Source organism: Mangifera indica, chromosome 14 (genome assembly GCF_011075055.1).
Source record: "Mangifera indica cultivar Alphonso chromosome 14, CATAS_Mindica_2.1, whole genome shotgun sequence".
NCBI classification, from domain to species: domain Eukaryota; kingdom Viridiplantae; phylum Streptophyta; class Magnoliopsida; order Sapindales; family Anacardiaceae; genus Mangifera; species Mangifera indica.
Genome location: NC_058150.1, coordinates 12,672,583 through 12,799,155, shown reverse-complemented (window position 1 = coordinate 12,799,155; position 126,573 = coordinate 12,672,583). Strand labels below are relative to the sequence as shown.

The 126,573-nt window shown below is 31.6% G+C and overlaps 3 protein-coding genes and 2 long non-coding RNA genes across 33 annotated transcripts; 3 read left to right on the top strand and 2 right to left on the bottom strand.

Annotated features, from left to right (window-relative positions):
• Positions 1–22,871: 22,871 nt before the first annotated feature.
• On the top strand, positions 22,872–26,861 carry LOC123195464 (serine hydroxymethyltransferase 7-like). 17 transcript variants are annotated; one of them, XR_006497466.1, is made up of 8 exons: positions 22,873–23,218; positions 23,296–23,378; positions 23,801–23,848; positions 24,484–24,551; positions 24,678–24,728; positions 24,804–24,856; positions 25,127–25,291; positions 26,228–26,861. XR_006497466.1 is itself a non-coding variant. In XM_044609165.1 (7 exons), exons 1-6 carry the CDS (start codon positions 23,076–23,078, stop codon positions 25,279–25,281), a joined length of 621 nt encoding a protein of 206 aa, XP_044465100.1. In that variant the 5' UTR covers positions 22,873–23,075; the 3' UTR covers positions 25,282–25,291; positions 26,228–26,861. The 17 variants fall into 17 exon arrangements, 7 of the variants coding, with proteins under 7 accessions (XP_044465100.1, XP_044465101.1, XP_044465107.1 ...); XR_006497465.1 differs by having other exon boundaries at positions 24,968–25,291; XM_044609165.1 differs by lacking the exon at positions 24,804–24,856 and having other exon boundaries at positions 25,054–25,291.
• A 2,210-nt stretch (positions 26,862–29,071) lies between these two features.
• Positions 29,072–109,255, bottom strand: LOC123196219 (zinc finger BED domain-containing protein RICESLEEPER 1-like). Of its 6 annotated transcripts, none has more exons than XM_044610150.1 (6): positions 109,131–109,255; positions 108,872–109,052; positions 108,655–108,795; positions 108,282–108,362; positions 31,060–31,122; positions 29,072–30,836 (listed from the first exon to the last, which is right to left on the bottom strand). In XM_044610150.1, the coding sequence occupies exons 2-6, from the start codon at positions 108,914–108,916 to the stop codon at positions 29,112–29,114; spliced, it is 2,055 nt and encodes a 684-aa protein (XP_044466085.1). In that variant the 5' UTR covers positions 108,917–109,052; positions 109,131–109,255; the 3' UTR covers positions 29,072–29,111. The 6 variants fall into 6 exon arrangements, with proteins under 6 accessions (XP_044466085.1, XP_044466086.1, XP_044466088.1 ...); XM_044610151.1 differs by having other exon boundaries at positions 108,872–108,924; XM_044610153.1 differs by lacking the exons at positions 108,282–108,362; positions 108,655–108,795; positions 108,872–109,052; positions 109,131–109,255 and adding exons at positions 31,544–31,709; positions 31,761–31,973.
• LOC123196223 lies at positions 49,655–51,321 on the top strand. The gene is made up of 2 exons (XR_006497643.1): positions 49,655–49,902; positions 51,024–51,321. It is a non-coding gene; the product is annotated as an uncharacterized LOC123196223 (long non-coding RNA).
• Positions 74,502–74,808, bottom strand: LOC123196224. Its single transcript, XR_006497644.1, has 3 exons — positions 74,763–74,808; positions 74,627–74,689; positions 74,502–74,542 (listed from the first exon to the last, which is right to left on the bottom strand). It is a non-coding gene; the product is annotated as an uncharacterized LOC123196224 (long non-coding RNA).
• On the top strand, positions 100,457–103,960 carry LOC123196221. Of its 8 annotated transcripts, XR_006497639.1 has the most exons (5): positions 100,457–100,820; positions 102,090–102,141; positions 102,266–102,316; positions 102,716–102,880; positions 103,693–103,857. XR_006497639.1 is itself a non-coding variant. In XM_044610157.1 (4 exons), exons 1-4 carry the CDS (start codon positions 100,678–100,680, stop codon positions 103,717–103,719), a joined length of 273 nt encoding a protein of 90 aa, XP_044466092.1. In that variant the 5' UTR covers positions 100,458–100,677; the 3' UTR covers positions 103,720–103,829. The 8 variants fall into 8 exon arrangements, 4 of the variants coding, with proteins under 4 accessions (XP_044466091.1, XP_044466092.1, XP_044466093.1 ...); XM_044610157.1 differs by lacking the exon at positions 102,716–102,880 and having other exon boundaries at positions 100,458–100,820; positions 103,693–103,829; XM_044610158.1 differs by lacking the exons at positions 102,716–102,880; positions 103,693–103,857 and adding an exon at positions 102,392–102,513 and having other exon boundaries at positions 100,458–100,820.
• Positions 109,256–126,573: the final 17,318 nt, after the last annotated feature.

Below are 126,573 nucleotides of genomic sequence, written 5' to 3'. Positions count from 1 at the left end.
GATGATGGCAACTCTTACATATCAAAGTTTTTTATTGACAAATTAGTGCAAAACATGGGTCCATATTGTAGATGTGTTCTTCGGACTAACCCACCAAGAGGATTTCATATGGATGATTGCTTTAGTGTCTATGGAAAATATTATTTTAGTGAATGAAGGTATATGTGATCCTTAGACTTGAGGTCACCAAACTATCTTGTACAAAGATCTATATGATTTGACACTAACCTAACATAGTCTCATTAGAGGATTGCTAGAAAAGTGGTGATTGGCCATATCAAGATTTGTACTAAGGCTATGGTGGTCAATAAAGAATTTGTCACTCCTGAGTATGAAAGTTGATAACTTAGTTTGGACCTTCTAATAAATATCAATAACCAATTAAATTTGTACTCATAGTGGGATTAAGTTGTTGCTTGATTCAATATTATCTAGTCATTGACAGAAGTCAATCTATATTATTTAAAGAGTCATAAGAGAGACACTTAATTTTTACCTCAGCCTCAAAAAGATATCATATGATCAAATGATCAAATTGTACAAGTAATCATATCACTAACAGGTTAAAAGAAATCATATATTGGCCTCTATCAATCAGGTAGCTATGATGCCTTACTAGAAGGCAATCTTGGTCTGTGTTCGGACAAATATTGTATCAAAAGCCCAATATGAATCCGATCACTATCAACTTAGTGAAGAACTTATAGGTTATGTACAAAAAGAGTTGATGAACTCTAGAAGCATGAAAATTGTCTAAGTTAGATTCAGTTTGGATTCTGGATGAAAAGTTTAGAGCCTTGGAAAGATCTATGGACCTTAAATGTATTTTATTATAATTTTAGACCCTAGTGTAATAATCCTGAGTTGTTGGGGTGTATGCGAGAATTGGCAAGATTTAGTTGGATTGTCTCAAATCTACATCTTCTAATTTGAAATTCAAATTAAGATGATATAGGATTTTATTCTATTATCACTAAGGTAATAGTCCCATGATTTTGAGATGAATGCCAAAAATCATGAGAGAATTAAATGGAAAATTATATGCATATTATGTTCATGCACACGGGTGGGACAATTCTCACCTAGGTTGTGCACACTTGGGACACTTATTGGTCTTAGAAACGCATGGAAGAGCTGCTTGGAACATGTTCAAGTCATGGGCGGCACATGTGTTTGTGTATATATATGTGCTCTTCTTGTAGAAAAATGTACAATTATTTTATTTAACATATAACTTTAGCCGAGTGAAATATTTTCTCTCTTTTTCACTACAAAGTTGTTCTTAGGTTCTAGCAAGTCTCAAACACAACCAAGCCTCCATCATTACTGCTTCGTGTGGATACCGATGAGCAAACCTATGTCTGGTTCTGAGCGACTTCTTTATGACCTCTTTGCATTTACAAAAAACGAAGAAGCCATTTATGTAAGTATATTCAATAAACACCCTATAAGTGTTATTACATATTTGTGAATTAATCATATTACGGGGATGATTCAGAAGAGGGTTTTGCAGAGTAATTGTAATTACAATTAAATTTTAATTTGTTATTTTGCTAAAGTCACCTTTACTAGAAAATTGTTCGAAAAAAGATATTGAAAAAGAAAATAATCGAAATTGGCTCTAGTACCACTTGTTGGTTTTTAGGATAAGGATTTATATAATCATAGTAAGGTAACAAATATCATGCAAGAACAATAACAAAATTGTAAAAGAAAATGAAACAAGATATCTACTTGATTGGATCTCCCAATTGAAACCCCACATACAAGGCAGAGAAGATCCTTTAGTCGAATCCCCACTATAACAAGATATTTCAACTTATAGTACATAAAACACTTCAATTTATACAGGAATAATGTCGCAAACGCTTCAACATAGAACAACACTGATACACAACCTCAGATCTCATCGAAACTTGCTCAAGATCAAAGAAAACAAGAGAGGGTTCTTAATGTATAGTAAAGCTTAGCAGAGAAAGTGAAAAAATACAAGATAAACAGTCAGATAGAATTCTTTGAATCAAACTTGGTTTATATACCAAGGGTTGATAAAAAATCTAATAAGCAAAATGAAAATTTCACCCCTACTATAAAAAGTCATAAAAACCCCTGCATTAGTCAATTACATTTTAAGCCCTACCAATCACGGTTCAAGCCACAAGTCTTCTGTCATCTGATGCACTTCTAGTGAAGGTTGTATCTTAATGCACCACACATTGCTTACAAACTCCCTGATGATAGGACAATGGAAAAAGAAAATACATGATTCAATATGAATTACAAACTACTGTGAAACCATAAGCAAGCAACCAAAATTTAGTAATGCTACTAGACTGAAAAAAAGTTGTACACAACTTCAAAAGAGACAGCAATAAAACGGAGCAGGACTAGTTACTTACTGCCAAAGGTCATCACCGATGAGAAGAACATCATTCTCCCGGTCAATTGATATAAATGGCCAGCCTGATCTCAGAGGGTCCTCTAGTTGGCCTTCAAGGCCATGCAAAGGAGCAAGTTCACTGCACAGCTTAGCACAGCTGCTAAACTTTGGAAATTTCCAGTGACCGTCCAAAGGACCCTGATTTATAAACCTGTCAATTTACATTATTTGATCAGCAATTAAATGATGAAAAGCCAATCAAATGAAGTTAAAACTTATGAAATCATGTTTCGCATGAAAATTAAAATTAAAAACAAACATCTTAGCAGAAAAGCATGCAAAACAACGCCAAAGTTGGCATAGTGTGACTGTTCAAAAAAGCATCCTCTAGGAAACTTACATTCGTAAAGGGACCACATTTAACATTCAAACATAATCGGTCCAGTGCGTTGTGACTAGACTAATCAAAATTTCTGAAATATGTCAGGCATTAAAGGCCAAAAAGAACAGGAGATCACAAGCATAAAACATCAGGTTTTGCTAGAGAAATGGTTTTAGCAGGGAGACTGTGCATGTCACAGTTTGAAACGGAACAATCTCCAAACACCTTAGTATGCTTTCAGAGAGTGACTATAATGTTTACCTTCACAAACATTCCAGCTGGTGGATTTGCTTGATCCACATTCTCAGAAGACAGCAAGAAACTTGATTCATCTACACAATTTGAGATTGTCATATCCACATTAAAAAGACCGAGGAGTTGATCTAAATGTCTGTGCAAGTTAACTTTCTCTTGTCCATAAACATCATGTATATCATCCTTTATGCCGTTTAGTTTATACTTAATAATCTTTTGCATCAAATTGGAGTCATTTAGTTCTTGATCAATCACACTTATCTCTTTTGTTTTATTTGCTAATTCACCTAGATTTCTCAAACTAGTCAACGTTTTAGATAATTCTTGAGATGTGTGGAGTCATTCTTACTTAATCTTACAAACTTCTTCTTATAGTATTTACATTTAGCCCATTCCTTCTCTTCTTTGCCTAAATACTTTTTGAAATCCTCTCAAACCTTGAACCACCTTTTTCGCTTAGAACATAATAAATTTTCCAAATTTGTTTGCATTACCATCTCTTCATTTAGAGTTGGTCCAAAATTGGCATTTTGTTCTCTTATTTCTGTGATTTCCTGTTAATATACATAAAACTCTATCACCTATTAAGCAATAAAAGACAACTAAAATTGAGCTCAAGGAGAGAGAATCTTTGAAACATATTTAATGAAACCAAGTGAACTTACATAGTTTGCTAGTAAGCATGGAGATATTGCCAAGAATTCCAGGGATTACGAAACATATGTTTTGCTTTATTAATTGATGCGTATATGTATATTAAGACTATTGTAGATGATTATACTATAACTAGACAAATTATTAATGTTACGAAAGATTTTTATGTAATATAAAGAGAGAACCTATCCACTTGGTAGATGTGTTCCATTGTATACAGGTGCTCCTCCCTGTTGTGCTACGGATTCAATATTTTCACATGTTTAATGGAAGAAACTTTGTCAGTTCAGATTGGACAAAGCAGGAACGAAAACATCAACAGATAGATTGAATCGTACCATAGTACCCATTTTTATTTGTATTTTTTTTGTCTTTTTTAATAGGAAATATATGCAGGGACTTTTCATTGTGATGATCAGAAGTTTCAGGTAATTAACAATGAAGAACTATAACAGACAGTAGACAACAATTATACAAATTATATATGTATTTATATTGGAGACAAATGAACATCTTGGTATGTAATGTTACAACTTGTATTTGTTGTTGAAGATTTTAGAAATAGGCCATGATTTTAGAAGCCATTCCAGCCTTTCTTGGGATGTAGCTGTAAAGTTGTACTAAATCTCACAGAAACTTCATGCCCTGATTGATTTTTTTTCTTTTCCTTTTACATAAACTAAACACAAATCAGAGAGATATAATTTTGCATGAACATGAGCAAAAAAAAAAAAAACTTACTTGAAAATAATCTTGAGGATTAAACTGAATGGTTATTAGATCCATCTCTTTTCCCACTAAATTCAATATGAAGCTTTTGAATAAGAAAACAGACTGACCCTTCCCATGGGTACATAATGCATAGATAGGAATTAAGTCAAAAAGTGGTGCTTGAAGTCAAAAAATTAAACAGAAGGTTGGACTTTGGATTATGAAATCTTATCAGAAATTTTCTTTCCGCGTTCTAAAGGTCCATACATTTGCTTCTTTTCCACCGACCACTAAATTAAAAGTTGAATTAAAAATTAATTTTTTTTTTATAAAAACAAGTGTAACTAATTAAAATAATTTTATTTAAAGCCCAACACAGAAAAATATTCCTCATTCTAGTTACTTTTACATCCACAAAGCATTAAAGCTAGGGATGATAATTTAGTCCTCTTTTGATTAAGTTCCTAGCTTGCCTTGCGTCCAACAGGAAGAGGATTCTTTTTAAGAGGAACAGGAAAAATCCTTATAAGTGAGGATGGGGCAAGGATGTAGATAGACAAATCCTCACCTCCCCCTATACCCGCCTCATATATACCTATTACACAAATGATTGAAATACTTTGTTAAAATTTCAAATAATTATGAAAATGGCATAACTATATAAATCTAAAATATAATTCATAATTATCAACAAATCCTATTTTAAAGTTTCTTGTTGTTCAACTCTTTTGATTTTGATCTATCCTTTGTTGTCGTTGAAACTTTTGTTGATTTGTTTTCTATCGTTGTTTTACTCTATTAATAAATTCTTATACATTAAGGAGAAGAAGCTTGAGAGGACCCCAAAAGATGTAAGTACATTTTGTAAAAAAAAAAAGGCGATGATTTTTATCAAGAAGACACACATGGCACACAAACAAGAGATCTTATGAACAATGAACTAGACCGAACATGGAGGCAAGCACAATTGTGGATGGTGGATAACCAAGATGACAATGCCAAACATCAAGCGAAACATAAAAAAGAATAAGCTACAATTACAAGAGGAGATGATTCATGGAGACTGTGACTGTTGTGACTAGAAAGAAGAGTGTCTTGTTTGTTTGGCTTTAATCACAAAACTAGACAATCAAGAAGGCAAACAAATTCAATATCAGAGGTGAAGTTATAAATGGACAATAATTTTTTACGTAACACAAGACATAAGATAATACAACCTTAGATAATACGGAGATTTACCGCCTAGCCAATTTCATTTTGTTGGGAATTTGGGACAACATATATCCCTATACGTTTTATTTTTGGTTTTCATAAAATTTTAGTTTGCTGAACCCGTGACCTTCCTCTGCTATGAAAAATAAAAGTTGTTAGGGTTTAGTTTTAATATATTATACATTTTGGCCTTAATAAAATATATTTTTATAGTATGTGAATGCCAAAATTATTATTATTATTATTATTATTATTATTATTTTAATTGGATAATTTAAGTTTGATTTATCCAATTTTTAGTGTTTATTAAATAATTTAATATTGTTTATATGGTTAATTTTATGCATAATTTTGGTTTAAATGAAATTATACTTTAAATAATTTCTTAAAGATTATATGCATAAAATTAGATGTCATGTGATTAGTATAATTTTGACTTATCATAGAGTAGCCACAACATCTTTGATTATATCAAAGTTATACATTAAGTATCCTAGGATCACATTTAGTTAAATGACATCAATTGTAATTAATCATTATAAGTATAATAAATCTTATCCCACATAAATTTTTATTATATTTATGTGATTAATTAGAATGAAATAACAAATTATTTTTCTTAATCTATCCACAGGAATGAAGAAAAGGAATATAATTTGGTAGTTTCATCATACGGTTTTTATATTTGTATATAAACCTATTTAAATTAAAAACTTAGCCCATAGACAGTTTTTATATTATGTGGTTTATATATTTGCAGCATGTTTATACATTGGTAGAACATGATATAAATTTTGATTGCTTCAAATTTTGTGACTTAAGTGTGTATGTTAATATTTATTTACAGTTATTCAACTTGTGAATTTCTCTGATAATGTATGTAATGTTCTTATTTTGAGTGGTGACAATTATAAAATTTGGAAGGAGAGAATTCTTCTCCAATTAGGGTGTATGGACATTGATTATGCTATTAGGAAGGATGAACTACCTACAGCTACAGAAACTAGCACTCAGACTGAAATTGCCCTGTATGAACGTTGGGAGCAATCTAATCACTTGAGTATGATATTCATCAGGACACGCATATCTGCTAGTATTCATGGTTCAATCCCTGAGTGTAATAATGTCAGACAATTACTGAAGGCTATTGATGAACAGTTTGAGTCTTCAGATAAAGCACTTGCCAACACTCTTATAACAAAGTTTACATCAATGAAGCTCACTAGTGTTAAAGGTGTGCATGAGCACATCATGCAAATGAGGGATATTGTGGCTCAGCTTAAGGCTCTTGAGATTGAGATGTCTGAATCTTTCCTAGTGCATTTCATTCTAAATTCTCTTCCACAACAATATAGACCTTTCAAAATCTCTTATAACACACATAAAGAAAAATGGTCAATCAATGAACTTCTGACCATGTGTATACAAGAGGAAGGAAGGTTGTTGATTGAAATGAATGAAAGTGCACATATGGTTACACAAGGGAAGAAGAAGAAGAACCAAGCTAAATATAAGGGAAAGGATGAAATATTCAATCAGCTTGAATTTAAGAAGGAATCCAAATGTTTTTTCTGTAAAAAGAAAGGACATGTGAAAAAGGATTGCATTAAGTTTAAAGCTTGGCTTGAAAAGAAAGGTAATCCAATCTCACTTGTATGTTATGAATCTAATATGGTTGATGTTTGTCATAACACTTGGTGGATTGATTCTGGTTCTACAATCCATATTTCAAATACCTTGTAGGGCTTTCTAAACCAAAGGAAACCGATGGCCAGTGAACAGAGCATCTATTCGAGAAATAAGATACATTCACATGTGGAAGCGGTCGGAACATGCAGATTAGTTTTAGATTCTGGCTTTGTATTGGATTTAGAACGGACTTTTTACATTCCAAGTTTCTCTAGAAACTTGATTTCTATTTCAAGACGTGTACCCTTTGGATTTTCCTTTACATTTAATGGAACATGCAGATTAGTTTTAGATTCTGGCTTTGTATTGGATTTAGAACGGACTTTTTACATTCCAAGTTTCTCTAGAAACTTGATTTCTATTTCAAGACGTGTACCCTTTGGATTTTCCTTTACATTTAATGAAACTGCATTTAGTTTGATTTATAAATCTGTAGTTGTAGGAAATGGTACATTGTCTGATGGTTTGTTCGGAATTCAATTACAAAACAATGTTTCATTTAATTTTATGCATGTTAAAAGTAATGTTGGTATTAAAAGGAGTGTTATGAATAAAAATTCCTCTATGTTGTGGCATCGGAGATTGGGACATATCTCCATAGAAAGAATTAAAAGGTTAGTAAATGATGGGATACTAGATGTTCTAGATTTTACTGACTTTGATACTTGTGTGGATTGTATAAAGGGAAAACAAAATAACAAGTCAAAGAAAAATGCCAAAAGGAGTTCAGACATATTAGAAATCATACATACAGATATTTGTTGACCTGATATGGACGCTTATGGTAAAAAATACTTCATCTCATTTATTGATGATTATTCACGATACATGTATCTCTACATGTTTCATAACAAGAATGAAGCATTACATGCCTTTAAGGTTTTCAAGGCAGAAGTAGAGAAACAATCTAGAAAAAAAATTAAAATTGTGAGATCAGATAGAGGTAGAGAATATTATGGTAAATACACTCATAATGAACAAGCACCTGATCCATTTGCAAGGTTTCTTGAAGAAAATGGGATTGTTCCCCATACCAAAATGGTGTAGCAGAAAGAAGAAACTGAACTTTATTGGACATGGTGCAGAGTATACTTAGTAGCTCCAAACTTCCTAAATCATTATGGGTAGAAACTATTAAAACAACAATGTATATATTGAACTAAGTTCCAACCAAGGCTGTTTCTAAAACACCATTTGAGTTATTTAAAGGTTGGAAACTGAGTTTGTGACATATACGCATTTAAGGATGCCCATCTGAAGTAAGAGTTTATAATTCACATGAGAAGAAATTAGACCCAAAGACTATAAGTGGTTATTTCATTGGATATGCCAAAAAGTATAAGGGTTATAGATTTTATTGTCCATCACATAGCACTAGAATAGTGGAATCTCGAAATACAAAATTTCTTGCAAATGACTTAATCAGTGGGAGCGATCAATCTCAGGATTTAGTTTCTGAGAAAGATCATTTAGATACTCATCCACCCGTTTCGAGTAATAAATTGGATGTTATTCACAACATCCCTCAAATTCAAATAGATGTTGAATAATCAATTAATGAAGTTTCATAAGTTGCTGATAATACTCTAGTAGATCAAACTGTTCAACAACCTTCAGATACTGTTGAACCACTAGTTGTACACTCTACTCCACAAGAGGATAGTGTTACAACATTAAGAAGATCAACTAGAATGAGGAGATCAGTTATTTCTAGTGATTATATAGTGTATTTACAAGAAATTGACCATAATTTAGGAGCTGAAGATGATCTTGTTACGTTTTCACAAGTAATGGATTGCAGTAAATCTATTTTGTGGCACAATGCTATGAAAAATGAGATGGAATCTATGAAGAGTAATAGAGTCTGGGATCTTATCAAGTTACCTAATGGGGCAAAGGCCATTGGGTGTAAATAGGTCTTTAAAACAAAGAAAGACTCATTATGTAACATCGAGAGATATAAAACAAGACTCGTTGCTAAGGGTTTCACTCAAAAGGAGGGAATCGATTATACAAAGACTTTTTCTCCTGTATCTAAGAAAAATTTTTTCCGTATTATAATGGCATTAGTAGCCCATTTTGACTTGGAACTGCATCAAATAGATATGAAAACAACATTCCTCAATAGAGATATAGAATAAGAGGTATATATGAAACAACCTGAAGGATTCTCCTCTAGTGATGGTAAGCATTTGGTGTGCAAGCTTAAGAAGTCCATATATGGATTGAAACAAACATCCCGTCAATGGTATTTAAAATTCCATGAGGTTATCTCTTCATTCGATTTTGAAGAGAATATCATAGATCAATGTATATATCAGAAGGTCAGTGGGAGTAAAATTTGTTTCCTTGTTCTATATGTGGATGATATATTACTTGCAACCAATGATAAAAGGTTGTTTTATGACGTGAAATAATTTCTCTCTAAAAACTTTGATATGAAAGATATAGGTGAGGCGTCTTATGTCATTGGCATTAAGATTCATAGGAACAGATCTCAAGGCATACTAGGTCTATCTCAGGAAACCTATATCAACAAAGTTTTAGAGAGATTTCGAATGAAAGATTGTTCACCAAGTATAGCACCAATTGTAAAGGGTGATAAGTTTAATTTGAACCAATACCCTAAAAATAAATTTGAAAAGGAACAAATACAGAACATTCCCTATGTTTCAGCTGTTGGAAGTCTTATGTATGTTTAGGTTTGCACAAGACCTAATATTACATTTGCTGTTGGGATGTTAGGAAGTTATCAGAGTAACCCAGGTATAGACCACTGGAGAGTTGCAAAGAAAGTGATGTAGTACCTTCAAGGGACCAAAGAATACATGTTTATATATAAATGGACTGATAATTTGGAGGTAGTTGGTTACTCCGATTCGAATTTTGTTAGTTGTGTTGATTCAAGAAAATCAACATCTAGATATATTTTCTTGTTTGCCGGCGAAGCCAAATCTTGGAGGAGTGTCAAGCAGCCATTGATTGCTATATCTACCATAGAGGCTGAGTTCGTTTCTTGTTTTGAGGCTACATCACATGATGTATGGTTGAAGAGTTTCATATATGAGCTTAGGATTGTGGATTTTATTTCTAAGCCGATAAAAATTTATTGTGACAATTCAGCTGCTGTTTTATTGGCTAAAAATAATAAAAGTAGTAGTCAAAATAAACATATCGACATTAAGTATTTAGCCATTAAGGAACATGTAAAAGAGAATAAAGTGGTCATTGAACATGTTAGCACTAAATTGATGATTGTCGATCCTTTGACAAAAGACATGCCACCAAAGAGTTTTAAGGATCATGTAGAGCGAATGAGAGTTGATCGCATGTTGTAATTGTGATGGGAGTTGATTCCATCATGTGATTTGATGTATATACATTCTCTATAATAAAATTATTTAGTTTTTTTTTTTAAATTGATTAGTTTTTCTCATTTTTATGCGTACATTTTGGTTGAGAAAATAATCAATTTTGGACCTAGAATAAATATAAGGTTTATTCATTAAGTTATAAAGGAATGAATACATTGTGATACATGGAAGATAATACTCGTTCTTGGAGGACTTATCGCCATGATTCGTGTATTTTATTTCTTACTTCAGTATGTGGATTTATGGGTTACAAACCAAGTGGGAGAATGTCAGTTTCGTTTTTGTTTCCACGTAACTGCTTCATGCAGTAACTTCCCATGCATTATGGTCTGTAACTCTTATGTCATAACTCCACACCTTTTCTGTAGCATTCTTGATGGTAGAATGCTTATTTTTAAGGTTAAAAAGAGGATCCCTGGGTGATCTTTTTCCTGAGAAAAATATACACCATTCTATAAAAAAAAGAAATCACCTGGAAAACGAAAGTTTGCAAGCAATTTTCAGAGGATTATTTGCATCAAATCGTTAAACAATGGCTGGAGGTTAGTGTGTAATATTCTACAATTATAGTTTTGGTTTCTATCTTGCATACTCAGTATATATATATGTTTAGATAGAGACCATATACATGTTATATATGTAACACACTTGAGATTTGCAGGAAATGGAATTGCAATGGCAATAAAGAGGCTTGTTGCCCAAACTTGAGCTTCATAAAACATTGAATTGAAATAACTAAATGGGATAAATAAAACATAGATTTTTATTTCAACAACTTCATTATATATTTGCAACCAAACTTTTGTACATGCCAAAGCATTTTTTAAGTCATCATCCAACCCACCGCTATAAAAATTTTCAATTTCATTCCTCAAAGAATAATCAAAATATGTAGGAAGAAAAGGCCTAGAAATAGGTATTGATTAGTGTTGGATAAGTTGGAGAGTTGACTCACTTTCAATCTAGTATATCAAACTCTTCATATGGAGGAACTTTGGAATCTGTCAAATAGGATTTAAGCTCTGATTTTGCTGATGCAAACTACTTTCCATACTGACATCCTTGGCATATTTATTGTAAATATTTATAACACTATCAAAGATTTTCTTAAAGAACATGATGAACTCTTCAAATTTATATCTAACACCATCTCTTTATTTAGCCCAGTTCTAAAATGGCGATTTTGTTCTTTTATTTCAATGATTTCCTGCTAATATGCATAAACTCTATAACCTAGTTTCCCATAAAAGACAAATTAAATTAACCTTAATGATATATACCAACTCATTTAAGGCAACCAAGTAAACCTAGCAAGGAAGGAGACACTTAGAAACACTTAGTGGCATTTTGTTCTTCAGACTAAAATAATTTAAAATTGTGATAATAATCCATATTTAAATTATTAACATAAACTACTCTAAACATGTTATAAATGTTTGGATTAAATCTAAGCTTTGATCATACAAACTAGTTATCATATTGTTACTATTGAGATCTTTGTAAAGTCAACATAACATGTCACATAGTATTGGTTTTTTTTTTTTAAATATAAAAAGTTTATAAGACAAAATTTAGTACTTGGGAAAAATAACCAAAAAGAATTTATCCACCTATGACCATTTAAATCTGTTTGTTTTAAAAGTAAAATCGTTATTTTATATTTAATATTAAAAATAAACTTAAATTTGATTTCATTTTTCCATCCTAAACCCTAAAAACTAACAATTTTCTCACAATCAAATTTTCAAAAACTATATTTTTTCACTAGGACTTTTAGATCCAATTTTTTCGGTGATAGAAAGACATTGTCAACAATCTCCAGGCATGGTCTCATTCTCTCTGATGCACCCTCCTTGCTACAATCCTTCTTGGTATCGTCATCGACAAAGATGACTCATCTGGTGTCGACAAAGACTAATTATCTTCATCTTTGACAAAGACTAAAGATGAAAAAGGTTCATCTTCGTCGACACTAGGTGAGTCATCTTCGTTGATGACAATGACGTCGATGAGGACAACTGGAAGGATGGCACACCGGAGAGGATGAGCCCATGCCTGAAGATCGTCAAAGAACTCTTTTTGTTGTCAGAAATTATGGCACCCTTTTAGTAATTCTCGCACCCTTTCAAAAACTGTCACACCATTTCAGAAGTTGTCGCACCCTTTCAGCAATTGTCACACCTTTTTAGAAGCTGTCGAACTCTTTCCGCAATTGTTGCACTTTCCACGCACCCGCCAAGCTTGCAGCACCCTTTTAGCAATTCCTACACCCTTTTAGAAACTGTTGCACCCTTTCAGAAGCTGTCACACCTTTTTCGCAATTGCCACACCCTTTCAGAAACTGCCATACACTTCCATGCACCCTTTTAGAAATTATCGCACCCGTCATACTTGTCGTACCCTTTCAGCAATTCCTACACCCTTTCAGAAACTACTGCACCCCTTCAAAAGCTGTTGCACCCTTTTGGCAATTGTCACACCCTTTCTACAATTATCGCACTTTCCACGCACCTGCCACACTTGCCACACCTTTTCAACAATTCTTGTACCCTTTCAGAAACTACCACACCCTTTTAAAAGTTGTCGCACTCTTTTCACACCCTTTTAGAATCTATCGCACCTTTTTCGTAATTGCCACACCTTTTTAGAAACTACCGCACCCTTTCAGAAGCTGTCACACCCTTTTTGCACCCTGTGAAAAGTTGTCGCACCCTTTCTACACCCTTACAGAAGCTGTGACACCCTTTTCGCAATTGTCACACCCTTTCCGTAATTACCACACCCTTTTAGAAACTGTCGCACCCTTTCAGAAGTTGTCGCACTCTTTATGTAATTACTACACCTTTTCAAAAACTGTCGCACCCTTTTCCACAATTGCCACACCCTTTCAGAAACTATTGTACCCTTTCCGTAATTGTCGCACTTTCCACGCACCCGCCACGCTTGCCACAAACTTTCAGCAATTCCCGCACCCTTTCCGCAATTGTCGCACCATCCATGCACCCGCAATACTTGTCGCACCCTTTAAGAAATTCATGCACCCCTTTCCAGATTCCCACACCCATACCCTTTCCACAAGGTTTCCGCACCCCTTTCCAAATTTTTGCACCATTTCCGCACCCTTTCTCAAATTTGCGCACCTCTTAACGCACCCATTCCCTTCCTGCACCCCTTTCCAAATTCCTGTATCTCTTCACACAACCTGTTTGAGAAGAAAACACACTGTTTCAAGGAAAACATACCGTTTTCGATATATGCATTGTTTTCTGTATAAAAGAATAAATTATTTTATAAAAATTAATTTGTTTTTCAATTTATAAATTTTATTCATCATAGATGATTTAGAAAAAAATGTAACATTTTCAATATATAAGAATCAATTATTTTTTAAAATATTAATCTATTTTTCAATTTATAAATTTTATTCATTACAGATAATTTAGAGAAAAATGTACTATTTTCGATATGTAAGAATCAATTATTTTATAAAATATTAATCTGTTTTTCAATTTATAACTTTTACAGGTAGTTTAATCTTAATGTTTTTTATGAAAGGAAAGCAATTAATTAGCGAAATGTTACAGTAAAGTTGAGAAATTAGATGAAGGGTATTTTTGGAATGAAAATAATAATTTGCTTAAAAAGATAAAATGTAAAAATTGTTGCTGAAAAAGGTTTAGGCGGGAATGTGGCTGCCTATTTTAGTTAATATCCCCCTAAAATCTGTTTAAAATATTTTAAATAGTGACTAATTCAAGCTTAAACTCCTTTGTTCAAGCTTGGGATTTGACAGAGCTCAAAAATTCATTGAGGGTACGCATATATTTGTTAGGTTTTCAAACCTACAAAAGATTGTAGGGGTGTTTGTGTAGCTTTTTGAAGTTACATAAACAAACTTAAAATAGGCACAGAACAAGCTAAAAGCCTAAAAAATTACCACCAAAAAAAAGGGCTAGATGCTTAAAAAATTAATGAATGGGGCTTGAATTAAAAAATATAAGGTTCCAATAGACAAGTTTAATGCTCTGAGTACTAACTTTTTTTAAGACTCTAGACTTAAACAAGGTCAAACCCGATTTGATAGACCCAATTGATAAGTCAAATTGAGATACTACAGGTGATAGTAGATATTGAGGCATGCAATGGTTTTTTCACAGAATAATTGGTTTTCTTATCTTGTTTTAAGACATAGTACAAGGTAATATTATACTAATACCTAGGTATTAAACTAGAAATGTTACCAAACAATAATATAAGAGCTCATAGCCTGTTTTTCATTAATAATAATAATAATAACAATAATAATAATAATATTATTATTATTATTATTGTTATTATTATTATTGTTATTATTATTATTATTATTATTATTAAAAACAGAATATGGAACATGTTTCTGTCTTGTGCTTCTAAGAATATGAAGTTGGGATTTATAAGTTTTTTTTCTTGACTTAATAAATTTGATTTAGTTCAATTCAATGGTCGAAATAATTGCGGCATTAATATTAAAATAACTACAAGACCAATCATTTAAAAACATCCAGGTCATTTTCGGATTAATCGTTGGCTGCCCTAAAATATGAAGCCAAAAAATGAAAAGAAAACTTATTTATATAATTAACTTGGTAATTTTGAGGGCTTTTCAGCCAACTTTTTGTACATTCCAAAGCCTTTTTCAACTCAACATCTACGCCATCATGATGAAAAATGTTATAAAGTTCAGAACTCAAATGGCAAGAATCTAAAGTAAAACTGGGAGTAGAAATAGGCATCAGACGGTGATGTGAAGGGGGGTGATAATGAGAATAAGATTTTCGACGGCTACCATCAGACGGTTGCTGGTAAGGATAAGATTCTGTTAATGGAAACTATAGACAAAGAAGAAAAAGGTGTTGATGCTAACAATGTCACGGGGAAATCCAAGGAGTGTTCGGCGCAGAAGCAATGGAGCGACTCTCTGGAAAATGCACCTCCTAGTCCTGTGTCGCCTAAGATCAAAATGGGAAAGATAAAAAATCCCTCTAAAGGATCAGCAACTATTTCCCCGCCAAAGTTTCCTGCAGAGGCGCAATCTCCTGGTGATGTTAGTGAAACTTGAAATATTGAAGACGCAAATCATGAATACTTTGTTGAGGTTTCTCCTTCTCTGGCCATTGTCCAATTTCGAAAGCTTTTTATGGTCGATGAAAAGGAGCGTATGGAAAACAAGAAGAGTAAGAAGAAGGAAAAGAAAGTGAAGGCTTTGGCTGGATGGGGTACCATATCTTTTCCTTATCTTAATCATGTTTAGTCTTGGATGTTGGAACATTATGGGAATTAATTCTCCCCTAAAGCAAAAAGATATTTCCCAATGGTTTTTGGATTTAAAGTTGGACATTTTTTCTCTCTTAGAGACTAAAGTTAATAGTGATAATATTGAAAAAATTAAAAAGAATTTTGGTGACAAATGGGATTTTTGTAATAATTTTTCCCACCATGGAGTGGGGAGAATTTGGATTTGGTAGAATTTGGATAAAGTGACCCTTAATGCCATTAGAGTGTCATCTTAATCCATGTTATGTGATATCAAGATTGATGGGTCTCCTCTTCACTTCTTTTGCACCTTTGTCTATGCTTTTAATTCTCCTTCCGAGAGGAAAGCTCTTTGGAAGGAAATTATGGAAGATGCTAACTTCATTGAAGATGTGCCTTGGCTTGTTATCGGTGATTTTAATTCTATTTGCTTTGATTTGGAAAAATGTGGAGGGATTAATGGTAGAAACACCTATGTTGATGATCTTAATAATATGTGCAATGAAGCTAACCTTGATGATCTTAGTTTCGTGGGCAATCTCTTCACTTGGTCAAATAAAAAGGAAAGGAATAGAAAGATTTGTTGCAAGCTTGATAAAGCCTTGCTGAATGAGGCTTGGTTGTGTGCTTTTCCAAATTCAGTGGCTTCTTTTGAGCTTAACTTTCTCTCAGATCATTGCTCTTGTATTGTTTCTGGTGGGATTATGGAGAGAAGAAGAAGGGTTCCCTTCAAATTTTTCAACATGTGGGCAAAGCATGAAAATTTCATTCCTTTAGTGAAGAAAGTTTGGAATTCTAATGTCGGGGTCTTCAATGTTTTGTGCGGTCTCCAAACTCACAATCTTAAAAGTGGAGTTAAAGAAGTTTAATAAGAAAGAATTTTGGAATATTTCCGAAAACATAAAAAAGGCTAGAGGGAACTTTTGTTGGCCAAAGATCACTTGGGAATGACCCTTTCAATGGTGAGTTGATTTCTTAGAGCATGTTTTGCTTGAAAAATACATCAAGTTGAACAAGGCAAAGGAATCCTTGGCTATGCAAAAATAAAGAATTTGTTGGCTTGAGGAAGGTGATGGGAATACAAGTTTCTTTTTCAAATGTATTAATGGGAAGAGAAATATCAACAAAATTTCTAAGCTTTCTAGAATTGATGGTAGTAAGGTGAGTGACCAAGATAGCATCAAAGAGGAGCTTGTTAATTATTTTGAATCTCTTTTCAAAGATGAGGGGTGACATAGTGGTTTGGATGGCCTTCGTGAGGTTATTAGCAACAAAATTCCTATGGACTTGGCTAGGATGTTAGTGGATGAGGTCACCAAAGATGAAATTGAAAAAACTTTGTTTAGCCTTTCTAATAATAAAGCCCCAGGTCTATATGGTTTTGGAGCTTTGTTCTTTAAGAAGGTTTAGAGTGTGGTTGGGGAGAAGGTGGTGGAGGCTATTGAAGATTTCTTCTCTTCAGGGGAGCTCTTTAAAGAAATTAATTGCATTTTTATTGGCCTTGTCCCGAAATGTCTTAATCCCTCTACTTGTTATGATTTTCGACCTATCTATTGTTGTAATACTATCTGCAAGTGAATTACAAAATTCATGGCTAATAAAATCAAGAAAATGTTGCCTCTCATTATAAGCCAAAATCAAGCGGCTTTTGTTGGAGGTAGGAAAATTGGGGAAAATATCTTATTATGCCAACATCTTCTCAACAATTACCATAAATCTATGGGGAAAGTAGAAAATTTCACTCTAAAGATTGATATTAAGAAAGCCTAAGATTCGGTGAGATGAGATTTTCTCTTAGCTTCTCTTAAAGTTTTTGGTTTTCCTAGTTTGATGATTTACTGGATTGTCAAATGCATTACTTCGTCTCGGTTTTCCATTAATGTGAATGGGGAGCTTGTTGGTTTTTTTGGGAGCTCTAGGGGCCTTAGGTAAGGGGACCCTATATCCCCATATTTGTTTGTTATTACTATAGAGGTGTTATCTGATCTCTTAAATAAAGCTCCCTTGGACCCTTCCTTCAAATTCCAAAATTTGAAATTGTCTCACCTTTGCTTCATGGATGACCTTATGCTCTTTTGCAAGGTAGATGAGAAGTCCATTAATTGTCTCCTTAATGCCCTTGATTTGTTTGATAATTGGTTGAGCTTGTAAGCTATTAATCTCAAGAGCAATTTTTATTGCTCTAGTAAGAGGGATCATAATATCAAGATTTATTTGAGGGAGAAAGGCTTTGTTGAGGAAACTCTTCCTTTTAAGTACCTTAGAATTCCTCTTGGCTCATCTAGAATCAATGAAAATGATTGTGTGCCTCTTATTAATAGAATTTGTGAGAGAATTAATTCAGAAGAAGCTAATTTGTCTCCTTCGTAGGTCATCTCACTCTTATAAAGCCTATCTTGTTTAATATTCAAGTCTATTGGTCCTTTATGTTTTTCTTCCCCACGAAAGTTCATTTGGAAATGGAGAGTAAGCTTAGAGCCTTTTTTTAGGCAGGAATGGACTCTTGCTCTTCTAGGGCCAAGGTGGCTTAAGAGGATATTTGTGTTCCTAAAAAGGAAGGGGGCTTCGGAATGGTTTGTACCAAGGATTGGAACCAAGCAACAATGACTAGGCAAATCTGAAATATTGTGAGCAAGAATTACAAGTCCATATAGGTGAAATGGATCTATGCTAACTATTGTTGACTCAAGGAGTCATTATACTTTTATTTTGATGATAACAAACTAATATATCCCTAAGCATATTGACTAATGACTTTACTTGAGTGTAAGTTTAGATTGTAATAATTTATCAAATGCATTTGAAGAAGTATCAAGATAGAAATGAAAAACAAAACTCAAATGAAGAATTCTTGAAGATTTGAAGAGAAGCTCAAGTTTAGGTAGATATGTTTATAATCTTGAAGTATTTGCTTTGATTAGAATAATTATTTGCAAGTGAAAACTCTCACAAAAATTTGTTTCATATCTTTCACACCTTGGGGTTCAAGTGTCATTTTTCAAACTTAATAAGTTAAACAATTTTTATCAAATTCCAATGCTCTATTTGAAATTATGAAGTTTTGTGAACTAAAATATGATATCTTAATTTAGGGTTTGAATAAGCTTTCCAAAAATAAGTTAAATTGAATTTTTCATATCTTTTAAAATTTTGGGTTAAAATGTCTTTTTTTAAACTTATTGAGTTGAACCAAATTTTTATCAAATTTCAATAACTCATTTGAAATTATGAAGTTTTGTAAACTACATTTTCATATCTCAAAGTTGGTTTTTAAAAGAGTTTTCAAAAAAAAGGGTTAAATTGTCATTTTTCAAAGTTCAAGGGGGAAATGTTATTTCTCAAAACTTCAAGGGCCAAATGAATAATCTTGATTGACCAAATTTGACCAGCCAAAATTTTAAATAGTGACTTTTAGATCATTCAAAAGCCATGTATTTTGGCTTTCAAAAATTTGATTAACCGAAATTCCTTCTAATCAATCAAATTATACTATAAATTTTCTAACAGCTAGTATCATGTCACATCCGGTTGACAAAATTATATCCAGTAGACCAAATTTTGTATTTTTTGGAAAATTAAAACTACTAGTTTTGTGTACAATGGTAACTTTTTTCATTTTCTCTTATATAAACTTAATCAAATCCACTTGGGAACGATTTTTGCCATCAAGAACTTTCATATATTTGAGACTAAATCAATTTTGAGCTATTCACTTGCAAATCTTCTTCTCTAATCAAAACCTTCGTTCATACACTTTTTGATTTCATTTGTATTGAGTTGTATTAAGCTTAAATTTTCATATACACACTTTGAGAGAGATTATATTTTGAATTCATACAAAAGTTTGCATTATAAAATAGTGAAGTTCACTCTTGAAGGGATTAGAGATTTCTAGTGAGAGAAAGTGAGTTATAGTATTTGTAAATATTAATAGCACCTTGAAAGTTATTTGTATTGTGAAGAAAAACTTGGTCAGGGTTTTGTCAACCAATAATTAGTGGTTGGGTTGTGCTGAACCACTATACATCACTTGTTTTATTTTCTCTTCTCTTAAACTTATAATTTGTGTTATGTTGTTTTGATTGTATTGATTTTTTTGAAATATATCTTGACATTCTTACAAATTGCATTAAAAATAGTCATCATTTATTAAGTTACATAAATTGGTTCAATTCTTTAATTTGGTAAATATTATTTTAAATTGTCTAATTCAACCCTCATTTTAAGCCATTCGATCTTTCAACTATATTAAAGAGAAGTCATTTTGGGATATCAAGTCTTCCTAAATTGGCTCTCGTTGAAAAGTATGGGCAAACGGTCCTCAACAACTTTGGTATCAAAAAATATGAGAGCGTGAGTAAAATTATTAGAAATGGTGTTTGGTTTTGGTCTCGTGCTTCTTCCTGGGAGCTTAGAAAGCTTCGAAATATGCTCTCGAATGCGCCTTTTTTTTCCCGGGGGGGAGGGGGGTGGGTGCGGCGGGGGTAAGAAGGAGGGGAGAGGTTGTGTGGTTGATATGGTGAAGTGGGGTTTTAACATTGCAGGCAAGTTCAGTATTAAAAAGGCATGGAACATCTTGAGAATTTGCAAGCCTACTGTTAGTTGGGCTAATCTTTTTTGGTTCAATTGTCATGTTCCCAAGCACTCGGTAATTCTTTGGTTAGCCATTAGGAATAGGCTTTAAACTAAAGATAAGTTGTTAAGGTTGGGCATTGTTGATAACCCCTTGTGTTGCTTTTGTAAATCTCAAGCAGATCGATCAATCATCTTTTTTTTTGGTTGCGCTATAACTTTAGAAATTTGGAGGAGTATCCTTTTGTTAAATATTATTGGGTGTATTGTTGAGACTTGGTCTAACTTTATTGATAAAGCTGGGAGGAGTTGGATTTCACATAGTCTGCAACATTATATGGGTAATCTGAGTTTGGCTACCACTGTCCATGCCATTTGCACTGAGAGGAACCGCCGCTGTTTCTCTAATGAAGAGAAAGAGCCAGCTATTATTGTGAAAGCAATCTCCAACATCATCAGGGAGAGGGCTGCGAGTCTGTCCATGGTGAAGAAGCTGGCGGGTGATGACCAAATTAAGTTCAAATGGAGGCTGCCTAATTGCATTTTTGATAACTCTTAGTTCTGCTGCCTCTATCTGGAGAAGAGGCGCCCTGCTTACTCTAACTGTGTGTTTTTTTTTTGTTTTTTTTGCAGGTTCTTCTGGTTCTTTCTGGTCTTCGCAGACTTCCTCCATTACAAAATAAATAACCTTTAGTGAGAAAATTATATTGAGAGAATAAATACCCGGTCATTGTGTGACCATTTCGTAATTTAGTTATAAATTATTTGTACGCCCACTATAACTAAATAAATTTAAATTTTTAATAATGAATTTTTTATATTTCTCTTTAGAAAACTTTTAAGTGTGGCGTCATTAGTAAGACTTACCCTAAATCAAGTTAATTCAGTCTTGAAAGTTTGTTGAATTTGGTTTGATTCAATTCAAATTCGAGATGAGTTCAAACCAAGAGAGTCAACTAGTTCTTAAGATTAAATCAAACTTAAATTGAAGAGAGTTTGACTCGATCTAACTCGAGTTTAGTTCGATTTAAAAAATGAGTCAAATCATTTAGTTTAAATTTGAACTAAACACATTTGAGTGAATTAAATAAAATCAAGCCAACTTTTGAAACCATATTAGCTTAATTCAAATCTAAACTTATTCAAACCAAACTAATTCAAGAGTATTAAGAGGCTCAACTAAAATGAGCCTGATTAGCACATGTATTTTTTGAATTCCAAATTGATGTAGTTTGGTGTTGCACCAAAGCACGTTCTTTCATATTCAAAGATAGGCCACACGACTATTTTCCACCCCAGGTTTAGTTAATGAACAATTTTACCCGTTAATTTTTAAAAACTTAAATAACTACCGATTTGTTAAAATTTATTGTAAAGATCAAGGATAAAATTGTCATTAGCTAAAAATATTTTAAAAAACTAAAATATTGTCACAGTCCCCCCAAGGTTTAAAAACTAACATTTTCCCCCACCCAATTTTTTTCAGTTTTACTAAATTTTTTTCACCCCCAAATTAGCGTTTCCCCCATATTATTATCTTCTATAGTCACCCCCAAGTTTTTGAAACTTTCAGTTTCACCCTTTTTTGAGGTTCACTTTGTGGATAATATTCAGGTGATCGTCCTTCCTCTGTCTTTGATGACAACCATTGCTTTAGACATTGTCATCATCGCTTTTGTTCTTCCTTTTGGGCACTCTCTCTTCTTGACGACGTCATTAATAGATCGACAAACACGACATCATTGAGAGGAAATACGCCGTGATTCAACCACGACGTCTGAGTTCTCTTTGGCTCTCCTTGTCAGTAGTAACTTCTCCCTCTGTAGGCATTGTGTTTGAAGTCGGCAACCAACTGGATGAAATTCCCATGGAGAGGAGATGTGCCACGAACTTGAGAGGAGAAATAGCATTGCATCGTCATTAAAGGATCGCTAAAGCATTGGAGATAAGGCAAAACCGACAACAACTCAGTTTCAGGCAAAGGATGTCATTGGATATGGTAAGAGAAGTCACCAGAATTTTAAAACCCTAGCTGGAAAATCTAAAGTTGAAGGAGAGGGGGTCAAATGAAATTTTTAAAAGTTTGAGGGTCGATTGAATAGAAAAAAGTAATATTCTAAAACTAAACTAAGAAAGAATTGTGATACTTTTAAATCTAGAGAGAAAATATGATAAATTTTTAATTTTTTAAATATTTTTATTAAATAATAATTTTATTTTTAATTTTAATAGAAAATTTTAATAAATAAATAAATATTTAAGTTTTTTAACATTAACGGGTGAAAATTAAACTTTCACTAAACCTTGGTGGGAAATAGTGCTTTGGCCTAAAAGGTATAAAGGAACTTGAATACCATTACCAAATCCAAATTATCTACATCAATTTCCATCCCACTTCTCCAAACAATATCGAATTAATTTTCCAATTTCCATTCTCCAGCTCCACTCCGGTCTCTCCCAACCCAGCGCATTATTCCTGAAATCTTTCAAAATCAGCGACCGGCAACGGCCAAGCGAGTGGCGACCAACTAAGAGGAACAAACGAGACTATGCTATGATAATCAAGATGAGGAACGATCGACGGACGATGAGGAGAGACGAAATCCGACTGACGGAGACCAGGCGACGAACTGAGAGGACGACCGACCAACCGCCGACGACAAGAACAATATCTGACCAAGAATCGAACAGAAATTGGTAAATCCTCATTTTTATGTGTTTTTTTAGGTTTCAGCATTGACTGTTTTTGATGCCGGGGTTTTATCTTTTTCTAGGTTTCAACAGCTTTGTTCCATCAAAGTCAATCCTATTATTTGGATTGGTGGTTTTATCGTTCTCTTAGCTTTCTTAAACCCTGGTAGCTATGATGGACTATAGCCAAAGTTTGCTCCTACTTTTTTTTTTTTTTAAAATTATGATGTAAAGGAAGCCTTTGAAGTCTTGATATGATATAGAAGCAAATTTTTATGTATAATTACTGGTATATATATTGGTTAATCAATCCTTTCTGATATTTTAAGGATGTTGTATCATATGAATAATAGCTATTAAGACGTATCACAGGTTTTGCCATGTCTTTTCCTTTTTGTTTCCCCATTCTGTGATTTTTTTTTTTTTTGGTACTCTAATTGAAAATTAATAAAATAATTAGTCTTTGTTGTTATTGCCTTTGCCTTCATGTTAGCCTTGTTGACTATTTAAATGACTTACTGATGCATCCTTTTTGAGTTTTCATCCAATATCTCAGTCTCTGTTATAAGTTTCTGACTCTTTTGGCAGGAAGAGGAATGAAGAGATGTTGTTGTTCCCATTTTTGCAAACAAGCAGGTCCATATTAACGCTCTTTTTTAACTTTTTAAAGATTCATAGACAGCTTGGCATGTAGTATTTGTTTTTTGAACATAAATGAGAATGACGACCAATGTATTACTGCCTTTGTTGTTGTTCTGAGAATAAAAGGTTAAAATGTTATTATTATTGAGAGGAGACTGTTCATTTATGGTTCATGTCTTGATGTTGCTTTTTCATATTATTTTTCTACAATAATTTCCTTTTTGTATTTCTTCCATTTTTCCAATTTATGAGTGTGGCATAGTATAATGTTCTGATGCTTTGATATTGGTGTTTGAAATTGTTTAACAAACAAAAGTATCATGTGAGGTTCTGGTAAATACAAAGACTTAGACCATTGCCTGTAAAAACCGCTACCCTAAGGTGCTGATCAGAAACCATTAATTTGTTTTTTTTTGGTTAAGTATATATAAAACCCGCTTCTTTGTTTAAATTTTATCCTGTTATAATCACTAGAGCTCTAGCAATCTAGCCCTTTTCAATCAAGTTAAAAATTCTGTTTTTGGCATTTCATAGAAATCTCCCTGCAGTGAATTATTGAAAATTATTTGCAGTTATATTTGCATAATCCTTGATGATTATCTTTTAACATGATCACTGATGAATGATAGCATTCAAAATGTACAGCAGAGCTGAAAGATTCAAACATGGTCCTGTTAAGTGTACAATATTGAATCAGGTGTGGGAATTAATTTAAATGTGAACATATAAGACATGTGATGGTATTCTAATAGCATATGCCTAATTTGTGACTGTGGGGAATGTAATTTTGATAATCTTGATGTCATTAATCTATTAAATGCAGGCTCTTGTTTCATCATGGAAGAAGGGTGGTACAATGTTCATATTTGATACAGTAATGCTTCAGTCATTTCTTCATTTGTTTTATGTAGTTATTTTTGCATTGTTTATCTCTCTTCACAAATTGTAGGTACTTGAAGATGCAAGTCAAGCATGAAACACTGGATATACATGGATTCTTAGGTTACTTGTAACAATATTTAATTTTTATTGTAGGGAGAGATTATCATAATAGGAAATTTAACTTGTGAATATTGATTGTGCTTTAAAATACTACAATGATGTTTACTATAGGTGATGTGCCTTTTCCATTGCATGTGTCCTACTTTTTTTTTGGTCTCGGTCATGGTGATAGTAATAACCAGTATGATTTTGAGGAGAACATAAACTTTGCTGTCCATCCATCATTACAAGGGGGTTCTCACAAAAATCGCATTGCTGCTTTTGCCATAGCCTTGAAACAAGTAGCAACTCCAAAGGACAAAGCATATATGCAGCAGGTGAATGAAAATGTCCTGGCCTTAGCATCTGCTTTATTGAGAAGGAAATGCAAATTGGTGACTGGGGGCACTGACAACCATTTGTTGATGTGGGATCTGACTACTTGAGGCTTAAGTGGTATACTAGTTTGAACCTTTTCTTCTGTTATTATAATACTTCCTAAACTACTTACCCAAAAAAAAGAAAAAAACTTCGTAAATTATTTGCCTTTTGCAAGAGAATAGATGTTGGTATCTCAAAACTTTGTTACATCATGGTTATGCATCGATCTATTCATGTTGGTTTAGTAATTAGAGCATTGTGTTTTGCTGATGATCAATTCTTAACTAACACTGCTTTCTATGATCTTTACTTGAAAATTTTGGACATGCTAATTAAGTGATAAATTTGTAAATATGCTATGATCTATGCACATTTTAATCGTATCTTCTCTCTTTACAATTTGTAGGTACTTGAAAATACAAATAAATCATGAAACACTTGATTGTATATGATACATAGATTAGAGGGAGAGATTACTACAACAGGAAATTTATATTTTTTTTCTTATTTTTTATAATTGTGAATCATATAAAAACTTCTAGATAATTGTGATTAGAACATAATCAATGTTAATGAGTATATTTTGAGAATCAAAATTTTTATTATCAATATTATTATAACAATAAGGATATTTATCATTGATATTATATTTAGTGATAAGTAAATATTGTCATAATAACGGGGTATTCATTATTGATTTATGTTTGGTAATCAATATATTGTTATAACAATAGGAATATTCATTATTTATATTATATATAGAAACTGATAAATATTGTTATAATGACGGAGATATTTATCGTTGATATTATTATTTTTAACGACAAGATTTATACCTATCGTTATTTATATTAATGATGAGACTTTTCGTCCCCTTATTAATACTTTTAGTGGTAGAAGTTATAATGACGGTCAACGATATGATTTTTCCCATCGTTAATGATCTTTAACAATAAGAAATGGAGTTTTAACTACTAGTTTTGCTCTTGTTAAAAACCATTTTTCTTGTAGTGCTCTTGAATTGGCTGCTGTTTACTGCTTTTGTTGCCATCCTCCCTCTTGTCTTTGGAGCCTTTGTGTCTGGTAGTTCTCTTTTCCCAAGTTGCCTGGAGCCCTGCTCTCATTCCTCTGCTCTGGAAGTTCAGTCTGCTGCTTTCTGTCTTGCGTGCTATGCTTGCCTGTCACCTGGTGTGCCCTATGGTGGTTCCATGGTATGCAGTCATGGCTGCTCTCCTGACCAGGTCTTTGTTTTCCTCTTGCTGCCTGCTTTGGAGTTTTGGCTTCCAATTGGTCTATTGGATGCCTCCTGCTTTTGGGTGTTCTTTCTTCTTGGGATGTTGGGTTTCCTGCTGTCTTTTTTGGTTTTGGGATGACTGTCTGTTGCTGATTTATTTGGCTTGCTTTGGTCTTCTTTTTCCTTTCCTTTGGCTTGCTTTCTCTTGATCCTATCTTTGGCCTGCTTTTGATGGTTTTCAAGAGAGAAGCAAGTTTGTCTTGTTGGTCATATTGTTCTCCGCTGTCTTTGCCACTTGTGGTTTAGGCGAGGTTTGATTGTACGAGTCTCTTTGCCCTCTTTGTCTATACATACTTAATAATTAAAAAAAGAAATAGGCATTGCCAAGTAGTGCCATTCTTGCGAGTGTTAGATACTAGCTTGTTAAGTTAATATTTCTCTCTAATAGATTATGCTGTTTCACGTACATAATAATTGTTAATTTGTTACTTTCTCTCATAAAAGTAATTTCAATATACGTCACAAACCTTGGGAAATATTCACTTTCAGTAGTATATTTGCTTTTAAACAAATTATCAACACACGCTCATATGCGATAGTGTTGTTTTATATCATCTCTCATCTGTCAAATTTATTAACACGTAATTAGGATCTATCATTTCAACCTCAGAAAATGCTTCTTCATACCCCAATGCGCTTCCAAGCACCTCTAATTCATCAAAATCCATTTATTAGGAAGGCCTTCATGAGAACTCACCTTCTTGCCCCATGGACTTAGCTTTGTTTGTCAAGTACAAGTATATTTCTTCTCCACTTTGCCATATTGATCAACTTAAAAACAAACTCTCAAAGTGAATAAGTTGACCCCGGTTTACTGGAAGAAGAGGGGTGGAATTTCCCCACCAAGCTTCAATTATTTATATACATTCTTTTGTACTTTCTAAGCTCCAATCTCAATTCTTTTGTACTTTCTAAGCTCCAATCTCACTTACCTACACATTTTTTTTTTCCACCTTTTTCTCCAATAATAATTCATTTCATATAGTTGCCTTCTTTAAATCTACTATTAGCTACTAATAAATGTTACGACGGTTAATGTACACACTTTTAAGTATATAATTGAATATATAGATAATATGTGATCATGTAATTAGATAATACAACTAGCCAAAATGTCAACTTCCACCACTAAGGTTGCCACATCCAAGAGCAGAAAAAAAACTCTATTTTGCTCTCTTAATTATCACAGCCATAATATAATATAAAATTATTCGCTAATTAAGAAGTATTGGTATTAATTTCATTAAAACCGTAGGATTAATTCCATCAAGATTATACTTAATTACTATTGTATTCATCTGCTGATAGTGTCTTTTAGAACTCGAATCCAATGGAATATAATCATGACAGATTAAAATTAGGACATTTAACATAGAAAATTATTATACGAAGTTTTTGTATTCAGGACTTCATGGTTTCTGATCCACCATTTTCCTAAACTATATGGTTTTTGCTCTCCCTTTTTATATGAATTTTGATGCCGTGGTGATTGCTTGGTGGCTCTTGGTTAATGTCATGGGGTGGCATCTTTAATTTGGCATTGAATCTTTATTTTTTGAATTTTTGAATTTAAGTTTTTAATGTAAAGATATAAAGCATATTGATAAAATAATGTAAAGTTTTATTTAAGTTTCCCATATTCTTTTTACAAGGGGTATATTAGGTTTTACTTGAAAATACTATAGAGAAAATGAAATTGACTCATATTTATTAAGATTTCATTATATTAAACTAGTCGGTTCAATCGGTTTTATCGAGATCAATGATCTTACCTAACTTAGATAAAACCAATTTTTGTTTCAATAGTTAGATTGCTTTCATTTGATCCTAAAAGTTGGGAAGAAGATGTAATTTTTATTTAATTTGTGTTCAAAGATTTTTTTTTTTTTGTGTGTGTGTGTTTTCCACCAAACTAAATTAGATTTTTTTCAATATTATTTAGATTTTATATTTAATAATTAAATAAAATTTTTGTTTTAAATATTTTTTAATATTAATTCAAATAGTAAAATAAAACTATTTGGGATTACAACATCTTTTTCTATATATTTATTTATTTATTTATATTTATTAATTCAAAAAATAAAGTAAAACTATAATATGTTTTTATAATTTAAAACTTAATTTAAAACAATGAAAAGTAGAGATTCTATGAAGAACATGATAAAATACATGAAGAAATACATATTAATGTACTTTTCTTCATTTAACAGTTGGTCAAACATATCTTTATTTGTAATTAATAACAAAAAAGAAATCTTTGTAATATTTATACTATTTGGCAATAGAAGCCATATTTAAGTGATTCAATTGTTTGATTAGTCACGGACTTTTCTTTGATAACAATTGAAACAATTTAATCATTTATTTCTATAACCAATATGATCACTGGAATTGATTTTTGTGGTGATAACTTATATTTTTAATTTAATTTTTTAATATTTTCTGGTGTTTTATCTTTCAGTAATTTTAATTTATTTATAAAGGAAATAATTTTTTATATAAAATATTGATCCTTTTTTAAATTAATTTTAATTTCACGATTATTTGTTGAAAGGGAATGGGAAAAATAAAACATATATTTTTATTTCAACAAGTTCATTACATACAATCATGGTCGTTCAACCATACTTTTGTACATGTCATAGCATATTTTAAGTCATCATCCAAATTACCATTATAAATATCAACAAAGCCATCCTCAAAATGAACATCATGAATACGACCAATAATAGGAATGGATAAGAAATCCCGAGCCATCATAGCTAATGTTGGATAAGTTAGAGAATTATAGCGCCACCATTCCAATATATCAAATTTTTCATGGGCAGAAACCTTGGAATCTGTCAAATAGCGCTTGAATTCTGATTTTGATGAAGCAGCCTCATTTGCATTTGCTCTCACCATGGAAGAATTGTTGACATCCCCCGCATATTCATTGTAAATATTTGTAACATCATCCATGATTTTCTTCAAGTGTAAGTCTCCCTCATTATCATAAACTTCATTGTAGAAATCCTCTACAATATCAAGTTTAAATCTTGGATCCAGAATCACTGTGATTATAATTACCAACTTAAAGTTGTTGCAACATTCATCAAAAAATTTTCCGCAATGTAATACAGCATGGCGAAAGTACCGATTTTCAGTATTTTTGAACTGTAGCATTTTTGAAAAAATGTCATAAACCATAGGGAAACACTCGTTTGCCAACTTAGAATCTCTCAGTTTCCAAATATCCTTTTTTATATCTTCAACCACTACCCAAAAACTGTGCAGTGAAGTAGCGTCATCCCAATCAAAATTGGAAGACGTGAAATGAGGATCTATGCGCTTCAGTTCACAAAATACTTCTTTATATCCCATTGCCCAATCAAGCAATTTGAAATAATCATAATCAAGACGAAGCAGTTGGAAATCATCATATTTGGAAGTCACTTCTTTACCCATGGACTCAACTTGTTTTACCGCTGAGTCAAACTTGTCTTCGTTTGATAATGTCATGTAGTAGTCTTTGAGTTCCCTCACTTCAGACATAATATTTCTGCTCCACGTCACATTTTCTACTGCCAGTACAAAATCAGATAATACTAATGGATCATAATCCCCGATGACAGGAAGTGAAACTCTTTCATTAAGCCAATTGGTAAGCTGATGTACCATATCTTCTGATGCATTGTTCCTCTGATCAACCATAGACAAAATTTTTGTATCTATGTTCCAATCTTCTATCAAACGCTTTAGAGAGTCTTCATCACTATCATAATTCTCCAAATGAATAATCCTCGTCTTCAATTTCCATTTATCATCAATAAACCAAATCTTCACAAACCTAACATCATCGGCCCTTATACCATTTCCAATTATTACATTAAAACGACCAAAAAGTTTATTTAAATATATGTGTAACTCCTTTTTCTCTTCATTATAAACCTCAAATATATACTCTTTTATGTTGATCAACCCAAATATCACATCTTTTTTGTTGATCAACCCATATTTAATAACCTTTCGGGCCAAATTAGAGTGATTCAACTCTTGATCAACCATAATAATGTCTTTCACTTTATTTGTTACTTTATCTAGATTTTTCAAACAACTTTTTTGATGATTCCAAAGATGCGTAGTTCCATTCTTACTTGATCCATCAAAATCTTTCTTACAGTATTGACACTTGGCCTTAACCTCCTTATCTTCGTTTTCATACTTTAAGAAGTGATTCCAAACATCTGACCTCAATTTTCGCTTTTTATTCGTCCCCATATTAATCTCTAGATTTGGAATAGGTTTAAAGTTGACATTTTGCTCTCTTATTTGAGTGATTTCCTGTTAACATACAAACAAATTTTCACTTGATAAATAATAAAATGCAAATGACTAAATATTATTTATTTTTCTATTTAACGTGACAACCCAACTAGCAAATAACTGAATGTATTTATTTTTCTTTAATTGAGGCAATATGTTTAATAATTAATTATATGAAAACAATTTCACTAAAACATTACTATTGTATAATTAAAAGAGAGAGAGCGAGAGAAATGGTTACCTGTTCATTGATGTGGGGATTAGATACAAATGCGTCTCCCTGCCGTGCTAAAGATTCGATCACCTTTGTGTTTTCAATTAAATAAAAAGGAAAAAATTGCAAGTGTTATTCCTCATAGGTCAATATAAAATCATATAAACTATTCCTAATACAACATTAACGAAGAACCTGCCCACGTTGTAGATCTGTTCCTTCACATATTTAATAGAAGGAAGAAACTATGTCACTTCAGATCGGACAAAACAGGAATGAAAACATTAACATCAAAGGATAATTCCTCATAATTAAGTAAATTAACCACTTCATTATTTTCTTGAATTAAAACAAAAAAAATAGTTATTTTATTTGATATGATTTCACTTAAATATTTACTCTTACTCTTGGAACATATAATAAAATAAAATAGAAAACCAAAACAACAAGAACATTTTTGTGATGATAAAAAGTTTCAATTCTCAACAATGAAGGACCATAGAATGTTTACTTGTATTTGTGGTGGAAGAGATTGAAGGTAGGTCATGGTGTCATGGAGGGTTCCATCATTTTCAGGGCTTGAGTTGTTCTTGCACCATTCAACTAAATCTTGAAAATGCTTGATTCCCTCACTGATTTTCATCTTTCCAACCTATGCACATAATAAATTACACACACTATCAGAGAGATAAAATTTTGTATGAATGAGAAAATTAACAAATACTTACTTGAAAGTAAAGACGAGCATCAGATCCAGTTGATATTGGTTCCATCTCTTTCCTCACAAATGAAGCTAATTAATTTCGATATGAATCAGTGAAAAACAGAGAGCTACCCTTGCGTGTATGTATAGAAATTAGAATCAGTGAGTGGTTGCCAACAAGTCAAAAGGTTTGCTGGTCGTTGGATTTTGATCTGCAAATTTTCTTTCCACCGACAAGCAAATTAAAATTAAATTAATACTTAAATTTATATGAAAAGTAGAGTAATTAACTGAAGTTTTAATAAATTATAAACCATTTTTGCTTGCATCTATGTCTGGAATATTTCACGTCAGCATGACACGTTAATGGTTCTAGAGTATTGAAGAAAATTTGGTTTGAATTGTAAACAAAAGAATTGCCAGAGAGATAAATTGGGCTGCCAGAGATATTTTTTAGATTTTATATTTCATATTTAAATAAAAAATCCAAATCATATTTAATCAAAATCTATGATCATGTGTATATGCAGAGTATCGGGTTTAACTTCCACCAATTACAAAAATTAAAAAAAAAAACTCCTTTTCTTACAATAGGGTCTGCCGGTATGGGATACTGCAAGCCTTGAAGTGCAAAAGTTTTACTCTAATCTCTGCGCAAGGAGGTTTGATCAAATTGAATCAGTCGACCCAATTTGAATTTAACTTTGAGTCTATCTTAATCAATTTAAATTTAAATATTTAAATTTATTTTATTTATAAATATAAATTTAATTTTTTATTCAAACTTTAATAAATACGTATTTATTTTATTTATAAAAATAAATTTAATATTCAATCAAACTCAAATTAAAAGTTAGAATACCTACGAAAGGAATCCAACCATACTTGAAAGAGCGTAAAACTTTCATTTTAGCCACATCATTTTCTGAAGTAAATGTGAAAAGTACAACACGTGATCAGAGCTATAGCTTTATTCGTGCTGTCTTATTGTTTTACTTTTCCACAAGTTGTCAGTATTGTCTTACTTTTCCACAATTAGCGCGTCATGGGTCCACACGCTTATCACTTTTCCACAAGCTGCCCGTATTATGATACTTTTCCACAATTAGCGCGTTATACGTCTACATGTTTATTACTTTTCCACTGACAACCAAATTAAAAGAGGAAAAGGGGCTTATTTTTCATTCAAATTTTAATCAAAATTTAAAAATATATTTATAATAAATAAAAAATTTAAATATTTATTTTTAAATTATTTTTTGTTAACAATAAAATTATTATTTTAATAATATTATTAAAAATATATAATTTTATTTTATTCTCTCTCAAAATTTTGAAAATTGTTTTTACCTCATACATCAACTTTGTAAAGTTATTACTTTCTCTTTAGAATTTAAAATTTTTAAGGTTTTTCTCTAGTCATCGGAGTCTGCTTTCCTTACCTATCTTTTATCAATGACCGAAGAAGAAGGAAGGGTAACCACTCATCTTTCATTTGACGCTCAGAAGACTATTGGTTTATCACATTCGAATGACACTCGGGGAATATTGCACAATTCGTCGATTTCAACCACAATGCTAGATTTAGCAATGACGTTGACGAGATGATGTCAGATGACTTCAAGAGATGTTGGGACGACATTGATAGACACTCAAACAACACAAGGGAGACGAATCGAGCGAAGTTGTACAATTTATACTATTATAATATAGTATAAAAAGGAATTATAATCTTATAAAGATGAAATAAATGGATTATAACTGGTTAATAAACAATAATCAAATCATATATTATATTTTTTTTAACAAGAGGTACCATTATTCTGTCCTGATTAGTAAATACGCACATTATTCGCATTCTCGTATTATTCGTATATTAAACACGTTCAAAAGAATTTTTGAACCTAAAACATATTAAACGTATATTTTATGCCCTTCTCATATTAAATGCGAATTATACATCACATTTTACGATTGCCCTATTTTTTAATTTTTGGTTAAACTTAAAGTACAAAATTATCCCTCTTATTTTTAATTATTTACATAATTTCACTACCATTTAAAAAAAACTCAATGGCAATTTTTTTTAATTCCTAACCCTAATTTTGTATTTTTCTCTCTTGTGACATGTACAAAGATTCACTCTGATTTGAAATCTAAAATCTAAGTTGATTAATTTGTTTGTTTTTCCCAACTAACTGGTATGTTACTTATTATACACAGAATTTTGATTAAGTATTATATTATATTAGGTTTAATAGTTAATTAAATACTTTACATTTGAATTGTTATATTGATTTTCAATAGGAGATTTGTGAAAAGCACTAAAATTATTATGATATTATCGTATTTTTAAAAATATATTATTGATGATATATCGTATTAAACTTGTATACGCACATATCTTCCCAACAAAATTATTTTATCTATATTCCAATCTTGAATCAAACGCTTTAGAGAGTCTTCATTTAAGGGTCCTTTATCACTATCGTAATTCTCCAAATGAGTAATCCTCGTTTTCAATTTCCATTTATCATCAATAAACCAAATCATCGCAAACTCAACACCAGAGTCTATCAAATTTGCAATTATTACATTAAAACGACCAGAAAGTTTATCTAAATATTTATACAACTTATTTTTCTCTTCTTTATAAACCTCAAATATATCACCCTTTTTGTTGCTCAATCGTTTAATAATCTTTTGTATGAAATCAAAGTCATGCAGTTATTGAGCAACCACACTCAACTCTTTCATTTTATCTGCTACTCTATTTTGATTTTTTAAACAACTTTTTAAATGATTTTTGAGATGTGTAATTTCATTCTTACTTGATTTATCAAAATCTTTGTTACAATATTGACACTTTGTATTTATCTTCTTATCTTTGTTTTCATACCTTGCAAAGCGATTCTAAACATCGAACCATGTTTTTCGCTTTTTATTAGTTATTACATCAATCTCTTAATTTAGAGTAGATTCAAAGTTAGTATTTTGTTCTCTTATTTAAGTGATTTCTTGTTAACATACAAACAAATTTTCACCTAATAAATAATAGAATGCAAATGACTAAAAATTATTTATTTTTCTATTTAACGTGACAACCCAACTAGCAAATAACTGATTATTTATTTTTCTTTAATTGAGGCAATATTATAATAATTAATTATATGAAAACAATTTCACTAAAACATTACTATTGTATAATTAAAAGAGAGAGAGAGAGAGAGAAATGGTTATATGTTCATTGACGGGGGATTAGATACAAATGCGTCTCCCTGCCGTGCTAAAGATTCGATCACCTGTGCGTTTTCAATTAAATAAAAAGGAAAAAATTGCAAGTGTTATTCCTCATAGGTTAATATAAAATCATATAAACTATTCCTAATACAACATTAAGGAAGAACCTGCCCATGTTGTAGATCTGTTCCATGGACAATGAAAGATGCAAGTGCTGCTCCTCCTTGATGTGTTGCAGATTCAATTTTCTTCACATATTTAATAGAAGGAAGAAACTATGTCACTTCAGATCGGACAAAGCAGGAATGAAAGCATTAACATCATAGTATGATTCCTTATAATTAAGTAAATTAACCACTTCATTATTTTCTAGAACTAAAACAAAAAAAAAATAGTTAATTTATTTGACATGATTTCAATTAAATATTTACTCTTACTCTTGGAATATATAATTAAATAAAATAGAAAACCAAAACAACAAGAGCATTTTTTTGATGATAAAAAGTTCTAATTCTCAACAATGAATTTTTACCTGAATTTGTACTTGAAGAGATTGAAGGTAGCTCATGATTTCACAAAGGATTCCAACATTTTCAGGGCTCAAATTGTTTTTGCACCATGCAATTAAATTTTGCAAACACTTGATTCCCTCACTGATTTTCATCTTGCCCACCTACGCACATGATAAATTACACACACATCAGAGAGATATAATTTTGTATGAATGAGAAATTTAACAAACACGTACTTGAAAATTAAAACAAGCATCAGATCCAGCTGCTATTGGGTCCATTTCTTTCCTCACAAATGATGCTAATTGATTTCGAGGAAATTAATTAAATTACCCCAAAATCAAGGCACTAAAACGAAATTACCCCTGGATTTCACTGTTAAACAAAAATGCCCTAAATTTTGGAAGGGACGAAAATGCCCCTTAGAGAGGAAATGGGCGTTAACCACGTGCATTCGGCCAAACACACGAAAACAGAATTTTCGAATTCGCGTTTCCTGCACTCGACAACGTCGATTTTCTCTTGTGATTTTTATGACGTTTCCGGCAACAAAGATGGACAAAAAGGTTAGTAAAACAACCCTTGTCATCTCTTTATGCATTTTGGTTGATGATTTGAGCGATTTGATGTGAAATTAACCAGTTTAGCGTTAGGGTTCCGATTTGGTATGATTGACAAAAATGCTTGATTCCTTTGTGATTTGGATGAATATTTTTAGGGCTTTTGTGTTATATTAGGTATAGATTTGATTGTTGTTGAAATGGAGTTTGAAAAACGAAATTTGGAGGGTGAAATGTGGCCACACGAATTCGACGGTCACCACGCGAATGGCGAAGTGACCACACGAATTCGTGTGGTGAGAATTATTGAAGACGGGGTTGTTTTTGCACTTTTCAAACTTCATAGACTACACGTAATCGTGTGGTTGGGGGTGAAACTGTGCGTTTTCATCGTGTGGTGGGGCATAATCAAAATTGGAAAACTTTCTGGACTCGCATAATTATGGTCAACCCTCCGAATTCGTGCGATTGACGCGCGAATTCGCGTGGTTGGGGCAAATTGTTGTTTTTTATAGTTATCCAGCATGCGTTTCCCGTGGTTGGAATCAGGGGGATAAAATCAATTATATTAAATTTTAGGGCTTTTTTAATATTTTTCATACGGGATCAAATTAAAATTTATCCAGCTTAAGGTATTTTGACGTGTAGAATTCGAATTTGATATCTGTTTTTTCGAATAAAGTCTCTATGTATAGAATTGAATAATTGATTTCCTAAAATTTATATAAATTTAATATAATTGTAATTTAATTTTCATATAGGGAGTTGTACAAAAGAGAAAAAGGGACGAAAGTAGAGATGAACTACGATTTCCTCTCGAAAAACACTTCAAGGCTCAAGTTACTACACGTGGATATAAAGATGTGGGAGCCGTGATGAAAAAATTATTAACAGAGAGGCAATTATAAATGTTTCAACATACTTGTTTCGAACACTTCCTAGACTTGAAGAATAGTCGATTTAGTGGGGTTCTAATACATTCCTTCATCCTTCAAGCAATAAATAAGGTGACCTCGGGAGAGGAGTTATGGTTTTAGGTTAATGATGTGGATGTTAGATTCAGTGCATATGAGTTTGCTATTATGATAGGCTTTTGATTCAGTCATCTGGTAGATATCGACCTCTACATTCCATCAAAGGCCACAGATCGGATCCTCCAGACATATTTTCATGGGTGTAAATCAGTTACATATACTGATCTGAGCCGTGTTTTCTAGCAGAGACCGTGGGGGGAGGATGACACTGATGCAGTAAAGTTAGCACTATTGTTTTATCTTCACATGGGGTTGTTAGGGAGTGACTTGAGGAAAACAATTCCCCAGAAGATATTACAATTAGTTGATCATCTTGATAGGTTTAATGCATACCCGTGGGGAGTACGAGTATGACAGATGACATATTGCTCTATATGCAATAACATCTCCCGAATTTCTATGGATTCTGGCCCTAAAAAGAAAAATGAAAACCAGCTTAAACAGTATGACATCATGGAATTTTCACTAGCGTTTTTGGTAATTATGGTATTTATTAATTCAAACAAAAAATTAGTGTCTAAAATAAAATTAGTTTAATATGATTGTAAATATATACAATAACCGATTTATATTGATATTGTAGTTTTGAATTTATGAGACGCTGGACTCGTTATTTCGATGGGTAGATATGTCACCGATTGTAGGAGCCCCCCAGATGTTGAGATGGCACACAAAGGACATTCCAGGATGGGATTCTATCTCAGTTATTTTCACTGGAGATACAGTAAGTACTAATTTATTAAGCATTAACATATACTTTGGATATAACAATAATGAATATTGAAAATAAATATTTTGTAGGATGATGTTAATTTTCCATTAGATTTATTTCCGATTGAGAGAGATACGGAGTGGTATGAGGATATCGTCTGATATACAGGGTCGGATAGTCGATCTTTTTCGGCGTTAGGAGATGCACCATCGAGTCCTCGTGACGTTAGTTCTCCGATCGTTGCTCCTCCTCTTGTTGATGCTCGTGTTCAGCCCCCTCTCACGTGCCCGATAAGTGACCCTATCGAGGAGCTTATATCACCGAATCTCATGCCTAGGCCCCCTACCACCAAGCACATATCACCGAATCCCGTGCCTAAGCCCCCTACCACCAAGCACATATCACCAGATCTCGTGCCTATGCCCCCTACCACTGAGCAGATATCAGATGATTCTCTTGTCATTGGACCAGATTTCTCCATTCATCACTTCGATGTTGCATTGGTTCGATGGGGAAATCTTATCTTAGCTTGACTTACTGGGTTAGAGGCTAGGATGGAAGATAAGTTTAGTCGCATTGAGGGTAGGATGACCCTTATAGAGGATAGATTGAGTCGTATAGTGGATACGATGACTCGTACGGAGGCCGAACGCTCTCATCACCATATAGATACTGTCGGACAGGTAAAAAAGTTAATACTTTACAAGATATTTCATCTATTTATATACGCAATCATTTGTAACCTTATAATAATTGTACATGCTATTATAGTCTTTTCGGGATGATGGTGACAGACTATCGACAGGGGCTCTTACATTCCTGTCTCTACCTGTTATCGATATGAGTGCTAACTGTTTCGAGTGTTTTAAGAATGTTACTTTTGAAATAAATTTTAATATGTTAAAATTATTACAGCGTCAATTGTTTGATGAGGGACCATCCCGAGAAGATCAGATATTGACTCTTGATATATCATCGCATGAGGTCTTCTTGATGGCACCTTCTACGATGGTTCAGGTAATTGTAACGTCCTTTTGAAATAAATGTTATATTTGGATTCTTTGATTCTACATCTAATTATCCCATTAACTATAACTCCTCGATTAATCAATATTAATTGTTAATACTGATACAGGATATCGGCGACGATAGATCACTTCACATGAGGTCTTCTCCGTCTACACCTTTTGTGATTATTCTGATTAATATAACATGGATATACAATATTATATGTCATTTACACATATACAGTATGATTTTCTCTAAACTTGTTTTTATCAATATTGTGCCAGCGGCCTGACGTTTCTGCAGCTGCACCGATTGTGGATCCCATTGTGACGTCTATTTTGACATTAAAGGTAGGTATATTGTATAATGAATACTTTGTTGTTTTTTTGTTCAATAGTTGTGAGCTTCATATATCTGACTACAACAGTAACATGTATGCAAGGAATCTATGATAACTGAAATTTTTTACAAGTGCATGTACGTTCTGTCAGGTCAACCAGAGCATCATATTGGCCACTACCAAGGACCTGGTATCGATCAAATGTTATCAGACGCACCTCCAAGTTTGAAGACTTTCTTACACATTTTGCGATCTTATCTTCAACCCAAGGTGTGACTAGGCTAGTACAAACATCTGTAAATCATATAAATATAAACACATTTGATTAGTAATCAAATATAAGTTTAGTAACACGCAATTATAACATATTATAATATTGAATATGAACTTACTGACATGATTTCTTCTTTCATAAAACCATCGCTGCAATGTATCTTTGATAAACTCGATCAACATCGTAATAGGTAAACCTCGAGCGTGTCTGCCAAAACATTAAACGACTCAACAATATTGGTAGTCATTACATTGTACTTATGCCCTGGAAAATATACTCGTGCCCATCGCTCGAAACCAACCTCGCACAGGTATGCAGCTGCCTCAGGGTTCATACGTGTTAGTGACTTCATTACTTGCTGGAATTCAAACTCTATGTATACCTTAGCTGCTTTCTAATACATCCATGCGACTTTAGCATTCTTCTTGTACTTGGACCGCATATTACAATGGAGGTGGTGACAACAATAACTGTGGTGCACACTAGGGAATACTTCAGCCATTGTAGAAAATATGCTGACATGTCGATCTGAAATGATGGCTAAATGAGGTACCTCATCAATACAATCCCTCAACTTTGTTAAAAACCAGCACCATGTGTCATGATCTTCCTTGGGACCAATCCCAAAAGCAACTGGATATATCTTATTATTCTCATCCAATGCAACAGCAATAAATAGTTGACCTAAATATCTACCCTTTAAGAAAGCAGCATCAATACAAATAACCGGTCGAATATGTTGTTGAAATACACGGATACTACAATCAAATATCATGCAAAAGTATTTAAATCGATCGTGCTCATCCGTTAATGTATGTGTCACCGTCCCCGGATTACAACGTTCTGAATTTGGTTCTCAAAATTTGTCCCAAAGCTCGGGCACCTGCTTGCTTATGATTAGATAATATCTTATCTCTGCAACATGAGTGACAGTTATCCATACGACGTAATTCAAAGCTATCACTTTGTCCCACCCTAATTGCCAGTGCACGTCATTTACATTCTTCATTGCAACATTTAATCACCCATCTAATCGCGTCGGATTTGGCCACAAAAAATTGATATCCCCTACGAAGTGTGTCTTGATGTATCACATCAATGACATGTTGTTTACTAGGAAATAATGTACCAACTTTTGGAGAATTAGTATCGGTCGATGCTTTAGAGTTTCTAGATGTAGATGGTTGATCAAGAAAATGTGGTAACCAATGAAATACATCAGTACAAACATTCCCACCGACAAGATTTGTTTCTGGAAAATAACTTGTACCTCCAATATCGTTATTAACATAGGTCTTCTCTTAAACCTCTAGTTCTTCAATCTGAATATCATGTACAACCTTTCCATTAAATTCACTTCACTTTGGAAAAGTTGTTTCGTCCCCATTAAGAAATTCTTCTGCGCGATACAATGCATCAACATTAACTTAATTTATATATGCAAAATTTTCCACTAAGAATTATTGTTTGGGATTGATGTAGATATTTTGAATCTCTTCTACACAAATAGTTTGATTTTCTGGATAACTGTTTGGCTCACTATCTTGAAAATCTTCATCTCCTTGTTGATCCTCATAACTATCATCAGTAACTGTAGTTATAACAAAAACTGGAACACATTCTTTGAAGAGGTTAGATAGACCATTAAGAACCTCAACATCTTCATCATTCAAAATTTCTACCAGAACACCGTCGTCGAGATGCCTCGGTTTCATGTTTAACTGAATGTTAAATATCCATCGATCTATATTACACTTGTCGCTCACTATTTCGATTAATTCTTCGAATGATGTGTGTTCTAGAATTTTAATCAATTTCCTATTACCTCCAACATATTTTATAACATTGTCACTATTTTCTATCCAATTTCCCCTATATCTAATTAAAGCATATTCAACCATTTAGATTAATCCTACAATAAAATATATAATTAACATAAATAATACGACTAAAAATACTATTTACAGATGTCTATTGCATAACTATATATATTCCATAATTCAATTATATATTGTGACTACTTAAATATATCATGTTTTGGTATTACCCTTTAAAAAATAATAATTTAATTTAAAAGGGTAGTTTTGATATTTAAGGGGATATTTGAGGCATTTTCGTTTAAATACTTTAATATAAGGATATTTTTGCTTAAATCCCAAAATTTAGGGGTAAATTTGTATATTGCCCAAATAAAATATATAATCAACATAAATAATACGACTGAAAGTACTATTTATAGATGTCTATTACACAATTATACATATTCCATAATTTAATTTGACAGAATAATATTATTAAATATAACCTACTAATTTTTATTATTTTACTTATTACACACAACTATAATTTATTATATAAAATATCACATATAATTACATTATTAATAAAATAATAATGATTAAAGTAATATCATGTTATCTTATACTACTATAATATTTAAAACATAACCTATCTAATTTTTATTATTTTACATATTACACACAACTATAATTTATTATATAAAATATCACATATAATTGTATTATTAATAAAATAATAACGATTGAAGTAATGACGGGGATAAATACCTCGCAATGACAAACTTTTCTCTTCACGTCTAAAATCTTGAACACGAACTTATTTTCTCTCTTCAAAAATCTCTCTCAGATATGTTAAAAATGAAAGAAAATATGTGGTTTATATAGAAATAGAGGAAATGTAGTTTTGGTATTATTTTGGAGCATTTTTGTTTAAGTACTTTAGATTAAGGGTATTTTTGTTAAAACCCAACGTTAGGGGTAAATTTGTTTATTATCCTTAAATAAAATAGCAATTTAAATTAAAAAGGTAGTTTTGATATTTAAGGAGATATTTGAGATATTTTCGTTTAAACACTTTAATTTAAGGGTATTTTTCTTTAACCCCAAAATTTAGGGTAAATCTTTTGTTACCCTGATAAAGAGGGTATTTATTTTAATTTCCCTTATTTCGATATGAATCAGTGAAAAACCGAGAGCTGCCCTTGCGTGTATATTGAGAAATTAGAATCAGTGACTGGCTGCCAACAAGTCAAAAGGAGTGGTGGTGGTTGGATTTTGTACTACAAATTTTCTTTCCACCGACAAGCAAATTAAAATTAAATTAATACTTAAATTTATATGAAAAAGTAGAGTAATTGACTAAAGTTTTTAATAAATTACAAACCATTTTTGCTTACATCTATGCCTGGAATATTTAACGTCAGCATGACACGTCCATGGTTCTAGAGTATTGAAGAAGGTTTGGTTTGAATTGTAAACAAAATAAGAATTGCCATAGAGATAAATTGGGCTGCCAGAGATATTTTTTAGATCTTATATTTAAATTTAATATTTAAATATAAAATCCAAATTGTATTTAATCAAAATGTATGATCATGTGTATTTGCAGAGTATCGGGTTTAACTTCCACCAATTACAAAAATTTTTTTAAAAAATTCCTTTTCTTACAATAGGGTCTGCCAGTATGGGATAGTGCAAGCCCTGAAGTGCAAAAGTTCTACTCTAATCTTTTGATCAAATTGAATCGGTTAATTCAATTTAAGTTTAATTTTGAGTCTATCTTAATCAATTTAAATTTAAATACTTAGATTAATTTAAATTTATTTTATTTATGAATATAAATTTAATCTTTTATTCAAATCTTGATAAATTTAAATTTATTTTATTTATAAAAGCAAATTTAATATTTGATCAACCTCAAATTAAAGTTTAGAGTACCTACGAAGGAAACCAACCCTACTTGAAAGAGCGTAAAATTTTCATTTTAGCCACATCATTTTTGGAAGTGTTAAGGTGTGGCTTTATTGGCGTCAGCCTTGCTTTATTCTGTATTATTATTTTGCTTTTGTCCCACTAACAACTAAATTAAAATTGAAATAAAACTTTAAAATTAACGCGTTTGTGTTACTTTTCCACGCTTCCACAGTTGACGCGTCATGGGTCCACACGTTTGGCACCTTTCCACAAGTTGTCAGTATTGTGGTACTTTTCCACAATTAGCGCGTTATAGTCCACACGTTTATTACTGTTCCACAGGCAACCAAATTAAAAGAGCTTAAATTTTAATCAAAATTCAAAAATATATTTATAATGAATAAAAAACTTAAATATTTATTTATAAATTAATTTTTGTTAACAATAAAAGTATTATTTTAATAATATTATTAAAAAATATATAATTTTATCTCATTCTCTCTCTTTAAATTTTAAAAATTGTTTTTGCCTCGTATATCAACTTTAAAAAATTACTATTTTCTCTTTAGGATTTGAAATTTTTAAGGTTTCTTCTTTAGCTATCAGAGTCTGCTTTCCTCACTTATCTTTTATCGATGACCGAAGAAGAAGGAAGGACAACCACTCATCTTTCGTTTGACGCTCAAATGGCTGCCCATTTATCACATTCAGATGACACTCGAGGAACATTGCACGATTTGTTGATCTCAACCACAATACTCGATTCAACAACAATGATGACGGGAGGATGTCAAATGACTACGAGAGATGTTGGGATGACGATGATAGAAGCTCAAACGATGCTAAGGAGACAAATCGACCGAAGTTGTACTATTTATACTATTATAATATAGTGTAAAAAAGAATTATAATCTGATAAAAATGAAGTAAATGGATTATAACTGATTAATATACAAGAATCAAATTATATATTATATTTTTTTTAACAAGAGGTACTATTATTCTGCTTCAAATTAGTAAATATGTGTATTATTTACGTTTCTGTATTATTTGCATATTAAACACGTTCAAAAGAATTTTTAAACTCAAAACATATTAAACATGTATTTTATGTCCTTCCTATATTAAACACGAATTATACATCATATTTTATGTTTACTATATTTTTTGAATTTTTAGTTAAACTTAAAGTACGAAATTATCCTTATGATTTTTAATTATTTACAAAAATGCCACTACCATTCAAAAAAACTCAATAATGTTTTTTTTTTAAATTCCCAACCCTAATTTTGCATTTTTCTCTCCTATGGCTTGTACAAAGATTCGCTCTGTCTGAATCTGAAATCTAAATTGATTAATTTGTTTACTTTTTCCAACTAACTAGTACATTACTTATTGTACAAAAAATTTTAATTATGTATTATATTATATTAAGTCTAATAGTTACTTAAATCTTTTACATTGAAATTGTTATATTGATTTTCAATAGGAGATTCGTGAAAAGTACTAAAATTATAATAATATTGTCGTATTTTTATAAATGTATTATTAATAATATGTCATATTAAACTTAGATATAGATGTTCTATACTTTTTTCGTATATAAATTTAAGGAGCTTTTTTTATAAACACATTTTTCATTATTCGTCGTATTATACCTATATAATTAGTGTACAATTTTTTTCTCCTGAAACATTGATATATATATATATGGCCAAAGGACTTTTTCCACCTAAAGTATCCTATTTTCTCAAGGTTTCATCTCTTAATTATAAAAGTCTTAAATACCTACCTATGAGGGGTTAAATCTATTAGTTTTAAAAGCATAATTGTTTTTTTTTTATAATATTAAAAACAAATTAAAATTTAATTTTCTTTTCCCTTCCAAAATCCTAAAAACTAAAAGTTTGTCTTATAAACTAAATTTTAAAAAATGATATTTCCCCCTTTAGGGTTTAGTTTTTAATCTTTGTTGCCAAATTAGACACCATAGTCGATGATGAAGAGTCTCTGATGCATCACTATACTCCAACGGTCTCTCTCCCCTCTTTCAAAATGTCAACCGATGAAGATATAATCTAGAAAGACGAAGACGAAGACAAGATCTCATCTTTGTTTGAAAAGACTATCGTCTTCTCACACAACTTCTTTTGGGAAGATGATCATTTTCCTAAACAAAGACGAGATCTTCATCTTCGTCTAGGAAGATGAAGAGTTTCGTCTTCTTGATGAAGCTTTTCATATCCTCGATTTCATTTGACGTTAATCAGGTATTCAGTTGAGAGGAGAAAGATCGTTGAAGGGAGATAAAACTTTAGGGCAGAAAGACAACTGACAATGGTGTCAGAGTTTGAAAACTAAACCTTAAGGGGGGAAATATTATTTTTTAAAACTTGGTTTAGGAGGAAAATGATTAGTTTTTAGGGTTAGGAGGGGAAAAAGAAATAAAATTTTACGAGGTTAGAGTTCTGTTAATTTTAACCCTCCATGAGTGGATAAATAAGATTTTTAAAGTTAAATGATGATAACTGAGATAAGAGGATACTTTAGATGGGAAATAGTTCTTTGGCCTACGTGTGTGTGTGTGTGTGTGTTTATTTATTTATGCTACATAGCCAGACTAACTGATCAATCTATTACCTAAAATAATTATATTTTTTATTTATTACAAAGTAGAATAATTTAATTTGTTGTCTGGTGTAATTGGGTCAATAAGCAAGTGCATTTGGTCCAACTTATAATTCGGTCAATGGAGTATCCAAAGTCGGATGGACTTAATTAGATCATAAAACAATATAATATATAAAAGAGAATGACATTTAATTATTAATGTCTATGTAGTCTTTGAGCTTTGGAGATGATAATCGGAAAAAGTAAGGTAGTCTGGGTTGGAGTTTAATCATCTCATGTTCTTCACTCGGTATGTTCTACAACGTTGTATGCATGTAACCATGTGAATTTAACCCAAGATAGATATACAAATTTATAAATTAATAAAATTTCAATGAGAACAGGCCAATCATGTTAGATAAAATGACAAAAAGAGTGTTTAATTCAGATAATATTTTATCATAAAAAATATAAAATTATCAAAAAAATGAATTACTTGAGAGGCTACTGTGTATAAATTATTAAAATTAACATATATAATATACAATAATTATTGTGATTTGTTGAAACTTGTTAGGCATAAAAAATATTAAGATATTATTTTATTTAAACACTGTTAAAAAATCATCAAGTATAAATAAATATTATATTTGATTATTTTATATATTTTATAAAATATTCCTTATGTTAATAATATATTAGAATTTTGTTTATGTTAAAAAAATTTAAAATTAATTAATTAAATTATTTTTTTCAAAATGTTTTCTTATTATAAATATGCATACATACATACATATTTATTTATGTATTTTAAATATTAACTATGTTACCTTTAATTTAATTAAAAATGAAAATATTTTTATTCTAAAATTTTAGCAAAGATAAAATTATAAGAAAACTTTTTAATATAAAAAATAGAGATAATAATCAAATTATTTTTTATATTGCCTATCACTTCATTATGATAATAGAAAATTGTCAAAAAATTTTATTATTTAATAAACAAAATAATAATATAATAATAGATAACTGAAATAATTAAAATTACGCCAAATCATATCCCCTTTAAAAGAATATTTGACAAATTCACAAAAGCTTTTCCAATCTTAATCCTTTCCTAGAATCTGAATTGAAAAAAAAAAAAAACTCTGATAGTTTGTATAATTAATTTGTCCATTTATAAATTAATTATGCAAACTATTCTTTAAAAACTAATATTAATGTGACAAATTGATGTTGCAGGCATATTATTTGCTCTAATTAGTTAAAAGATTAAATTACATTTTTTCACGCAAATAATAATTTAAGTAATATTATATGTATATATTTTTATATATAAATATATACGTATATAAATATATCATTATATGATTGAGAGTTACTTTATCATTAATTTAAAAATTCTCTAATCATATTATAATATATTTATGTGTGTATATATTTATATATTAAAAATAATATACACAGTTTTATTGTAATAATTTCCCACTTGAAATCAAATTTTATCAAGGAAAAAAATTTTGACATGATGTTAGAGATAGAAAATTTTCTTATCTTATCTTTTCTTCTATTTATTCATACTCTTTTTCTTATCTTCTTCCTCTATTTCTTCCATCTTCTCTTGCCTTCCACAGCGAATTCCTCCTTGTGGACTGCTGTGACTAGGGTTGGACTCAGTTTACATATATTTGAACTCATAAAAGTTAAGCTCGAACTTAGTTCAAATTTGGCTTAATTCACTTTTCGTTATTAAAACGACGTCGTTTTAATATATATTAATCAAAATGATGTTGTTTTGTATCAAAATTTTTAATTAAAAAATTTGGTGAATAGCTCGAGCTCGTATAAGACTGACTCGTTTCAGATTTATTTGAATTGAGTTCGAGCTCAAACTCGAATAGACTCGATTCGAATCAACCCTAGCTGTGACAATGCTCCTTCTCTTTTGTTCCACGTTCTTTCTTATTTTCTTCCTCTTTTATTTTTTCCATCTTCTCCCATCTTTTAACTACAATTGAATTTGTAATGAGTAATACTATGCATACAAATAAACTATAAAAAATTATTCATATAACCTGATGTAGTAGCATTTAGTTGAAAAATTTTAAAGTAAAAGAAAAAATAAGTAATTATACCACTTAATCACAAATTGTTACCTCATTTTATAAAAAAATTTGTATAATTTATTTGTATTCATAGTTTTATTTATATATAAATTAGTGATGATGGTAGTAATGGTAGTGAAATCTTACTTCTTAGGTGGATATGAAAATGACTATTTTGACCTTTTACTATAAATTTTCATTAACGACGTTATAATTTAAATGAAAAGTGTGATATTATGTATCAAAAGTGAAAAAATAAAAACACCTCTGAAAAGTAATTTAAGTAATAAAAGAAAAAACTCAATACATAAAAAAAAATATGAGTTTAAATTTTTTTAATAATATATTAAAATTATATTTTTAATTTATTTAATTTAATAATTATACTATCAATCACCACTAAATCTAGAAATGTAATTCATTCAAATGAAATTCCTTGTCTTAAAAAAAATATGCATAGGAAAATGTTGTTGAATCAAAGCTCGCATAAGAACATGTAATTCGCTCTATTTAACTGTTTCATTTCACTAGTTTCCAAGCAATCTTAACTTCATATAACAAGCTTCGTAAAGCTTGCAAAACAGATCCATTAGCCTACGATCCTGCTAGCTTAGGTTCGTATTGTCCTAGGCGGTTTGGCTCGGATTAGGCCTTAGGGACAAGCCGATATGAGTTCTGACAATAGGTGCTCGTAGATAGAGGGTCCACTTTCAAGGGCCCATAGTGCATTTGGGGGATAGGTGTAATATTTTATGTTTAGGGGTTTAATGAAAGCTTTTTTGTAACATATTAAGGTGATAGTTAGAATAAATATACTGGGTTAAATAAATATAAAAATGCTAAATATTCAAAAATGGTATATAATTTTGTAAATTTGAAAAAACATCACAAATAAAACAAATTTATTTAATAGAAAATGGTAGGATTATAGCAAAACTAATAACATTTTGAGATATATATGTATATATATATATATAGACACACAAAAGGTTATCTCTCATTTAAAAAATATAATTATACTTTGTAGTGCAAAACACTTTTCAAGCAATGCATTATCCGATATGGAATGGTCAAGGCAACTTGAACTGAAGATGGTGTGGTTGTTGTAGGGATTAGGGATGACAATTTGAGTCCGATTTTAGAGATTTTGACCCTCTCTAACCCTAACAAAGAGGAGATTTTTCGATAGAAATGGAGAAAGGGACAGGGATGGGGATGAAAAATCTCCGCAATCGAGGATGGGTCAACGATGGGGATACATGTGTCCCCTCCTCTCCCCGCCCTGCCCCTCCCCTTCCCCTCCCCACCCCCATCCCCATCCCCATCCCCATCCCCATCCCTTTATATTAATATATTTATTTAAAATACTAATACATTTTTTATAGTTTTAAATTATTTATGTTTTTCAAATTTATTTAAATTTTTGTTGTATATATTAAAATAGTTAATATATTATATTTGTGATATTTAAAATAATGAGTTAATTTTAATTTAATTTAATATATTTATATTGTATTTATAAGATAAAAAATAAATTTTTTTTACAGGTAGAAGGGGATTTTTTCTCGCAGGGATGAAAAGGGGATGAGGAGAACATTTTTTTTAGCGGAGAGAGAACGAGAAATCATTTTCATCTCCATAATGAGGACGGAGATTGAAATCCCCTACAGGGACGGGGATGGGGATTGAGATCCCCTAATCCCCATCCCTGCCCTTCCCTGTTGCCATCCCTAGTAGGGATACTAGCTTCAGTTTGATGTTTTAGGTTTGCGGATGTCTGGCTTACCTCTAATATCCTCTACCATGTCAGCATATTGCCACATTAGACATACAATTTTTTTTTTAACATTTTACACCCAAATGAATATTCACACAAAACCTAATTACAAAATCTAAAATTCAAATAAGACAAATCAACACGCCCCTTCGTCTATCCCCATGCTACCTTCACCACCGTCAACCATCGCTTTCTGAAACCACTGTCAGTCGTCGCTTTCTAAAACCACAAACGCTCTAGTTCCAATGGTTTCAAAGGGGAAAACTTTTGTTGTAATTAATAGTAAACCCTCTTTCTGATTCACAAATAGCAATTAATCTGTGATTATATATGCCCAAACTGATTAGTCTTTTGTTGATTATTTTTAATCTTCAATGATTCTTTTGTGAGATAATTTTTTTGCGCACTAAAACAAATATATTTTATTGAATGGCTTGTGAGTTTGATTTCACCTAAGTCAACTATTCTGAGTTTGATTGCATTGTCATTTGATCCTTTCCAAAAATAATTGAAATTTTGAATAATCCTGTTTGTTAACTTCAATTTTGAGTTAGTTGTTTGCCTTGCAGTGACGTCTTTTCTACAAGTGCACTTAGTGGTTTTGTTGGTTGCTGTTGCCTTGCCTAGGGCATTATTTTTTCTACATGTGTTGTATCGTTTTTGGTTGGCTGCTGTGATGGTCTTTTTTTGCTACTGTTGTTGAGTCTTGGTGTTGTGTCCTTCTCTGTTTTTTATTTTTGTTTCAACTCAGTAACTTGTTGCTTACTAGGTCGGAAATGGTGGGCTTTGTGTTCTATTGTATGCATCTCCTTGGGTCTTGGCAGTTTTGGCTGCCTTCTGGGGGGAATAATTGAAATTTTGAGTAATTTGTTTGCTGACATTTCATTATTTCTTGAGTTAATGTCATAATTTATTGCACTTTGATATCATATTGATATATTCTGATAATTTAGGTATTTTGGTACATAATTGGTTGCCTCTGAGGGGTTTGTTTGAGTTGGTTTCAAGAGTCTTGTTGTATGGAGTACTTTTGGGTTCTGGTAAAATGATGTGTATTTCTTTGATACAGTTTGTTATCTTGTTCCCTTTCTTGCTTTGTGTAGATAGTTAACAAGATGAGTTTAGGATGTTTCATTTCTGTGTACAAAATATATATATATTTCAAATTTATAGCTCGCTTACTGCTTGTCAAAAATAATGTGTATTTATCCAAGTCAAACATATAGGAAACTGCATAAATTATTACCGCTTGGTGTTCATTTTTTGTATTTAGTATTTAGTTCATGGCTAGAAGGCGTGTACACCACTTGCTTGATGTCTATATATGTTATTTTTTTGTGATTGTTTGTGGACTTGAGTTGTGTGTATGTGAATCATGAGACACCCCTTTTTTGTGAACGTAGGTTGCAGGCGCTGTTGTGATCTTTGAGGTGCAAAGAAATTCTAGATCAGAGGCAAGAAAGGAAGAAATGCGTGTAAACAAGAGGTGGAGGTAACATATGTTAATTTTTCTTTCTATATTTTATGGTGTTCTTTCGTCTCTTGTGGAAATCTTGACTTGTTATATGTGTCCTTCAGTGTGAGGCTAGTGACAGCAATTCCTTGCTAAATTTCTTAAACGCTGTGTCACCAAATTCTTTAACAAAAATTATACCCCATGATCTAGCAAACTTAGAATGGGGAAAAAGAATTTAATTATTAGTTGGGCACACAAGAATTTATAGAAATATTCAGTTTAGGGCTCTTATTCATAATTTGTTTTTCAAGTTTTTTAACTTGATAAAAACTTTATGCAGAAAATTCAATGTTTTTCCGTAGGATATCATTGTAGAGAATTTGTCTAATGTTACGCCATTAGGGTTAATGAAGCAAAGGAAAAATGGAGGGCTATCCGATTTTAAGGGTGAAACAATTTAATTAGTAGTTGTTTTCAATGGGGATCACTCTTTAAACAGATTCTTGAATGAGATGGGTAAAAAGAGACAATAAATAAAGCTCATGAATATGTTAAAGAAGTTATTTTGTGACTTATAAGAACAAGCAAGGAGACCATCAAATTGGGAGTAGATGAAAATGTTATAAATCTGCAAAGTGGAATGCTTTTGTTTATCACAAAATGTAGAATGATGTTTATTTATATTTGTAATGTGAAATGCAATAGTATTTAGGGAATCAGTTTTGATGGAGCTACTTTGTTGCTTTTGACATTGTTATTTTAAATGGCTGCATATGCAACCGAATTTGTTATGTCAATTTCGTGTCTTCTGTAAGAGTTTCAACAACAATGCCTACATAGAGAATAATAAATGGGTTTGATTATGCAAACCTGATATACTTAAATACAAATCTTTGAACTTCAAATGTTGAAATTATTGTTATATCTTGTATAATAACTTATGCAATTGAATTTAAATCTTCTTTTATGTGACAACCATGGAGAGTATTTTCATATGTTTTACATAGTTGGCAGCGTAGAAGAATTGGCTGTAAGATTAACGAAACTAAGCTAAAAACTCACAAAAACTGCTAATAAATTTACAAATCAAAGCATACAATATGACTCCAAATATTTTATCATATGTTAAATTCATCACATCATCACCTTGAAAATTAACATGCTTCCACTGATAATGTTAAATGAATCAAAATATACAAAAAAGCTTTTAAATTCTATATATGTATATATTTTTGCAACATAATCCATAAAAGAAAGCCTTTAAATTCTATATATCAAGCCTTTAAATATTTTTGAATTGCTGAAACATCTCCAATACCAAGTTGTGGTATCTTCACTTTTTCAATGTAGTTCCTACAATCTTTTTGTAGGAACAAGAAATTCTCAGCACCACCTATTTCAACTAATAAGGCATCGAAATTTTTATTCGGTCTAATCTCAGCCTTGTCATTCACTTCAAACTTCCTTTTTACAAACGAATGTATTATTCAATGGCTCTTAAAGTATCTACTCTTGGTAGGAGTATTAAGTTCATGGTTATGATCCAATACAACTGAACATCTTGTCCCTTTACTATTGAAATGTATACTTGCACGAATTCAAGCTTTACAACCAGTTTTTGTCACTGGATGCATTTTAAAAGCATTCTTGTAGTTACTTCTAAACTTTTCATGACAAGAACAAGCCAACGCCACTATTTCATATCTCCATCATCTCTTTTTGTTGTAGATGGTATAATAGCTTTAAAATCCTTCTTATTCCCATACTTTTTATAGTCTTAGACAAGATTATCTAATGTATCAAAAACCATTCCTGGCTTAGGCTCCAATTCCTCTTCTAAACTTTTTGTATTGTCTATTGTTTCAAAATGATTAACCTAGTTCATTGATATTAAACTAGTTAAAATTAGAATAAAATAATACTATGAAAAATATTGAAACAATATTTGAAAAAAATTATGTTCATATTGATAAATAAAAATATAATTATAAAAAAATAAAAATACCTCTACAACATTTAAATGAGAACAAACATTCTCAGATTGTGATTGAATGTACTTTTCCATCTTTAAAACTCTAATGCAACACCAACACCAAGTTTAAAGTTAGTTAATGAAGAGTAACTAAATCTAACAATTGTTTGATTTTCTTCTCATAACATAACATATTGCATAATCATTCAATCAATGCAAAATTTATATATTGATGATAAATAAATCTAAACTTTTATTATTTAAATACAAGTGCAAACGAATATACAAACTTGTACAAATGTTGAAAACTAATTTTTTTATTAAAGACAAAATGTCCACTTGCATTATGTACAAGAATCTAGATTTAAAAGATTAACATACGATTTTGACATCAATTTAACGACATCCTGTTATTAATCTCAACTCGAATAACATACCATAACACACTCGAATAACACGCTTGAATTCTAAACTAGACTCGGACTTGGTTTTTTTATTAAAATGATTACAATTTTGCAAGATCTACAGAGTGCTTAAAAAAAATCACATTATTAAATACTCACCAATCTTGAACCACACATAAATGTTATTTTACATCAAAATTGAAACATAAACAATCATATATGTCATTAAAATATTTTAACCAAACAAAATACTAATAACAAGTCTTAAAGTAATGATAGATATTGTTCAAACAAATCAATTGAAAAGTGTAATCTAATTATAATTTCAAAATGCTGAAAAACCAATTGATGATTGAGCACATTGAACCAATTATAAGAGAACACATTGAAGACACAATTACATTCAAGTTTTGGCACATCAAACCAATTATAGATCATGTGAGTTAATTTATACGTACACAATTACATACTGAAATTATAATTTTCTGCATAAAGTTTTTATATAATTAGACATATTGAAGACACAATGACATTGAAGACAATGTCTTATTGTGTCTGTATTATAATTGGTTTTGAAACTAATTGATAAGGGTCTACTTAACCATTTATAAAACTCTCATATCTTAACTAGTTATTCTCTCTTTATTAGCAATAAATTCTATACTAAAATACCTAAATTATCATAATATGTCAATAAGATGTCAAAGTACAATAAATTATGACATTAACTCAAAAATTACTGATTTATCAACAAATAAAATTCAACCTAACAAACAGGATTACTCAAAATTTCAATTATTTCCCTTAGAGGATAGCCAAAATTACTGAGGCCCAAGGAGATGCATACAGTAGAACACAAAGCCCACTAATTCCTACCCGGTAAACAGCAAGTTACTGAGTTGAAAAAAATAAAAAACAAAGGAGGACACAACACCCAGACTCAACAATAGTAGCCAACCAAAAACCATCATAGCACATCTGTAGAAAAAATAACGCCCAAGGCAGGGCAGCAGTAGCCAACAAAAAGCCACCCAGCACACTTGCAGAAAAGATGTTCCCGCAAGGTAAACATCAAACTCAAAATTCCAGTTAACAAATAGGATTATTCAAAATTTCAATTATTTTTGGACAGGATCAAATGACAAAGCAATCAAATTCAGAATAATTGACTTAGGTGAAATCAAACTCACAAGTCCTTCGATAAAACATATTTGTTTTAGTGCTCAAAAAAATTAACTCACAAAAGAATCATTGAAGATAAAAAATAATCAACAAAAGACTAATCCATCTGGGTACATATAGTCACAGAAATTTTGCTATTTGTGAATTAGAAAGAGGGCTTAGTATTAATTATAGCACAAGTTTTACATTTTGTAATTAGCTTTTGAGTGAATATTCATTTGGGTGTAAAATGTAAAAATAATAATAATAATAATAATAATAATAATAAATTGCATGTCTGATGTGGCAGAGGTGACATCTACCACATCAGATGCTACATTAGTGGGTACCAGTCTGGGTACGCATAGCATTTTTGCTGTATTAATGGCATTATAATTTGGATGAAAAGTACGATTTTATGACATCAAGGTGGAAAAATGTCTTTCGACCAAAACTTGTGTAGGAAACGGTGATTCACTGTATTTAAATATTTCATTTCACTAGTTTCCAAGCAGTCTTAACTTCATATTGTAAGCTTTATAAAGCTTTAAAAACAGGTCGATTAGCCTATGAACCTGCTTGCTTAGGTTCATATTGTCTTATGCAGTTAGGTCTGGATTGGGCCTCTGGGACAAGCTAATATGAGTTCTAATAAAAGGTGCTCGTTGATAGAGGATCCACTCCCAAAGTCCCATAGTGTATCTAGGGGATAGATGTAAGAATTTTATGTCAAGGGGTTTAAAGAAATTTTTTTTGTAACATATTCAGGTGATAATTAGAATAAATAGACTGAATTAAATAAATCTAAAAATCTAAAAAAAATTGCATTCTAAAAAAAACTCCATTTAAACCTAGTTATTAAAACTCTCTAAATACTGGTATAGTAAAAACTGAATAATAATAACTATAGCAAAAACACTACAATATTGTGTGACTGTCTTCCCAAATCCAAGTGAATAATAAAATTCATAGAGCTGTCAAAAGAAAGGAAAACTAGTCAAGAAGAGAAAAAATATATAAAAATTAGAAGAAAATAAACTATTATCTTGTCATTATTAAACAACTAAAATGAAATAAAAATTTCTTACCATAGAAAATTTGAGGCAAAAAATGAAAGACTGCAAACTGAAATATAAAAAAAGGAAAAAATAAAAATAAATAAAAATTTTATTGAGACATTGTTAAATACCATAAATGAAATAAAAATCCTTTTTATAGGAAAGAGAAGAGAAATTAAAAAGACATTTATTTGTTTGGAGTTTTAAATCTCTTTGTCACTAGGTCAATGGAGAGTGGAAAAGTATGAAGAAGATGAAAATTTGAAAAAAGATTATTCAAAATATGAGTTAGGAAATCATTTTATTATTTTGCAAAAAAAAAACTACTGTAGTAATTTTTTAACAAGTAAATAATTTACTAAATTTAAGATTATGTTAATTTTATAAATAGAATTTTAATACTAGTAATTAAAAAACAGTAAATAAAATAAAACTCTAAACTCAAGTTATATTTATAGTTAAAATTTAAAACCAAACAAAATAAATTATTAAAATTTGAATAATATTTATTAATATCAAATCTTTATATTCAAAATAAATTTTAATGTAAAACAGTTTATAAACAAAAAAGATAGTTCGTTGGTGAAGTTGGAATTGATTTCATACAATTTTTTATGCTGAAGTTAAATTCCAAAATTAAGTTATCAATCAAATTACTAATAAATTTTACTTTTAAAATGATTGCAAATAAAAAATAGTTTAAAAATCATAACGCTTTTCATTTACAATAAAATTTTAATTTTTTATTCAATTAAAAAATATGATGCAAAAATTAAATAAAATAAATAAATAATCAGTTCATGCTCATACGTCCGCTTTTAGTCTTTGGGACACATGGAATCTTTCTTTTAGTCTCCATGGCTCTCCGAAATAAATTGACAAATTATAAACATAAAAACTATATGAATCAAACTATATATATAAATAATATATAAAATTTTATATACAAATAATAATATATCCTTATATAATTAGATAATATTTTATCTTTAATTTAAAATTATTTAATTATATAATGATATATTATTATTTATATATAAAATTATGTATATTATTTATGCATATAATACTATTCAAAGCGTACCGCTCCATAAATGTACCTCAACACAAACATTGAACAAAATTGAACGAAGACACAAACATGCTTAACAATTTCCCAACATTTTATACACAATGCAAGCGCAAATGCTGTAAAAAACACTACTTATGAAGGAACTACTGTGCTAGTAAAATTGTTGGTACGGCTTTGGGAGCACAATTTGTTTTACTTAATATAAGTATTCATTCTATTTTTATAGCTCAACACAAGTAAAAAGACAACATTGTAATTGAAAATATACAAACATGCTTATCACATCGGAGTGTGCTAGTTAACTTAGGTAGAATTCAATATATCTTCTATTAAAAGTATGTGAAAAGTATAAAATAATTATAGCATAATTTTTCAATTCACGATCAAAAGATTATGAGAACCCAATTTTTTAAGTGAGTTTGACTAGGACTTGGTCAATGCTTGAATGAAAAAATGACCATTGATTAATGCTCAATTGTGTATTAGCCCACCACCTGTTTAATTTTATATTTTATGGTATAGGTATCATAATGTTTTTCAAGATATTACAAGAATATTAGAAGAATTTTTTTTTTAAACATTGAGAAGAAACGCCTTTACTATTTACTATTGCCACTGTTCTAGAGCCTAGAAAAAACTATCATAAGTACAAATTTTGTTAGAAACTATGAAAATTTGTTAAAACATTTATCATATTGAATAGAAGATATTCAAAAATTGTTTACTTAAAAGGTATAGTATTTATGAAAATTAATATGAAAGGATATCACAAACTCCTAAACCAAAGATAAGTTTAGGTGGTTCATCCAAATGAATATAACCTTTATAGTTTATCTTGTGCAAAGGTAAGCAACATATAAGTTAAAGTTCAAAACATAGTGAGTTTTATAATTATATTAACAGACATAAATCATAAATACCTTTGTGATATAAACATAAGGACAAAAGGACTATTTCCCACCAAAGTTTCAACTAATTCTCAAAAATACACCTACAATATTTCAAAAACCCAAATATCTACTCATAGGTGTACTTTTGTTAGAGGTAAAAATAAAATTATTATTTTACCACTAATCCCTAAAACTCTAAAAAATTATATTATTTTTCTCTTTAGTTTAGAAAACTAATATTTTTTCTCTATAACTAAACTATGAAAAGTTGTATTTTCCCCCTAAGGTTTCAATTTTTTAGGCAAACCTTTCCCTCTCCGACAACTGTCTCTCTCCCCTCTTTTGGTCTTGTCCTTATCAGAGAAGACGAGTATTTGTCTGGATGAAGACGAATCGTCCTCGTCTAGATCAATTGATGAAGACCATCGATTCCAGATAAAGATCGCTGAAAATCGTTGATTCCAAACAAAGACCATCGAAACCATCACTATTTCACATCCTCGACAAACACTGTCATCTTGGATGTCTATTCGATACGAAGACCATCACTATTTCTCGATGAACACAATTTCTCTTCTTTGACAAGGATGAGCTTAGAAGAAGAGATAGGTGGCTAGAGGGTGTTAGTTGTTGAAGAGGGAGAGGTTAGCTCGAAAAGTTGAAATCCCGAGGGGGGGGGGGTAGATTTCAAAGTTTAATCATAGGATAAATTGTTAGTTTTCTAAACTAAGAAAGAAAATGATATAAATTTTTAGGATTTAATGGTAAAATGACAATTTATCCTACCTCTAATAGAAATAGTCCTTGGGCCTAAACATAAAAAGCATATATAGAGTATATAATAACGAACCACTCCATATAGAACAAAATTGCTATTGCAAAGACACAAACATGCTTACCAATTTCCCTACATTTAACATACAATACAAGCGCCAATGCTATGAATAACATTACTTATGAAGCAAGGACTATGCCAATAAACTTGTTTGTACAACCTTTTGGGGCACAATTTGCTTAACCTAATATAAGGAATCATTCTATATTTATATCTCAACACAAGCGAAAAAACAAAATTGTAATTGCAAATAGACAAACATGCTTATCACATCGGAGTGTGCTAGTGGGTTGGTACAAATATACCGTATCTCAACAAGCATGCAAACATGTCGTGAAATGTGTAAACAAATTGGGTTAAGATGAAAAAAAAATTGAAAACTAATGTTAGAATTAGGTAGAATTCAACATATCTCATATTAAAAGCATCTGAAAAGTGTGAAATTAGTGAAAGACTACTAGAGGAAAATTTTATATTTTATGATAGAAATTAGTGATATTAATTTCAAAGAATATATATATGTATATCATAATGTTTTTCAAGATATTGAAAGACTATTAGAGGAAAATTTCAAGATAATGCAAGACCATTAGAGGAAAATTTTTTAAAATATTAAAAGAAATGCCTTTACTATTTGTTGTTGCCGCTTATCTTGCCCTTTTTACCATGACACATGATCTAATAACATCTTTGATGTTCACTCTAGCATTGGAGTAATCTTTTAGTATAAGTGGATGCATGTTAGATGTTAGACGATCCAATTTACACTCTAATATGGTTGAGACAATCATGTATATGAAAGAATATGTGATTGTTGAATTCAACTTGCAGAACTAAGTAGTAGAGGATATACTTGAACATTTCAAGAATTTGGATATTGAAGATAAATACAAATTATATAGATAAGAATTAGAACATGTATATTCTATAAATGAATTAATTTATGTTATGTTTAATTTCTTTCTATCATATAACCACAATACAAATTATATAGATAAGAATTAGAACATGTATATTATATAAATGAATTAATTTATGTCATGTTTGATTTTTTTCCATCATATAACCACAATATTTCTTCATCATAAATGAAAGATAATCAATAAAATTTATGAGATGTTCTTGGTTCAATTAATTTGAAAATGAATATAAGTTAACAATATTTAATTATTTAATTAAAAATATTTTATTATTAAATTAACGAGTGGCCCATTAAGGACTTAACCCAACATAACATGACTCGTTATAGTACAAATCTTGTTACAGGCCTTCATTATATGACTATCCAGCCCGACCCACAAAGCCTACACTGTAACGGGCCTACACTCTTCAATTGTTACACTAAATTGATTTGAAAGTTCATCTAAATATGTATGTAACTTATTTTTCTCTTCTTTATAAACTTCAAGTATATCATCTTTTATGTCATTCAACTCATACTTAATAATCTTTGGTACCAAATTAGAATAATTCAGTTTTCGATCAATCGCACTCATCTCTTTTGCTTTATCTACTACTTTATCTAGATATTTGTTTTCCTACTTTTTGAAGCTCTTACAATATCTGATTATGTTTTTCGCTTTTTATTCATCACCATACCAATCTCTTAATTTAGAGTAGATTTAAAGTTGACATTTTGTTCTCTTATTTGAGTGATTTCCTATTAACATACAAACAAATCCACACCTAATAAATAACAAAATGCAAATTCAAACAAACAAGGTCTCTTTAACATGACCAAGTCAATTTCTATAGTTTCCTAGCTAGCAAATTGTCAAGTATATTTATTGATCTTGAATTGAGGCAATATATAAAATAATTAATTATAGAAATATTCATATGAAAACATTTTTGCTAAAACATTTTTATTATATATATAATTAAGAGAGAGAACATGAATGAAGAGTAGGGTGAAGGAACTTGTCCACATTGTAGATGTGTTCCACAGACATTCTCCTTCCTATTGTGCCCCAAATTCAATTTCCTTCACATATTTAATGAAAGAAGCTTCGTTAGTTCAGATAAAAGTTTTAGTTCTCAACAATGAAGGACCATTTAACGTTTACTTATATTTGTCATTGAAGAGATTGAAGGAAGGCCATGATTTCATGAAGGATTCTGCCATTTTCAAGGCTCAAGTTGTACTTGTACCATTGCAATTAATCTTGCAAACACTTGATTCCCTCACTGATTTTCATCTTTCCCACCTACCCACATAAATTACACACACATCACATAGATACATAATTTTGTATGAATTGGAAAAGAAAACAAATGTGTACTTGAAAATAAAAACGAGGATCAGATCCAATGGATATTGCTTCCATCTATTTCCTTACAAAGGAACCTAAGTAATTACAATATGAAGCTTTTGGATAAGATAATAAAGAAAGCCACCCTTGCGTGTGTAAATAGTAAACCAATAAAATTATAGGTATTTATTTATGTATATATGTATTATTATGTGATTAGATAATTTTAAATTAAAAATAAAATAATATATAATCACGTGATGATATACATAAGTGTATACTAATTTATATACACAAAATAAATATATATAATATTACTAATGGTAAATAGAATCAGTGAGTGGTTGCTTCCCTGCTCTTTCTTTCTTCGTCTTTTAAACGGTGGTTGGGGTCAAAAAATTATAAGTGCAGTGGTGCTGGTTGGATTTTGCATAACCGACATCTGAAGCAAATTATAAATTGAATTAATACTTAAATTTGTATGAAAAGAATAAAAATTAATTAAATTAAGCTCAAATGACTATTTTCCACTCAAGGTTTGATGAAATGACAAATTACTACCCTTTAAGTCTCAAAGGCCAAATTCATATATGTCATTCACATATATTAATGAACCTATTTGATTTTCTTATAAATGATTGTTATGTCATTTTATTGAAATTACATAATAATCATTAACACACTTAATATACATGTAAAATTACCAATATATTCTTACTAATTTAAAATTTAGCACTTACACTCTTAATAATTATCATAACTATAACCAACTTAAAAATGTTGTGGTTTGTTCATTTCTTTGGGAATGTAATTATCATTTTTGAAACTATTGAAAAACATATTAACATTTTAAAAACATCATCAAAATTTTTTAAATTTTCAAGGGATGTAGTGTTAGGAATAGTGGCTATCAACAATGAAAGCCAAGGGATGAATTGCCGGGTGGCACTATAGCTAAAGTTGTCTTTGAATTAGCTAGAGCACCATTGAATGTCTATAGTTGTGTCTATTTTAATGAAAAAATTGTTGTGGAACAAAAGGTTGTTCTTGTGAGAGGATGATTGGAATAAACTATATATGATAAAGAAAAAGTCTATTGTGTTGTTGATGAAAAAATCACAATAGCAGTGGCTCGATCTTGACGTGATATTTGTCAAAGAAGGAGGAACATTTGACGATGACAAAAGAAGATAGGACAATGCACGAAGATGGAAAAACAAATACCTCATCTAGGTTGCATCAAAATGGGGAGAGATTGTCAAAGATAAACTAGAATGATGTTAGCTTAATCTCAATCAAATTCTTTACTTGAGACTAGTTTCTATAATTATTTTGAGTATACCCTCATTTAAGTATAAAATTGTTATACTTGAAGTCACTTGGAGACGAAGGAAGAAGTTCATCAGTGATGATTATGCAAATCATTGGAAAGAGGGTTGAAATATAAAGGTTTCAAAGTTATGGGGGGTAGCTGACAGGGAAAAGTCGAAATCCTAAAACAAGGGTAAAAGTCAATTTAAAAAATGACGAGTGTATGAAGATATTTTTTTATTTGATACCATAAAAAATTGTGATATGAATTGTACCTTACTAATGAAAAATTTGTAAATTTTAGCATAATTAAAAAAACATCTAATGAAAATATAATAAATGGAAAACAGCTGATTATAGAAAGAAAAAAAATAATATACGAGAATATATTATGGAAGAATGAAATCAAATATTTTGTTTAACAGGACCTACCATTATTCTACCAATTGGAACATTGATGTATATATGTATGTTGTATAACCTGACTAGTTAATTAATCAATTACCCCAAATATTATATATTTTTTTTATTACAAAGTGTGTAATTGGTTCAATAAGTACGTCCAACTTATAATTGGGTCAATGGTTAACCAAAGTCCGATTCACTTTACAAAATAAAACAATATAATATATGTCAGAGAATGACATTTAATTATTAAGGTCTTTATAATCTTTGAGCTTTGGAGTTAGATAAAAATTCGTTTTCACTTTTGTTTATTGTCCTCTGGGTTGAAGTTTAATCATCTCATGTTCTCCCTTCGTATGTTCTAAAATGCTGTATCAATCAAAGTAAGTGAAAGAAAAAGAAAAAAAATTTATATAATTTATAAAAAATACCAGTCGGAAACCTTATCTTTTTCTCCATGAGCCTATGAGTTTGCAATGTATAATGGGTCATTACTGAAATCAATTAAAATTTTCAAATTATATTCTTTTTTTACCCCACTAATTTCTTCTTCATCTTCTTCCTCCTGTCCTTCGATTGGGGTACATATAATAAAAACAAGAATACAATTCCTGTAAGTACTGAGACATATCAATAAGACCCTGGACATTTTCATCATTTTGGATCTGTACGAGGTAGTCGAGCTCAATTTTTCTTGGCTTCATTGATAGTTAAAGATAGTTTTTCATTATATCAATACTGCAAGAGTCCTTCAAAAGCTCAATAAATCCCTCAAATATTGTTTCATAAGGAATTTTAATCAATTTTTTGGATCCTCTAACATATTTCATTGTGTTGTTGCTACTTTGAATCGATTCTTCTTAATAACGAATCGATGCATACCCATCCATTTTAATTATCAATCTTACAATGACAAATTTTTGGAAATATTATTTATTTATAACAAAAAATCTGAAATAACTATGTAAAACAGTCTTACAATTATTAATATAAAAAACCCTTCATATTTTTTTAATATTTTATTTAACCTCTTATAATTATTTAACAATTTAAGTAACACCCTCGTATGTTATCTTGTATCAAAATACATCTATTTGTTCTTAACATTCCATTTAAAACGTTTTTAAAATGTTTAATATCAAAATACCCCATATATTTATTAAATATTTCATTTAACCCCTTATAATTATTTAATATTTTATTTAACACCCTTGTATAATATCTTGTATCAAAATGTATCTATTTATTCTTAATATTTCATTAAAAACATTCTTACAATGTTTAATATCAAAATACCCCCTATGTTTTCCTAATATTTCATTTAACCCGTTATTATTATCGAACAATTTGTTTAACAACATTTTCTGTTACCCTGTATCAAAATGTATCTATTTATTCTTAACATTTTAATTAAAGCTTTTTTACAATGTTTAATATCAAAATACCCTCTATATTTTTTAATATTTTTTTAGTCCCCCATACTTGTATAATATTTCATTTAATACCCTCATATGTTTCCTATTATCAAAATACATCTATTCATTCTTAACTTGTTTTTAAATCCTTCATATATTATGAATTATCAAAATACCCTCATTTTTTTCTTAACATTTCATTTAACCTCCTATAATTATCTAACCTTTCATTTAACACCATTTTATGTTCTCTTGTAACAAAAAATATCTACCTATTCTTAATCTACTATTTAAATCTTTCATGTATTATGTAATTTCAAAATACCCCATATATTTTTTTAATATTTTTTTACCCCTTATATTTTTTTAATATTTTTTTATCCCCTATAATTACCTAACATTGCATTTACCACCCTTGTATGTTGTCTCATATCAAAATACATCTATCTATTCCTAAAATTTTATTTATAATGCTCTTACAGTGTTTAATATCAAAATACCCCACATATTTTTATAACATGTCATTTGACCCCCCATAATTATTTAACACTTCATTTAACACCCTTGTATGTTGTCTTGTATCAAAATATACCTATCTATTCGTAACATGTTATTCAAATCCTTTTTATATTGTATAATATCAAAATACCTTCCATATTTCTCTAACATTCTTTAACCCTATATTATTATCGAATATTCAAGTACTCCTTTTACATGACATATAAATTAGATTTAACAAATAAAATTAAATTTTTAGGTTAAGATTCGTATAAATATCTTTTTTCTATGAGTAGCTTTTTTTTTATTCAAATTCAGAAATACGAATTTCTTCGGTTCGAATGAACCTGTACTAATTGATATTGAGTAAAAATGAGAGTGAGAGTAAGTGTTTGAGTGAGATGAAAAGTGCGTGTAATAAGAGTGAGAGAGAAGGTTTATATAAGTGTGGTGAAGGGTATTTTTGGTATTTTAAAAAAAATTTAGGGCATTTTTGCTTAGGAATAGGAAAATTGGTCATTTTTGCTTATGAATAGGGAAATCGGGTATTTTTGCTTAATGGATGGGTAATTTGGCCATTTAATATAATTTGCCTTTTTTTATTTGGTACCATAAAAAACTGTGATATGAATTGTGCATTACTAATGAAAAATTTGTAAATTTTATACTATTACAGTACAATTAAAAAAAATTGGTTTAACAGGACCTACCATTATTCTACCCATTGGAACATTGATGTATATATGTATGCTGTATAACCTGACTGACTAGTTGATTAATCAATTACCTAAAATATTATATATTTTTATTACAAAGTGTGTAATTGGTTCAATAAGTACATCCAACTTATAATTGGGTCAATGGTTAACCAAAGTCCGATTCACTTTATAAAATAAAACAATATAATATATGTCAGAGAATGACATTTAATTATTAAGGTCTATAAAATCTTTGAGCTTTGGAGTTAGATAAAAATTCGTGTTCACTTTTGTTTATTGTCCTCTGGGTTGAAGTTTAATCATCTCATGTTCTCCCTTCTTATGTTCTAAAATGCTCTATGATAGAATATGATCAAAAGTAGAATCTAAACTTACTATCATTATTCTAACCATGTGAATTCAACCCAAGACTGATATGTGAATTTATGAATAGCCGAAAGATTTATTTCTACTAAAGTTTAGTTTGTGGACAAAATTTTTTTCATTAACTTTGAAAACTTTAAATACCTTAATACATACATACATACATATAAATATATATTTTTTAATATATATTATTATTAAAGATGAGAGTAAAAAAAAAAATTTCTATATTATTATTATAGTATAAAATTTTATTATTGCTATATTCAATGACGATTTAAAAGCTTATTTTAGGCGATTTTAAAAAAACACACGACCTGTCATCATATTTGCACTGTCTAGCATATGCAGCACAGTAATCAAGGACTAATTGTCAAATAACCTGTACTTCATTCTCAGGTGACATTTTCCGAAATCGGCTATGAAGCTCTCCATTTCAATAACACACCATCTACGACCCCGATTTCTCCGTTAGATAACTCGATTCGGAGATAATGAATCTCATTAAAATTCTTCAAAACTTGAGCGGGAGAGTGGTGTGTGATTTCGGCTTGAACGATATCTCCATCGTTATCATGGTGGTTGGTGTGGTTTCCAACTGATAAAGTAGACTCAGAACTAAAGGCGGAGGGTGGCGGTGTTTGTGTTGGTGATGTTGTTGTTGAGAGGACTGTTATGATGAAATTGCGGGGTTTCTTTTGGGGCTGAAAATTTGGCCACGGGCTTGCAGAGGTTTGATGATCCCACCAAAAACCAAATGGAATAGATTGGAGACAGGAAGTCGAGACTTTTCGGAGGTGAAAGAGGAGGAATCGTCATTGGAAATAACACAATCAACCCAAACGACGACGTTTTCAACTTGAGGAATATACTTTTCGTATTGGCTGATACTTAAATCTAATTTCATATCCAGACCACAACCAGGGAAGATTCTAGAGACCTCAGTGTTGGTGTTCATATAAAAAACAAAAATTATATGTAGAATTGAAGAGATATATTTCTATCCAGATTCAAGATGGGAAATTAAAGGCCAAACGACTATTTCCCACCCAAGGTTTAGCGTTTTCTCAAAAGTCCCCCCTTTAACTATGGAAACACCAAACACCCACCCATGGCCGGTTAGATTTAACCAAACCCTAACGGTGGTAGGGGTAAAATCGTCATTTTTGCTATAATATTAAAAATAAACTAAAATAGAAACTAATTTTGCCCCCCTAACCTTTAAAAACTGAAATTTTCCCCCCGCCTAAGTTTTAAAAAATTGCAGTTTCACCCTAGGGTTTGGTTTTGAAATCTCCGGCGACCTCTCCGGCTCCGTTGCCGACGGCCGCTCCCTCCCGAAGCAACCTCTCCTTCCGGCGATCTCTTTCCTCCCATTTGGAGGTCCGATCGGCGCCCGGAGAAGTCGTGGGAGACGAAGAACTTCGTCGGGAAGACGAAGTTCTTCGTCTTCCCAGAGGTCTTCTTCTGGGAAGACGATCGTCTTTCCAGACGAAGACGACGCCGTCGTCTTCGTCTGGGAAGACGAAGAACTTCGTCTTCCCGACGAAGTTCTTCGTCTCCCACGACTTCTCCGGGCGCCGATCGGACCTCCAAATGGGAGGAAAGAGATCGCCGGAAGGAGAGGTTGCTTCGGGAGGGAGCGGCCGTCGGCAACGGAGCCGGAGAGGTCGTCGGAGATTTCAAAACCAAACCCTAGGGTGAAACTGCAATTTTTTAAAACTTAGGCGGGGGAAAAATTTCAGTTTTTAAAGTTTAGGGGGGCAAAAGGAGATAAAATTTTCAGGCGTTAGGGTTTGGTTAAATCTAACCGGCCATGGGTGGGTATTTGGTGTTTCCATAGTTAAAGGGGGGACTTTTGAGAATACATCAAACCTTGGGTGGGAAATAGTCGTTTGGCCGAAATTAAATCTTAACTTATATTTGATAATAATAAAAGGGAAATTTTAAAAAATAGCCAAAATGCCCTCCCATTAAGCAAAAATACCCAAAATCACTATTTCCAAGCCAAAATGCCCAAAATCACTGTTCCAAAAAAAAATGCCTATGACTTTTTTTAATACCAAAACTACCCTTCCCCTCATATTTATATAACTCTCCCACTTACTATGGGGTTTTAATGTAATTTTAGATAACTATGAGGGGTTTTTGGATATTTTACATTATAAAGGCATTTTGATATTTATTTATTTATTTCAAACTTTTTCTAAAATATCAAAATTACCCTTCCCTTCATTTATATAACTCCCCTCACTCATTATGGGGGTTAAAATAATTTTAGATAAATATGAGGGGTTTTTGGATATTTTACATTGTAAAGGCATTTTCATATTTATTTATTTATTTCAAACTTTTTCTAAAATGTTAAAATTACCCTTCCCCTCATCTATATAAACCCTCCTCACTCATTTTATTTACACACACTTCTCATATCACTCAAACACTCACTCTCACTTTCATTTTTTTTCAACATCAATTAGTAAGGATTCGTTCGGACGGAAGAAGTTCGTATTTCTATATTCGACTCGAAAAAATACTATTTATCAAAAAAAGGTATTTATGTCAATCTTAGTCTAAAACTTAATTTCATTTGTTAAGTTTAGTTTTTATGCCATAATATGGGGTTAAATGCAATGCTTCACAAGTATAGGGGGTTAAAGTAATTTAGGATAAATATGGGGGTTTTTAGATATTTTACATTATAAAGACATTTTCATATTTATTTATTTATTTATTTAATTACTTTTTTCTAAAATGTCAAAATTACCCTTCCTCTCATCTATATAAACCCTCCTCATTCCCTTTATTTACACACACTTCTCATATCACTCAAACACTCACTCTCACTTTCATTTTTTTTCAACATCAATTAGTAGAGATTCGTTCGGACGGAAGAAGTTCGTATTTCTATGTTCGACTCGAAAAAACACTATTTATCAAAAAAAGGTATTTATGTCAATCTTAGTCTAAAACTTAATTTCATTTGTTAAGTTTAGTTTTTATGCCATAATATGGGGGTTAAATGCAATGCTTCACAAGTATAGGGGGTTAAAGTAATTTAGGATAAATATGGGGGTTTTTAGATATTTTACATTATAAAGACATTTTCATATTTATTTATTTATTTATTTAATTACTTTTTTCTAAAATATCAAAATTACCCTTCCTCTCATCTATATAAACCCTCCTCATTCCCTTTATTTACACACACTTCTCATATCACTCAAACACTTACTCTCACTTTCATTTTTTTTCAACATCAATTAGTAGGGATTCGTTCGGACGGAAGAAGTTCGTATTTCTATGTTCGACTCGAAAAAATACTATTCATCAAAAAAAGGTATTTATGTCAATCTTAGTCTAAAACTTAATTTCATTTGTTAAGTTTAGTTTTTATGCCATAATATGGGGGTTAAATGCAATGCTTCACAAGTATAGGGGGTTAAATGTAATTTAGGATAAATATGGGGGTTTTTAGATATTTTACATTATAAAGACATTTTCATATTTATTTATTTATTTATTTAATTACTTTTTCTAAAATGTCAAAATTACCCTTCCTCTCATCTATATAAACCCTCCTCACTCCCTTTATTTACACACACTTCTCATATCACTCAAACACTCACTCTCACTTTCATTTTTATTCAATATCAAATAGTAGGGATTCGTTCGGACGGAAGAAGTTCGTATTTCTGTATTCGACTCGAAAAAACACTATTTATCAAAAAAAAGTATTTATGTCAATCTTAGTCTAAAACATAATTTCATTTGTTAAGTTTAGTTTTTATGCCATAATATGGGGGTTAAATGCAATGCTTCACAAGTATAGGGGGTTAAAATAATTTAGGATAAATATGGGGGGTTTTTAGATATTTTACATTATAAAGGCATTTTCATATTTATTTATTTATTTATTTAATTACTTTTTCTAAAATGTCAAATTAAATGTTATTAAAATTAGGGCGCATTTTCATATTAAACATGGTAAGCGCATTATAATTGAAATTATAGGTTTTTTCGAGTTTCACTCCTTTAGGATATATCAATTCACATTTTCCAGATTTTTGCAGAATTTTTCGATTGTTGCCATACTAGGGTATTTCAACTTTTAGATTCCGAATTTCAGTTCCGTTTTTTCGAATTTCATCCCTTTAGGATATATCGATTCGTATTTTTAAGATTTCTGAAGAATTTTTCGATTGATGTTATTCTAGGGTATTTCAACTTTTAGAATTCAAATTTCAATTCTGTTTTTTTGAATTTCACCGTTTTAGGATATATCAACTTGTATTTTTCAGATTTTCGAAGAATTGTTCGATTATTACCATTTTAGGGTATTTCAACTTTTAGAATTTGAATTTCAGTTCTGTTTTTTTGAATTTTATCGTTTTAAGATATATCCACTAGTATTTTCCAGATTTCTGAAAATAAAAACGTTTTAAATAGAACGTTACAAACAGATAGATGCATTTTGAGGGGTAAAATAACATACGAAAGTGCTATATAAATTGTTATATAAATTGTCAAATAATTATAGGGGGATAAATAAATTATTAGAAAAATATTAGGAGTTTTTTTTAATTATTAATAATTGTACGATTGTTTTTCATAGTTATTATTGATTTTTTCATTATAAATGAATAATTATCTTCAAAAACTGGTCATTGCAGGATTCATAATTAAAATGGATGGTTATGCATCAGTTCGTTATTAGGGAGAATGGATTCAAGGTCGCAACAACACAATGAAATATGTTGGAGGAGCCAAACAATTGATTAAAATCCCTTATGGAACAACATTCGAGGGATTTATTGAGCTTTTGACGGAGTCTTGCAGTATTGATCTAATGAAAAACTACATTCAAGTATCAATGAAGCCAAAAAAAATTGAGCTCGACGGCCCCATCCAGATCCAAAATGATGAAGATGTCCAGGGTCTTCTTGATATGTCCCAGTACTTTCAGGAATGTATTCCTGTATTTGTTACATGTACCCCAATTGAAGGGCAGGAGGATGAAGATGAAGATGAAGATGAAAACGAAAGTAGTTGGGTCAAAAAAGAATATGATTTGGAAAAGTTGATTGATTTCAGTAATGACTCGTTGTATATTGCAAACTCATGGGCTCATAGAGAAAAAGATATAGTTCCCTATTGGGGTGACTTTGATGGAAATGATATGCCCGACATTCCTTCAGAAGATGTAGAGCTTGAGTATATGGCATTGGTTACCGAGGGTATGGATAGTTTACAGCTTGAAGATCCTATTTCAGGTGGTGGAAATTATTCTAGGCCATTTTTTGACAATGTCCCCACTAATCCATTTAGGTGGCTTCCTGATTTTCCTCCACAGCCATCAGCATCATCAGGTAGTTCTAGATCGATCCGAGAGGAGCATGGTGTCAGGATAGGGGATATTTTTCATAATAAAGTCTAATTGAAAGACGCTATGAAGCAATTTGCCTTACTGAAAGGATTTCATTTGATGTCAAAAAGTCTGACAAGAAACGGTGGGAAATTAAGTGCACGGTTGAAAATTGTAAGTGGTATATACATGCAACCAAGTCCACTGTTGGTGATGTGTGGGGTATCAACTCTATGAATCCTACCCACACATGTTTAGTTGATCAAATCTTGCCACATCACAGACAAGCTGGTGCCCGAGCTTTAGGTCAATTAATGAGATCAAAGTTTGTGATGATTGATCGAATTTATCGGCCTAAAGAAATAATTGTTGACATCGCCGACCGATATAAAATTGATATTTCCTACTCACAGGCTTGGCGGGCAAGAAATTGGGCTATCAATTCATTAAGGGGTTCACCGGAGGAATCTTTTATGCTGTTACCAGATTATTGTTACAATTTACAACGTACTAATTCGGGCATCGTTACTGCTATTGAAACAGATGATGAGCATCGATTTACAAATTTTTTCATGGCGTTAGGATGTTCCGTTCGTGCGTTTAGTCAATATCTTCGCCCCGTTATTTGCATTGACGCTGCTTTCCTTAAAGGTCGATATCTGGGGCATTTATTTATTGCGGTGGCTCTTGATGGTAATAATCAAATATACCCTATTGGTTTCGGTGTCGGCAAAAAAGAAGATCACGACAGGTGGTGTTGGTTTCTTATGAGAATTAAAGAATGCATCCCTGACCTCTCTGAGCTTGCAATAATCTCCGATCGACATCATGCTATCTACTCGGCAATGGCTGAAGTCTTTCCAGATGTCCACCATGGATGCTGTTGTCATCACCTTCTGTGTAACATGCGGGCAAAGTATAAACGAGACTCAAAGGTATATTGTAAACAAGTAATTAAATTTATAACAGTTTATCATTTTCAAACATTTTGCTTACAATGAGTTTTCATATTTTTTACCATCTTACAGGTCGCGGGGGCATATTGGAAAGCCGCTAAATCATACACAGAGTCTGAATTTGGTTCGATGATGCAATCCATTGACTCAATGAACCCCCAAGCTGGAGCTTATCTACGGGATGTCGGCTTTCACCGTTGGAGTAGAGCGTACTTTCCAAGACATCGATACAACATCATGACCACAAATATTGCTGATGCCCTTGTCAGACACGCTCGGGGCTTACCTATAACCATGCTTTTGGAGTTTATTCATGGTACTATGCAACGATGGTTTTACGAGAGGAGAACCCATGCAAGTAAGTATCAAATCGATCTTAATTAAAAGTTGTCTCATACACTTTTTTCCACTTTGTTAATCATATTACCAAATATATTCTTAATATTTTTTCCGAATTACAGGTGAATGTCATAACTTCCTCACCCCTTGGACAAAAGAGAAGATCAACAATCGCCTTTCAAAGTCTGCAAGTCTGGAGGTTCGATCGATTACACCTACTCGGTATCAGGTTGTTGGATTTGGTGGATTCATGGGTATTGTGGACTTTGGTGACATGTCTTGCACGTGTAGAAAGTTTCAGCTTTCACGCATTCCGTGCAAGCATGCCATTGCCGTTGCACGACATATGAGACTCACGAATGTGCACGCCTGGGTTCATCCATTCTTCCGCACCGATATTTACTGTGCAATATATCAGGAACCGATCAATCCTCTTGGAAATCAATCTGATTGGTTACACTCACCGGAGGAGAGAGTTATATTGCCCCCCGTCCTTGATAGTCGTCGTGCAGGTCATCCATCAAACAGAAATCGACATCCATCGTAAGGAGAAATAGTTACACCGAGGATTTGTAGTCGTTGCCATGAACCGGGGCGCACACGAACCCACTGTAAATCCCCAGCACCTGTCCCGAGCTCCGCCCCGCAGCATTCATCTACAAAAGGCAAAGAAACGAGATCTTGACATGTTTATACTCAATTTTGTTTGTTATATGATTCTTCATTGTGGAACTGATATGTAACCGATGTACTTTTATTATTGTTTCAAACGTGTAATTGTATTGTCATTTGATGTAATAAATTTAGTGTTTCTTATGAGTTATTTCAGTATTACTGGATTTCCTCTATTTGTTTTAAGTTTTTACATGTTTGAGTAATCATACATTTTTATTGTTTTTTCATGTCAAGATGATTTAAAAAATGAAATCAAATACGAAACATATCCATATATAACCACAGATAAAGTATATCATACACATAGAGGTAGACGACTAGACAATGAATATATACATATAAACATAGGAAGAACGATAAATATACATCCATGTGCTACTCGATACAGTGAAAGTACAACTGCGCCGCTAATCGTCGACGCATAGAGGTAGACGACTCCCGGGGGAAAACGTAGCTCTGTGACAACGCCAAACACTCAAAAAATCTCAACATAAACACGCCACAGTCACCGGAGCCTACCCCCTGCTGAGGGACATCCGACGCTCGATGCAAAGTAAAGGGATCACGTCGTGGAGTCATCCCAGAAGCTGTCCAAAAACTCGTCGCCTCTAATAACGCGGGAATAAAGGTCATGTATGGTCGCATGCGCTGCTCTAGAGTCCTTATATTCCCTGAAAATGAAACCTCTGAATCGTACACCGTAATCGATCACTCACGAAAATCTATAACTCCGGCGACCCAATGTGCGTTCTCGAAGTTTATAGGGATGAAAACCTATAAACAATGAGACATTTTAGTTACTTATCGTTGTCGTTATGTTCTTGAATGTAATAGAAATATATATAAACTATACCTGATCGTCCAGCCCCCATGGTTTGTATAACAATCTCGGGGTGTACGCTGTATCAACCATCCTCGTGAAGAGCCCCGAAAACTCAAACTCGCCAATCGGGGTGGTCTGCCAACTCTTCCAGGCCATCTCAATATGGCCTCCGAAGAATGTGTGGGCAGTCGTCAAACGCTGTGAGATAGTCGACTAGTGATCGTCCTGCTGCCGACGTAATAAAGCCAAAAAGGAATCCACATGCTAAAATGGTATAAACAAGTTTATGTGTTAGTTATTAATAAATATATCTAGCTTTTTACCAAATTATATAGTATGGACAACTCACATCGTCGGTCAACCACTCGCGTAACTCTACAACAAGCCTCCAGAAGCTGTCTTTCGTCTTCGATCCTATGAAGTACACATCATGTGTGTCAGAAGGTGCAGCTTTGGTATACCATGTGAGGAAAGATTCCTCACGGTCTGACGCAGAGGATGGAATCGTCGTGAGTTACCGTTTTGCCCTCCCTCTGAGTGGATTTGTATACAGGGTGCGAACCAGTGGACCCTTCCGGACGATTCAACCACGTGCGGTACGAACCGACTGTATGGTACAAAAAACTATTAATTCATTATTTCATTCAACAAAAACATACACATTATTCGATTTATGTTACCTTCTGTACGTATGCGGGAGGAGGTTTAACCGGAGAATCCTGAATCACGGTCAAGTCAATAGCGCATGCTCCGTCGACAGACTGCATAATTATATATTAAAACATCTTAGTGACATATATTTAACAATTATATTTATTTAGTAATTATAATTGACAAACCTCAATGTGAACGGTCTCAGAAACATCCTCCTGGACGTCCTCCTCCTGTGAACTAATATCCACAAGCTTTTTGGTCGAGCTCGGGATATCAGCAAGTAACCAGAGTCGCTCATCCTGAAAAAGAGACAAAACATCATTTAAAAAAATATATAATATTAAAGACAAATTGATCAATGATATTTCTTAAATCCCAATAACCTGAACTTCCGGGGAAGGTGTCCGGAGATAACCCTCGATCGATGATATGTCAATGTCGAGTCCCTATATACATTAAAAGGAAAAAATGGTTAATGATATTTAATATAAAATATCATATGAACAATAATTTTCATACCTCCAGTGGATGATCTAAAACGATAGGAGATTCGATCGGTAAACCCTCTTCATGACGAAGACCCTATACAAATATATATCATGAATTAATCGATAACAAAATAGTATTAAAAATTAAGTTATAATGATAAGTGACATACCTCAGATCGGATCGGTGAAGTCACCGAAGGGTCAACCGGTGCCCCATCCTGTCGATGACCCTAAGATAATAGTAATATTAAATCTATTCAGTGACATTTTATATATAACGATATTGTAATATAATAACAACATTGGACATTAAATATAAATTTGAAATTATATTCGTACCTCATGTGACTGATGGGATGGTATTGCGGTATCAATGGGGGAGGTCATCCCAGTAACGTCGTCGTGCTCCTGTATGAATGGTTCGAATAGTTGTCAGAATAATAACACTGAACACATTTTATATAAGTAATAAATTAGAAGTAGTTTTACAACCTCAACGACGGGGGCTGGATATGTACGCGTGACGATGTCCTCCAAACGAGTCATACGATCCTCTAATCGAGTCATCTGGGAATAGATATCATCACGTAATCGAGTCATCTGAGAAGAGATATCGTCGCTAAAACTTGATATCTCACGTAAAATCGTAGCACCCCAGTGCGCTAATGTAGTATCTGATGTAGAAATACTGGGTGATACGAATGAGGGACACTGCTCGGTGGCGTGATAGGTAGTGCGGTCCTCCACACTAGGATGCTCCTCCACGCTAGGGTGGTCCTCCACTCTAGGATGGTCTATCGTCCGTGGGCTCTGAACAACAGGGGAACATACATGCTGCTCGATAATAGGAGGCTGAATAGGCTCCTCACGTGTCTCAGAAGTCTCTACGGGTACATCTGAATGTCTCGAGGATGGAGGAGCCCCGTCTGCAGTCGCGATCGGGACCGAAGAAGATAAGGAGGAATCAGCATCCGGTAAACCGGTATACTCACGAATCTCAGCGTACCACGGTAAACCCTCCTCGATAACTGATGGACGAAGAGGGAATGTGACATCCTCCTAATGATGAAGATATATAAGTCAAAATAATTGTAATATATAATGAATTAATCGACTTATTAATTTACTAGTACATATCGGATCACCAGTGAAAATACGACCGATATGAGTCCAAACAGGGACGTCTCGCGTACACCACCTCAACATCTGTGGGGACACATAGAGATCGACAAGGTCAATCCACTCGTGTAACGTCTCTAGAGTCTCATATATCCAATACTGCAATATAATCATTTACGATGTAAATAAATCAATTTATATTTTTGTCAATTAATATATATAAATAATAATATAAAACTTACCTGAAATGCGAAAGGAAATCCATAAAGGTCGTATTTACGGATTTCCTGCATCCGTCCGGAACAGACTCTCTCACTCGCCTGTGACATAGAATCGTATGTCATCTGCCAAACAGCGACGCCCCAAGGGTAGGAATTAAACCCGTCCAAATGATCAACTAACTGTAAGTACTCCGTGGACACCTTCTTTCGTCGATCATTCCCCAACAAAACCATGTGTAGAATATACAACAAGGCGAGCTTGACAGCGTCAACATCGTCATCCCCCCATGGCCTCGACAAGAAAACACGCTCAATGTCGTGATACTGCACCTTCGGACAACCGCGAAAGTACGTAGATCTGATCCTATGTCCGGAGGAGCGAGGAATATATGAAGAAACATCAGTCCGACGGCTAAACGAAAGCCCTGTCACCAACGCAAACTCAAATGGGCTAAACCTCACATCGACCCCGCTAATCCTAAACCAAAACTCGTCTATGGCAAAGGGTGGATGTAACTGTCGTAGTAGAAATGCATGAACTAATATCCCACAGAATTTGGTTTCGGGTAAACGAAGGAAGGACCCGAAACATGTCCTCTCAAATAGTCGTAGCTGACGCGGGGTCAATGTAGAAGAAATCTGAGATAATGCAGTACACTGTGCACGAGATATCGCATCTGCCCGGAAGTGTCTGGACTCGTCGGGAATGCGTAGCTCGCTGTCAACTCGTCTTCTTTTGCGAGAAATATCCTGTAACAATCACGTAAAAATTGTTAGACATTCATAAAAATAAATATGTAAACAAATGTATTAGTGAAAAAAATATAAAAAGATGAGAAATATCAAATAATCAAAATGAAAATGACAAAACTTAAGAAATAAGAACATAAATTCGAGTTCTATACGTTCAACTTTCGTAGAATGTTAACAATCAAAAATTCGATTGAAAATAACAAAATATGAATTAAGTTATCCTGAAATGACGAAAAATAGAAAAAACGAAACTGAAATTTGAATTTTATAGGTTGAAATACCTTAAAGTGACGATAATCAGGAAATTGTTCAAAAATTTTGAAAATACGAATCGATATATCCTAAAATGGTGAAATTCGAAAAAACGGAACTGAAATTCGAATTCTATACAATGAAATACCTTAAAGTGACGATAATCGAAAAATGGTTCGAAAACCTTGAAAATACGAATCGATATATCCTAAAATGATGAAATTTGAAAAAATGGAACTGAAATTCGAATTCTATATGTTGAAATACCTTAAAGTGACGATACTCAGAAAATCGTTCAGAGATCTTGAAAATACGAATCGATATATCCTAAAATGGTGAAATTCAGAAAAACGGAACTGAAATTCGAATTCTATACGTTGAAATACCTTAAAGTGACGATACTCGGGAAATTGTTCGGAGATCGTGAAAATACGAATCGATATATCCTAAAATGGTGAAATTCGAAAAAACGGGACTAAAATTCTAATTTTATACGTTTAAATACCTATGAATGTCGCTAACTGAAAAATCATTTGAAAAATTGAAAAAAACGAATCGATATATCCTATAAACGAAAAAATCAAAATATTGAGTTGAAATTACGTCGTTACATCGTAAGTTGTGTCAAAAAGCACCAAAATTCGAAAACTCGAATTTGAAATTTGAAAAATAGATATAGAAAAACCTAAAACAGAAAAAACGGATATAAAATTCGAAAACTACACGATCAGAAACCGTAGATAAGAAAATTCTCAATTTAACCCCTCATGAAAATTCTTTAATAAAAAAAGTCCACTGTTATATGACAAATTTCCATAAAACCCCCTGTGCTGTAACGAATCTCATCCGGCTCCCCAAGGTTTTAAAAAACCCACTTCACCCCCCAACTAAACAAGGAAAATTCGTTGCCGTGGGAAAACTCGTGCTGCCGTGGGAAACGTCGTTCCCACGGTAGACTGCCGATTCATTTGGCAGCCATTTTCGACCCAATTTTGGTCGTTTCGACCTCCGATTTTCACATACATCAAAGCTAGACATTGTATAACATCAAAACCCTCAATCAATTCAACCAAAACAACCAAAAATCGAAAGATTTTAAGCATTATTCAAACCGTAAACCCTAAAATTTCAAAACCAAAATTCTCAATCAAATCTCAATTATTTCAGCAATAACTTGATCCAAACAAGATTACGGGAGATATACTAACCTTCTTTGCCATTTGCGGTTGCCGGGAAGCTTCAAAATCGACAGAAATGACGTTCGCCGTGGGATTGCCGTGGGAGGTGGAATGCTTTTGGAATTTTCGTGGAAATGCACAGTGAAAACGCAACTTGCCGTGGGAGGAAATGAAATTTTGCTGTGCTTATAAAGGGGGCAGTTTCGTAATTGCGCTTTTCCCACGACAAAGTGCGAAATATCATAAAAACCCGACTTGGGCTAAATATTTCCCCGAAAACCCAATGTTTTAAAAAAGCCATTTCACCCCCCCAAAAACCCATTGTCCATTTAGCTGCCGTGGGAGAAATCTCTTGCCGTGGGAAACTTCATTCCCACGGCAAGACAGCCGATCAATTCGGCAGCATTTTCGGCCAATTTTTGGTCGTTTTGACCTCCGATTTTCACATAAATCAAATCTACACATTGTATAACATAAAACCCCTCAATCAATTCAACGAAAACAACCAAAAATCGAAACATTTTAAGCATTATTCAACCCGTAAACCCTAAAATTTCAAATCTAAAATTCTCAATCAAATCTCAATAATATCACCAATAACTTGATGCAAAGAAGATTACGGGAGATATACTAACCTTATTTGCCATTTTCGGTTGCCGAAACGAAAGAAAATCGACGGAAATGACATTCGCCGTGGGATTGCCGTGGGAGGTGGGAAACTTTGGAATTTTCTCTCCGTTGTACAGTGATAATTTGTTAACTTTATATATGGGGGTAGTTTCGTCATTTCATAAAACATGGGCATTTTTGCTTAAACCTAAATTTTTTGGACAATTTCGCTTTGACCCCTTTAATTTTGTCTATTTTTAATAATTTTCCATAATAAAATTATGTGTACCTATTTTAAATACATATATGTGTATGTATTTATATATATCATTATATGATTTGATTATTTTGAATTAAAAATAAAATAATATCAAATTATTTTGCAATAAAACTAATTGTAAAACAACAAATTGAAAAACAGGATACCTTGACAGGATTGAAGTCTGCTTCGACGTCGTCTTCAATGCAGGCAGAGTCAACGGTTAAACCTAGCTAGCAATCCAGTTGGAATGCACATCAACCAACATGGAAATTGTTTTCTCAATTATTTCAATCCATATTAAACTGTTCTGTAGAACGAAAAAAACCATATTTTTTGCACGGTTTCAAGCGAATTTTACACCCTCTAAATTTCATGCCAATAATCTATGTGATGAATAATCTAATCTATCTGCATAATCACACTCCTACCATGTTTGATACTTTACGCAACAACTATATGTATATTTTGATTCAAGACTTATTTCTAAGTCTTAACACTCCTACTTTGGCTTAAACATCAGAGAGGTGACGTTGGCAACTCCATTCAACGCCTCTCTAGACATTAGATCACCTTTTAAGATTTCAGATAAACAAATCCAACTTAGCTTGAGAAAGAATTGGATGGCCACAATTTTCGGAAAGAAAAATAAAAGAACCCTGCACTAATAATGATATAAATTCAGATGCAAATGTTGATCAGTAATTATATGATTAAATGATTTTAAATTAGAGATAAAATAACATTAATATATTAAGATTTATATCCATATTTATACTTATTATTAATATATATATATAAAATAATAATAATAATAATAATAATACACTTATTGAAAGAAGTATAACAACTGAAACTATTATGACACCAATATTCTTGCGCTCGAAGTCAGATGGGTTAAAACCACTTGGCATACAACTTGATATGATGATATTTAGTCAAGTGATTTTGAAGTAAAAGAAAAAGTAAGTAATTATATCGCTCAATCATAAGTTATTATCTCAGTTTGAAAAAAAAAGATTTATATAATTTATTTATATGTATAGTTTTATTCATTTGTAAATTGGCGGTAAAAGTAGTGATGGAATGGTGTTTCTTTGGTGGTGGTGGAAGAAATATAGAAAAAAAAGAAAATGATTATTTTACATTTCTTATATTTTTTAAAATTTTAGAATAGAAAAATAATAATTTTGACCTTTTACTATGGATGTTCATTAACAACGCTATAATTTGAATGAAAAGTGTGATTTTATGACATCAAAGGTGGAAAAATGAAAAAATAAAACTTTAAAGAGTAGTTTGAATGATAAAAAAGAAAGTTCAATATACAAGAGAGTATGCGTTCAAGTATTTTATAGTGACATATCAAGATTAAAATTTTAACTTATTTGATTTGATAATTATAGGATTAATCACTAAACTCGAGATTTGATTTCGAAAATAACAATTTAATTCAAAAGAGATCTCTCATTATTAAGAAAAAAAGAAAAAATGTTTTTGGATCAAAACGCGCATAGGAAAGTGCAATTCATTCTATTTAAATATTTCATTTCACTAGCTTCCAAGCAATCTTAACTTCACAGTTCATATTACAAGCTTTATAAAGCTTGTAGAACTGGTCGATTAGCCTACGTACCAGCTTAGGCTCATATTATCCTATGCGGTTTTGGTCTGGATTGGGCCCTAAGGACAAGTGGTTTGGTCCAAATTGGGCTCTAAGGACGAGCAATTTGGTCCAGATAAGGCCCTAGGGACAAGCTAATATGAGTTTTAATAATAAATGCTCGTAGATAGAGGGTCCACTCGCAAGGTCTCATAGTGAGTTTAATGAATTTTTTTTTTGTAACATATTCAGGTGATAATTAGAATAAATATACTAGGTTAAACAAATATAAAAATATTTAAAAAATGCTAATATTCATAAACCATATATAATTTTATAAATTTGAAAGAACATCACAAACAAAACAAATTTATTTAATAGAAAATGGTAGGATTATGGCAGAACTAATAACATTTCAAGATATATATATATATATATATATATATATATATATATATATATATATATAAAAGGTTATCTCTCATTTAAAAAATATATTTAATATAATTTCTCATAATTATACTTTTTAGTGCAAAGTACTTTTCAAGTAATGCATTATCCGATGTGGAATGGTCAAGGCAACTTGAATTGAGGATGATGTGGTTGTTGTAGGGATACTAGCTTCAGTTTGATATATTAGGCTTGTGGATGTCTGGTTTACCTCTAGTAGTCATTTGCCTCTTGTGGGAGAGGCCTAGGAGATTAAGATGTAATGGTAGGTTCATTCTACTACTCACTTCCTTTTGAGTTACTTGTCTCTAAATTTGATATATATACATGTAAGAGGTCAAGATGATTGCCTGAGTTGGTGCTTAGACATTAATTGTTTATGGGAAACTACAAATTCATTCTTGATTTTTGGATTTTCTTTACTGCTTAAGCGAGCAACATGTTCTTTTTTACATCACTAAGAAAAGGAAATTACAGTTCTACTACTTCTTAGAAAGCAAATAAAGTGACTATCTTCCCAAATTCAAAGTTATATCCACCATCCACAAAATTTGAAATAACAAATACAACTTAACTATCAAATTCATAGAGCTGTCAAAAGAAAGGAAACTAGGCAAGAAGAGAAAAAAAATATAAAAATAAGAAGAAAAAAAAAACTACTATCTTATCATTATTAAACAACTAAAATGAAATAAAAATTTCTTACTATAAAAAATTTGAGGCAAAAAATGAAGGAATAGAACTGAAATATAAAAAAATAAAAAATAAAAATGTTATTTAGACATTGTTAAATACTTTAAATCCTTTTTATAGGAAAGAGAAGAGAAATTAAAAAGATATTTACCTTTTTGAGGTATAGGTCTCATTATCACACTGTGGATGGAGAGTGAAAAAGTACAAAGCAGTTGAAAAAAGATTATTCAAAATATGAGTTAGGAAAATGTTTTATTATTTTGGAAAAAAGACTATTGTATTAATATTTAGGCCAAAGGACTATTCCCACCCAACTTTTAATGCAAATACAAATGTACACTTATAGAGTTTTAAAAACTCAAATATTCACATATGGACCAACTGCTATTAAAATTTTCTGTTAGGACTAAGGATAGAATTGTTATTTTATTAATAATATTAAAAAATATATAATTTTATTTAATTTCTCCCCAAGTTTTGAAAACTAGCATTTCAACTCTCAACCTAAACCTTAAAAATTAACTTCCCTTCCCCCCCCCCCCCCCCCCCCCCCCCCCCCCCCCCCCAAAATCCCTAAGATTTACTATTGATGATGACAATGGTGGTAGTTAATTGGTATTGATGTCGACTGACCTTCTATGCGTCTCTTTTTGTTGTCATCGATGACACCAAACGAAGGCTAACAGAGCCCTAACAATAGCAAAGCCAAAAGACAAAAAGGTTTTGTCGAATCGACTCTGGACGATGAGAATCCGTGGCCTTTTTTGTTGATTCAACATTATATCTAGACGACCATTGACGAAGACTCATTCTCTGACCATGAATGCAATAGATTATCCTCGTTCAAAGTCAATTCGATGAAGCCTTTTTGTCTTAAGGCTTCATTGACCTTCATCTGACATCGTTAGCAATAGTAAAAGGAGAGGCAGAAAAGGTCAGTTAATGTTAGAATCGATTGGTCGCCATCGTTGGAGTTTGCAACAAACCCTAAGAATTAGTAAGGGCGGAGTTACTTTTCAAAGTTAAGGCTTGAGGTGAAATGAGAGTTTTCAAAATCTAGGGGTGGAAAATAAAATAAAATTATATATTTTTTAATATTATTGATAAAATGATGATTTTATCTTTAGTTTTAATAGAAAATTTTAACAGCAGATGATCCATGGGTGAGTATTTAGAGTTTTGAAATGATGATATGACAGATAATATAAAAGGTAATTTGGTTATCACCTCTATCTTAGGTATTAAAATATTACCAAGGTCATCTTGATTTTATTATAATATATAATTTATTTATTATTTTTTTAGGGCAATTATAATCTTATTTTCAATTAATATAACAAATAACATAAAAAGATATTTTAGAATAATTATACCTAAGGGTATTTAAGTAAAATAATATGCTAATATTCTTTTATTACATCTAACCAAATACAATAATTATTTATAATTACTAATTTTTATTAAACATAATATTAATTTATATTCAGTAATCTCTAAAGTAATCTATCTTCAATGTAATCTTTCAATTTTAGTAATAAAATATTCTTAGAACCAAACGCCCTCTAACAATCTATAGTGGATATTTGAGTTTTCAAAAGATCATGGGTAGAAACTTAAGAAAATACTAAATTTTGGATGGGAATAAATTCTTTGGCTTGATTGAATTAAACTAATTTAAAGATTAATTAATTTTGAATTGAATTAAAACGAAAAATCAGTTCTACTACACTCTTTAATTTACATTCAAATTGGTTTTTTAAATAACTTTTTTTTTTGTATTTTCAGTTTAAAAATCAATTTGATTATATTAATGAACAACCCAAGCATGTTTGGCTCAAATAATGTTTTGTTACCGAATATGAAATATTATTACAAAGATAGATTATTTAAAAGATTATTGAATATAAATTATTATTATGTTTGATAAAAATTGAAACGTATAAATAATTATTATGTTTGATTGAAGATAATAAAAGAATACTAAGATATTATTATATTTAAATGACTTTATATATAATTATTTTAAAATATATTTCATATTTTTTTTATTTTAATTAAAAATGAGGGTATTTTAGTCCTAAAATATTAATAAATAAAAATAAAATTGTAACAAAACCAAGATAATTTTGATAAGCTTTTAATATTTAAAGTAAAGATAGTAATTAGATTTTCACATAAATTATATCTCATATCATTATTTATGATAAAAAATTATATAATTTTTTATTATTGATAAATCAAAAAATACAATGGTAATCTTTTTTCATAATAAATCAAGCGACCCTAATTTTTAAGCATTTTTCTCTGGAATTAGAAACTCCAGTTCGGCTTGTACAGTCCAATCCGGGTCAGGTCGGAACGGATTGATCTGGGCCTTAACAATAAGGGCTTGCAGGTGCAGGGTGTGGTCCCAAGGTCCTTAACGTATTTAAGTGTAAATGTAAGTATTTTACATTACAGGGGTATGATGAAATTTTCTGTAGCATTTTCTTTAAATAAAATATTCATTAACCAAATATAATTTTATTTATTATAAAGAAAATAATCAAACTAAATTTTTGATAGAATTAAAAACAAACTAATAGATGTTTAAAAGGAAAATAAACTAAAGTAGCTATTTTGAGGGAGTGTAAGAAATTAAACTAATATCTTATGGTTATAAAAATAATAAAAGCATGTACATCCAATTTTAAATACCTAATTAGATACTAAGATGATGTAACATTATATGATCAAATAATTTTAAATTAAAGATATAATAACATCTAATTAAATTATGATACATAATTTAAATATGTCATTGAATACTCAAAACTAAGTGTATATATTATTGCTCTTTATTATATCAAACCCTTCACCTAAAATCTACTTAGAATATCTCAAATAGTGACTAATTCGAGCTCAAACTCCTTTGTTTAAGCCTAAGGGTTGACAAAGCCTAAAAATTCATTGAGGATAAGGGTATATTTGTTAGGTTTTCAAACCTATAAGAAATTATAGGAGTGTTTGTGTAGCTTTTTGAAGTTACATAAACAAACTCGAAATAGACACAAAACAAGCTAGAAGCCTAAATAATTACTGAAAAAAAAAAAGGCTAGACACCTAAAAAATTAATGAATCAGGCTTGAATAAAAAAAATATAAAACTCGAATGGGCAAGTTTAATGCCTTGGGTCCTGACTTTTTTTAAGAGTTCGGGCTTAAACAAAGTCAAACCCAATTCAATAAACCCAATTGATAGGTCGAATTGAGATACTATAGATGATAGTAGATGTTGAGGCATGTGATAGTTTTTTCTATAATAATAATAATAATAATAATAATAATAATAATATTATTATTATTATTATTATTAGTATTATTAATGAAAAACAGGCTATGAGCTCTTATATTATTGTTTGGTAACATTTCTAGTTTAATACCTAGGTATTAGTATAATATTACCTTGTATTGTGTCATAAAACAAGATAAGAAAATCAAATTATTATTATTATTAAAAACAGAATATAGGAGCATGTTTCTGTCTTGTGCTTCTAAGAATATGAAGTTGGGATTTATAAGATTTTTTTATTGACTTAATAATTTGATTTAGTTCAAGTCAGTGGTCAAAATAATTGCGGCATTAATATTAAAATAACTACAAGAGCAATCATTTAAAACCATCCAGGTCATTTTCAGATTCATCGTTGGCTGCCCTAAAATAGGAAGCCAAAAAATAAAAAGAAAACTTATTTATATAATTAACTTGGTAATTTTGAGGGCTTTTCAGCCAGCATTTTTTAACATTCCAAAGCCTTTTTCAACTCAACATCTAGGCCATCATGATGAAAAATGTTATAAAGTTTAGAACTCAAATGGCAAGAATCTAAAGTAAAACTGGGAGTAGAAATAGGCTTCAGACGGTGATGTGAAGGGGGTTATAATGAGAAGAAGATTTCCCGTGGCTGCCATTAGACGGTTGCTGGGAAGGATAAGATTCTATTAATGGAACTATAGACAAAGAAGAAAAAGGTGTTGATGCTAACAATGTCACAGGGAAATCCAGGGAGTGTTCGGTGCAGAGGCAATGGAGCGACTCTCTGGAAAATGCAACTCCTGGTCCTGTGTCGCCTAAGATCAAAAAGGGAAAGATAAAAAATCCCTCTAAAGGATCAGCAACTATTTCCCCGCAGAAGTTTCCTGCAGAGGTGCAATCTCTTTGTGATATTAGTGAAACTTGAAATAATGAAGATGCAAATCGTGAAAACTTTGTTGAGGTTTCTCCTTCTTCGGCCATTGTCCAATTCTGAAAGCTTGTTATGGTTGATGAAAATGAGCCTATGGAAAACAAGAAAAGTAAGAAGAAGGAAAAGAAAGTGAAGGCCTTGGCTGGATCTTGTACCACATCTTTTCCTTATCTTAATCATGTTTAGTCTTGGATGTTGGAACATTATGGGAATTAATTCTCCCCTAAAGCAAAAAGATATTTTCAAATGGTTTTTGGATTTAAAGTTGGACATTTTCTGTCTCTGAGAGACTACAATTAATAGTGATAATATTGAAAAAATTAAAAAGAATTTTGGTGACAAATGGGATTTTTGTAATAATTTTTCCCACCATGGAGTAGGGAGAATTTGGATTTGGTAGAATAAGGATAGAGTGACCCTTAAGGCCATTAGAGTGTCATCTCAATCCATGTTGTGTGATATCAAGATTGATGGGTCTCCTCTTCACTTCTTTTGCACCTTTGTTTACGCTTTTAATTCTCCATCCAAGAGGAAATCTCTTTGGAAGGAAATTATGGAAGATGCTAACTTCATTGAAGATGTGCCTTGGTTTGTTATCGTTGATTTTAATTCTATATGCTTTGACTTGGAAAAATGTGGTGGGATTAATGGTAGAAACTCCTATGTTGATGATCTTAATAATATGTGTAATGAAGCTAACCTTGATGATCTTAGTTTTGTGGGCAATCTCTTCGCTTGGTCAAATAAAAGGGAAGGGAATAAAAAGATTTGTTGCAAGCTTGATAGAGCCTTGGTGAATGAGGCTTGGTTGTGTGCTTTTCCAAATTCAGTGGCTTCTTTTGAGCCTAACTTTCTCTCAAATCATTGCTCTTGTAGTGTTTCGGGCGGGATTACGGAGAGAAGAAAGGTTCCCTTCAAATTTTCCAACATGTGGGCAGAGCATGAAAATTTCATTCCTTTAGTGAAGAAAGTTTGGAATTCTAATGTTTGGTCTCCAATGTTTCGTGTGGTCTCCAAACTCACAATCTTAAAAGTGGAGTTAAAGAAGTTTAATAAGAAAGAATTTTGGAGTATTTTTGAAAACATAAAAAAGGCTAGAGGGGAACTTTTGTTGGCCCAAAGATCACTTAGGAATGACCCTTTCAATGGTGAGTTGATTTCTTTAGAGCATATTTTGCTTGAAAAATACATCAAGTTGAACAAGGCAAAGGAATCCTTGGCTATGCAAAAATCAAGAATTTGTTGGCTCAAGGAAGGTGATGGGAATACAAGTTTCTTTTTCAAATGTATTAATGGGAAGAGAAAAATTTAACAAAATTTCTAAGCTTTCTAGAATGGATCGTAGTAAGGTGAGTGACCAAGATAGCATCAAAGAAAAGCTTGTTAATTATTTTGAATCTCTTTTCAAAGATGAGGGGCGACATAGTGGTTTGGATGGCCTTGGTGAGGTTATTAGCAACAAAATTCCTATGGACTTGGCTAGGATGTTAGTGGATGAGGTCACCAAAGATAAAATTGAAAAAACTTTGTTTAGCCTTCCTAATAAAGCCCCGGGTCCAGATGATTTTGGAGCTTTGTTCTTTTAAAAAGGTTTGGAGCATGGTTGGGGAGAAGGTGGTGGAGGCTATTGAAGATTTCTTCTCTTCGGGGGAGCTTCTTAAAGAAATTAATTGCATTTCCGCTACCCTTGTCCTAAAATGTCTTAATCCCTCAGCTTGTTATGATTTTCGACCTATCTATTGTTGCAATACTATCTACAAGTGCATTACAAAAATCATGGCTACTAGAATCAAGAAAATGTTGCCTCTCACTATAAGCCAAAATCAAACGACTTTTGTTGGAGGTAGGAAAATTGGGGATAATATCTTATTATGCCAAAATCTTCTCAACAGTTACCATAAATCTATGGGGAAAGTAGAAAATTGCACTCTAAAGATTGATATTAAGAAAGCCTATGATTCAGTGAGATGGGATTTTCTCTTAGTTTCTCTTAAAGCTTTTGGTTTTCCTAGTTTGATGATTCACTAGATTATCAAATGCATTACTTCGCCTCGGTTTTCCATTCATGTGAATGGGGAGCTTGTTGGTTTTTTTGGGAGCTCTAGGGGCCTCAGGCAAAGGGACCTTAAATCCTCTTATTTGTTTGTTATTGCTATGGAGGTGTTATCCGGTCTCTTGAATAAAGCTTCCTTGGACCCTTCCTTCAAATTCCATAATTTGAAATTATCTCACTTTTGCTTCGTGGATGACCTTATGCTCTTTTGTAAGGCAGATGAGAAGTCCATTAATTGTCTCTTTAATGCCCTTGATTTATTTGGTAATTGGCAGAGCTTGCAAGCTATTAATCTAAAGAGCAATTTTTATTGCTTTGGTAAGAGGGATGGTAATATCAAGATTTATTTGAGGGACAAAGGCTTTGTTGAGGAAACCCTTCCTTTCAAGTACCTTGGAATTCCTTTTGGCTCCTCTAGAATCAATAGAAATAATTGTCTGCCTCTTATTAATAGAATTTGTGGGAGAACCAATTCATGGAGAAGCAAATTTCTCTCCTTCGCAAGTCGTCTCACTCATATAAAGCCCATCTTGTTTAATATTCAAGTCTATTGGTCCTCTATGTTTTCCCTCCCCACGAAAGTTCATTTGGAAATGAAGAGTAAGCTTAAAGCCATTTTTTAGGCAGGAACGAAATCTTGCTCTTCTAGGGCCAAGGTGGCTTGAGAGGATATTTGTGTTCCTAAAAAGGAAGAGGGCTTAGGGATGGTTTGTACCAAGGATTGGAACCAAGCAACAATGACTAGGCAAATTTGAAATATTGTGAACAAGAATTACAAGTCCATATAGGTGAAATGGGTCTATGCTAACTATTGTTGACTCAATGAGTCATTATACTCTTATTTTGATGATAACAAACTAATATATCCCTATGCATATTGACTAATGACTTTACTTGAGTTAGATTACAATAATTTATTAAATGCACTTGAAGAAGTATCAAGATGAAAATGAAAAACAAGACTTAAGTGAAAAATTCTTGAAGATTTGAAGAAAAGCTCAAGTTTAGGTAAATATGTTTTAATCTTAAAACATTTGCTTTGATTAGAATATTTATTTGCAAGTGAAAACTCACACAAAAATTTGTTTCATATCTTTCACACTTTGGGATTAAAGTGTCATTTTTCAAACTTAATAAGTTCAATCGATTTTTATCAAATTTCAATGCTCTATTTGAACTTATGAAGTTTTGTGAACTAAAATATGATATCTTAATTTAGGGTTTGAATAAGCTTTCCAAAAATAAGTTAAATTGACATTTTCCATATTTTTTAAAATTTTGGGTTAAAATGTCATTTTTTATACTTATTAAGTTCAAACAAATTTTTATCAAATTTCAATAATTCATTTGAAATTATGAAGTTTTGTGAACTACATTTTCATATCTCAAAGTTGGTTTTTGAAAGAGCTTTCAAAAATAGGTTGAATTGTCATTTTTCAAAGTTCAAGGGGGAAATACATTTCTCAAAACTTCAGGGGCCAAATGTTATAAAATTTGATTGACTGAATTTGACCAACCAAATTTTTGAATAATGGCTTTCGGATCATCCAAAAGCCATGTATTTTGGCTTTCAAAAATCTGATTGATCGAATTCCTTCTAATCAATCGAATTATACTATAAATTTTCTAACAACTAAGTCATGTCACATCCAGTTGACCAAATTATATCTAGTCAATCAAATTTTGCATTTTCTGGAAAATTAAAACTGTTAGTTTTGTACACAATGGTAACTTTCTCATTTTCTCCTATATAACCCAATTAAATCCACTTGGGAATGACTTTTGCCATCAAGAACTTTCATATATTTGAAATCAAATCAATTTTGAGCTTTTCACTTGCAAATCCTCTTCTCTAATCAAAACCTTTGTTTATACACTTTTTGATTTCATTTGTATTGAGTTATGCTAAACTTAAATTTTCATATGTACTATTTGAGAGAGATTATATTTTGAATTCATACAAAAGTTTGTATTATAAAAGAGTGAGGTTCACTCTTGAAGAGACTAGAGATTTCTAGTAAGAGAAAGTGAGTTATAGTACTTGTAAAAGTTAATAGCACCTTAAAAGTTATTTGTATTGTGAAGAAAAACTTGGTTAGGGTTTTGTGAACCAAGAATTAGTGGTCGGGTTGTGTCGAACCACTATACATCACTTGTTTAATTTTCTCTTCCCTTAAATTTATAATTTGTGTCATGTTGTTTTGATTGTATTGATTTTTTTGAAATATATCTTGACATACTTACAAATTCCATTAAAAAATACCTATTATTTATTAAGTTGCAAAAATTGATTCAATTCTTTAATTTAGTAAAGATTGTTTTAAATTATCCAATTCAACCCTTCTTTTAAGCCATTCGATCTTTAAACTATATTAAAGAAAAGTCCTTTTGGGATATCAAGTCTTCCTAAATTGGCTCCTATACTTGGAATGACTTTTTTAAATTGAGAAATTTGATGAGAAAGCATACTTTTTATCTAGTGGGGAATGGCAAGGATGTCTCCTTTTGGTTCGATAATTAGCATCCTTCCGAGCCTCTCATTGAAAAGTATGGGCAAAGGGTCCTCAACAACTTTGGTATCAAAAAATATAAGAACATGAGTAAAATTATTAGAAATGGTGTTTGGTTTTGGCCTCGTGCTTCTTCTTGGGAGCTTAGAAAGCTCTGAAATATGCTCTCAAATGCACCTTTTTTTGGAAAAGGGGGGGGGGGGGGTGTGGTTGATATGGTGAAGTGGGGTTCTAGTGGCGTTTTAACATTGCGAGCAAGTTTAGTATTAAAAAGGCATGGAATATCTTGAGAATTTGCAAGCCTATTGTTAGTTGGGCTAATCTTCTTTGGTTCAATTGTCATATTCCCAAGCACTCGATAATTCTTTAGTTAGCCATTATGAATAGGCTTCAAACTAAAGATAAGTTATTGAGGTTGGGCATTGTTTATAACCCCTTGTGTTGCTTTTGTAAATCTCAAGTAGATCGATCGATCATCTTTTCTTTGGTTGCGCTATAACTTTAGAAATTTAGAGGAGTATCCTTTTGTTAAATAGTATTGGGTGTATTGTTAAGATTGTTAGAAATTTCCTAATGTAGGCTAACATTAATTATAGTTTGGGTTTTATAAAACCGGGTAATTAGATAGTCCAATGTTAGTTTACAAGTGAGTTTGAGTGATCAATAAAAACATGCCCAATATATTTAAAAGTTACTGGTTTAGGTGGATGGTTTAGTGTAGGTCTTTAGTTATTGGACCTTTAATGAGAAGGTCCAGATAATTTTTTATAAATAGGTTAAATCCCCACTCCAAAACCTAATTTTGATATGTTTACCCATTTAAAGCCGTCATAAGAAGGTTTTTGGAATGGAAGACCTGTCATAACATATTTTCAAGTTTCAGGTGGTTTCTGAAGACCTTTGGTTTCAGAGATACGACTCAAACAAGTTTTTCTATATCCCTAATTATTAATTCTATATTCAATTTGATATAGGAATTCAATATTCTATATTCTATGTATGTTCATATCAAATTATTATTTCGAACTAAAGTTTACATGTGGTATTAGAGCAAATCAACATAGATATAGAATCTGGATTTTTTTTTGGGGAATTGAAATTAGGGCTGGTTTTTAAATTCAATTAGGGTTTATTATGGTTATTATTATTTTGTTTAGTTATTATTATTATTATTTTGATTAAAATATGCATGTCTATACAAACCTTAAAATCGATGATAGTACATATTGACAGCAGCACCATCGAATTCGCTATCGGTGTGAGCTGTGGCAACCACGACGATCCTTCCCATGACTAGAGCGCTGCCAGTGATGATTCCCCACGTCATATCTTCTAGTTTCATTCTTGCTTGCTACCATGCAATCACGACCAAATAATGTCACCGGTGTTCTCTATGATGTCGAAAAATCAACGAAAAAATGATCTGATGTCTTCAAAGAGCCTTCTGGTGACCGGTTATGGCGGAATCAGGCGGTAAATCTATAAAAATCGGTATCTAGGGTTTTCTCCAGGTTGTAGGTCAAAATCAAGCTTTCCTAACCCGATTTCCTAACCCGTAGGGTCAAACAACCCATTTGACCAAATTTGGTCAAACCAAGTTAGTTGACCTGAACAACTGTTGACCCACTCGGACCAACCAAATCGGGTACTTGCTCATGCAATCATGTACCATAAAGGTGTGCTAAGCACGTGAACGAGCGCTTAGGCGAGTGACAACGCATCTGAGCCGTGAAAGCACGTGCATCATTTAACAACATGTGGAGGCACGTAAAACATGTTTCCTGGATCGTGGCAACGCATGTAATAGTGTTTTGTTGCTATGTTGGCTTGTTTTACTCTGTTAGGGCTTGAAATTGCTAAAATTCAAATATTATAGGTAAATTTTTTTTTAATTATTGTTCACAGAATTAGATGCAACAAACTTAGGAAGAGATTGTTAGAGATCATAAGGATTAGGTCTCATGAAATCTTAAATTGGAGCAATATGATTTTGTATCAGGGAATAATTGGTGAGTTCTTAGAACATCTATCACCAAAGCAACACATTTTGAGGCTTACAAAATGTTCCCTTCAGGAATGATACATTCAGTAATTTTAATACATATAATTTCCTACCCAAAGGTGGTTATTGTGTGTATTAAATATAAAGGAAACATAAGGTTAATTATATAAATCAATCGATCTCATAAATTAGAGGATGAACTATGATCTAGAAAATATATCTGCCCAAATGTGATATTATTTTTGAGCATCATATGTTCTAAAAGTCCTCATAAAGTTGTTACCTTATCTTGAAGAGGATGAACTGTAATATAGAAAATATATCTGCTCAAATGTGATATTATTTCTGAACATCATATGTTATAAAGGTCTTCATAAAGTTTATATATATAACCTTGTGTTTGAGACCCTTATTGCATGTCATTTTCTCTACCCAAAGGTGAGTTGTTGATGATGATGCTCGAGGAATCCCTATAAGGTGTAGCTTATCAAGTTTCACTGTTTATTTTTAAAGCTACTTTAGTTAATTGTTGCTCATGTTTTAATTTGTTTTGTATTATCTTTTTTTAGTCTCCATTTTTGTGAACAATAACAATGCTACTATTGAGGTCCTGACTAGAAGCAATTACAAGCAATGGAAGCAAGATATTGAATTTGCTATGGCAATGGGTGATTGGGATATGACACTTGTTCAGGATAAGCTAGTTGATACTACTGATAAGAGTACAATTGAAGACAAATATTTATTTGCTAAGTGGAACATTTTCTCAGTGGGCTATCGGTTGATAGGACTGCCAAAGATTCTTCACTGTTGTAAGGAAATGATTTCAGATTTCCAACAATGTTGAAGCTTTATCTCTTGTTCCTAAGTTGATTAGTATGAGATACACAAAATCTGGGGGTGTTAGGGACTATATATTAAAGCTTGTTCACATAGAGGACAAACTCAAGAATCATAAGATCCCCTTACTTGATGAGTTTATTATTTATCATGCCCTGACTACCCTACCTCAAACTTTTTCCCAACTCAACACAACTTATAACACCACAGAAAGAACCTGGAGCTTGGATAGTCTGATTACTAAGTGTGTTGTTAAGGAGTGTAAGATCTAGATGGAAAAAAGTGATGTGGTTCTTTTTGTCTCTCATTCTAAAGATAATCATGGTAAGAAAAAGCATAAGGAAGGCAAGTTTAACCTTACTGCACATAAAATGATTGGAATAAAACATATGGTCAGGGTCAGAAAAGTACAAATGTGATAGAGGAGAAAGATTCTGGTAAGTGCTTCTTTTGCAAGAAAAAAGGCCATGTAAAGAAGAATTGCATGAAATATAAGTCTTGGTTAGAAAATAGAGGTAACCCACTAAGTCTTGTGTGTTTTGACTCTAATTTTGTTTATATATCTCCAAATTTTTGGTGGCTTGATAGTGGAGCAACTGTGTATGTTGCTTTTACTTTACATGAATTTAAAAGCAAAAGGAGACCAAGTGAGGCTGAGAGGACACTCAGAGTTGGAAACCATGCAAAAGTTGAAGTTGAATATATAGGAGTTGTTTGTCTTAGGTTGAAAAGTGGTTTTGAGTTAATTTAAATAATACATTCTATGTACCTTCATTTAGAAGGAATTTGATTTCAGTCTCGACTTTGGATAAAGTTGGATTTAGTTTTAAGTTTGAAAAATCTTTGGTTGCATTATCTTTAAATTCTAAAGTTGTTGGTGAATGTGTTATGGACTATGGATTATATTGTGTGTGTTTAGCTCTAACCAATATTCCTGCTTCCATGAATGTTGAAAATAATGTGGGAAAAAGATCTTTGATTGATGAAAAATCCCTTTTATTATGACATAAAAAGCTTAGGCATATCTCTAAAGAGAGGATTGAAAGACTGATAAGGGATAATATTCTTCCTCCATTAAATTTTGAGAATTTAGAAGCTTGTGTTGATTGTATTAAGGGAAAATTAACCAAGACTAAAAAGAATGGGGTAACTCGCAGTTCAGATTTATTTGAAGTGATTCATACTGATATTAGTGGGCCTTACTCTACTACAATTTATGGTTGTCAATATTTTATCACTTTAATTGATAACTTCTCTCGTTATGGTTTCCTCTATTTGATTAAAGAAAAATCTGATGCTTTGAAGAAATTTAAAGTCTTCAAAATTGAAGTGGAAAAATAATTGGAGAAAGTTATTAAGGTAGTAAGATCTGACCGACGGGGTGAGTACTATGGAAGATATGGAGATTCAGGTCAACATATAGGTTCGTTTGTCAAATACTTACAAGAATGTGGTATAGTTGCTCAATACACCATGTCTAGGAGTCCTGATCAAAATGGTGTGGTTGAAAGGTGTAACCGCATACTTATGGATATGGTAAGAAGCATGATGAGTAGGACTAACTTGTTTAAATATCTTTGGGGAGAGTCAATCAAAATAGTTTTATACATTCTGAATAAAGTTCCTAATAAATCAGTTCCCAAAACACCTTTTGCGTTATGGGTTAGTAGAAAGCCCAGTCTTAACCACTTTCGTGTTTGGGGTTACCCTACTAAGGTTAGGATTTATAATCCTACTAAAAAAAAGCTTGATCCTCGCTCTATCGGGTGTTACTTTGTTGGATACCCATCTCATTCTAAGGGATATAGGTTATACTGTCCTTTTCATGGCACAAGGATAATTAAGTCTCAAACTGCTAAGTTTCTTGAACTTGATATTCATGATGCTTCAATATCTATTGAGATTCCTGCTATTGTTGGTTCCCTTATCGAGGATCTTGGAGAAGTTGTCACATTCCCTTTGCCTCATTCCTCTGGGATTAAATATTTTATCCAAAGAGAAACAATTGAAGCTCAAAAAACCTCTACACCAACTAAAATTCCTGAAAATATAACTTAAGATCCTGTAGCTAAGGTACCCCTTAGGAGATCAACAAGACAAAGAAAGGCTGTCATTTTAGATATATATATTTATTTGGCTGAAAATAAGTATGATATTAGAGATATGACTGATCCAGTTTCATTCCCTGAAGCAATTAAAAGCTCAAATGCAGACATGTGGATGAAGGCTATGGAAAATGAGATGTAATCTATAAAAGAAAATAAGGTTTGGGATTTTGTAGAGCTACCTGAAGGTTTTAAGCCTATTAGTTGTAAATAGGTCTTTAAAACTAAAAGAGATCCTAAGAGAAAGATAGACACATTCAAAGCAAGATTGGTTGCACAAAGGTTTACTCAGAGAGAAAGGGTTGACTTCAATGAGACATTTTCACCTGTATCCTTAAAGGATTCGTTTAAAGTCATAATAGCCTTAATAGCACATTTTTATTTGGAGCTTCATCAAATGGATGTAAAGACAGTTTTCTCAATGACAATCTTGATGAGGAGGTGTATATGAGACAACCAGATGGTTTTGTGGCTGATGGACATATGACATGTAAACTTAAAAAATTTATCTATGGTTTAAAACAGGCCTTTTGACAATGGTATCTTAAGTTTGATAAGGTTGTGACCTCACATGGCTTCACTGAAAATAAATTTGATCAGTATGTGTATATAAAGATCAATAGAAGCAGGTTTATTTTCTTGGTACTCTATGTTGATGACATTTTGCTTGCAAGTAGTGATCGCAGTATGCTTTATGAGACTAAGCAGTTTTTGTCTAGAGCCTTTGACATGAAAGATCTTGGGGAAACTTCTTTTGTTCTTAGCATTGAAATCTACCGAGATAGAAATCGTGGTTTGCTCGACTTATTTCAAAAGGCATATATTGAGCATATTCTTAAAAGATTTCAGATGCAAGATTGTAGAGCTGGCGATGTACCTATTATAAAAGGAAATAGGTTTAGTAACAAGCAGTTTCCTCAAAATGATATTGAAAGGGCATTCATGAAAGATAAACCATATGCTAGTATGATTAGGAGCTTGATATATGCCCAAGTGTGCACGAGACCTAACATAGCTTTTGTTGTGAATGTTCTTGGTTGATATGTTATTGATCTTGGTTCTGATCATTGGGTAGCAGCAAAGAAAATAATGAGATATTTGCAGAGGACTAAAGATTTCATGCTTGTGTACAGAAGAATGGAAACTCTTGAAGTGGTTAGATATTCTGATTCAGACTTCAGTAGATGTCCTGATGACTTCAAATCCACTTCAGGATACATCTTTATGCTTGCAAGTGGGGTCATATCCTAGAAAAGTGTCAAGCAGACATTAGTAGCATCTTCAACCATGTATGCAGAGTTTATTGCTTGTTATGGGGCATTTACCCATGTCATATGGTTGAAGAATTATATTTTTGAGCTTCGAGTGGTTGACTCCATTTCTAGGCCGCTTGTGATCTATTGTGATAATTATGCAGCTGTGTTCTTTTGCAAGAACAATAAAGTCAGTAATAGGTCAAAACATGTAGAGTTAAAATATATTACAATTAGGGACCTCGTAAAAAAAGAGATATCATGGTGGAACATATTAGTACTGATGTAGTGTTGACCGATCCCCTAACCAAAGGACTCAGACCCATTGTTTTTAAAGGTCATGTGATGAATATGGGTGTGTTAGAATCTTTTGATGCCTTAGGTTAGTGGGAGTCTTAAAGTAATTTCTGGTTGTTTTCTACTTGACTTTATGACATTATTTTATTGGGTGATTTATTATAATTATGAGTTTTGCAAAACTTATTATATGAATGCTTGATTATATATTTATCTTTGTATGGATATATGTGCATGTATAAGATTAAGTTATAGCATGTGTCTCAAGATAAAGTTTCCCTTGTGAATGATAGTTGTATAAGTATGTTTCATTAGTCTCGAGCAAAATTGAAACATACAGACTTCATTGGAAGCAAAAAGATTTCTCTTATTTCTTTTGAAACATAAAGGTTAAAGAGAAATCATAAAGAGGACTGATAGAGATATAACACTGCTTATGATCACCTTATTGGGTGTTATTCTGTCACACTCCTAGACTTGATCTGCGTTGATTTGATTATTAGTAATTATAATTGAGGACGATCTTATGTCGTTATAGTACATAAATAATGTCTTAGTTCTTTATTGATGATCATATCAACTAGATTGTTTATTATGTAATTTATCTTTGGACTACTCCATTTTATAAAATAGTGGCCACTTAAAGTTAAAATCGTTGATTATCCGAAAGTCAAAATTGTTTTCTTTTCTTAAAACAAAATAAAATAATTAATGTTGTTTAAGTGGGAGAATGTTAGAAATTTCCTGAGGTAGGCTAACATTAATTATAGTTTTGGTTTTATAAAACTGAGTAATTAGATAGTCTAATGTCAATTTACAGGTAGGTTTAAGTGATCAATAAAGACATATTCAATACATTTAAAAGTTACTGGTCTGGATGGATGGTTTAGTGTGGGCCTTCAGTTATTGGACCTTTAATGAGAAAGTTTAGATAATTTCTTATAAATAGGTTAGGTCCACACCTCAAAATTTAATTTTGATATGCTTACCTATTCAAAATTGTCATAGGGATATTTTTTAAGTGAAAGACCTGTCATAACATATTTTCAAGTTTCAGGTGGTTTCTGAAGACCTTTGGTTTCAAAGATATGACTCAAACAAATTTTTCTATATCCTTAACTATTAATTCTATATTCAATTTGATATAAGAATTTAGTATTCTATATTCTATGTATGTTCATATTAAATTATTATTTCGAATTAAAGTTTACGGAGACTTTGTCTAACTTTATTGATAAAGCTGGGAGGAGTTGGATTTCACATAGTCTGCAACATTATATGGGTAATCTGAGTTTGGCTGCCACTGTCCATGCCATTTGCACTGAGAGGAACCGCCGGTGTTTCTCTAATGAAGAGAAAGAGCCTGCTGTTATTGTGAAAGCAATCTCCAACATCACCAGGGATGGGGCTGCGAGTCTGTCCATGGTGAAGAAGCAGGTGGGTGATGACCATATTAAGTTCAAGTGGAGGCTGCCTAATTGCATTTTTGTTGACTCTTAGTTCTGCTGCCTCTGTCTGGAGAAAAGGCGCCCTGCTTACTCTAACTGTGTTTTTTTTGCAGGTTCTTCTGGTTCTTTCTGGTGCATTTTCTGGTCTTGGCAGACTTCCTCCATTACAAAATAAATAGCGTTTAGTGAGAAAATTATAATGAGAGAATAAATATCTGGTCCTCAGGTGCCATTTCATAATTTTAGTGATAAATTATTTGTACTCTTGCTAGAACTAAATAAATTTAAATTTTTAACAATGAATTTTTTAAATTTCTCGTTAAAAAACTTATAAGTGTGTCGTTATTAATAAGATTTGCCCTAAACCAAGTTAACTCAATCTTGAAAGTCTGTTGAATTCGATTTGATTCAATTCAAATTCGAGACAAGTTCAAACCAAGAGAATTAACTAGTTCTTAAAACCGAATCAAACTTAAATTGAAGAGAGTTTGACTCGATCTTTAGCTCGAGTTTAACTTAATTTAGCTCGAGTTAAATCGATTTAAAAAATGAGTCAAATTGTTTAGTTTAAATTTGAACTAAACACATTTGAGTGACTTAAATCAAATCGAATCGACTTTTGAAACCGTATTAGCTTAATTCAAATCTAAAACTATTCATCTCAAACTAATTCAAGCTTATTAAGAAGCTCAACTAAAATGAGCCTGATTAGCACATGTATTTTTTGAATTCCAAATTGACATAGTTTGGTGTTGCACCGAAGGACGTTCTTTTATATTCGAAGGTAGGCCAAAGGACTATTTCCTACCTCAGGTTTAGTGAAAGGATAAATTCTCACTCGTTAACTTTTAAAAACTCAAATACCTACTTATATATTAAAATTCATTGTTAAGATCAAAGATAAAATTGTTATTAGCTAAAAATATTTTAAAAACTAAAAAAATGTCACATTCCCCCCAAGGTTTAAAAACTAACATTTCCCCTCACCAAATTTTTTTCAGTTTTGCTAAATTTTTTTCACCTTCAAATTAGGGTTTCCCCCGTATTATTCTCTTCTATAGTCATCCCCAGTTTTTTGAAACTTTCAGTTTCACCCCTTTTTGAGGTTCATTTTGCAGATAATATTCAAGTGATCGTCCTTCCTCCGTCTTTGATGACAACCATTGCTTTAGACAGAGTCGTCATCGCTTTTGTTCTTCCTTCTGGGCACTCTTTTCTCCTAATGACGTCATTAACAGATCGACGAACACACATCATTGAGAAGAAATGTGTCATGATTCAACCACGATGTCTGAGTTCTCTTTGACTCTCCTCGTCAGTAATAACTTCTCCCTCTATAGGCGTTGTGTTTGAAGTCGGCGACCAATTGGATGAAATTCTCGTGGAGAGGAGATGTGCGACAAACTCGAGAGAAGAGAAATAACATCACATTGTCATCAGAGGATCGCTCAAGCATTAGAGATAAGACAAAGTTAACAACAACTCAGTCTCAAGCAAAGGATGACATCGGATATGGTAGGAGAAGTTACCGGAATTTTAAAACCCTAGCTAGAAAATCTAAAGTTGAAAGAGAGGGGGTCAAATGAAATTTTTAAAAGTTTGAAGGGCGATTGAATGGGAAAAGGATGAAACCTTAGACAGGGAAAAAGTAATATTCTAAATCTAAACTAAGGGGAACTGTGATATTTTTAAACTTAGAGGGAAAATATGATAAATTTTTAATTTTTTAAATACTTTTATTAAATAATAATTTTAATTTTAATTGATAATTGGTTATTTTAGTTTTTAAACATTAATAGGTGGAAGTTTGCCCTTTCACTAAACCTTGCGTGGGAAGTAGTCCTTTGGCCTAAAAGATATAAAGGAACTTAAATACCATTACAAAATCCAAAATATCTACATCAATTTCCATTCCACTTCTCCAAACAACATCGAATTAATTTTCCAATTTCCATTCTCCAGCCCCACTCCGGTCTCTCCCAACCCAGCGCATTATTCCTGAAATCTTTCAAAATCAGCGACCGGCAACGGCCAAGCGAGTGGCGACCAACTAAGAGGAACAAACGAGACTATGCTATGATAATCAAGATGAGGAACGATCGACGGACGATGAGGAGAGACGAAATCCGACTGACGGAGACCAGGCGACGAACTGAGAGGACGACCGACCAACCGACAACGACGAGAACAATATCTGACCAAGAATCGAACAGAAATTGGTAAATCCTCATTTTTATGTGTTTTTTTAGGTTTCAACATTGATTGTTTTTTATGCCGGGGTTTTATCTTTTTCTAGGTTTCAACAGCTTTGTTCCATCAAAGTCAATCCAATTATTTGGATTGGTGGTTTTATCGTTCTCTTAGCTTTTTTAAAACCCTGGTAGCTATTATGGACTATAGCCAAAGTTTGCTCCTAATTTTTTTTTTTTTAAATTATGATGTAAAGGAAGCCTTTGAAGTCTTGATATGATATAGAAGCAAATTTTTATGTATAATTACTGGTATATTTAATGGTTAATCAATACTTTCTTATATTTTAAGGATGTTGTATCATATGAATAATAGCTATTAAGACGTATCACAGGTTTTGACATGTCCTTTCCTTTTGTTTCCCCATTCTGTGATTTTTTTTTTTTTGGTACTCTAATAATAAAATAATTAGTTTATGTTGTTATTGCCTTTGCCTTCATGTTAGCCTTGTTGACTATTTAAATGCCTTACTGATGCATAGTTTTTGAGTTTTCATCCAATATCTCAGTCTCTGTTATAAGTTTCTGAATCTTTTCGCGGGAAGAGGAATTAAGAGATGTTATTGTTTTAATTTTTGTAAACAAGCAGGTCCATATTAACGCTCTTTTTTTACTTTTTAAAGATTCATAGACAGCTTGGCATTTAGTATTTGTTTTTTGAACATAAATGAGAATGACGACCAATGTATTACTGCCTTTGTTGTTGTTCTGAGAATAAAAGGTTAAAATATTATTATTATTGAGAGGAGACTGTTCATTTATGGTTCATGTCTTGATGTTGCTTTTTCATATTATTTTTCTACAGTAATTTCCTTTTTGTATTTCTTCCATTTTTGCAATTTATGAGTGTGGCATGGTATAATGTTCTGATGCTTTGATATTGGTGTTTGAAATTGTTTAACAAACAAAAGTATCATGTGAGGTTCTGGTAAATACAAAGACTTAGACCATTGCCTGTAAAAACCGCTACCCTAAGGTGCTGATCAGAAACCATTAATTTTTTTTTTTTGGTTAAGTATATATAAAACCCACTTCTTTGTTTAAATTTTATCCTTTTATAATCGCTAGAGCTCCAGCAGTCTAGCCCTTTTCAAACAAGTTAAAAATTCTGTTTTTGGCATTTCATAGAAATCTCCCTGCAATGAATTATTGAAAATTATTTGCAGTTATATTTGCATAATCCTTGATGATTATCTTTTACCATGATCACTGATGAATGATAGCATTCAAAATGTACAGCAGAGCTGAAAGATTCAAACATGGTCCTGTTAAGTGTACAATATTGAATCAGGTGTGGGAATTAATTTAAATGTGAACATATAAGACATGTGATGATATTCTAATAGCATATGCCTAATTTGTGACTGTGGGGAATGTAATTTTGATAATCTTGATCTCATTAATCTATTATGCAGGCTCTCATTTCATCATGGAAGAAGGGTGGTACAATGTTCATATTTGATACAGTAATGCTTCAGTCATTTCTTCATTTTCTTTATGTAGTTATTTTTGCATTTTTTATCTCTCTTCACAAATTTTAGGTACTTGAAGATACAAGTCAAGCATGAAACACTAGATATACATGGATTCTTATGTTACTTGTAACAATATTTAATTTTTATTGTAGGGAGAGATTGTCATAATAGGAAATTTAACTTGTGAATATCGATTGTGCTTTAAAATACTACAATGATGTTTACTATAGGTGATGTGCCTTTTCCATTGCATGTGTCCTTTTTTTTTTTTTTGGTCTCGGTCATGGTGATAGTAATAACCATTATGATTTTGAGGAGAACATAAACTTTGCTGTCCATCCGTCATTACAAGGGGTTCTCACAAAAATCGCATTGCTGCTTTTGCCATAGCCTTGAAACAAGTGGCAACTCCCAAGGACAAAACATATATGCAGCAGGTGAATGAAAATGCCCTGGCCTTAGCATCTGCTTTATTGAGAAGAAAATGCAAATTGGTGACTGGGGGCACTGACAACCATTTGTTGATGTGGGATCTGACTACTTGAGGCTTAAGAGGTATACTAGTTTGAACCTTTTCTTCTGTTATTATAATACTTCCTAAACTACTTACCCAAAAAAAAAAAGGAAAAAAACTTCGTAAATTAATTTGCCTTTTGCAAGAGAATAGATGTTGGTATCTCAAAACTTTGTTACATCATGGTTATGGATCGATCTATTTATACTGGTTTAGTAATTAGAGCATTGTGTTAGTGCTGGTGATCAATTCTTAACTAACACTGCTTTCTATGATCTTTACTTGAAAATTTTGGACATGCTAATTAAGTGATAAATTTGTAAATATGCTATGATCTATACTCAAGTACAGGACAATGCTAGCAACTTCCTCAAGGATTTATTGCTAATGTCTAGTACTCTGATAATACACATGAGCTTTAATCATGTCCTTTTCTCATGTTTTGTTTTGTGTAATACAAAGTTTCATGATTGTGTGAGGAGAATTTTTTTTCAGAGTATTAGGGATTTCTTCTTGTTTGACTAGGTCCCCACATGGTTAATTTATTGCTTTTTAGAGTATAATTTGGGTTTATAATGCTTTTCAAAGATTTTTCAGAAGGATTTTGTCAAATACTATTGAGGTTAAGGACTTGTGACATTTTATGAAAATATTTGGTGGTTTGGTAGGATGTTTTTCATGATTATTAATTTGGTAGGATTGACATTATAGTTTATTCGATTTGTTTTGGTTTCTTTACTTTGTTTGATAATTAGTTTGTGAGAAAAACATATATGTTTAAATGTATGTGTGTGTGTATATATATATATGCTATGCACATTTTAATCGTATCTTCTCTCTTCACAATCTGTAGGTACTTGAAGATACAAATAAATCATGAAACACTTGATTGTATGTTATACATAGATTAGAGGGAGAGATTACTACAATAGGAAATTTATAGTTTTTTTCCTTATTTTTTATAATTGTGATTAGAACATAATCAATGTTAATAATCATATTTTGAGAATCAAAATTTTTATTATCAATATTATTATAACAATAAGGATATTTATCATTGATATTATATTTAGTGACAGATAAATATTATCATAATAACGGGGATATTCATCATTGATTTATGTTTAGTGATCAATATATTGTTATAACAATAAAGATATTCATCATTGATATTATGTATAAAAATTGGTAAATATTGTTATAATGACAGAAATCTTCCCATTGAAGTAATTTCATATGTATGTCACAAACCTCGGGAAATATTCACTTTCGGTGGTATATTTGCTTCTAGACAAATTATCAACGCACACTCATTTGCGATAGTGTTGTTTTATATCATCTCCTATCTGTCAAATTTATTAACATGAAATTAGGATCTATCATTTCAACCTCACAAAATGCTTCTTCTTGCCCCAATGCACTCCCAAGCACCTTTACTTCATCAAAAATCCATTTATTAGGAAGGCCTTCATGAGAGCTCACCTTCTTGCCCCATGGACTTAGCTTTGTTTGTCAAACACAATTATATTTCTTCTCCACTTTGCCATATTGATCAACTTAAAAACGAACTCTCAAAGTGAATAAGTTGACCCCGGCTTACCGGAAGAAGAGGGTTGGAATCTCCCCACCAAGCTTCAATTATTTATATACATTCTTTTGTACTTTCTAAGCTCCAGTCTCACTTCCCTACCCATTTTTTTTTCCACCTTTTTCTCCAATGATAATTCATTTCATATAGTTGCCTTCTGAAATCTACTATTAGCTACTAATAAATGTTAGGGGGTTGATATACACATTTTCAAGTACGTAATTGAATAGGTAGATAATATGTGATTGTGTAATTAAGTAACAGCTGGCCAAAATGTCAACTTCCGCCACTCAGGTGGCCCAAAAAACTGTACTTTGCTCTCTTTGCTTCTGTCTTAATTATAACAGCCATAATATAATATAAAATCATTCGCTAATTAAGAAGTCTTAGTATTAATTTCTTTAAAACCTTGATATTAATTCCATCAAGATTATACTTAATTACTATTGTATTCATCAGCTGATAGTGTATTTTACAACTCCAATCCAATGGAACATAATCATGGCAGGTTAAAATTAGGCCATTTAACATAGAAAATTATTATACGAAGTTTTTGTATTCAGGACTTCCTAAACTTTATATTTTTTCCTCTCCTTTATTATATGAATTTTGATGTTGGTGAGCGATCAATGGCCGTGGTGATTGCTTGGTGGTTTTTGGTTAATGTCCTGGGGTGGCATCTTTAATTTGGCGTTGAATCATTTTTTTTTTTTAATTTGTTAATTTAAGTTTTTAATGTAAAGATAAAAAGCTTATTGATAAAATAATGTAAAGTTTTATTTAAGTTTCCCACGTTTTTTTTATTCTTTTTACAAGGGGTATATTAGGTTAGATTAAATTAATCAGTTCAATCAATTTTATCGAGTTCAATGGTCTCACTGGATTTAGATAAAATCAATTTTTGTTTCAATAGTTAGACTGTTTTCTCCTGGCCTTAAATGTTGGAAAGATGATTTAATTTTTATTTAATTTGTGTTCAAAGATTTTTTTTTTTTTTTTTGTGTGTGTGTGTGTTTTCCACCAAACTAAATTAGATTTTTTTTCAATATTATTTAGATTTTATATTTAATAATTAAATAAAAAATTTGTTTTAAATATTATTTTAATATTAATTCAAATAGTAAAGTAAAACTATATTTGGGATCACAACATCTTTTCCTGTATATTTATTTATTTATTTATATTTATTAATTCAAATAATAAAGTAAAACTATAATATGTTTATATAATTTAAAACTTAATTTAAAACAATGAAAAGTAGAGATTCTATGAAGAACATGATAAATTACAAGAAGAAATGTATATTAATCTATTTTTCTTCATTTAACAATTGGTCGAACATATCTTTATTTGTAATTTCTAACAAAAAAGAAATCCTTATAATATTTATTATACTATTTAGCAATAAAAACCGTATTTAAGTGATTCAATTGTTGATTAGTTGCAGGCTTTTCTTTGATGACAATTGGATCAATTTAATCATTTATTTTTGTAACCAGTATGATCTCTTTGTTCTTCTGGAATCGATTTTTGTGGTGTTGACTTATATTTTTTAATTTGATTTTTTTATATTTTTTGGTGTTTTATTTTTTAGTAATTTTAATTTATTTATAAAAGAAATCTTTTTTATATATTTATTTTATATATAAAATATTGATCTTTGGTTTTAATTAATTTTAATTTCATGATCATTTGTTGAAAGGGAATGGGAAAAATAGAACATATATTTTTATTTCAACAACTTCATTACATACAATCATGGTCGCTTAACCAAACTTTTGTACATGCCAAAGCATCTTTTAAGCCAACATCGAAACGCATATTATAAATATCAGCAATAGGAATGGATCGACACCATTCCAATATATCAAAACACATAGGAATGGATAAGAAATCCCGAGCCATCATAGCTAGTGTTGGATAAATTAGAGAATTACAGCGCCACCATTCTAATATATCAAAGTCTTCATGGAGAGAAACCCTGGAATCTGTCAAATAGCGGCCCAGTTCTGATTTTGATGAAGAAGTCTCATTTGCGTATGCTATAACCATGGAAGAATTGTTGACAACCCTCGCATATTCATTGTAAATATTTGTAACATCATCCATGATTTTCTTAAAGTGTAAGTCTTCCTCATCGTCATAAACTTCATTGTAGAAACGCTCTACAATATCTAGTTTAAATCTTGGATCCAGAATCACTGTGATTACAATTACCAACATAGAGTTGTTGCAATATTCATCAAAAAATTTTCTGCAACGTAATGCAGCAAGGCGAAAGTACTGATTTTTAGTATTTTTGAACTGTAGCATTTTAGAAAAAAAGTGATAAACCATAGGGAAACACTCATTTACCAACTTAGAATCTCCCAGTTTCGGAAGATCATTTTTTATATCTTCAACCACTACCCAAAAACTGTGCAGTGAAGTAGCGTCATCCCAATCAAAATTGGAAGACGTGAAATCAGGATCTATGCGCTTCAGTTCACAAAATACTTCTTTATATCCCATTGCCCAATCAAGCAATTTGAAATCATAAAGAAAACAATCATCATTATATTTGGAAGTCACTTTTTTACCCATGGACTCAACTTGTTTTACCGCTAAGTCAAACTTATATTTGTTTGATGATGTCATGCTGTAGCCTCTGAGTTCCCTCACTTCAGACATAATATTACTTGTCCACATCACATTTTCTACTTTCAGTTCAAAATCAGATAATAAATGACGATGTCTCTCATAATTCCCGATGACAGGAAGTGAAACTCTTTCATTAAGCCAATTGGTAAGCTGAGGTACCAAATCTTTTGATGGATTGACCCTCTGATCAACCATAGACAAAATTCTTTTATCTATGTTCCAATCTTGAATCAAACACTTTAGAAAGTGTTCATTTAAGAGTCTTCCATCATTACCATAATTCTCCAAATGAATAATCCTCGTTTTCAATTTCCATTTATCATCAATGAACCAAATCATCACAAACTTAATACCAAAGTCTATCGAATCTGCAATTATTACATTAAAACGACCAAAAAGTTCATCTAAATATCTATACAACTTATTTTTCTCTTCTATATAAACCTCAGTTATATCATCATCTATGTTGTTCAATCGTTCAATGATTCTTTGCACAAAATCAGAGTCATGCTATTCTTGATCAACCACACTCAACTCTTTCATTTTATCTCCTACTCTATTTTGATTTTTTAAACAACTTTTTAGATGATTTCTGAGATGTGTAGTTCCACTCTTACTTGATCCATCAAAATCTTTCTTACAATATTGACATTGGGCCTTAAGCTCCTTACCTTCATTTTCATACTTTGTAAAGTGATTCCAAACATCTGACCTCAATTTTCGTTTTTTATTCATCCCCATATTAATCTCTGGATTTGGAATAGGTTTAAAGTTGACATTTTGTTCTCTTATTTGAGTGATTTCCTGTTAACATATAAACAAATTTTCACCTAATAAATAATAAAATGCAAATGACTAAATATTATTTATTTTTCTATTTAACAGGACAACCCAACTAGCAAATAACTGAATATTTATTTTTCTTTAATTGAGGCAATATTATAATAATTAATTATATGAAAACAATTTCACTATAACATTACTATTGTATAATTAAAAGAGAGAGAGAGAGAAATGGTTACCTGTTCATTGACGTGGGGATTAGATACAAATGCGTCTTCCTGCGGTGCTAAAGATTCAATCACCTTTGTCTTTGTGTTTTCAAGCAGAGGAAGAACGAAAAAAATTGTAAGTGTTATTCCTCATAGGTTAATATAAAATCATATAAACTATTCCTAATACAACATTAATGAAGAGTAGCATTAATGAAGAACCTGCCCACGTTGTAGATCTGTTCCATGGACATTGAAAGTTGCAGGTGCTGCTCCTCCTTGATGTGCTGCAGATTCAATTTCCTTCACATATTTAATAGAAGGAAGAAACTATGTCACTTTAGATCGGACAAAGCAGGAACGAAAGCATTAACATTAGAGTATGATTCCTCATAATTAAACAAATTAAACACTTCATTATTTTCTTGAATTAAAACAAAAAAATAGTTAATTTGTTTGATATGATTTCAATTAAATATTTACTCTTACTCTTGGAGTATATAATATAATAAAATAGAAAACCAAAACCGCAAGACCAGTTTTGTGATGATAAAAAGTCCCAATTCCGAACAACGAAGGACCATAGAATGTTTACCTGTATTCGTCGTGGAAGAGATCGAAGGTAGGTCATGGTTTCATGGAGGATTCCACCATTTTCAGGGCTCGAGCTGTGCTTACACCATTGAACTAAATCATGCAAACACTTGAATCCCTCACTGATTTTCTTCTTTCCCTCCTACGTACATAAATTACACACACATATCAGAGAGCTATAATATTGTATGAACATGAGTGAAAAAATAAATACTTACTTGAAAATAATCTTGAGGATCAATCTGAATGGTTATTGGAGCCATCTCTTTCCCTACAAATGAACCTTAGTTAACTCAATATGAAGCTTAGAAACAGAGTGACCCTTGCCTAATTCCCTACAAATATGAAGCTTAAATCTTGTAAACACTTGGTTCCCTCACTGATTTTCATCTTTCCCACCTACGCACATAATAAATTACACACACATCACACACACATATAATTTCGTAAGAATGAGAAAAGAAAACAAATACGTACTTGAAAATAAAAAACGAGGAACGAGGATCAGATCCAAAGGATATTGCTTCCAACTCTTTCCTTACAAATGAAGCTAATTAATTAATTTCAATATGAATCAGTGAAAAACAGATAGGCACGCTAGCGTGTACGTATAGCAATTAGAATAAGAGAGTGGTTGCCTCCTTGCTCTTTTTTTATTCGTCCTGTTAACGTTTAATAAGTCAAAAAGTCAAAAGCGCTGGTTTGAATGGTTCTAGAGTATTGAAGAAAATTTGGTTTGAATTGTCAACAAAATCAGAATTGCCAGAGATATTTTTTAGTCCAAATTATATTTAATCAAAATGTGTGACCATGTTTATTTACAGAGAATCGGGTTTAACTTCCTCCAATTACAAAAATTAAAAAAAAAAAAATTACTTTCCTACAAAAGGGTCTACAAGTTTGGTATAGTGCAAGCCTTGAAATGCAAAAGTTTTACTCTAATCTCTGCGGGAGGAGGTATGATCAAATTGGATCGGACAATCCGATTTGGGTTTAATTTTGAGTAAATTTTAATCGATTTGAATTTAAATATTTAGGTCAGTTTAAATTTATTTTATTTATAAACACATGTTTAATCTTTTATTCAAACTCTAATATGTTCAAATTTATTTTGTTTACGAAAACAAGTTTAATATTTGATTGAACTCGAATTAGAGTTTTGAATACATGCAAAGGAATCCAACCCTATTTCAAAGGGCATAAAATTTTCATTTTAGCCGTATGACCTTTTGAAGTAAATTGTGAAGCAATATCAATAAAATTATGTGTCTACATTTTAAATATATAAAATCAGTATATAGATAATATGTTATTATGTGATTAAATGATTTGAATTAAAAATTTAATAATATTCAACTATATGATAATACATCATTTATGTAACTATTTTTATGTAATTTAAAATATGTACATGTAGTATTGCCAAAACAATATTTTAGTTTGAAAAGATTTATGGCCAAAGGACTTATTCCCACCCAAAAATAACTTTTTTCCCCGTGTTTTAACCTATTAATTTTAAAAAACTCAAACACCCATCTATTTATTAATTTTTGTTATTATTGTTTAAAGTAAAATTGTCATTTAACAAAAATCTTTAGAAAAAACTAAAATGTTTCACATTTTCCCCCTAGATTTAAAAAATTAACAATTTCACCTCACTCAATGTTTAAAAAAAATACCATTTTCCCCTAGGATTTTTCCAGTCACCACTGTTGGCAGCCAGAGGTAGTGACGATAGTGTTATTTTTTCCTCCTGGTTTCTCTCTCCATCTCGATTCATCTCCTACCATCACCAGCCTTGTTCTCTCTGACCATCACTAAGATGAAGACGTTTGTCTTCATCAAATGAAGACAAAGACGACAAATCGTCCTCATCTCTCAAACGATGATGATTCATCGTCTTTGTCTTGGATGAAGCATCTTCGTCTCAATGATGGCTCGAGAGAACAAGGTAAGTGATGGCAGAGAGAACAAGGTCAATGATGGCTGGAGAGAACAAGGTCAATGACTAGAAAACTCTAGGGGAAAATGATCATTTTTCAAACTTTAGGTAAGGTGAAATTGTTAGTTTTTAAACTTAAGGGGGGAAATGTGATAAATTTTTAGTTTTTTAAATATTTTGCTAAATGATAAGTTTACCTTTAATATTAACAATAAAAATTAATAGATGAAGGAATGTTTAAGTTTTTTAAAGTTAATTGATGAAAATTAAGAAAAGAGTAATATTTGGGTGGGAATAAGTCCTCTAGCCAACTTTTATTTAAATCATGGGGCGAGTCTTTAAATTTTTTAAGTTAATAGGTAGAAACATAAAAAAGGTAATATTTGGGTGAGAATTAGACTCCACACAGCTAATCAAGTTGACAACTATATATATATATATATATATATATATATATATATAATGGTTCAAATCAAGCAGCCAACATCTTTTACTCACCAACCCACTAAATTGAAAAAAAAAAATATTTAGGTCCCGCAAATATATATAATGGTTCAAATAGGCAACATCTTTTACTCACCAACCCATTAAATGGAAAAAAAAAATTATTTAGGTCCGGCAAATTTATGAAGTAGCACGTGCTTTGCTAGTATATGGGTGAAACTAAGGTTTAATTCTAAGGTGGTCAGTTCATTAAAATATAATTAATTCAAATGACCAAATTTAAGGAGCTTCATTCTTTAGACGAAACTGACCAATTTTGTAGGGGTTACAGGAGTATAACCAACATATTAGAGCTTGTCAAAAGGCCAAAAGACTTATTCCCAACCAAGGTTTGTTGAAATTCAAATTGGTACTCACTAACTATTAAAAACTTGAACTCCCATTTGTAGGTTGTTAAAGTTGATAGAATTAATTAGTTTTAGGGATAAAATCATTATTTAACTAATAATATGTTGGAAGATCTTATATTGACTTTTGATGTAGGGGATGACAGATCATCGCATGAGGTTTTCCTGTTGACACTTTTTATGATGGTTCAGGTAATTATAACATTGTTTGTAAATGTTATATCCAAATTGAACATTTGTTGATCGATTTCATGTTAACTCGTTACTATTGATATTATGATATGTTGATACTGTGATAGTGGCCTGGCGAGGAAAATTATAGTTTTCCCCATTGACATCTTCGATAATGCACATTAGGTAATAAGGGTTCTAGATTTGAAGGAGTGGAAGATTACAGTTTATGACTCGTTATAAAGTTTTAATACTAACTCGGAGCTATTTAGTTGGAAGATATTGGGGTATACGTCGATGATACCATATTTGTTAGTTGCGACATCATTTGGTCTCACATGGGCTGGATTTTATAGGACGATCCATTTGCATTACATAAGGTGGTGGATATACCACAGCAGGTGCCCCTATTAGGTGATTATGGTGTGTTCATATTACGATACATCGAGCGCTTGACACTTGGCTGATTGTTATCATTTGAAAGGAGGACTCGTTACGCCTACGCACAAGTTTAGGCACATAACTATTTTTTTAGGATATTGATTGATCATAATATTATATCTTATTTATGTATGTATCTATATGCATTCATTCATATGTTTTATATGCTAATATGTGTATATGTAGGTTCATTTACATGCGTTTATCCTTTATATAATTATTATAAACGATAGATATAGTGAACAAAAAAATGACTAAAAATGGATATATAAAATCAACACTGACATATATAACGATTACCAGCTGAAATCTTATAGATACATTAACAAATACAATCACAAGTTTTAAAGATAATATATTACAATCACAAACTTTACATATGAAGTAACAACTACAATAATAACTTTTATATCAAACTATATTACAATCATAAACTTTATATTTAAAGTAACAAGTACAATTACAACTTTTATATCAAAATCACCAAATACAATTACAAGCGTAGTTATCTTTTATCTTTCTTTTTACTTCCTAAACTTGGTGGTACGAAACCAGGTATCGGAACATGACTTTTGCAATTCTATCTCGTATGTCTAGGTTTGTGACATTGGTTACTAATAAGTTGTTTAACAATCTCTTCTTATGAAGGACTTTTATTTTTATTTGTTAGACGTCTCGTGCAATGACGATGGATGGAAGGTGGATGGATAACAGTTCCATCCTTTAGATGGATCTAATCTGATTGATCTACTAATGGATTAATGACCTCTGTGTAAATTGAATGGTAAAAGGCGGTGTTATAGTATGGATGCACCTATTGAACGTAAGGGGTCAATTTCATATATCTGACAATGACAATGACATGTATACAAGGAATTTGTGATAGTTGAAATTTTCTACATGTACATGTTCACTCCGTTAGGTAGGCCAAAGCATTTATTGGGCACTATCAATAACCTGGTATCATTTAGATGTAATAGGATGCACCTCTAAGTTTGAAAACTTTCGCCTATGTTTGATAATCTTTTCCTCCACTCAATGTGTTACCCGGCTAGTGCAAGCATTTGCAAATCATATAAATACAAATAGATATAGTGAGTAATTAAGTATAAGTTTACATACACATATTTATAACATGTTATGATATTGAATATGTACTTACTTGCATGATTTCTCCTATCATAAAACCATTGCTGTAATGTACCTTTGATGAACTCAATAAGCTCAATAATAGGTAAACCTTGAGCGTGTTTAATAAGTGCATTAAACAATTCAACAATATTGATAGTTATTATATTATACTTATGCCCTGAGAGATATGCCCTTGCCCATCGATCAAAACCCAGCTTACACAAGTATGTTATTATATCAGGCTGCATACGGGACAATGGCTTCATTATCTCTTGAAATTCATACTCTATGTATGCCTTAGTTGATTTCCAATACATTTACATGACTTTTGCATTCTTCTTGTACTTGGATCTCATGTTGCAATGGAAGTGATGATAACAATAGCCATGGTGCATACCAAGGAATACTTCAGCCATTGTAGAGAATATGCTGACATGTCGATATGAAATCATGGCTAAATGAGGTACCTCACCGAAACAATCCTTCAACTTTATTAAAAACCAACACCATGTGTCATAGTCTTCCCTGTAACCAATGTCAAAAGCCAATAGGTATATCTGATTATTACCATCCAATACAACAGTGATAAATAATTGATCTAGATATCTATCCTTTAAGAAATAGTGTCAATACAAATGATTGATCGAATATGTTGTTGGAACACACAAATACTATAACCCAATGCCACGTAAAAGTATTTAAATTGTTTCTGCTTATCCGTTAGTTTATGTGTCACAGTTCTCGGATTACAATGTTAGTATTTAAATTGTAGCAATACTCTGACAGTAACATAAATGATTCTTTTGGTATGCCTCTCAATGATTGAAGTGTCCAATTTCTTGCCTGCCATGCTTGTGCATATGATATATCAATTTTATATTGATCGACGATGTCCATAATGATCTCCTTTGGTCGATTAACATGATGAACTAATATATATTTGGTCCTCAAATTTTGCCCTAAAGTTTAGGCCCCTGCTTGCCTATAATGAGATAATATTTGAACTATAGAACATGTATGTTGGTTATCCATATGACATAGTTCGAAACTGTCACTTTCTTCCACCCTAATTTCCCTTGCATGCCACTTACATTCCTCATTAGGAGATTTAACCATCAATCTGCATGTGTCTGACTTATGCATTATAAACTGATATCCCTTCTCAAAAGCATCTCCACTTATCGCATCAATGACATGTTTTTTACTTGAAAATAATGTATCAATTTTTAGAGAAGCACTATCTCTTTGCATACCTGGGCTTCTGGATGTAGATGGTTGGTCAGAAAAAAGTGATAACCAATGAAATGCATTAAAATGAACATTCCCACCACCAAGATTTGTTTACGAAAAACTACTTGTACCTATAATATCTTTATTAACATGTGTCTTCTCTTTGACCTCTGATTCCTCGATGGGAATATCATGTAAAACATTCCCTTCAAATTCACTCTAATATGAAAATTTTTTTTCGCTGCCATGAAAAAATTCTTCCGCATTATACAATACATTAACATTAGCATCATTTAGGTATACAAAATCTTTCTTAGAAAATTCTTTTTTTGGATTGATCCTAATATTTTGAATCCTTTCTAATTAATCTCTTTATCTGTTGGATAACTACTCAGCTCACCGCCTTATAAACCCTCATCTTCTTATTGAATCTCATAACTATCATTATTAACTGTAAATGTTACAAAAATTGGAATACATTCTTTAAAAAGATTAAACAGATCATTAAGAACCTCAACATCTCCATCATCTGAAATTTCAACAGGGATATCGTCATCAAGATACTTTGGTTTCATCCTTCGATCTATTTTACACTTCATCATTTGGATTAATTCCTTGAATGTCGTGTGTTTTGAAATTTTAATCAATTTTCTATTATCTTCAACATATTTTATTATATTCTCACCCTTTTTTATCAATTTCCCCTTGTATCTAATTGAAACATATCTAATCATTTAGATTAATTTTACAATTAAATATATAATCAACATAAATAATATGATTGAAAATATTATTTATAGATTTATGTTACATTATTTTATTATTAAATTTGAATTTTGTGGTTTTATTTTTATTGCATAATTATACCTATTCCATAATTCAATTACATATTGTGACTATTAATATACTTTGATTAATGTGGTACTAATTTTTAAAAATATCACTTTACCCCTATATTACAAAATATCATTTTACTCCCAAATATTATCTAATGTATCTCTAACATCTCTCATTGTAAAATGTCATTTTACCCTCAAATATTATCTAATCTAATCCTCTAACACCCTTTATTGTAAAATATTATTTCACCTCATACTACTATAATAATTACAAAATGCCCCCTATAATTTTTATTAATTTCTTTTTACATACAACTCGAATTTTTTATATAAAACATCACATATAATTGTATTATTAATAAAATAATAACGATTGAAGTTATAGCAGATATAAATACCTCGATATCATGAACTTTTTTCTTCTTACTCGAAATTTCAATCATGAACTTCTTTTCTCTCTCTAGAAATCTCTCTTAGATAATGTGTAAAATTGTATATGTTAAAGATAAAAGAAGAGATATGGTTTATATAGAAATATAGAAAGGGTAGTTTTGGTATTTTATTGGGGCATTTTTGTTTAAATCCTTTCAAATATGGGTATTTTGGTTTAAATCTTCAAATTAGGGGTAAATTTGTTTATTACCCTTTAAAAAGGGTAATTTAATTAATTTCCCAAAATATAGAATAAAGGAAGGGTAGTTTTGGTGTTTTTGGATATTTAGAGCATTTTCTTTTAAATCCTTTAAAATATAGATATTTTTGTTTAAATCCCAAAATTAGGGATAAATTTTTTATTACCCTAAAAAAGGGTAATTATTTTAATTTCCCTATATAATTTTCTTGCTAATTTTTTAAGTTTAATATAACATCAAAATTTATGAAAGAGATAAATGATGGGAAAAAGAATTTTGGACAAAATAAAGCATTAAACTTCTATTGGATTGTTATATTTAATTAAATAAAAAATTAAAATAGACAGTAAGTTGATCCAATATGATAATTTTGAGTATCAAACCCAAATATCAATTTGACTTGCAATCCAATCCATGTTTTAAAACACATATATCTAACATATCGTGGGTGTAGATAGCAATATTATTGTGTAAAAGTTTTGTATTTGTGAAACATTTTACAACTAGATAACTCATATCATAGAATTTCATTAGAGGTGTGTATAGTACAATTCAAGAAAATTTTTAAACCAAACTGACAAGAAAACTTATTTCTCAAAAATTTAAACCAAATCAAACCATTTTATTTTCAAAATTAAATCAAACAAAACAAAACCAAACTGATATGTAATTACAATTTGATCTAATTTGGTCCTATAAAATATAAAACTGATAATTTTCAACACAATTTGTTAATCTAATTTGGCATGTTACAAAAAAAATTGAGTTAGCATTAAGTTTTACTTACACGAAATTTATTTCAGATTAACCCGACAAGACTTGAAACTAAATCGGGTAGTATTAAAGTTAACATGAAAATAACTCAGCATGACTTGAATCAATTTGAATGTTTAGAGAAATATTATTTTAAAAAAATTTGTTAGAGATAAATTAAGAAATGTTGAAAAACAATATCATTAGTAATTGAAATCATCACTGATTGTATATAACTGTACTTTTATGTAGTTGTGATTATTCATATTATTGTTTATTTTTATTTAAATGTTTCATTTTATTATTCAATAATGAAAATGTAAGTTGGTCAGATAGATTATTGACGCATTTCAAAGGTTATAGTGCATAATTTTTAGAAAATTTGTAAATAAGATAAAATGTCATATTGTATGTTTCATTAGTAATGGGTTAGAGTAATTTAGTGAATAAATTAAAACAAATTAAAACACTAAAAACACTTAAAAGAGTAAAAATAATACATAATTTAGGTTAATTTAGGTTCTATCAGATCAATCCGAAAATTAAAGGGCTGGGTTAAAATAAAAAATTTTCAACACAATTCTAATTTGGATTAGATTAGAGTTGAAAATCTTTAATCAAAAACCCAAATTCATACGATAGCATACCCTCTGATAACATGATTATCAGGTACGCTAAAATGTAATTTTCATTTCTACAATCATCCAAGGCAATGGAAGCCTACAAAAATTTTCTTTTATCTTTCTATGATAATAAACAAACATCTCAATCATTTCATAATTCCACGATTAGGTCTTATAAGAAAATTCCCTAGATTCTATTTGCATAGAATTCATTAAAGGACAGCAAAAATATATCAATAGAAAGATGCACGGGGAAGCCAAACAAATTAACTCCACTACTAGGGGTTTCCATATGCAATGGTTAATTGCCTTGAGAATCAACCATGTTTACTAAAGAAGGCTTTGACTTAATCAACTCCTCCATCTCTACGGGTGGACTTGAATTGAGCAAGCTTAATTTGAATTGGTGTTAGATCTGATTTAATCTGAATTCAAATTAGAGTTTCAGTTTGATAGATTGACTTGAACTCAACTTAAATCTGCCTCTAGTGATACTGGTAATTCTATTCGTGATTATTGGCAGTGTTGTCATCTACACCTAAATTAAAATCCTAAATTTCCTCAACAAAAATATAGTAAAGGAAAGTAGGGATCATTCTCTCGAAGAGTTCCAATTAATAAGTCGTTACTTATCTTACAAAACAATGAAATTGGGGGGGGGGGGGGGGGGGGGGGGGGGGGGGGGGGGGGGGGGGGGGTGTTTAAATTGAATACGAATTGTAATTAAAAGTGATAAATGAAATTCAACAAAATAATCTAATTGACAAACCTTGGTCTACGTTCACATCCACCATTAGATCTATGATTGATTATTGACACTCAAGAGTATCAAATTAATTATTCAAATATTTGTTGTTGTATTAATTACCTGTCTTTCCTTATGATTAGTTAACCAAAAATATGTATTCTAGTTAACCCTTATTGATTAATAACTTGGATCTGATTTTAAATTTAATCAAACAATAGCATTAAGAATTAGAAAGACCAACGAAACAAGATAACACAAGTGTATGACATTGCATTTAATCCAATTGAATATTTTACTTAGGAATTATAGTTCCTGATGCAGCAAACAATAAATCCCAATTGCCACTTCGATTAGATGGATTGAACAATTATGGATTCAACATCTAAACTAGCAATAGATTATATCAATCAATAAACTAATCACGCGCCTTAGCAATCAACCAATACAATAATAATAAATAATACAAGAAAATAATCAATACTTGAATAATTAAAAAGATGCATTAAACAACGAAAATCTCACAATCCTTGTAGTTCAATGGGTTCAAATCCCTTCAACCAAGAGAAAAGATTTCAGCCACTGTAAGCCATGATTAGATCTCCAATCATCAAGATAAGATAAAACCAAAAAAAAAAAATTATCTCTCTCAAAAAGAAAAATATCTATATATATCCTCCCCTAAAGAAAAGAAAATATATACATATGTATCCTTTCCAAATTGAATTCCATCTCTTCCTTGTATATCCTTTATCTTATAAAAAAGTATTCCTCTTTTTCAGCTAACAATCACCCATTTTTCTAGGAAACAAATTTTGACTTTCCTAAAATATCTTAGTTGATTTGGAATTTAAATTTCGATTTCTGTTCTCGTCATTGCACGTGCCCACGCTTAGTCAACATCACAGATTTTGTTGACTACTAAGTTTGCTCCTCTTTTAGTCTTTTTGGCCCAAATTTAGCTTTGGAAATGTTCAAAACTCCCTAAGTGCAAAAGACACATAATGACAATTAACAATGATATCAAATTCCCCCACACTTATTTTTTCCTTGTCCTCGAGCAAACTACAATTATTATTTAAAATAAAACAAAAGGTTCCATCAATCTCTTTCTCATAATACCAAAAAGTGTGCATACCTTAAGAATTAAACCAACCAAGACTTAAGCAACAATACACATTATAATCAAACTTCATAAGGAGATGCACACAAAGACAAATCAAGACAATTCCATTTTAAAGCAAGTATGAAATTCTTGGTGAATCTCCTCATAGTTATCACTCATACTACTCATGTGTTTAATGGTTCGGTGTTTCGCTCAAGTTCTTCCAATGGAAACATTCTACCATAGGCTTGCTTATTTACCAAATCTCCACCACTTAGATTATATACATGCCTAAATCAAAGGGACTTTATTTTATGTTGTAATGAAGTTTTGGGTGAAGGGAAGAATTAATAGATATGAAAGGTTAGAACCATGAGCATTAACAAAACATTTAAACACATAGAGGGAACATAACTCTAAAACTGAAATTATTACATTTACCACATTACTTTTTCAATTCCTTGCTACTGTCATTTTCTTTCTTTCTTTCTTTTTCTTTTTCTTTTTCTTTCTTCATTTTTTCTTTTTTATTTGAATAATTAAGAAGATTTTGAGAGTAAAGATAACAATATAAGGGAGTAGCAATAACAAATCTTCATGCCAACTTCTTTTCATAGTCTCATTCTATTGCATTTAGGTCCTTTGTTCCCCCACATTTAATTTTTCAAGATAACATATTCCCCAAGCACAAAATTCAGTTTAAATGCCCTGCTAATATTCATGGTTAGGTGAGGATATTTATTTGAAGGCTTGGGTTTGTAATATGGTTTTAGCTCAAAGACTCAAGGGCTTTGCAAGGCTCAAAAGGCTAACCAGGGAAATTGAAACAAATTGGCTTTTTTAGCTAAAGGGTTTAAACAAGAAGACTTTTATCATTTTCATGACAAGAAGGCTTTTATCATTTTCATGCATGCATATATTGATATGGTCTCGAAATAGTTCAAAGCAAGTTCTAGAGATATATTCACATAGGAGAGTACCACTTATCATAGAAAACACAGATTAATATGTATGTTTTAATCCTTTTTTTTGGCTCAAAACTCACGGGATAAATCAATTCACCTTAACTTTAAATAAAACTCTATCACTCAATTATCAAAATTTGTTTAAGTGCATACCCCTAGTTAATCTAACAAATCATTGTGCATTGCTTTCATACTTAATAAGCTAAATCCCATGGCATGCACACAATTTAATTCATTTAAAATGAAATTAATGGAACTATTTGGTTGACTAAACCAGGGGAGAGTACACCAGCTACCATATCAATGAAAAACACAACCACAAACCAAAATTTAACCAATAAAGAACAACAACACAAACAAGACGAAAAATAAGGCATAACTAAAAGAAGAAGAACACAAAGAAGAATAGAATAACAAAACAAAAGAATAGAAGAGAACAAAACAGAATAGAACAGGTGAACCTTCCTCACACTAAAACCAAACATTGTCCATAATGTTTAAACACAACACACAATAAATAAAATTAAAATATAAAAGAAAAGGGAAAGAAGGCTTCTCTAAATCTATGGGAAAAAGAACAGTATTATGGAGATGAGGGATAAGGTGGCATGAACCCTTGAGAATCGAAAAACACCATCAGACAGTGCATCGAGCTTGTTAAACAAAGGAGTATAGGATGATGATGGAATATTCGTTGGTCGATGGGTGTTGGTTGTAGCTACTTCTACTATTATTCTTTGACACATGTTAGGTCAAGAAGAAGGCATAACTGTTGGTTTGAGCTACACGAAGCTGAAACTACCATCTGATTGTTTTGTCATAAGTTTCATCCTGTTTAAACAAGTCATATCCAATGGTTCCATTTCACAAGCAATATGCATGTTAGGGTTAGAAATATCTAATAAACCCAAATTAATTGTTATTAAGTGAAATAAGAACCAATGATCAAAGGTTTATTTTTCTTTTGGACCATCGATTAAAATTGAGTGAGCAACCAAAAACCTAAATTGGCTTGAATATTATGTTCTATACACCACAAAAAATAAAACTCAACCTTAGCAAAAGTACCTGTACTATCCGCCTCCTAAGAAAATTAAAAGTGAAAAAATGCTATAAGTATTTAAATGCAGGACTTTTTAAGTAAGAACTCTTTGAGGCACTAAGGTTATATGGAGCTAAATCGATCGACCATTCATGCCACAACTCAACAAGTTTAAACTCAGGATTGTAATCACATTGGGAACATATATATCACTCACTCTTGGCATCATCTTTTTTCAAAAACCCTAATGCAATGTTAAACTTAGAAATTGAAAATGAACATTCTCTCCCCATTATCCTAAACTCAATTATCCCTTTAGTGAATAAGTCAAGCTCCTCATTATTATTAAATTGAAATGTTGTGTAAAACTCATGTGTCAGCTCAATAAAGGTAGGGCAATTCATATTTACATAAATTTTCCAACCCATCCTATTAACTAGCATATCAAATTCATTATGAATGCACAATTGATCAAGAGTTCAATTATGAACATACTTACAGGGATAGATTTTTGCATTCATATATGGACTCATGCCTCTGTTGGTCTTGTTCATTAATAAAGGTATTGAATCCTCTTAGCATAAGCTTTAGGCTACTAGAGAGCTCGACTTGCTTCCCCTTTTGCATGCAAGAATGCGGACTAGATTAGGCTAAAAGAGTGGTATGTTGTCATGGTTGAGGCGATGACAAGAAAGATGATGAGTGAGGCATTGAGTGGGATAGAGATGAAGATTATAAGTTGTGATTGATGGAAGATGTTTTTGGTTTCGATGATAGCTCAGGTGTAGAGGATTTCTGGTGGGTGGCTCTTGTCAGCCTTGTATGTTGTGATCGGGTTTTCACTATAGCGGTTTAGAATAAGGGTAAGGCGACTAGGGCTTGAATGAGAAAAAAGGTGGCCACCGGTAAATATGGTTTACGCATAAACAAAACAACTTTCACTTAAGCATATGGGCCCCTGATGTTTTAAAAAAACAAAGCAAAAATTGAACATTTATAGAGCACATAACCTAGCCCTAGAACACTAAAATTACAGACTACTCCCTCATGAACTAAAGGCCAACTAATTCTTAGGCGAAAGAAAGAAGATGTCTCAATAGTAAAAACAAATCAATATATAAAAAAAAATTAAAATGAACCTGATCTAAAGAAAACAATTGCCAAATAAACATAAAAAATCTTAAAATTGAAATTCAAAACCGAAATTAGAACACGTAAAACTGAAATTTGAAAAAACAATTGCCCATGAGAATTAAAATTGTGAGACTAAATAAAATGAGATTGAAAGCTTAGGTTGCCTCCTGAATAGCACCTTTGTTTATAGTCGTTGGCTCGACGTAATGCCTTTGTCTATTGATTAATATAGACGGGATTTTGTAACTCCAATTCTTCTACATTTTCAACTTGCAATCCTTTATAAAAAGGTTTGAGTCTATGACCATTAACTTTGAACACCTTAGAGGTTGCTAAGCTCTGAATTTTTACTGCACCATAAGGAGACAACCATAATTTTGAATGGAAAAGAAGAACTTTTTGGCCAATTGAAAATTCTTTTCTGAAAATCATTTTATCATGAAATGCCTTTGTTTTGTCTTTATAAATTCTAGAACTCTTGTATGCATCATTGCGAATTTCTTCTAATTCTTGCAGTTGTAATCTCCTATGTTCACCACTCTCATCTAGGTTCATATTATACTGCTTAACAGCCTAATATGCTTTATGATCTAATTCAACTAGAAGATGTAGACCTTATCGAATATTAACCTATACGGTGACATACCAATTGGTGTTTTGTATGCTGTTCTATATGCCCATAAAAGATCATCTAAGCGCAAACTTCAATCTTTTCTAGTTAGACCAACAGTTTTCTCAATGATGGACTTAATTTCTTGGTGTGAAACCTTAGCTTGTCTGTTGATTTGTGGATGGTAAGACATAGTAAACTTGTATGTTACACTATATTTTTTCAGCAACGCCTCTACTGTTCGATTACAAAAATGCTCCCCTTGATCGTTAATTAGAGCCTTTAGAATGCTGAACCTACTGAATATGTTATATTTAAAGAAAGTTGAAATAACTTTAAAGTCATCAATTCGGGTAGCTTTTGCTTCTACCTATTTTGAGACATAATCAACAGCTAATAATATATAAATCTAACCAAAAGAATTGGAAAAGGTCCTATGAAATCAATACCCCAAATATCAAAAATTTCATAAACTAAAATTGGAGTTTGTGACATCTCATTTTTCTGTGAAATATTACCTATTTTTTGGCAACGTTCACAAGATTTGCAAAAAGAGTATAAGTCTCGAAATAAAGATGACTAGAAAAACCCACAATCCAGAATTTTTTGTGCTATCCTTTTGGTTTCAAAATGACCTCCATAAGCATATAAATGGCAAAAGGTAATAATAGAAATAGTTTCAATTTCGAGTACATACCTTCTTATAACCTGATCAGCATAATGTTTCCACAAATATGGGTCATCCTATACATAATACTTTGCGTCATTTTTTAACTTGTCTTTTTAAGCCTTAAACAATCTAGCTGGCAACATGTTAGTAGCTAAATAATTCACAATGTTTGTGTACCAGGGTAGCCTGCAACTTGCAAAAAATAAATGTTCTTTTGGGAATTGCTCTTGCAGATTCTGCTCATTTTTCACATGAACCAGGTGGCTCAAATAATCAGCAGTGCAATTCTTTACTCCAAATTTATCTTTGATCTCCAAGTTAAACTCACTTAGTAGAAGAATCCATCTTATAAGCCTTGGTTTTGCCTCTTTCTTTGTTATCAAATACCTAAGGGCTATATGATCAGAGTAAATAACAAACTTAGTACCCAATAAATAAGAACGAAAATTTTCCAATGTAAAAACAATAGTCAAGAGTTTCTTTTCAGTGGTTAAATAATTTTTTTATGTATCATTCAATGTCATTGAAGCATAATATATAACATATGGTGCCTTTCCAATTTGTTGGCCCAAAATAGCTCCTGCAGCATAATCACTTGTGTCGTACATTACCTCAAACAAAAGATTCCAATCAGGTGGTTGAATAATTGGGGCTGAGGTTAGTTACTGCTTCAACTTGTCGAATTCATTCTTACACCTTTCATCAAACTTGAAAGCCATATCTTTTTGTAGCAATTTGCATAATGGTGATGCAATATGGGAAAAATCCTTAATAAAGTGTTAGTAAAAACCTGCGTGGCCAAGCAAAGAATAAACTTCTTGCACACTACTAGAGTAAGGTAGAGATTGAATAATATCAATTTTAGCCTTATTTACCTTTATACCCCTAGCTGAAACTACATGCCCTAATACTATACATTGCGTAACCATAAAATGACATTTTTCAAAAGGCTAAAAGACTATTTTCTACCCAAGGTATGTTGTATTCACAAGTTTCCCTCTTTTAACTTTGATAATCCCAAATACCCATCTATGAGTAATTAAAATTAACAGTAGTAAGAGTACAATCGTTATTTTTTTCTATACTATTAAAAATAAACTAAAATATAATCTCTTGTTGCCTTCAAAACTTTAAAAACTAAAAGTGTCCCCTAGCCTAAGTTTTAAAAAATGATAGTTTCACCCTAGGGTTTCGTTTTGAGATCTCCAATGTCATCTCTGACTCTATTGTCGGTAAGCTCTCCCTCTCAAAGCTTCCTCTCTTTTTGATAGTCTCTCTCCTCTCATTTAGATGCTTGATCAGTGTTGGAGGAGCAATAGAAGACAAAGAGCTTCGTCAGAGGTCTTCTTTTAAGAAGACATTGTCTTCCCAAATGAAGAAGATAGTTTCATCTTCCATCACCCTCTGATGCCAATCGGGTGTCTAAATGGGAGGAGAAAGACCGTTGGAGGGAGAGGCCATTGGCAATGGAACTGGAGATGACATCGGAGATTTCAAAACAAAACCCTAGGGTGGAACTATCATTTTTTAAAACATAGGTTGGGGAAAACTTTTAGTTTTTAAAGTTTAGGGGGACAAAAAAAAATAAAATTTTAAGGGGTTAGGGTTGCATTAATTGTAACTTCTCGTGGGTGGGTATTTGGGATTATCAAAGTTAAGGGGGGAAAACTTGGGAATGTAGCATATCTTGGGTGGGAAATAGTTCTTTGGCCTTTTCAAAATTTAAAACAAGGTTAGTTTTAATGCATCTTTGCAAAACAAGTGCAAGATTATGCAAACAATTATCGAATGAATCCTTATGAATGGTAAAATCATCCATGAAAATTTCTATAATGTGTTTAATATAATCTGAAAATTTATTGACCATATACCTTTGAAAAGTGGTTGGCACGTTACAAGCTCCAAATGTTATTTGTCGATATACAAAGGTTCCAAATAGGCATGTAAAAGTCATCTTTTTCTAATCTTTTGGATCAATTATAATATGAAAATAACCTAAAAAGCCATTTAGAAAACAGTAGTAAGCTCGGCCAGCTAGCCTTTCTAACATCTGATTAATAAATGGTAAAGGAAAATGATTTTTACAAGTTATAGTATTTAATTTCATATATTCTATACAAACCCACTACCCATTTTGAACTCGGGTGGGTACCAACTTATTGTTTTGATTTTTTACCACTGTGATACTAGTCTTTTTTGGCATAACTTGAATGGGACTGACCCATTCACTATTTGAAATTGGATAAATCACTTTGGCTTGAAACAACTTCAAAATCTCCTTCTTTACCACTTCCATTATAGGTGGGTTTAGCATCTTTTGTGGTTGCCTAATTGGTCTAGATCTCTTGTGATGCAAAATCCGATTGATATAGGAAGAGGGGTTAATTCCTTTAATATCAACAGTGGTTCATCCTATGGTTGTTTTATGTCTCTTCAGAATTTGCAACAATTTCTCTTTTTGCTCCTTATTTAACTTACTTGAAATGATTACTGGTAAGGTCTCCCCATCTCTAAAGTATACATATTTGAGGTGATCTAGAAGTGGTTTCAGTTTCAACACTAGTGCCGGTAATACAGAAGATACAAGTCTTTCATTAGGCATTAATAGCCCAATATAAGATACATTACTTGAATAATTCAACTCTATGAACTTATCCATTTCTACCACTATATTTTGAAAATCAGAATTTAATTTAAGTTCATCATTTTCTTTCAAAAGATGCTCACGGTTGGCTTCTTTAGCTTACCTTCATCATTAAGTTCAAAAACATCCTGTGTTAGAGAGTCAATTAAATCAACTGAATAAACAAGAAAATCAACATCAGGATATTTCATCACATCATAAATGTTGAATTAAACAACATTACCATCAAATTCCATTGTCAGTGTGTCTTTATGAATATCAATTTTTGTTTTGGTTGTTTTCAAAAAAGGTCTTCCTAACAAAATAGGTGCTAATTGGTCATTATTTTCCATGTCTAGGACATAGAAATCAATTGGAAAAATTAGTTTATCTTTAACTTGGACAAGAACATC

Bases quoted from the DNA above. Each gene is read 5' to 3' on its own strand.
- LOC123195464 (XM_044609165.1), top strand. From the start codon at position 23,076: ATGATAATCAAGATGAGGAACGATCGACGGACGATGAGGAGAGACGAA. The intron at 23,219-23,295 runs GTAAATCCTCAT...ATCTTTTTCTAG, and splicing joins CAAGAATCGAACAGAAATTG to GTTTCAACAGCTTTGTTCCA. The intron at 23,379-23,800 runs GTAGCTATGATG...CTCTTTTGGCAG, and splicing joins CTTAGCTTTCTTAAACCCTG to GAAGAGGAATGAAGAGATGT.
- LOC123196219 (XM_044610150.1), bottom strand. From the start codon at position 108,916: ATGGCTCCAATAACCATTCAGATTGATCCTCAAGATTATTTTCAA. The intron at 108,796-108,871 runs GTAAGTATTTAT...TTATGTACGTAG, and splicing joins ATCCTCAAGATTATTTTCAA to GAGGGAAAGAAGAAAATCAG. The intron at 31,123-108,281 runs GTTCTTCATTAA...GAAAACACAAAG, and splicing joins CAGATCTACAACGTGGGCAG to GTGATCGAATCTTTAGCACG.
- LOC123196221 (XM_044610156.1), top strand. From the start codon at position 100,678: ATGATAATCAAGATGAGGAACGATCGACGGACGATGAGGAGAGACGAA. The intron at 100,821-102,089 runs GTAAATCCTCAT...CAAAATGTACAG, and splicing joins CAAGAATCGAACAGAAATTG to CAGAGCTGAAAGATTCAAAC. The intron at 102,142-102,265 runs GTGTGGGAATTA...TCTATTATGCAG, and splicing joins AGTGTACAATATTGAATCAG to GCTCTCATTTCATCATGGAA.